General features: G+C 41.0%; 1 protein-coding gene across 1 annotated transcript; it reads left to right on the top strand.

Annotated features, from left to right (window-relative positions):
• Positions 1 to 10,349: 10,349 nt before the first annotated feature.
• Positions 10,350 to 107,848, top strand: OXCT1 (3-oxoacid CoA-transferase 1). Its single transcript, XM_075137862.1, has 17 exons — positions 10,350 to 10,609; positions 13,490 to 13,598; positions 14,992 to 15,082; positions 28,083 to 28,218; positions 33,911 to 34,060; positions 35,838 to 35,944; positions 40,677 to 40,737; positions 65,423 to 65,530; positions 68,216 to 68,327; positions 68,802 to 68,896; positions 69,564 to 69,612; positions 72,965 to 73,037; positions 73,807 to 73,882; positions 89,796 to 89,885; positions 95,153 to 95,233; positions 97,125 to 97,226; positions 103,976 to 107,848. Exons 1-17 carry the CDS (start codon positions 10,526 to 10,528, stop codon positions 104,009 to 104,011), a joined length of 1,560 nt encoding a protein of 519 aa, XP_074993963.1. The 5' UTR covers positions 10,350 to 10,525; the 3' UTR covers positions 104,012 to 107,848.
• The last annotated feature ends 36,331 nt before the right edge of the window (positions 107,849 to 144,179 follow it).

The following is a 144,179-nucleotide window of genomic DNA, read 5'->3' on the forward strand; positions in this document are numbered from 1 at the left end:
TTATCTTTTTTTTCTTCCTGTGCTTCAGGCACTGTTGCAGCTTGCTTTAACTGTATCTGTTTTGAAAGCTAGATGTATATGCAACGACTTTTTTCCAGAAATCGTTATCCACTCTTTCTTTAAATATACCATGAAATCTGGTTTTGACCTTTCTCATCAGTGGCTGAGATGGAAGAGGTGTGTTTCTGTTAATACCAAGCTGGTAAAATAGAGGCTGCTACAAATGTTAAAAAAAGGGGGTGATGTCCACTTCTCTGAGGAAAAGAGGACCTGGAAGGTTTTTAGTGGGTTTATTTATTTATTTATTTCCCCCCCAGCCTGATTTTGCCATGAAATGTGTGATGGTGCAGAAGACATCTCCAGTGGCTTTCAAGTGTTTTTCTTGTCTTATACCCTACATACTCCCTGTTGGGAGCCGGTTTGCAAGGAACAGGGGTGGCAGGACTTCTGGGCAAACACCTGAGAGACTGCAGAGCCAGGAAGAGCGGCTGGGCTGAGCCAGGGTGGGGTGCTGCCTCCTCACTGCGGTGGGCAAGCCCTCGCCTCCCCCTGGGCTCTGCCTCGCTTCTGGCTGGAGTGGCCGCCGAACAGCCCCGTGTCCATCCCCTCCTCAAGCTGATCAGAATTGGTGTGTGTGTGCTGCGCATTATGCTGATTTAGCTGTTGTTATGGTGTACCTCTAGTAACTAAGGAGCACTTTATAAAAATTAATCCAAGGTACTTGCTCTTTTTACTTATTTATATGTATTAATGACATTTAGTTATACTTGTCTCCTGTGGATTTGAATAATAAAAGTTTGCTCAAAATAAGTGTGAAGTTTGCTTCAGGTCCATCTTGTTTCATTTTGCATCAGCTGATGAGCTTTAGTGAGCAAAGAGGTGAACTGAAGGGATATGCCAGCTTCACAGTCTCTTTTGTGGCTCACCTGGTAAGAGCTGCCTCAGTAACAACTGGATTGTTGTACTCAGTCTTAGATGTCGGACTTGCATCATAAACTGTGTTAGTTGAGGATTATAAGAAATGTTGTTTACAGAAATACTTGAGAGAAACTGGATTTATTAAAATATGTTATAGAATATTTTGTCCTTCGCATGTCTTTCATCATTGTATTCTTTGAAGCAAGTATTTCTGCTCTTGAAAATAGACAAAAAAAAATCTGTAATTATGCACGGAAACTATTAAACAAGGGTTTTTATCTATTATGTGTGAGCTTCATGAGTTTGTTGTATCTAATAATATCTGTAAGAAAAATGGTCAATATTACGATACCACCTTTAAATGTTCCTTGGATTCACAAAAGGAGATGCACGTTCTCTCTTTCACTGTGTGGCTTTGCAATTACCAGGGAAGGGGTGTAAAACTGGAATTTATTCAGAATAATGCTAAGAAAGTGGAAGACGGTTACCAAAGATTTCCTCCATGTTTGTGGGATTAAGCACTATGAAATGTTTTCCAGAATTGAGCGTCATAGTGGATAATGTCATGGCGTTGAATAAGGAAGTATCGAATTCCGTCAGTCCTCTTAAAATAAAAGGACTGTGTTCAGTCTGAAATATATCCAAGTCAGAGCATTTGATATTCATACTGTTGATGCCAAATGTGAAATCAGGGCATAAGGGTGATCCGTAATGGCATTCTACCTTTGTGTCAATAGATGTGAAATATATTTATTTTGGAGAGGCATGTGAGTGCCAACTGTTAGTAGACATTGCAGGTGTGTCATATATTTGTTTGCCTAACCTTGCATGACCGTTCTTTGTTCTACCTGCTTTCTACACTATATAGTTCAGGTGGTGCCCTGACAAAATATAAACCTGCTGCTTTCTTACAATGTGGTCACCGGCAACCGGGACAAGACGGTACCTGATTCGTGTTTAAGTAGGTTCTGAACACACAAGATGATCTAACAGTTTGATTTTTGATTATTAGAAGTGGCATGCACTGAACTTTGATGTTGGAACCACTCTCTTCTAAAGGGACCTCCCTAGAAGAAGGGAGCATTAGAGACTGACAAAAAGGAACTGCTTCTTGCTGCTCGAGGGGGAGCTGAAGTAGTTTCTTTTTAAAAAGCAAGTATGAAGTGTACAATCTTCTGTAATGGAATGAAACAGGTTATTCGCAGCAGGCAAGGAAACCTGTGTTTTTCTATTACATAGTGATCAACGAACGGTGTGTACTGTGGACATCTTCATCCAGAAGAATGCTTGTGCCTGCCACATCTCATTTATGGGTTCCTGTACGTGTCGGTCTGGGAGAACTTGCTTACAGCAATCTTCACCCCAGTCTCCAACTGTTATAGATTACTGTGTATGTAATTTAGGGTATTACTTCACACTCAACCTCTGCCTAACGCAGAAGTAATGTCATTTGGTCAAACAAGTGACCAGACTCATGTCCCTAACAGCATGTTCCCATCTTTAATTGTATTAATCCCAGAGTCATGTGACAGTATGGTGTGTGAGGTCAGGTGGTGTATCTGACCGAATGCTGCCCATTTTTTCCAGACATCTGGTCTGCAGTTGGATCACCAAGCTGATCTGGATGGCTATAAGCTGAGACTGTAACTTCCTTCTGAGACTGTAATGTGTAACGTACCCTCAGAGAACCTTCATCTGGCTTTTAGTAAAGTTTTGTGCCACCATAAGAGGTTTTATACAGTTAATTCCCTTGGATCATAGCAAAATTAAATCTGCTAATTGGGGTATTATATTAATCTATGTAGCACTTAGCATAAAAGCTTTTCTATTTCTTCCGAGGTTTCTCTTGGAAAAAAAAAAACCAAAACATTCCTGAAAGGATCATGGGATGGATAAGAAGCAACATGTACTTGAGAATGCAAGACAGAGGTGTCATGCCTTAGTTTGGTGAGCGTTTCTCTTGGAAGAGTACTAGTTTAAACAGCTGCTGTCTCTTGCCCCTTCTTCCCACTCTTTATGATGCTGCATTTTGAGGTGTGCTCATGTAATTGTGTCTTTCAGATGAACATGACTGGGAAGCTCATCTGTGTTAAAAGCCTCCCCACCCCTTATCCGGTACTACAGTTGAATGTTCAACCATGCAAATGCATGTACGGTCCTTGCTAGGGCAAGAAGTCTGTGTTTCTGGTATGTTAAGTGTGGAGTAGGATGTGAAATGTCTGTGGTGTTCTGGCTGGCTTGCTGGAAATGCACTACCTGGGAGTGGGACTGCTGAGAGTACCCTTTTGAACCTATGTTCAACCAAATACCGTTTCTTTCAAAGGTGTAAGAAAATAAATACAGGCATACTGATTTTGAAGACCTATTCTTGTCACAGGTAATTCCTCTGTTACAGTGCACAACTGCTGCAGTGGAAAACCATGATAATGGTAATCAAGGTTTTACCCTGTGAGGTAAATGGGAAATCCAAGGTTGTTGACAAATTTTCTGATTCCTGTTGTGGATAATTTGCAAGCTGAGTGAAATTCTGGAAGTGCTTGCTTGAATTTATTAACAATTTGAATGCACTACAACCAAAAAGCATCACATTTATCGTTTGGATAAATAATCTAGAGTCATGTGAATTACACATTCTAAAGGTGCTTTAAAATTATGTGGGAATCTGAGACCTTTTTTGCCATTCCCATAATAATTAGTTTCAACCCAGTCTTTCTGGTTACCATTGGTACTTAAAGATCTCTATATCAAACTTGTTACAGAAGTAGCACCTCATTGGGGTCTTAAGTGAGGGCAGGCATTGGTGCTGGAGGAAGACGAATGTCAAACACCCTTTCTGTTTGAGAGTTCAGCAGGATGCCAGAAGGTGTCACCAGTGGGCTCGGTATAGTCCAGTTTTCCTGGTAGTGATGTCAATCTGAAATGATTGTGTTTCCTGAAACACTGCAAAACCCCAAAAGCAGGGTACAGAAGTCTTCAGTGAACTGTTAGGGTATGGCTTCAAACTGGCCCCTGAAACATACTGGATCTTTGATGAGATGTTTGGAGCTGGTGAAAGAGGCCTGAGAGCTTTGCAACAAGCAACTGTGTGCCTGTAAATGCAGGGAACCTGCTGCTTAGGCTTAGCAGGCTTCCACGCTCCTTTTGAGTGTGTGTTTGTAGAACCAGGTTTAAAATCAGACAGATACACTTTACCAAAACCAGAGGAGAGCTGAAGGAAAACCCAATATTCTAAGACTAACTGATTCTAAGAGGTCTTTTAAAAAGATGGATGAGTGAATGGTAGGGGTTCATTTTAAATCACCTTATAAAAAATTTAACAACAGAAGTTTCAGATTTTGCCATATGTCATGGTTTAACCCCAGCCGGCAACTAAGCACCACACAGCCGCTCACTCACCCCCCCCCCCCCCCCAGCGGGATGGGGGAAGAGAATTGGAAGGGTAAAAGTGAGAAAACTCGTGGATTGAGATAAGAACAGTTTAATAATTGGAATAAACTAATAATAATAATAATGATAATAATAATAATGATGATAAATTGTAATGAAAAGGAAAATAACAAAGAGAGAGAAATAAAACCCAAGAAAGACAAGTGATGCAAATGAAAACAATTGCTCACCACCAACCGTCTGATGCCTAGCCAGCCCCTGAGCAGCGGCCCCCCCCGCCAAGCTCCCCCTAGTTTTTTATTGCTGAGCATGATGTCATATGGTATGGAATATCCCTTTGGTCAGTTGGGGTCAGCTGTCCCAGCTGTGTCCCCTCCCAACTTCTTGTGCACCCCCAGCCCAGCAATAACAAAAGCATCTCTGTATTATCAACCCTGTTTGGAGTGCAAGTCCAAAACGTCCAAAGCCCCCTATTAGCTACTATGAAGAAAATTAACTCTATCCTAGCCAAAAGCAGCACACCATGTATCCCGTGTGAAAGTTAAATTACCTTCCTTACTAATTCTTCTGTTCATTTGATTGTGACTGAGAAATGGAATGTCACAGGAAATGACTGTCTGCCTTCCCTATTAGATATGTAAGTTTTGGACCATTGAGAATATTAACCAAGCCATTGATGAGCTGCCCACTGTAGGGGGGAAGCCATTCTGAACTCCAGACAGCTGTTCCTCCAGCAGCTGGACGGATTAGAAGAATTAGGCAAAACAATTCAGATGAGAATCGATTGGCACTTGGTTTTGTCAGCGCACACGGGGAACTGGCTCCCTCATCAGTTTATGATAAAATAATTGCAAGGGCTTGGATTGCATGCATGAGTTTGCATGCTAGGCTCTTGTAGCCAAGAAATGGTGCTTGCCAATTAAGCTCCACACCCATGAAATGGATGGCAAAGTCCAAGTTTCAAAGAGGAAGCCAGAGTTACAGGCGAAACTTGCAGACCGGGCAGGTGTTGCTTTTCTTCGTTTTCAACTCTGGCAGCTGTCCTGTAGTCTTACTGTACAGCACTAGCCGCAGTGAGGAACAGGGTGGGGTGTGTGTGCTTGTGATCTCTTTACTGTGTACAACATCTGCAAACAATGTTCTGCATTATCATCTTAAGGCTCTGTATTTGTTTTTGTAATTTGTGTATAAAATACAAGGAGAAAGATTTCTTCACTAGTAGTTTTACAAAGTCCTCCTAGGTTCTGAGTTTAAAGCACATTCTGTTGCTGATGAGGTTTGTTTGAAAGTACCCCGTGCAGCTTATTAACAAAATGTTGCATTGCAGAATCTGGAAAAGCCTGTTACGGTAGTGCTACCAAACATGAACTGACTCGCGGTCTGAGAGCTGCTCGGGATTCCTGTTTACAGTTCATTGTTTCTGTAGTCCCTTTTGTTATGTTTACCTTTACTCTTTTACAACACTATCAGTATGGACTGTAAAATAACCCCATTCTTTCAGCTTGGCCAGACGGAAGAAAAAAAGGACTTTCCTGTTCCGTTGCATTCTTGCAGCAAAAAATTCCTGGCAAAAAATGAGGAGTAAGAGATTAATAGGGTTTTCTGAATAAGAATTTAAACCAGCCTCCATAAATATCAATACACAAACATATGGAACTTGTGCAGCTGATGTTGGCAAATATCTGCTGAATAGGCATTTTGGTTTTTCCTCACTCCTGCTGTAAAGGAATGATAAGTCACTTATCCTTTCTCCAGAACTAGTAGACATACTGACTGTCACTGTTGAGGGTTATTACACTTAACTAATTTAGACAGTGTTGATGACAGTTACTAAATATGCAATATATGAACATGAATAGAAGTGCCAAGGATCAGGCTGAGTAACAGGCTTTGTGGTTCTATTTAAACAAAAATGACACCTTAATTTTAAGTACTATATAATTACACCTTGTATGTACTGTGGTTTTGAATTGACGCGCAGCATTTGCAGTGGTCAGAAAGTTTGACGTTTTGTATTTTTAAGACTACAGAATTGAAGTAACTATTTAACTGTTGATTTAACAGCTGATATTTCAGTGGCTATTTCTCAGTGCTGTTGAGGTTAATAAGTGAGTAACTTGCTGCGGTAACTTTAATTCTCCAATTTTGACCAAGTATAAAATGTTCAGTGGCTTCTAAGAAGTTCTGCATAGTTGCTTATCTTAGCTTGTAATAATGATATGATAGTCTGACATGATATAGAAACTTCTGTATCATTTTTATGAAAGTAGGGCATTCTGCCTAAAATATGAGGCTGCTATAATGGAAACTGGACTAGTACGAAACAAACAAACAAAATCTCCCCAGATTGTTTTTCACAATATGGACCTCCTCATCCAATTAGGGTTTTTTTATGTCCTTAATTAGGTGAGCTCCTGTATTCTACTATGATATTCATTGTAACAAAAATATTTGTTGACCTTCTATTGCCTGCTCAAGAGGTCCTTCAGGGATAAAGAACTCTTGCCAAAGGATTGTTTTAGCTTATTATGTAGCTTCAGGATCCTTTCATACTTTGGTATCCCCTTTGATCTTAAGCTTAGGACTGTGAAGAGAAAATGTTGCCAGAGTTAGTTGGCAAAGGATTCCTCAACAGCTCCACAGGTTGTTTCTTTCAAAAATCTTGGCTCTGTGGTTCTCTCATTTGCTTTGCATTTCCATAACTGTCTGAAAGATGGCTTTTGGGTTTTTTTTTTGTTTGGTTTCCAACTTAATTTTGCCTTTGTATTTATGTTTAATTATGTATGAATTTTCATTTGCCAAATCCCTGCTGATTTTTAACATGTATAAATTTCACTAGATCTGTAAATATCCATTTTTCTTTGTAATGACCTTCCTTTCACCTGAACCTTGTTAATAAGTTGAATATTTAAGTTCACATAGCTTACTAGTGTAATCGTTGGTGATGCATGTGGCAGCCCTTTTGTCTTCCCCTAGTTAAATGTATTTGCTGTAATCTATGAGTCAATCTTAAAATTGTTGAATGTATTGCACAGGCGCTTGTAATTATTTTTACTTTCTCAGCTGGAATATATTTATAATTATCTAATGCCTTTAGGTCTGTATTGTAAGTTTGATATCCTTCCTTTATTTGTTTTCCCTGTAGTACTCCATTCTTGCAGGAAGATGTAGATGCTATGAAATAATCTTTCAGTTTTCTTCGACTTTCCATCCCATATCAAGGGAATTAGGTTTATTCCACTTTATCCAAAGATGAGTTTCAAGTGCTTTTAAATGATTAACATAAAAAATACTTTAGTATTTTGAGTAATACTCAAAAATACTTAAACACCAACCTCTTGTTTCAGAACTGGGACCTATTAACATGTTGGATGTAAGTTTAGGTGTTCTAGTTGCTGCATAGTTTAATGAGCTTTCCCTTCTGTGTGGCTCCATATGTGATTTTCATGCCTCAATAACTGAATTTTCTTCCCAAATTCCAATGGATCTGAAAGAAAGGTAAATCGCTAAATTTTAATTAGCTAAAATCTGGGTCCAGTATAAACAATTTTTAAGAAATTTGTCTAGAAACAAAGTTGTTCATCTCAGAGTTCTGTTTTTTCCCCCCTGTACAGGTAAATCAAATATATAAAAATAGCCTGCCTATCTGCTAACTCTTTGGTGGCTTCTTTGGGAAATACTATTTCACTGTATTGGAGTGCTGACTTTGATGTCTTACTATGCTTCGTAGTAGTATAAGTAAGCTGGTGTTATACAGTGTATATAACGATTAACCAGTGGCATCTCCAGAATGCATACCTGCTGACTTGTTTTTCGCACCAATGGCTCAAAACTCTCTCACTACTCACTTGTAAATGCTGTTGAACTTGAAAAGTGTTTAACTTGCATGCTACCACTGTTAAGTGATGTACTTCAATGAACAAAATAAGATCATATTAAGAATATTCTTGATCATTTTAGAGACTTGTTTCATGTTAGCTGTTTAGTTGTAGTCCTTGTTGTGTGAAGAGCTTTAAGACATCATAGAAATTAAGACAAAGTAGATGATCTGCTATCTTTTATAAATTACTCCAGAACAAACTATTTTATCTACTCATTCATTTGTGTTTGGAGCTTTTCTAATGCAAAATAAGAGGTTTGCGGTTCAAAGCATGTGGACTTTGCACAATTCGTTTTTAATAGTTTTTGTTTTAGATAATCCATAGCACCTGATAAAGAAAAGTTATATCCCCCTGATTTCCTATTTCTGAAACTGTAATTTATATAAGTGGAATTACCAGCTTTCCATAATAGATATTCCAAGGTGGTATTAATACTCATGCACTATACCTACTGCATGCAGTTAGCCCCCTTCCTCCAGCCTGCAAGGAGGAACGCTGCTGGAGTTTCAAATAGTCCAAACCCCATGCAAAATAAATGCTAGCTGGGTATGTAACATGTACTCAAGAGTGAACACTTTGAAAAGTTTGAGAATGCACACTGTCGGTTTAAAGGAAGATATTTATTGAACTGAAGAGAATAAGCTTCTTTTAGATAATGCTTAGGGAACTTTTTTCATGAAAGAAACGTGACTTAAGGAATTTACATGTCTATATGAAATTTAGGCAGAACTGAGGTTCAGAAATCCAGTCCTGTAAAACAGTTCTGCTCATGCTTAGCCCTGGAAGAATACAAGCTGTGCTGTTACTTTGTTTTTCTGTTCACTAAGCCCCTGTAATTTGCACCTTTTTTACACCTGGAACTGTCCCAGACTTAACTGACTAGGTAAATATGGTGAATATCTAGAAAAAAAACCAACCCAAAACCTTCTCGACAGCGAAGGTGTCTCCACCATGCTTCACTGGCATCTGCAAGGTATGCCTGTTATATGAACTCTAACTACAGGTACCACCACTTCTTAAAATGTGTAAGAGCGTGGCATGGCAGGGGCCGCGGGCCAGCAGCTGCAAGGCTGGACCAGTGCTCTGAATAAAATGGACTGGGTGTGCACAAACACTTTGGAGAGTGGCAGCACGCTCTAAAACTTTGGCTTCCTCGCTGTAAATTATCCTGCTGCGTGTTCATACCACGATGGCTAAGTACAGTGAGGCCGGCAGCTGCGCAGGAGACAGCCTGGAAACAAGATGAGGAGCAGCGTGACCTGCAAAAAGTGTGACCTCCAGTCATATGTGTGAGGGGAATTTCTCTTTTCCTGCATCTAAACAGCGTCTTACATTTTTCTGTGAATATTTCTGTTCCATCGGGCATCGTTAGGGCATGCACTGATTATTTGGGGTATTTTTAGAAAGCGTAAATAATGGCGGATGCATGCTTTGAATTTTCCTTCTAGCAGCAGCAGAAATGCCAGCAGTTCACATCACGTGGCTGCTTAGACAAGTATACATCTATTCTAGTAACATTTTCCCACCCAAACATAGCATCCAAGCGCCCTGTGGACACCACATGCTTACAGGAGCCTGGTTCACCCTGAGGGCTACGCATTGCAAACTTAACCATTCAAAGCCTCTGTCCTTGCTTTAATTCTCGTGATGTTAGTCCTCGGTCACAAAGCGATAGGACAGAAATTTAAGCCACCTTAACCTCACAAGGAGACATCTGCAGTGGTGCATCTGAGTTGTCCACCTGTGGAAGTAGTGGAGCATCAGGAGAAAAACAGGAAAACCCTCTACCCTTTACAACTGAAGTAACTGCAACATTGATGGTTTTGTCCACGTGTGTCTTCCGTGGGTCTGGGGGGTTGTTTAGAACAAAACCGTTGACTACTGGGTCGGGGGTATCGGTGGGCTGTAGCCCGTGGGGGCTGCTTCTCCTCCCGAGGCTCCAGGGGTGGAGGCTGCTCCCCCTGCCTGGCCCTGCCGTCGGCCCCCCGTTGAGACAGCGCCCGGGCAGGGCTCCATGGGCTCGGCAGCCGCGGGACGGCTGGACAGCTCTCCCGCGCCCCGGCGTAGGCAGCCGCCTGAGGGGGGCCGGCAGCCGCCGGAGGCCCGGCGGCTGCCGGTTCCCCTCAGGCGTCGGCCCCCCCCTCAGGCGGCCCCGCCTCTGGCGCAGCCGACGTCAGTGGGCGTCAGGGCCGAGCCCCCCACCCTCCCTCCGCCTGCGGGATCCGCCGTCCTGCCCGCCCCCGCTCCCCTCGCCCGGCGTTGGACAGCAGCAGTAGCCGCCGCCTCGGCCCAGCCCGCCGCCCCTCCGCTCCCCTCCCCGAGAGCCGCGCAGCGCGAAGATGGCGGCGTACAAATTCCTCCTGCCGCCGCTCAGCCGCCGCATCCTCCTTCCCGCCGCGCGGGCGCGGGGCGCCGGGGCTGAGGTAGGGCGAGGCGGCGGGGGCCGCCAGACCCCCGGACCGCCGCTCGGGCGCGCTCCCCCACAGCGGCCGGACCCCTCCGCGTCCCCCTGCCCGCCGGGCCTTCGCCGGCGCCGCGCCCGCCCGGGCGGCGGTGACCTTGGCGGGGTATCCGCCGCGGCGGGACCGCGCTCGGGGCCGCCTCCGCCGGGGATCGACGGGCGGGCCGGGTGGGACCGGGCGGCCGGAGCCCCGGGGGTAGGCGGCCGGCCTGCTGCCCCGAGCGTGGCCGCGCCCGCGGGGAAGTGATGGGCTTTGTTTTGTTTTATCTATTAACGTGGCGGGTTTGGCCCGAAGGAGGCCCCCGGGCGCTGCGGAAGGCGGGCGGCGGGGAGGAGGGCAGAGCGCGGCCCCGGGGCGGGTCTGGCCCCGGCGGCCGGTTGGGATGCGGTGACCTTGGGCGACCGGCCCGGAGGTTTGGCTTTGAGATTTAATATTTTTTTTTTATTTCCCCTGCGTTTGAAATCGCAGCACAATTACAGTATGTTACTGTATATTTCAATCTTGCTCTCACCAGGTCGGCCTTCCCTAGAGGCAGGCTGCAGGTGTAGGCAGGGAGAGCCCAGGTCAGTGAGCACAGCTCCCTGGCAGCCCCGCCGCGCATTGCCATTCATAAACGTGTGGAGTTCAGCCGTGCAGCTAACTCGCTTGCTTGCTTTGCTCTTCCTGGGGGAAGCTTCTGCCAAACCTCACCGATGTCATGGTTTCCAGCCCACGTGTAACCATAGCCAAGTTAAGTTTTTGTCTCTTCAGCCAGGATTGCTTCTGTGGCTTTTCTTATTTTAGTTTAGTTGAAACAGCTCATCTGCTCTCCTTATCATGCCCATGTTTACTCTTCCTGATGTCATTATGGACAAATAATCATAGCTCTTTCAGTCTTTGCTTTGCCAAGTTATATTTTGCTCTTCTATAAAAGTTACTTTGATTTTGTTGATCATTCTAGGAGCTCATCTGTCCCCATGTTACTTCTCCCTCAAACCTGGGTTGCCAGAATTGCAGCCAACTCCTGAGATCTTAGCTTGCTGCCACAGTGTGCAGGGGAGGGTGCGTGATCCCTGGCACCTTGTCTCCCTAAAAGCCCATTGCTCTCAAACAGCAGAATGGGTGGGAATGGGACTGCAAAGAACATATTTAGTATTGAAGGGCAGATACCCTCATTAGAGACATCCAACCTGGGAATGCAAACATGTAACACATGCTGCTCTGTTCTTCCCACTGTTACAGGCAGTTGGGAAGATTAAAGAAAAGGTACCATGTAGTCTCTTTAAAATACTTTCCTCTGTGTGGGTACAGGGACACGGCAGTGGCCTAACCTGCCTCCAGCCCTGGCCCTCATGCCTGCTTGCAGTCGTGTTGTACCAGGACTCCCAAGCCTGCCAGCACTTAATACTCATTTTGTCACTTGCACACCGAATGTGACCAGAAGAGATGCTCTTTGCAGTCTTACTGTCATTATGAAAAAATGTTTCTGAAAGAAATAGTCATGGTATAATTGAGAATGGGGAAGGATCTTTTACTCTTTCTCAGCTGGCACTACGCCTTATGACCCATGTACTAATTTTTTTTTTTGAGCCCATCAAAGCAGAGGAACGTCAGTGTTTCCAATGAGAAGGAGATAAGCCTCCCTTCAGAAAGGTTTTCTTAATAGTCAGTGTAAACTCTTGCAGCCTTAATGTTATAAAGAGGGCAGTTTGTGTAATCTAGAAACTGACCCAAAAATTATTGCCCTGGTTGTAACTGGATCTTAAGGCAACTCTTTAGGGAAGAATTAGGCTATTGTCTTTAAAATGTTTGTCGATTAGCTTGTTTATGATTTATTTACTCATTCTTCTCCTTCTGTCCCAGTTTAAAATTTCTCACTTCTACTATCAAATTAGAAGTGGAAGCACCAGTAGGTAGTATTTTGACTTCCAAATACTCTCCATTTATGGAGACTGTGTCAATGTAGTGACTTAAATGTCAGTTGCTCCTGGTGCCTTGACAGTACTTGGTTAGTATTAATGCATGGTAGTATTAGTGGGAAACACTTAAAGAGGGAAAAAAAAAGGTCAGGGTAACTATGAAGAATATAATAGATGAGTTATGATGGTTACTATGTAATGGCTTTGCACTGTGAAGTCTAGTTTTGGGGGTGGGATTTAGATTGATTTCCCTCTTGCCCTCCCTCTTTCATCAGTTTGTTGTCTCCCTCATTCTGGGCTGTTCTTCAACAACACAACGAGCTCTAAGACTGTGTTAGGAAGCTGGGGGAAGGTTCACTCTTTTGAAGGGAGTCCCTGCTTACTATACTGCCAGCACAGTGCTGTACTTCATATTGTTCCTTGGCCTCCACTCAAATTTTGTGGTGGTGTTGGCTCTTTGCTTCAGCAATTTCTGGTTATGTTTAGTGTCTGGGTATCTTTGAAGCTATAAGTAGCAATATGCAGGTTAGAGCAGTCTTTGGGTTGTTCTAACTTTGCTGAGGAATTGCATTGGTGAATCTGTTCACAATAAGTCACAATTTTTCAGCAGTTTAGGATGGAATTCAGAAATTTAAAATCTGTTTGGATATTGTCAAACTGATGCAGCTCATATTAAGCCTAAAGCCTTCATAATTCATATTAATGTCATAAAAATTCATATTAATGTCATAAAATATGGGTGATGTGGGGGATAGAGAGACAATAGCGTCCTTGTTTTGGAAAGCTGAACCCTTCTTTCCCCCCCTCAGTGTTTAGTGTTTACAGTAGCAGTATCTTTTTTTGTCTATTTCCTCCCTTCTCTAGCCAGAGGGATGGTTGTCATTATAAAGCTACTATATAATGGTTTTTATTCATTCACTTGTTTCTTTTAATGTTGTTCCAGATTTGTGGATGCTATTTTTCTACCAGCTGTCATCGCAACACCAAATTTTATACTGATCCTGTTGAAGCTGTAAAAGATATACCCAATGGGGCAACTATACTTGTTGGTGGTAAATGTTTAAATTCTTTATGGTTGCAGTCACATGTTCTATGAACGAGATACTTTTTACCATTTTACTGTGTTTCTCTTAATATTAACTAATTTGAGAATCCATCTACTTGTATGGGTATTTTAAACAGGTGATTTCCTACCCTGCTAATGAGGTGCAGACTCTTTCAGTGGGAAAATCACAGTTTGTTTCTTAGAGGAGGGAAGAAGCCTCAGAAAAATAATTAGTTTTTTTTCCCCACTAGTGAAGTGTTAGAGTTTGCTTGTGCCAGTTTGAATGCAGAAAATCAACTTGGGCTTTTTCAAGTTAGCATTGTTATTTCAGATGGTGAAGAAATAAAATTTGATTTGACTATTTTTATGGTAGCTTTTGCTATATTGTGTATCTGTCTAGTTGCTGGGTCTCTGTGACCTTGAACAAGTCACCTAACCTGTTTCTAGTTGTAGAAAGTGAAGATAATACTTATCTACGTTACACTAAATGGTTATGTGTAGCAATTCCAGAAGAGTGAAGAAGTTGTGTCATACTGATTTTCACTGTGACTTGAGCTTTTGAATATTCTGGTTGATTTTCACAATTTCATGCTGTTCAATCTACTGAAAGAAAAGCGATCTTTCTATTTAGAGGGTTATAAGTAGATTTCTAGTATTGAAGAAGTAATGAATGTAATGTTGTAAACATGGGAAACCTCACTGGAGATGTGTAGTGAGGCAAAATGCCTTCTAGGAAGAATTATTGCATTTTGTTATTGTTGTTGGAACAAAAGAAGATCTGAGGCTAAGTGGTGGGAAGGAAATAGTAGTAGTCGTAGTGTTAGAGCCTGGCCTAAGACTTAGGCGCCTCAAATAGGGCATGGTATTTCATTTTAGGCATACTGGGTTCTTGCATAATAGGTAGGAGCGTGAGGCACCTCAGCCTGGGTGGAGATCTGGGTTACTGTGCTTCCAGTTACACATCTTCCCGAGAGCATTAAGATTCCCAGATTTTTATCACCTAATTATAGGCTAAGCTGTAAGGAAGAACTCCTTGCTCCTCCTGTTTGACATTGTTATGTGCAGCAAAGAACTGACGGTTAGTTGGGTAAAAAGAGAAGGAGGAATAGTGAGTACAGTGGTTAGGACACACATCTGGAGAGCCAAGGTCCTGGAGCCCTTCTCCAAATGCCATTTGTGTATGAGCAGACCTCTGATGGTTAAATGGCTTTCGTCCAAACTGGGAAGCATCTAGCGACTGGGAGATTCCAGTACTAGGGTGCAACTCTTTCCAAAAATGTTGGTTTATTTAGACAACTACTCAGAAAAGATTTTTAAACAGTGCACATCCTCAGACTTCTGATTAATCTGTGATTTTTCAAACACTTGTTACATATTCAATTTTCTTTTATTTTACGTAGGTTTTGGATTGTGTGGGATCCCTGAAAACCTCATTGGGGGTTTACTGAAGACTGGAGTAAAGGGAATAACAGCAGTCAGTAATAATGCAGGGTAGGTATTCATTGGTCTGTGATTTAATAAGTACAGACTAAATATTCCATCAATGTGAAAAGGCTGATATGTATGAAGAAGTCTTACTTTTCGTCGTAAGAATTTTCATATTAACCACACAGCTTTGTTTGAAAGTGTTATTTTTGGAATGAGCCCAGAAGGTACAGTACTGTATGTATACTAAGCTTTGTCAGGGAGCAATTGTCACTGTTGTAGACAGTTGCAATTATGTGTATTAAATATATATTTAAGTGGTTGACTGTAACTGAAAATTCAGACTTATATGCTTTAAATGTCGTGTAAGTGATTTTTTTTGGTGTGTGTGTGAAGTTCTAAATAGAAATTATTTTTTTTTAACTACAGTTTGGTGCTTTCTCACCTTCTTATTGTAGTTCTGTTACTTTAAAAAAACCCCAAATAACAACAGTGGGGAATATTTGTGATGAAAGAATGGAGAGCCTCTTTAATGGGTCTTGGAATTTTTGATTTTTTTTTTTAAATGTTTGCCCGTTAGGAAATTCAAGTGGCGTTGACAGTGAGAATAATTTCTCAGCTTCTCATTAGGGCTAATTTTTACAGAAGCTGTTTGTTGTCATAGACTCGTCATATGATATATATATAGGCTTGTCATATGATTTTCCTACAGAGAAATAACTACAGCCACTTCTGTTGAAATGCATTGATAAAATAGAAATGAAATTAAATAAAAATACTGATATGCAGAATATAATGGCTTGTATTTGAAATCAGCCTGGTCAATAAGACTGATATTCTGTTCCTTGCAGTGTTGTTGGATGACTAGCATCTGCAGGTGACCCTAACCTTGATTCAGTGACTTATCCTATTAAATGTCACCTTCAGCAACATAGTAATTCCGGTGTAATTTAGTTCGTTGTAGATTTAAAGAATATTGGAAGACTGATGTATCCTAGTGGCATTGTACTTTCTTTAGCAAATTTTCTTTGACTAGGGAGCTCATCTTAGGAGTGAAATTGTCTTGTGAAATATGAGTCTTCTCACAGCTAGATGTACTGGGGTTACACATCCCAGTTGGTAAGGAAGATAGTTTGTGACCATTCTTTCTGTTGTTTTTGGTTTTGTTTTGTTTTGTTTTAAATTTTTTATAATGTTGCTTACTTTTAGCAAATGGTAATATCTGTGTTATTACATTTTCTGTGAACTTTTTACTTTCAAATGCTGTATTTGTGGTGAAATAATAAGAATTTTGTGTTGTTTTGATGGAACTTCATTAATGCATGCAATTATCAGCCCTTTCCTTGGGTTGGAAGTCTCCCATGTGTTCTATAAAAGCTCAGCTTTTATCCAATTGTAGAACAAGAGCTGTAGGGGAAAAAAAATCAATGGGAAACTGTTTTATTCTGTACCTACATTAGAATAAAAAAGACACAAGTTTATATGAGCCAGAAAGGTTGTTTGGGTATAAAGAACTTTGTTCTTCATACAAAATGAATATAGATATCAAACCTTGCTCCTTCAATTTCTCCAGTCTTGCCAAAGAAATGAATTAGGTGGGATTTCTCTAATGATGCTTTGTGCTATTTTCAGCTGCACCATTACATCTCCCATATACTTTGTCCATAGATTTGTATCCCAATCTGTTCTGTTTTTAACCCGACTGTGTTTAACATAAGTTAAAAGCAGAATACCATTCAAAACCCACAGATTTAGTTTGTTTATATATATAGTCCAGGCTTCTGAGACTGATGTTCACAATATGTTGCTCTTCATTTTTTTTCAGTGCTTCATGCTTGCCATTGCACATTCATTGGATAACAGATATGACTTGTATTGGTATTTGGCAATTTCTGGTGGATGATAAAAAGGAGAGAGAAAGAGACAGAAGTAATTTTGAATGGAAGGATCAATTACTTAGAATAGAGATCATTCACTTTCCTCATACTCTTATTTCTGAATGACACACATATTTGTAGATAGATTGCACAGACCCTCCTGGGAGGGAGGTGAGGGTTTGAATGTGAGGAAAAGTGAAAGGAGAAGCATTGTGAAATAGAATGGAGAAGAAGGTATTTTGTATTGTATTCTGCGTATAGTTGGAGATGTTATAGGTTAGAATTAGTTTTGCTTGAAATAATGCTAACTTTCCTGAAAATTCTTTGGACTTTGAAGCTGGAGTGATTACTATAAAACGTTTGATTGCTGGCGGGAAAGCAAAATTCAATTCCTTTTTTCTTGAAACTACTTTTCCGTGAATATTCATGGAAGTCTGGTAAGCTCTTGACAGAACAGTGTAATGATTTGAAAATGCCCGAGGGCATGTTGGCCTTTCATGAAGTCTAGTTTGTAAAAATCCTGGTTTTGCTCTCATGTTGAACAGTATCATTTATTTTGAAATTAAATACATAATAAAATATAGTCTCATCTATTGTTTTTATTTATTGTATTACTATTATATGGAACTTAGCCTGCTATAGTTCAGTAGGGTTTGGGAACCACGTTAAAGCACAGATGTCATCATTAATAAAGTCAGAATCCTCATCACATCGATTGATAACATTTAGACATCTTCTAATACCATGTCAAAAAGTATAGTGATATTATCAAGTATTGCAATACTAATAAATGGATTTGAAAACTGAAGTAGCACAGCAATCATATACTCTGCAGCAATAGTATTCAAAGGGTGAATTGTTCCTGTAATCTTGGGACTTCAGGTTCTTTGTGGGATTAGTAATTTGCCACTTTCCAAGATGACTCAAGATTCAGTGTGTTTTGCTTTGGCACTGTTGTGCTGCAGTTGATGCCCTGCTGTGTTTCATCTTCCTGACTGCAGCTGCTTTCTCTTTTCCAGCTCTTCCAGCAAACAGGAGGTAATCGGTTGAGGTTAGGTTTTCTCATCCTGCAATGGGGTTAGCAGGCAGCTTGTAATTGGAGCAGGGAAGGAGCCGAGTAAGTAGACAGACAACCTATTCTGGAGAACAGTGCAGCTACATGGATTGAGTCATGTCTTTCAATTTGCATGAACCACAAAATGTGGTACAGAGCTATCTGTTTATAACTCAAATAGCAGCAATGGAGACAGCATTTCAGTTGCAACTAGGGGAAAGCAGTAATTAGGAAGTCCTGAAGCACTCTTACCAACTCTCTTTTAGCTGGAAGGAGCGTTCAGCAAAGCCTAGAAATGCTTGGCAGTGTCGGGAAACAACTTTAAAGGAGTAGGATGTTCACAAGTTCATGCCGTACTGTTCTGTGCTGCAGTGTGATAGGGAGGAGATTCCTCCTGCAAATCGTTGTTCAAATCATATGGTTGCTGGCAGGTAAAGTCCTTGTTTTGGCCTTTGAAAGGCTTGCCAAGGACAGGTTGTACAGTAGCGTATGCAGTGTTCTGAGACACCCCAGTTAGAAACTTCATACTGCTAAATTTACTGTCTATTGCTGTGCATTATGCTAGTGTGTACACTGTGCTCTACTAGTGAAACGGCACCTTTAAGAGTAGTTACTCTTTTGTCAAGCCAAACAAGGCAGAGTGTTTGAAAGGAAAGCAGTACAAATATCCAGTATCTCTGGTATTGACACAACTTGCTGCAAGGGAAACTGGAGCTTGTGAACCAGGGAGATAGTGAAAGATACCATGATGGGTAGGTGTGCTTCTAAAATACAACCTCTCACACCTTCCCTTAGAGCTTGTTTTGCCTATGTCGTTCATATTTTAAGTATTTCTTTACACTATGTTATTATAAGCACTTTAAATTTAGAGAATTCTGTCTCAGTAAGCTACATTTTACTAAATATTTGCTGCATTATTGTTTAAATTTGGTTTGCTCCACATATGTCCTTATTTTACACCTTGATTCAGTAAATTCCCAACATAGCTGTGATTAGTATACAGTACTTCTTGCATATGGCTGTTTTTTCATCTGCTTGTGGTATCTTATTGTGTACTGATTTCAAGTTACAGTGGACTTGGGCGTTTCAGATTAGCTTATGCTAAGACTTCCCTGCAGGTTATCAGACCTGTTGTTTCAGGATCTGTGTTGCAACAAAAACTATGTTCTTGTCAACACAGCTAAATATTTAAAATGAAAGTTTAAGAAATGGGCACCAAATTATTATTTTTAATTAATTTTGCTTAATGAAATGGATAACTAATTTTGGGTATGATCACATTCTGAGATCAACACTTTCATTGCGTCTTTACCACCTCAATAGGCTGAATTTGTACTTGGTGAAAATGAAGTTCATTGCTTGTAGTAGCTGCACATGTGGTCTGACTGTTGTATCGAATGAGTACTTCCCTCCTGGCTTTGTCTGCTTTTGAGATTTAAATATGCATTCTTTTTGAATGCAGTAGTGTTGAACAGTAGAGTTTCACTTTCAGTAAAAATAGAGAAGTCACAGTTAATATCTTAATTACTAATTACCTGGGTGATCATCTAAAAGGAGATTGACAGCATGCTGTGAGATTATCACAGATTCAGACTGTCTGCTTATGAAGCATTACCAGCTTTTTGAACCTTTGGTCTCTGTGCTCTTTTTGAAGAAGTTCTTTTTATGTTACAATGTTATGCATTAGTAAGGAGAAAATAGCTTTGAGATAAACATTTGAACTGTTGGTCATGATGCCTGAGTGCACTGTTATTTAGTTCTGTTGAACATAATACCCTTGTTTTCCTAATAGGTGCTATTTGCAGTTGCTCAATCTGAGATAAGGCACTATATGGCATCAGACGCACTGGTAAACTTACTGCACCCTATATTCTAAAGCATAAAAGTATTTTTAAGTTCTTAGCAAGTAAATATTTTGAATTTAAGGCAGTATTGATAAATGTTATGTATGTTAAAGTCTCATTTTTCAGTGATTGCTTTGAATTGTATGTTTCTGTTAAAACCAAAATGTGTCTACCATTTTTGCCACAGACTCCTTGTTTGTTCTTGCGTATGTAAGTAACTCTTATGGCTTAATTTCATCCTTGTTGTTACTTTTTTAATATATAAATGTATGTTATATATATGTTATATAAACTTATATATATACTTACATATATATGTTATATATATTTACATATATATTTATATTACTTATATATTAAAGATGTATTTTAAAAATATATTAAAAAATACTGTCAGGTGGAAGTTGCATTCCAAATTCACGGAAAGTTGAGAAGTTTTTCATACAGTATAAGGTGTCATGTGGTTTTAATGGCATGAATTTGACAATCCTTTGATTCAGAAAGCTAAGATGTAGCTGAAAAAGTCTATGAGGGACTGGGAAGAAAGCTTGTATGTACAAAGATATGATCAAGGTGATGCTCAGAGTATCTTACATTGTATGTGTCATTTTTGTATATGCATAAGAAATTCCTTAAACATCCCAAATTAAATATACTTTCAGAAGTTAAATACAAGGTCATCAATAACTGGAGTTAAGTAAAATCCTATGCCTGGCAAGTTGCCAAAATAATGAGGCAAGGTATATAAGATATTTTCAATGTTAAGCTGATTATTTGAAGCCGTTTGCTCTTTTTTTTTTTTTTTTATCATCTCCGTTCTTTGTAAATAATCCAATCAGATGCTTTATTACAGCTGTTAAATTGGTGACACTGTGTGAACTGCAAATCCCTGAAAATCTGACCAGGTCATCTTGCTAATTTTAGCGTGGACATTATTTAGGATTTTGGCAGGGCGAATTGTACTAAACTTTGCACTACATGGAACTATTGAGAAATCAGCTGCGTGGATGACTTTCTGGTTGTGATTACAAACGAGGAAGACAAAATAGGTATAGAACACAGTGTGGTCAAGGAACTGTGTCAACTTGATTTTAGAAAAGTGACAAGTTAAACCTAGCTTTCAGCCAGGAGACTTTTGAAGTATGATGCATTCATGATGAAATTCAGATATTTACTGGATGAAGTCTATTCCATGTAACTTCGCTGTGAAGGAAAAATATGGTAAATTTTAAAAGTTCTGAATAGAGTTGTTTTGTTTGTTGTAATAAAAACACAATATGCCATTTCATAGCAGAAGGGAGTGTGGAAAGAGGAGACCTTGCTGCTGACATAGCCATGCTATGTGCAGTACTTACCCTCTTCAAAAATTATCTGCCTTCACAACCTTTCGATGGACTTGGCCTATATGCCTGCACCCATCATTCTTACAGGAGTGGAGCACCGTTTTTGGAGGAGGGTGGCGGAGGAAGAATACTGCCATTTTGCTGTGAGGCTGGAGCTGAGATGAAGTTATCAGAGCAGAAAGGACAGAATTCCCCTAAGAAGGCTTTAGTAGCGGAGGGAGAAGAGTGCAGTGAAGGAGCAGAGGGAGTTTAAGGCATAGTCATGCCAACTTTCATCCAGGGCTTCGTGGTTCCCAGCACTGTGGGCTCCCTTATTTTCTTTCTTCTTTCTCCCCGCAAAGTGGAAGAAGTCCCAGGCTGCTGAGCTGAGAGAGATTCAGTGCACTGTTTCTTTTGTCCTTTGCCATGGGCTGAAAAGGTGGTGAGGCAGTTTCTGTGGTGTCTGTGAGCTGTCACCCACTGCCCTGTTTTCTGTCCTCTTCTTTCTCCTGACCATGACTGCCTTAGCATATGGCAGCATCCATACTTCTCTCTTCCTCTTTTCTCGGTCACCCTCCCTCGGAGATCTTTTATCTCTCTTTTCTGCTTTCCATTAAGCAGTTCCCATTAGGATAGATGGGAAAATGTCCTAGGAAAGAGGAAAGAAAAAGGTGGCTGAAGACTCAAGAATCAGTAGGGCAAATAAACATTATGCCTCTGATTAATTTACCTTCCTATGAGCTGAGTCCATTTTCCTCTCCCTGATAGTTGGCTCCCATCCTCATCTTGCCCTCCTGCTATGTACCCTGCTGGAAGTGGGGGACAGAAAAGGAGGAGAAGCAGAATATCATCTGAGCTGGCTTCCAGTGTAATGCGTAGGGGATTATTGTGGGACGTAGTCTCACTGTTAAGAGCCAGCTAGATGACTGGGGATGACAAGTCATCAACAACTGTCATGTGAGTGATTGTCCACATTTATTTTACCCTTAGTGTGCCTGCACTTTTGTTCCGTGTCTTCTGGCAAATGCCATGTAATAGGCATCTGCTCATTTTCTGCCCAAAGGCCGTGAAGGATCACTTACCACTTTCAGGCACTGCCAGGATTATGCTTTATGATTATTTTTGTGGACCTGTGAATGTGCATCGCTAAGAACTCAGATGGTATCTTCAGCCATGTACCTTCTTTCATGTTGGTAAAGTTTCATGCTATAGTCAGGCACCCCTGTGAGCCTGAAGGCTTAAGGCTGTGTTACTAGGAGGTGCCAAACAGGTAGGGATTGATGCATTCCTTTTAGTTGTGGAGCATACGTGGACTTCTCTAGGAAGTGTGGACCTATCGGGAGACCTAATTGCATGTAACTTGGAGCAGATCCTTTTGAGGACTGAAAAGCTGATGTTACAAAGTAAAACAGACAAGACGATGCCTCTTCTAAGTGGAGAATGATAGAGGAAATTGTTTCCTTCTTCCACTCCTAGCCTTTTGCCAGGAAAATTTCTAGCTCTGGAACAGGTCCGTCTGTTACCAAGTTCCATAGTGTGCAACACTTGGACCTGCCAAATGCCTAGAGAGACTGCTCGTGTATCTCCAGAAGCTGACTAGGTCTTTACGTAAAGCAGGAGTCCAGGAGTAGGACCAACCATAAATATGCTTTTTTGCAGCAACAGCAAGTTGCAGGAAACTGGTTTCTGCCTGAGGTGGAGCCTTGCCCCAAGATTCTTACCGCATGTTTTTCTTTCTCAATCCAGAGTCTTCCGGGGTGATGTAGTTACCCGCCCATCCTCCCAATCCCCAAATTATGAGAGGAGAAAGGTCAGGTAGGGCAACATGTTAGCTCCTCTTCAGCCAACACGTTTTAGTTCTCTAAAACTGAAATATTCACGTTAATCTTTCATAACCAGTGACTTCTGGTCTTGCTGGGATCTCCCAGGAATATGCACCGCAGCTCCTGGAGACTCTTTGAACAACAAGTATAGAGAAAGACTTCTCTTTAAAAGATGTAGAATGAAGCCCTCATGTTAATTGATGCTGCTCACCAGCAGTTTCCAGTGTTCCTAGTAAGGGCAGCCAGTCTGTCCTGACCACCCCCGCTTTTCTTAGACCCTATAGGTGTCTTTACAAAGGCAGAGAGAGAGGAAAGTGTAATTGCCTCCTTTTACTCAAAAAACCCCCAAAAGCCATCTTATGCCTCTTGCCAGAGTAGTGTGACATTCCAAATCTCCTTTTTTCTGCATAAGAATGCAAATTTCTATTCCCTACTTCATCAGGCTGTTGACATGTGAAGTTTTTATCAGCTTGGAAACGTAGGTAATCTCTTCTTCCCTGTGATGCTGTAGAATGTGTTTTGCTTGAGCCACCAAAGAGAAGGGTTTGAGAGCTGCAGATTACCGTTTATCTGGAGTGCAACATTAGCATGTTGCCTTTGTCTACTTCCAGTATACTTGATATATGTGGGCTAGATCTGGCTAGGAGTCGTCTTTGGCTAGTTTTTTAATTAGAAAAGGCAGACGCTAGTTTTTGACAGGAAGATTTTGTAGGTCTGAGAGAGAGAAAACAATAGGAAGCAATGTATTGCTGAACAGCCAGACCTCCTTAATTGTGATTACTTTTTCTTGTCTGCATTAGTAGAATGGGGAACTTGCGTCACCTACGTTCTTCATGAGTGCCAAGATCTCTTTTCCTATATGTGTTTCATGTATTCTGTTGTTCCAGATTTCATCCTAATACAGAATGGGGAAACTTCTAGAGATCTTAACAATCAATTTTGAGGGCAAAAGAACGCATTCTTTGTCTAGCACTAGTACTTTCCCTCTTCCGACAGCGTATGTAACAACTATATCAACTTCCACCACACCTTCTCCTTCTTATCTAGGGCAACACATTTTTATTGCACTCACCTTTGTTTAAATTTTTAAAGGACTGAACCCAACTTTTAAAATCGGTATACAGGATGTATTCTTTCCGTGCATTCAGTAAAATTTTCTCTTTATGTTAACTATTTGATAGGAAGGACATTGCCTGCAAGACAGTTTATGGGTAACATTTTCAGCATAAACATAATTTAAACTGAAAAGTTCAAAGAAACTTTAGGACCTAAACCAAAACAACCAAGAAAGCAGCAAAATATGGAAAGGGAGAACAAGTAAGTAACATAAAAAATCTTATATTGAAATGTTATATGGAAAGAAATTTCCCTAAACCAGAATTTTTTTTTTATTCTGGGGTAGAGATGTCAAGCAAAGAGCAAAGGATAGGGAGAATAGAAGTGAGAACAGCATCTTCACTGCTGTGTGAAATGTTGGTTTCTTAGGACGTTCAAATATAAGAAAAAAACATAGGAAATAGGCTCAAGTGCTCAAAATGAGTTTTTGGAGGGAGGTGAAAGGAAAACTGATGTGCGTGGAAAGCAAAAGGATTATTTCAGCTGGAAACCTAAATGCAGATTGCATCCTTAAAAAAGATGGATAGCACTATATTTCTTTTTAAGAAATTTACATCTAAAATGAACATGTAAGATGAGTGACAGCAGTTGGATTTTGTGATGCTGCTCTGAAGATGAAATGTGGCTGGGATTTTAAGTAATTTTGTGTTATCAGGCAGGCAGAGCCTCTTGGTGCATGACTTTCTGAAGGTAAAATTCCTCTTGTCATTGTGCTAGGGAAATAAGGTTGTATGACCTGTGTGCTCTGTGACTGATCCACACTGCAATTTTATTTTTTAATAAATTTACTGCCTTTGAAGTGAGGAGAAAGAGTGACTTAAGAAGTGAGGAACAACTTGGAATGAGTGTGACAGAGAATAATTTTGTGCCATTTCCTATTTAATTTATATAGGGAACTTTGTAAAGACAAAGTTTTGTTTGAGAGAAGATACCTTCCTGTAGTAGATGAGAGAATCAGGTGTATCCATATGGGATCCTGCATGGGATCCTGCAGGACGATATGCAAAATCCTGTTAAGGACAATGTGCGCCAGTCCAGCATCTGAGACTGTAGGATGAAGGATTATAGAACTTAGTGAAATGAGGCAGAAATTTCTTCAGCCGTTACAAATCTGCTGTTGACCCTCTCTTGCCATCCCTTTCTTATGTGAACATGCACTCAGAATTTTGTTGTCTGCACGCAGAAATCTCGTGTCTGCCTGTTTATATTTGACAGCTTGCAAGTTTTGCAATGGTAAAAGTAGCGTTAACCACCTGAATGATACGCAGAAGTAGCAAGCTCTGGTTTGTAAGCAGTTTAAGCTGCCCCTGCTTGTTTCTTGCACTACAAAGCACTGCACAGTGTTGTTTAACTTCTGTACTTTTGCTACATGGTACTCTAGTTATACAAACCATTAAACTGCTGTCAGATATTGGCTGGTCTGTTACATTTGCTTATTACCTTTTATAACAAGAGGTCAGTGTTTGATGGTTTTCTTGTAAGAGGGATTGTCCTGCTTTGAGTGACCTTATACAGAAAATTCTGGCATTTGTATTTTTATTCTTGTTTTTAATCTCTTTCTTTGCTCACAAGACTCCTTCTTCTACTCTATTCGCAGCTCTTTTAGTTCCAAACTGCTGGAATTTTTTCCTATGGGGAGTTAGAAATATAGGTTGTTTCCAGGCAGCACACATTTTATTCTCAAGGCTTTGGTGCTGCAACACTTTTAAGATTGCATCAGAATTAGATTTTAAATTTTTTTTTAATAGGTGAGAGTTGGTGAGTGGAGAAAGCTTTTATAAGTAGGTCAAGTTCTTTACATCTAGAGAACATAGAATAAATGCAGAGAGCCAGATCAGAGAAGCTTGTTTCACTTCCTATCATGCAGTTTCCAAAATGCCTGAATATGCATAGAAGTGGGCTGTCTTCTTGAAATAGTCCTCACCTTAAAATAGTCCTCATTATGCATGCGGTTGAGAAGTCTTTCTGACTGCAAGTCTGTCCATGCAGCTATTGTGAGTATTGTAGTAGGAGGCGAAGAGCTGGTGCTGGCACTGCTCTGGTGAGCCCCTCTCCCTCCACACGCAGCACTGCAGCACATGCTGTGGGACGTTGGCTCTGGCAAGCAAGAGGATAGTGGTGCTGTTGTAAAAGTGGGTTTGTCATTACTGCTTTTATATTTGAAAATGAATACTGTATAATAGTAAACTTTTGAATCTGGCCTTTTGAAAGGATGCCAGGAGGTTGCAGCTGGGGTGTCTGACATGGATCCTGAAGCGGTGGAGTATTGACGTACATTAAGTAAGGTTTGGTTGTGGCTCAGTGGGTTCTTTCCTCTGATCTACGCTGATTTATTGTGCAGAACAAATACCTCTCAGCTCACTCAGCATCGTGTCTTGATTTTTAAGTTGGGGGTTTTTTTCCCTTTTTTGAGAAAGATCGTATTTTTTTATGGAGAGTATAGATTTGTATTACAGTACTTAAACATGTCTCCTTTACATTCTTTTTTTTTCCCATCACCACAGCTTATAAAGCCAGGGTTAGGGGATATACTTACTGATAATTTGGGTAAGGTATAAGGAGGGGGAATAGAGGGAAAGCAGTCTGATGCATTACTTTCTCCATCTGGTCATTAGTGGAAAGAGAGTTCATTTCTGACAGTACCTAAAGGAGGAACCCATATTGTAGACATAGTGGTGTAAGAATACCAAGAGGGTGAGATTTATATACGAAAGGGATATATTTCATTAAAGCAATTGATAGAATTAGAAAGTGCAGACAACCGTTTTGGAGCTCTTTTTCAGGAGTGGTGTTTTCAATAGGATGCATATGTTGTAAGCACACGTGCATGTTAATTACATCATGCTGGATACGGGGTTTGGTTTCTTAAAGAATTCTTTTAGTATTTTTCAGTATTTCTTATCTTGAAATCTCAAGCCATTATGTGGATAATTAAATAATAGTGAATTGAAACAACTAGTGGCAAATACACATCACTTTTCATGAGGTGCTTCTGGATCGTGGCATCTTTCCCATAGTGGGAGTGGAAGCTCTGAGTTCTCCACTCATATGTTGCAGAAACCAACAAAAATGTAGAGAAGCTTCGCACACATATAGCAGTCTGCCAATATCCTGCATAATGTGTTGGAAATGTGAAACAGAAACATGCCTTTGTAATATCATCTCTGTTTATTTCCATTTTTATATTTCAACCTCATGTTTTTTCAAATTGAAATAGTTTTTTTTACAGGGCCCTTTTGTTACAGTAACTCTCGAAATGTGTTGTTTTCTCATCAGTACATAATATAGGGTGATAAACATAACAAAAATGCTGAAGACTAAGAGAGTAATGTCTTTAGGATATCAGAATTTAGAAGCACTGGCACAGGAAAAATGTTGTATGTTATCTTTGGCATTAAGTTTAAACTGGTATTATGACACAGACAAGAAAATCTTGACTGCAGTGTTAATATCTTTTGCTGGAGTAGGCAATTTCTTAATAAGAAGTGAATTATTTATTGTAATAAAAAAATTTAAATACAAACATTCTCTTACCTTATATACAAAGCAGCAGTATAAATGTGAATGCGCCTTTCTCCTTGAGCTGCTAAGGAATCACTTGCCTTTTTCCTGGGGAGCAAGAGTTTAAACAAAAAGTAAGTCTTTGTTCACTCAAAGCCAGATTGTACCATATATGATTTTTTTTATTAATTAGTAAGGCTTTTTAAAGGAGCAGATACTTAAAATAACACCACTTGTTAAGCTGGTATTTGTAGCTGTTACATGTGAAATGTCTTTAAAATGAAGTTTTGGATGTATTCAATGCCTTGGAAGAGGTGAGGTCTGAGCACTGGACTCCTAAATTTTAATTGTAGCTTTGATGTTCTCCCTCCTAAAAGCTGGAATTTGATTTTTGTCCCCAATTCCGTATATCTAAAGTGGGGGGAGATAACTTTGTCCTATCTTGTTAAGTCATTAAAGTTTATCAAGTGTTTGAATGCAACAAAACTCTGTTATAAATGCTGAGTATTGTCTGGCTTTTTCTACACAGTGTTGACAATTTTGGACTTGGTCTTCTGCTTCAGACTAAGCAGATAAAACGCATGGTGTCATCATATGTTGGAGAGAACGCTGAATTTGAACGCCAGTATTTATCTGGCGAGCTTGAAGTTGAGCTCACACCTCAGGTAAGGAGTGTCTCTAGGAGACTGGTGATTTCTTTTCATCTAAAATGCTGAGTAGGATAATGCTTAAGTGCGCTTATAAAATTATTTTGCAATCCAAATGTTTTGCCTGTGTGCAGATGTGCAATAAAGACAAGTGGCACTTGCCGTCGTAGGATCATGGGCTGTAGGCTGCAACTGGTCTGTTAAGAACTAACTGGTCATATTGTGTGAATTTCTTTTATGGCTTGTTACATTATATTCATTTCAAGAGTGTGTGTGTGTGTGTGTGTGTATATATATATGTATATTTTATTGTACAATGATTGATTTTTGGTAGTTCCTCCCAGATTGTAGAAAAACACACGAAGTATGCTCACTGCTGTGGCCCATGTAAGGGGAAAAAAGTCAGGGAGTTGCTGAATTCCTATATTGGTGGCAGCTCGTGTGTGCTTTTGGGTATGTTGCATGTGCAGTGTCTGCCATCTAGTGGGTAGGAATCAAATGAGGAGATTTCAGTTTATTGTGAGACGTAACTCTTTTGGGCTTGTTCATTAAATCTTAACTAAATTAATCTCTGCATAGTGTCGTGAACCAATATTTACAACTTTACTTGTTAGCACCATAGTTTTAACTCTTTTAGGACTGCCAACTGCTAAATAGCCTGAATGCAATGAGATCTTAAAATCATGAGTATCAACCACATTTGATTGAGATCTAGTTTTGTGAAATTAATACTCTAACTGTGAAGCCTAGAGCATGTCAGTGTGTGGCATTTCCAGAGGTGACACGTAACTTTTGGGCTTTAAACAGCTATTGATTTAAGTCTCTGGGAAAAGCAACAGTCTTAAGTTTTTGGAGAAGAGTGTCTTGGGCTCCATCTCTTGGGAATGTCTCTTAGAATCCCAGAGACGGGCAGAAAAGCTGCTTTTATACCGAGTCAGCTGGAAATGGAAATAACCAGGCACTTATCACTTCTCATATTTCAAAAGTCACAAATCTCACCTTTCTATCACCTCACGATTCGTTTTTTCCTTCTTTCTACTTAACGTTCAGTGCTTTCATCTAGAAGACCTTGAACTCCTTAGACATGTAATTGGCTTTGTGGACTGCACAGACGAGCTATGTAGATCCAGCATGAAAATACTGGGTCTACAGTGTGCAATGGTAAACAATAAGGTGAATTAATGACTTGCTAGGAGATGTGGGGATTTGAAATACTTGTGTTGAGATGAAATAGCCTTTTGGAAAATGCTTTTCAAGTTTGGTATAACTTCAGGCAAAATGGGGGACTGTTGTATCCTTGTTACACAGTAAGGGAGAGGTCATGGTGAGGTCTAGAAATGCTGAGGCTGCTTGGAACACAAGACTTGGTATCATTGCATGGTTCGCATCTGCCTCTTGCCACCATTTTGTAAACCTACCAGAAGTCATTTTGTTTCTTGCAGGATAACTGGGGAAAATGCAACCTATGTTTTGGAGGCCGTCAAGCTAGATAATTGACCATAACAGTCTTGTTGTGCTTTGAATCCAGAAAAATATAAAAAAAATTTGGGAAAGGACACTAATGAAAAGCAGGCAGACATGTCTTTGGCCATAAGTCCATAATTAAGCCTGATGAGGAATTTGGGCTGTTCCTGTCTGTGGTACAGCTGGATATAGAGCAGAGTGCAGATGGGCTGGTCAAATAGAGTAGAAATGCTGTTCCATCAGCTTCTTGGTATTCTTAGCACAGGCAACCCAGATCACTGGACTCCCTCTTCCTTTCTCAATCCGCTATGCGTGGCTGTTCCAACTTTGAGTGAGGTATGAAGTTTTTCTTAAGATGTTGGAGAATGAAAGAAACACGTAGGACTTATAAAAGAAAAACCTTCTAGCATACGTAGCCAGGTGGGAAAGAGAAAAAGAACTCTGCGTACTCTTCTCAGAGCAATGGATTAGAATCATAGAATAGAATCATAGAATCATACAGGTTGGAAAAGACCTATAAGATCATCGTGTCCAACCGTCAACGTAACACCACCATGCCCTCTACACCATGTTCCTAAGGGCCTCATCTACACGTCTTTTAAATACCTCCAGGGTTGGTGACTCCACCACTTCCCTGGGCAGCCTGTTCCAAGGCCTGACCACTCTTTCAGTAAAGAAATTTCTCCTAATGTTCAATCTAAACCTCCCTTGGTGCAACTTGAGGCCATTTCCTCTTGTCCTATCGCTAGTTACTTGGCAGAAGAGACCACACCCACCTCGCTACAACCTCCTTTCAGGCAGTTGTAGAGCGCGATGAGGTCTCTCTTCAACCTCCTCTTCTCCAGGCTAAACAACCCCAGTTCCCTCAGCCGCTCCTCATAAGACTTGTGCTCCAGGCCCTTCACCAGCTTCGTTGCCCTCCTCTGGACACGCTCCAGCACCTCCATGTCCTTCTTGTAGTGAGGGGCCCAAAACTGAACACAGTATTCGAGGTGCGGCCTCACCAGTGCCGAGTACAGGGGCACGATCACCTCCCTACTCCTGCTGGCCACACTATTCCTGATACAGGCCAGGATGCCGTTGGTCTTCTTGGCCACCTGAGCACACTGCCGGCTCATGTTCAGCCGGCTGTCAATCAGCACCCCCAGGTCCTTTTCCTCTGGGCAGCTTTCCAGCCACTCTTCCCCAAGCCTGTAGCGTTGCCTGGGGTTGTTGTGGCCGAAGTGCAGGACCCGGCACTTGGCCTTGTTGAACCTCATACAGTTGGCCTTGGCCCATCGATCCAGCCTGTCCAGGTCCCTCTGCAGAGCCTTCCTACCCTCCAGCAGATCAACACTCCCGCCCAACTTGGTGTCGTCTGCAAACTGACTGAGGGAGCACTCGATCCCCTCATCCAGATCGTTGATAAAGATATTGAACAGGACCGGCCCTAAAACTGAGCCCTGGGGAACACCGCTCGTAACCGGCCGCCAACTGGATTTAACTCCGTTGACCACAACTCTCTGGGCTCGGCCGTCCAGCCAGTTTTTTACCCAGCGAAGAGTGTACTTGTCTAGGCCGTGAGCCGCCAGCTTCTCTAGGAGAATGCTGTGGGAGACAGTGTCAAAGGCCTTACTGAAGTCCAAGTAGACCACATCCACTGCCTTTCCCTCATCCACTAGGCGGGTCACCTGGTCATAGAAGGAGATCAGGTTGGTCAAGCAGGACCTGCCTTCCATGAACCCGTGCTGGCTGGGCCTCATCCCCTGGTTGTCCCGGACATGGCTCGTGAGCACCCTCAAAACGAACAGCTCCATGATCTTCCCCGGCACCGAGGTCAGGCTGACCGGTCTGTAGTTCCCCGGATCCTCCCTCCGGCCCTTCTTGTAGATGGGAGTCACATTGGCGAGCCTCCAGTCGTCCGGGACCTCCCCAGTTAACCAGGACTGCTGGTAAATGATGGAGAGCGGCTCGGCAAGCTCCTCCGCCAGCTCCCTCAGTACCCTCGGGTGGATCCCATCCGGCCCCATAGACTTGTGAACGTCCAGGTGGCATAGCAGGTCATTAACTTCATCCTCTTGAATTATGGGGGGTTTATCCTGCTCGTCGTCCATGTCTTCCAGCTCAGGGGGCTGAGTACCCTGAGGATAACCACTCTGACTACTAAAGACTGAGGCAAAGAAGGCGTTGAGTACCTCAGCCTTTTCCTCGTCCTTGGTGGCAACGTTCCCCCCCGCATCCAGTAGAGGATGGAGATCTTCCTTGGCTCTCCTTTTGTCATTAACATACTTATAAAAGCATTTTTTGTTGTCTCTCACGACAGTGGCCAGGTTGAGTTCTAGTCGGGCTTTTGCCTTTCTAATTTCCTCTCTGCACGACCTAACGCGATCCCTGTACTCTTCCTGAGTTGCCTGCCCCTTCTTCCACAAGTGATAAACTCTCCTTTTTTTCCTGAGTCCCAGCCAGAGCTCCCTGTTCAGCCAGGCTGGTCGCCTTCCCCGCCCGTTCTTCTTGCGGCACATGGGGACAGCCCGCTCCTGCGCCTTTAAGACTTCCTTCTTGAAGAACGTCCAGCCTTCCTGGACCCCTTTGCCCTTCAGGACTGTCTCCCAAAGGACCCTCTCGACCAGTGTCCTGAGCAGGCCAAAGTCCGCCCGCCGGAAGTCCATGGTAGCGGTTTTGCTGGCCCCCCTCTTTACTTCACCAAGTATCGAAAATTCTACCATTTCATGGTCGCTAAGCCCAAGCCAGCCTCCGACCACCACATCTCCCACCAGCCCTTCTCTGTTTGTGAATAGCAGGTCAAGTGAGGCATCTCCCCTGGTGGGCTCGCTTACCAGCTGCGTCAGGGAGTTATCCTCCACACACTCCAGGAACCTCCTCGACTGTTTCCTCTCTGCCCTGTGGTATTTCCAGCAGACATCCGGAAAGTTGAAGTCCCCCACGAGAACAAGGGCTAGCGACTGGGAGACTTCTGCCAGCCTCTGGTAGCATATTTCGTCTGCCTCCTCGTCCTGGCTAGGTGGTCTATAACAGACTCCCAGTAGGATATCTGCCTTGTTGGCCTTCCCCCTCATCCTTTCCCACAAGCACTCGACCTCGTCATCACTACCATCGAGCTCTAGACAGTCGAAGCACTCCCTAACATACAGAGCTACCCCACCGCCTCTCCTTCCTCACCTGTCCCTTCTGAAGAGCTTATAGCCGTCCATTGCAGCACTCCAGTCGTGCGACTCATCCCACCACGTTTCCGTGATGGCGACTAAGTCATAGCTACCCCGCTGCACAATGGCTTCCAGCTCCTCCTGTTTGCCGCCCATGCTGCGTGCATTGGTATAGATGCACTTCAGCTGGGCTGCCGATTTCTCCCCCGACAATGGCGTGCGGTCCCTAGGCTCTTCTCTAGAGAGCCTGGTTTTATCCCCGTCCCCCTTCGAACCTAGTTTAAAGCCCTCTTGATGAGCCCCGCCAACTCACACGCGAGAATCCTTTTCCCTCTGTGAGACAGCTGAACTCCATCCGTCGCCAGCAGGCCCGGTGCCGTGTAAACCTCCCCGTGGTCAAAGAAGCCAAAATTCTGCCGATGGCACCAGCCCCTGAGCCACGTGTTGATCCGATGAGTTTTCCTGTTCCTTTCGGTGTTCCGCCCTGCCACTAAAGGGATCGAGGAAAACACCACCTGTGCTCCCGATCCTCCCACCAGTCGCCCTAGTGCCCTGAAGTCCCTTTTGATCCCTTCGGGACTTCTTTCTGCAACCTCCTCACTGCCAGCCTGTATAACCAGTAGCGGGCAGTGATCGGAGGCCTGCACGAGACTAGGGAGCTTCCTAGTGATGTCCTCAACCCGGGCCCCAGGGAGGCAGCAGACGTCCCTGTGGGATGGGTCCGGCTGACAAATTGGGCCCTCGGTCCCCCTCAGAAGGGAATCACCTATGACAATTACCCTCCTTTTTTTCTTGGGAAACAAGGTGAAGGAAAGGAGGCACAGCAAAGTGCTAGGGCTTGGGAGCTTGGGAGTTGTCAGGGAGTTGTGTGATGGTGTGCTCTTGAGCAGTTTATGGCTCTGCGTGAAGCATTTCTTGCTGTATCCAGTACCAATCCCACAAAGGAGAGCTAAAATGGGAGGAAAAAATAGATGTGATGGTCTGCTGAGTTCAGAAGGAAAAGCTCCAAATGACAGGATATAAAAACAAATTTATGCAAGCCATTCATCAAAGTTTGATTTGTTGTTCGCAAATGACTAGTTCTTAAATGTGTTTTCCCATAGGGTACGCTCGCTGAACGTATTAGAGCAGGAGGAGCAGGAATCCCAGCATTTTACACCAGTACCGGCTATGGGACCCTGGTGCAGGAAGGAGGTGCGCCTATCAAATACAACACAGATGGCACCGTTGCCATTGCTAGCCAGCCAAGAGAGGTAAGAAGTCAATTTGTTGTTAGGAAGCCTTCTGCTTTGAAAAATGAATTTCTTACATATTTCCAAGATAAACAGTAGTTTAAGCACCTCCTCCTGGCCAAGTTTAACCTTGGTATATTGGATTAACAGGATGGCTGTGGTACCAGATACATTAGTTTTCCTCCCACTGCTCACTTCTGTCCTCTGTGATGTGTTAGAAAAGTTTTTACAGCTTTAGGGTGACTTAGCATCAAGAACTGGTCCAAGTGAAAACCTACCTTTCTGAGTAACTCTTCACTTGACAGTTCTCTGACCAGGTTCGCTGTGTATTCAAACAAAATCTTGTACCAGGCCACTGCAGCGCACAGTACAGATTGAGAACAACCTCCTATTAGTGGGGCACGTGCTCCTTAAATACTGTGGTATGGAGTAAGCAGCTCTGCAGCTGTACGTGAAGCTTTAGCATTAGAAGAGATGGGACGTTTTCCTGTTAAACAGGGAAGAGCTCAGTTGACACAGACTTTCAGGAAACACGTTTGCCAATAGTTGAAATGCAATTTAGTCTGAGTATTTGAAATTGCAAAGAAATAAAAAGAGTGTGGCTTCCAAGTGATAAACAAGGGCTTCATATTGAAATTGGATGTAGAATTTGGAGAAGGGAAGACATTTCTCAGTGCCATAACTGTAATTGAAGAAATGGATGGGGCTAATGCTGTATATTCCAATTAGGCTGCAAACGGCATTAAACTCTACCTCAAGAACATCTCTGGGGTAAAGGTAATTTTTCCTCATCCATGATTTTTGATTTAGCCACTTATACGTGGCTATTTTCAGTATTTAGTCATTAGCCTAGTCTTTTTTTTTTCCTTAATTTTCTCACTGAATATGTCATTATGATGTTTTACCATTTGAAGGAATGTTTTATTAAATAGCTTATAATTTTGATAACATTTTTCTTCTACTTTTAACATTTGTGGAAAAGTCTCTTACTCTCCTCAGTCTTTTGGGGGGGGCTAATAACACAACTAGTGTGATTTGATCAAATCCATTCTCCAAATCCATTTTGAATGCAAGTATCATTCTATAAAAGCTTAGATCTCCTTTTACAGGACCGAAAAACTGACTTCTGATACACTTTTGTTGTACTTCCTCCCACTCTCAGAAATTTTAAATAGCTCTCAAGTAGTATTTGTGTACACTCTAACCTTCTACATTGTTAACAGAAATGCTGTTTCATGTTTCTGTATAGGATTAAAATAATAGCTGTTTGTCAGTTATACAACTTTTATATATATACTTATATACATATTCTGGCTTCAGGCACAATATCAAATATTGATCATAAACGCAGAGAAAACCAAATGAAATTCAGCCTGTCAGATTATGTGATTTGAGTAGTCTGTCTCAAATCTGCTTCACTTTACATATGGGCTTTCTGGTGGTGGGCAGTGATTATAAACTTTTTCAACAGTTCTGCTTTAAGCACTTTAGTTTTTGGTTAGCTGGTAGGTGTGCAGGAAGAAGCATGTCTAATTCCAGTAGATGGGGCAGCAGAAATATGGATCTGATTCTTGTTCTGTTTCACTAAACAGAGACACTATGATAAAACTGGGGTTTACAGCCTTTCTGTGCTTCTCTGTTACTATACAGCTGAGCTACAGTTTTTCAGATAAAACTTTATGTAGTACAAAAAGAAGTCTAAATATAATAGTCTGTAAAATTAACCCCATAAAATAAATATTACATGGGAGATCTGTTTGAAGAAGCCTACATCTCAATAGTGTACTTTTCTCTGTAGGTGCGAGAGTTCGATGGTCGTCACTTCATTCTGGAGAAGTCGATTACAGGAGATTTTGCTCTTGTGAAGGCATGGAAGGCTGATCGTGCAGGAAATATCATTTTCAGGTATGACTTGTTTACCAGTGGGAGAAGATTCTTTAATGGTTTAGATAATGAAAGAGAAGGAGAATCCTGTCTCCTTTGTGCTGGCAAAATAATGTTTTACTGATTTCACTTTCTTTCATATTGCCTTTCCCTACTGTCAAATTATACTGCTATAAAAAAAAAAAAAATTGCTTTTTCTAGTGACTTTTGAGAATTCAAATATAGCTGTGAAATAAAACATTGGTAGTTGAAAATGAGACATAGCAGACCAAAGTCATTATGATGACTGTGGAGAAATGTAGTGACATTCTGTTCATTTAAATTTTCACGTTGTTTTGGATCCTTTTCCTTACACAATTGAAGGCTGACCCAAGAAGTGCAGGTTCATGTATGTCAGGAGAGAAGGGAGCTGAGTCAGTCTTCTCGCCAGTCAGTGATGGGAAAACTTGTTTCTGTCCCCAGAAAAGTGTGTTTAAAGTCGATTTGATCTCAGTGGTGTAGGGAGAGGCATCATACGAATTTAAACATCCTTTGTAGTGAAAAGTTTGGGCGTTGCAGTAGTGGTAACATCATTTATTTGATTTGCTATATTTGTGCTCTGGTTTGTCCTGAACTGAAGCAGGAGAGGTTTGCTTATGTTTAATGTTTGGTTTTTATTTGTTTGTTTTATGGCTATCAGATGAAAAGGTAAGTGTTATGGGAATCAGTTGCAGTTTACTAGAAGATGCTGAATGATGCAGTCTGTCTTTGTATGTATTAAAACAAACAACGAATTGAAAAAGCAACTGGAAAATATGCGGATAAAATAATACTGATAAAATAATGCTTTTTTTTTGTGTATATATGTATACATACACATGTATTCACATACATTTTTATCTATATATTTTAGAGATATAATATTAAAATAAAGTACTTGAAAATTAAGAAAGAATTTTGTATTTTACCCAACTCTTGACATCCTGACTTGCCCACTGGCAAGACAAGATGGTTTCTCATAGAAAACTGAACTTTCTTGTGTGTGTGCACATGAATTTGATGTCTGCTAAACTGCTTTCCTTAGGCTCTGGGACATGGAATACAGGAAACAAGTCTTCCCCCTTGGGCTTGTCTTTGTTTGATCTTGAGCCTCTACTTTTTGTGCTTTTACCCCCTCTCTATCTACGGATGCTTACTTACCTCTGAAAAATTCTTTCATTCTCCACAGTAACAGACTGGTTGCGTTCTCCCTTTTTCCCCCTCTTCCTTTATGTCATGTGGTCTCTCTTTATACCTTTCCCTCTCCCTCCTGTTCCTTTCAGAAGTCTTCATATGTCTCCCACATTCACACAATACAGTTGATACCAGATACTACTGCCATCTGGATTGGAGACCTAAAAATCTTGACTCCTTCTTTCAAGTGTAACTGGAGGTGGAAACATCATCATCCAGTGTCTTATTCAATGTAGAGTATTGCTAGCTTAAAAGAATTTGCTCATAGTAAGCAGTGACCCATTCTGTTTTTTCATGAGACACAGACTACCTCATGGCCTACAACAGAGAAACATAGGCTTATCTCATATCCTGCGGGAGACAACAGATGAGGAAATGGTAATAGATTAGAATATAACAGCAATATTTCTGTGATCTACAAGATGAACAGGAAAATGTATTTTTGACATCATGCTACATACTGAGTATGTAGTCACTGCCAGTGGGACCGACCCTTCCGTACTTCTTTTATTACGTGACTTCTGTTTTTGCTTCCTAAGGTATGCCTAGATAGGCATAGGCTCTGTGTTCATTCACATCTGCCACCACTTTCACAGCAGTGTGGTACTATTTATAGTGTGTTTCCCATGACTCTGGTATGTATGGAGCCAATAGGAATGGAGTAAGTGTCTGCCAAACTGTTAATCGCCCTCAAGCTAAGAGCTTTTTTAAATCTAAAAGACGTACTTTAGGTAGACTTATTTGGACCACAGGCCAGCATCAGTTTTTTGGTCTATTCTCATACATGAAGCTATACTGGTTTCTTGGGGATCCGGAATGGCACAAGTGCCTTTAGAAAGCAATTTTTCAAATAGGGTTTTCTACATGATAGTTTGTGTCCCCTAGTTCTTTTGTTTCATCCAGCATGCTGTGGCTGCTTTCCTTCTAGGCATGCTTATGCTGAGTGGACTATTCTGCACCACAGCTTTTGCTTAACAAGACCTGTATCTGGCCTAGTAGATAATAGTTCTTAGGTATAGTGCACCATTACCAAGACAAACAATCCAAGACTCCCTCAAACATAATGAAATAATCCCGCCTTGTTCCTGTGCTAGCTGAAAGGATGTATATATGGGCATTTTGCTTTGTTAGTCTGATGCAGGTACTAGTTCTACTTAGCAGAACAGAGTGTCTCCAAGTCTTAAGCTCCCGTGGAGCTTTGCTTGTTAGGGACAACAGCAGGGAATTCCACTGCTCCTGTGGATATTCTGCCTGCTTTGGCTCCCCTCCCTTTTCATCTGGTACTATTCTGCTTTGGAGTTGTTCTAGCCCAATATACTTCCACCTTACAAGAGGAGATGCGGTTTGGTGCCAATGAAAGTATGCTCTTGACAAAGGAACAGAGACGTTGAAGGGATAACCTGAGTCAGGGCCTCTGCTGTCAAAGACAGTCATGTCAGGTCATCTCTTCATGCTTCAAGTGGTTCTGCAATATGTAAATTCAGCTCATATCTGAGGTGTCCCTTCACCTCTGCACCATTAGGTACATAATGGATGTAGTTCGTTCGTTTAGTCTGCTAATAAATTAGTTTGCTATGTTTTGCCTTTGGGAGAAAAGCTGTTGTCATGCTTTTGGGTCAGCTTAGGAATCCATTGCTGGAACAATGGACTTTGTAGACATTGCTGAGGCTAGATGTCCAAAAAGCTATCTTAAAATAAAAAGGCAAACTTGGCTGACTAGTTTCTGGATTTCATATTCCAAAAACCTGAACATTATTCTGTGTGGAAAATAAGTATACTGTTTCTGTTCTTTCCTCTTCTGGATGATGTGTTGTTCAGAAATAAGACCTTTGATCTTGTAAAAGACTACTGCTTCTGAAACAACTTTACTAGACGAAGAACATTCTAAATTGCATAAGCTTTTATAAATAGGGTCAGAATCAAGCCCATAAACTCTTCTTAAATTTGACATTGAAATGTTTTCTTGTAAGTTTTTCCCCTGTGTAAAAATAATTTTATATCGGTTTCTTTTACTGACAGACTGGCCACTACAATCTTGAGAAAGTCTTTGGCTCAGAAAAGTAGTTGCTTAGGATGAAATACTGAATTTTTTGTTTCCACATCTGCCTTCCCCTATCAGTATCCATTCCCCTGCTATTTTAATTCAGCTTTTGTAATTCTGTTTTTCTTCTCATTTTCTACTCTATCTAGTTTAGGGTAGTTTTCCCTGAATTACTACTAGCTAGTATTGTATTCATGCACTAAGAGGAGAATATAAATTCAAGTCTTTTTTTTTTTTTTTAATCGTTTCCTCTTCTTACACCGTTTTGTGTTTACACAGCCACAGAGGAGACCCACGGGCAAAAGATATTGTCCCTTCTGTAGCCTCTGTTAGAGGCTTCGCAGCTGCTGTGTATTGCCAATACAACAGGATTTTCCCAAGATATGTGTCTTTGGGTATAGCTTTGATTTTACAGGTCTCTGCACTAGAAATCCTGTTAAAACTGCATAGTAATCTCAGGATTTGGCCGTTTCAATTCCCAACCCCCCCAAAGCCACGAGGTGGCAGCAGCATCCCAAAGTTCAGCGTGGCTGTAGCATAAGGCATGGTCATCGCACAAAAGGGTGAATAAGGAGGAGAAGGTGTTGGGAAATAAGGATGGTCAGAAAAAATGCTTCTGTGGAAAGGGGACGGGGGGAAGGGAGGTTTTGACTTGTTTTGAACCCTGGTTTCATGCATTTTGATGAAAAATTTTCAAGAATTCTACTTTTCAAAAGAGAAGAATGCTGAGATGCTATCAGTAGAACCCCACTAAAATAGACATAATTTTTTCTTAAATATTATGCCACACAGTTTTGTTTGCTTTCTGAAAAATACAGAGAGGGGCTGACACAGGTTACTTGTTTTTCCTTGTGCCAACTAGAATCTCGGTGCAGATCCAGCACTGTTACACACATCATGTGTTACTTTTATTCCCTAGAGGTTTTTTTTCCTTGTTACAGAAATACTGCGTGGGAATACTTAGGATGAACGCCAGAGTCTTGCAGTGCATGCCAAAACTGGCACAGCTTTTTTAACCGAGAGAATTGGATTAAATTTACTACTGTGCAAAGTGCTATCCCAAGTCCTAGTCTGAATTATGAAGGCATATGTGGGACCTGAGACCTTATTAGGCCCTGTGCTGGCCCCTCTGTGGAGATAAATTTCATTCTTTGTGCAGTGAAATAATGGGAAGGTACATTGTACAAAGCCCAGCTTGCTGCTACTCTTGGATCTAGTAAGTGAAGACATCAGTAGCATACCGAATTTCAATTAAACATTATGCTGATTAAAAGTCGAAACAGCTGTAATAAATATTTTCTAATGTAGCAAAATATGATTTAATTTCATATGCATCTTACACAATTCCATAATACTTTTTCCTCCCTCCTGTTAGTCCTGTAGCTATTTGGCGAAAAGGTGTGTGATGTTTTTATTAGAGGTACTACAAGTACCTTATCTTTGAAAAGCCTTTCCTTGTACCATTACAGCTTTTAATATTTACTCATTTTTCTTTTGCAGGAAAACTGCAAGAAACTTCAACCAACCTATGTGCAAAGCTGCCAAAACAACTGTGGTAGAGGTAGGGAATTGAAACATAGTAAGCCCTATACCCTTGTAGTCAACAAACCCCTTTGTTTTGCATGGTATTCTGGGGACAGAGTTCTCCTTTTCTTGACTCATTGGGGGATTTCACACCAGACACAGTGGTCTAACCTGTCTCCTTGGATTGCCTACTCCTAATACCATGCTCTGTTTTAGTGATTAGTTCACCATGGTTCCTCAGTTTATTACTGTTCACCTGATCCTGGCCAGGACTTTGTGTTCGCTGTGATCAGCCTTTGAAAGGGAAACACGGCAACAGCCTTCAATTTTGTTAAATAAAGTAATATGTGGATGAAAGAAGAAACAGCAGGCTTAGGCTGTGCTTGAGAAAATTCACATAAGAACTTATGCAAAACTTCCTGATAATAAGGATAAATACATAACAGCATAGATTGGGCAAATCATGGAGCTATTACAGTTGCGGTCTCTAAAATTTAATAAATTATATAAACATCAGTCCAGAATGAGATACAGACATTTGGTTATGCCTTGAGAAAGAGGATGGACTAGATGATCTAGAATTTCCTTCCAATCTTTTTGTCCTTTTTCCTTGTTGTCTAAAATGATAATGTTTAAAAACATAGAGCAGCCTATACTGGAAATATATTGGTGATTGGAGAGTTGCTAAGGCATAGCAATATCTAAAAGATAGACTGCTCTATTAGCTTTTCCATCAGTCTCTGATAAGTTTTTTTTATGTGCTTAATAAAAGCTAAATATGGTTTGACAGTAAGATCAAGACAAACTCTTCTAGACTATTTCTAGTAAATTCTAAATGGAAGAGGCTTGTGTTTCTTCAGGGTTTTCATTTTGTTTTGTTTTTTTTTGTTTGGGGTTGGGTTTTATTTTGTGTGTTTTTTTTTTTTTTGTAAAATCTTATATGGAAAATACATAATACATTTGGGAACTTTGAGTTATGTCTTTGCGTTTTACAGAACTATGGCAAAAAATACCATAGAATTTGTCACACAACTTACAGTGACAATTCAGCAACAGTACATGAATTTTCACAGTTGTTTTTCAAGAAAGTTTAAAAATACTTTTCTGTTTAAAAATGAAAAAAAGAATCTTTCATCATTCCTTTTCCTTCTAGTCACTTGCCCTTCATACTTTGTTCAGTCTGGCATTTAAAGAATTTAAGTAAATCAAAGCCTTCCACCTACATTCCATCTCATTCTTTCTTTCTGCTCTTCTATCCATGAGTGATAGGGTAGAATTTTCTTGTCAGTGAGCAGCAATTATGTGACATCCTTCTTGCTATAATTCCACTTAACACTCTTTAGTAGATCTGCTGTGAACTGTGTCCACCGTGAGTCTTGTTGCATTTTCAATACCATTTAAAAACTGACAACCTCTTTGCAAGATGGCACATGAATATTACTTTACAACTGCAGGTTTTTATGGACAAATTAATGGGTGAAGAGGCATAACCAGAGATTTAGGACAAATAGATATTTTGAGCCAAATGCAATGCCTCATTGACTTGACTTAACTTTTAAGTGTCTTTCTTCCAAAGAGGAATTCAGAATGTTGTGTTTGGATTTAAGAGTTCAAACCCAGGGAATCGGAAGGAGATATCTCGATAGGGCATCTAGTACATCCTCAGTACTGAACATTGTCAGCCTGCAACTGTCTAGAGCTAGTCACTCAGGAACTGAGGCAACTGGAAAGAGTTTTGCTTGACTCCTTAGTTAATGTTGTTCAAGCCTGAAGCATGAAATTCTCAATCCCACTTGCAGGAAGAAGAAAAAACTTTGTGTAGGATGGTAATTCAGATACTCTCTGGGCAGCAGGGACTTCTGAATTCTGGTATCTGTTCCCAGCTCTGTTTCTGTTTTTCACCCACTGACCATTTAACTTAATTTAAGCAGACTGTCCTAGAAGTAGAAATTTGAAGCCATCCCTGCTCCTTTCCATCAAACTAGCTACAGGTCAGACTTGTCTTCAGAGTCATGCAGTGATTAATTGGGATTTGCAGGACTGTAGTTTCTCAGACTGGCACTCCCATCCCAATTTTGAACGTGGAGCTTTGTACCTGTTATGCAACCAGACTTACGCTGCCAACATCTGCTTGTCTAGCATGGAGCACCAAGCTAAGGCAGGTAACTAGCAAAAATTAGAGGCATACCCCTCTCTGTTTCTGATTTTTGAGTTGCTGAAATTTTTCCTTTAAAATTAATGCTATAAAAACACAGAAAAAGAGAGTTGTTGTTCCTTGTAGCTATTCTGATGGGTTATTTATTTCCCTTTTCTGATTATCTATATCCATGTAGTTTTATCCAGTCCTTTAGAAGCAATATCTTTTTCAGGAACAAAACTTGGTTTGTAAAACTTTACATTAGAAGGATGGGTGCTAGGCCATTCACTTCAATCACTATTAAGCTCAGTAAGTACATTCAATCAGAGTGTAACTTGAATTTTGGAAGACAGGTTTAATCAGAAAGTTATCCTGCTTTGATGCAAACAAAACAAGAGATGAAAACCCCATCCTTCTGTTTGTGCTTGTTCCAGTGGTTAATCACCCTCACTGGTATAAATATGTCTTTTTACTCTAATTAATTTGGCTTTAGGTTCCATCCAGTGCTTTTACTCTCTTCTGCTAGATTAAAAACCTTTCTGAAGCTGGCATTTCCTTCCCACTGAGTGACTTCTCAGTGCTGTTGGTATGATGAGCAGATTGAGGTCTTAATAATTCTAACTGTAAAACGTTTTCTTCAGCTCTCCTATCCTTTTTATGCCCATCTTCTTGCTCTGTTTTTTTTCTGAAACTTTAAAAGTGTGACCAACTGGAGCGTCTTCAGCATTGTAACACTGCCGCCACTAATGTCACCTGAAGAGTAGAGTTACTCTTTGGTCCTGCTGCTTCCTCGTTTCCATACCTGTACTCTTTGCTGATCATTAAACAGGGGGTCCTACAGTCTTAGTTGCTTACACCTTGTTGATCCGTTTCCGGCCTACTTCAGGAAAAGTGTAATCAGTGTTTTCTAACATACATTCTGTAAGTATGGCAGGTATTTCTTGATCACAGATGTCTAACTTTGTGTTTTGTTCTGAAACATGTTATGTTTGAATAGACCCAGTGTACCTGTTGTGTCTCATACTGCCGCTTCCTTCTTAGGATTTATTATTTCACCAATCTTTCCCCAGATTTCTTTTAGTTTCTGATAATTGATAAAAATATGGAATGGTACTTGGCATAGTAAGATCCATACCAAGGGAAACGTAAACTACTGGAAATCCAATCTCAAGGTAGCTGTGAATTTGGTGAAAGTGGGAATTGCACTGGGAATCAATTGCATTTGTTAACCTGTCCTTCTAAGTTAACGCGAGGAGCTGTGACGTCTCCTGACATGCATATACAGTAAAAGACACTTTTTTCTTTAATGTGTTAAAGCTGCTGTTTTCTAGTTTAAGTTAGTGTGGCATTTTACACTCTTAGCTGAAGTACAGACGCATAATTTTTGTAACAATTCAGAGGTGGGAGAACTTGGCAGGATTTGCAGATGTGGAGAATAAGAGTAGAGACAAAAAAAACCCCACCTCACAAACCCACAAACTGATAGCTATTGCTTGCTTAAAAACTCTCCCATGTTGTGAGGAGCGAGGCTGGCTGTGCGTAGAGAGGCTTCTGAAGGAGGAAGAAGTCAGGCTGTACTGTTACCAGTTATGTCTGTGACATACAGCGGGGAGGTACTGATTTTTAAAATGCCCCTGGAACAGCCTTGTTTATTTTGACTAGGCAGGCAAATGGTCAGAAGTAGCTGTTCAGTACTCTTTTTGGGATCAGAAGTACATTGTAAACTTCTAATGAAATGTAAGAGGTGTTTACTGACCTGCACAAATATTTTGGACCGTCACATGCATTTCTTTTGTTTATCTAAGTGATAGGATGTAGAACCTGCTAACATTCATGATAATAAGGATGTATGCTGAGGCACAGATAACTATCTGTGAAGATCCAACTGCACTGAGTCCAGTGGAATTTCTGCTTTAATTTAAAGATGATCAGTATTAAGCATCAAAAAGAAGTTTTCAACTGAATTGCATGATTCCTGTTATTTGGAAGGTAACCTTTGCAGAGAAAAGCGTTAAGTAATCCCATATTGGCAGCATTAGTGGTTTGGCTTTATCTATATGTGAAAGCAAAATGATGCAGGTGTTTGTTTTTATAGTTCTTCTACAGTGTTGCATTTAAAAAAAGTTCTCTGTTCATCTGCTTCTAACTTCATCTTGCAGAACTTGCAGGAGTTAAGTATGCAGTCAGAGCTGTAGCTTTGTTTGGACCTGAGTCCTCACGCACGCACTCAACCTGAGGCTTTCAGTTGATTTTCAGATCTATAAACACTTTCCTGCTCCTATTTCAAAGATGGGAGAGTGGGAAATCAGCCGATCTAAAAGGAACTCAGCGGTCACAGGTTATATACAAGCCACCAGGCCTTGTAAAGGTGCAGAAGAAGGGCTTGGCATGTGAAGAAACTTGAGGGCTTGTGTGGTCTTATCTATGTGGTAACATTTCCAACACTTTCTGTTGAATGAAGGACACGTCTGCTAAATTCAGCAGGTGGCACTGCTGTCAGAACCCTCAACAGGCACGTTGAATTGTGTGATGGGAGATGAAATGTGTAGCAGCTCGGAGTTACAGGGAGGCCTGGATGTGTGCCTAGACTGCTAGGGCTGTGATATTAGGACGCTTCCTAAGATGTGCATCTTCCTGTAGAGGCTCCTGTGACGCTTCTTTTTTGGAGAGAATCGAGGCAACCCAAAGCCACAGGAAAAAACATGGTGTGACCTTGCCAGGTGTGGGTGTCATGACAGCACAGGAGAGGTGAGGGGTGATACAGGCTTGGGCTCTTGCTCTTTGCCATGGAGGTGTACATAAACATCCGTAACAACCCCAAATGTCCCTAAGCTGTTACCTGTTTTCTTGCCATTGTTATTCTCTGCTGTGAGACCTACTGAGTACTTGTCCCTGGTGAAGTGGTTTGAGATCTCAGCCACTGCCATGATCTAAGTGTTTGATAGTGGTAATAGTATGTTTAGAAATATTTATTGACTGGCTGTTTGAATATCCCATTTGAATAATTTTCTTGTTCAGATTGCAGAGGATGGCTAAATATATCTCCCTGTGTAAACAGCATTTCCACCTCAAATAATATCAGGAGAGGAAAAAAGAGAGTGTACTTTCTCATAAAAATGCATTAAATAAAAATCATTAAACCCTGCATTTTATCTCTGGTTGCCTAGTAACAACACAGCCACGTCAGTGAGCACCATTATCTCAGGTACAATGAACTGCGCTGCACTAAGGGACAGAAGCAGACTGAAATAAGCTATTTGTATCCTGTTATCTGTGCTAAATCATGGCATTGTGATTTATTAAGGAAACTGGAAAATGAACTTTTTTTTGGTGTCTATTCCTCCAAGTGCTTTAACAACAGCAAAACTTTCCTCAGATGCATAGCTCTGTTCTGAGGAATTCTTCAAGATTTTTGCACAGTGACAGTTTACTGTAAAAAGTCTGTGGAAAATAGTGGAAAAATAATCTAAAATAATCTTTTTCCTCACCTGGATGCCCCAGTCATGGGGCAAGGTTCAGCAAACTGAACCTTGGTACAGGAAGCAACCAGAACCTTGGTTCTGGATTTGAGATGGGCACAGACTTTGCATTAGGATGCGTTTCTGGGAAACCACAGATTAGGACTGAGGCCAAGAAGGATACAGAATTGAGGTCCCTCTGTGCAAATGCTGTAACCAGTGAGCTATTGTGTTGCTATAGCCTTTTTCAATATTGTTTAATTGCTCAGTGATGAGTCTGTGTGCACTCAGGGGATGGTTGCTGAGTGGGATCTGCAGTGGGGGAATGTTTTGTCTGAGAATCCCATTCGGCATAGGATGGACACTGAGCTGCTTAGTCCTGCCACCTTACCAGCAGCTTTTGGCTCAAGTGACAGCAGAATTCTAATTGCCATAATATATTAGTATAATATATGCAAAATATATGTTATGTATAAAAATATGTATTATTAGCATAAGTACAGAAGTCTTTGCATTTTAAACATCTGGGTGGTTAGTCAGGGCTTTTGACTGCATGATTGGATTTACATGCCTAGATTTTGGCTGAATCCTGAATCAGAGATGCTTGCGGATCTGAATTTAGATAACCTGATTATAGAGTATAGACATTACAATATCCTTTCCCAAAGGAACCTTAGATGAAGAATTTGAGTGAACGCTTGTGGGAGAATAACTATGAAATGCAAGCTCATGATCCTTAGAAAGCATAGAAGGGAAAATGGCAAAATATCAGTAAGGCCTCTTAGGAAGACTGATTTCATGAGCTCAGAGACTTGGTAGATGAAGGCTTTTGGGAGGTATAGCTAAGAAGAAATGAAGTTAGGGAAAGACTGTGTTAAGAGCTTGAGAATAAACTTTTCCAGCATGGAGAAAGCATTGGAAAAACTGTAGGAGATTGACCTTGGTAAAAATCATTGCAATCTCAAACACAGAAAAGAAAAATGACAGGAAGTGAGACCAAGGTCAGATGTTGAGGCTAAGCATTACAAACCCAAACAAACCGAAAAGCTTAAGCTTATAGGAGAAAACTCAGAAATCTGCAGCGCCGTACAAAATGAAGAAGACTTGAAAGTAGCAAGAAACCTTTCTAAGGGTTCATACAGTGGGCTGGGAGACCAAGGACGTTGATACTTCACTACTTAATGAAGTGAGTAAAATTACCAATGCAGAGTACAAAGAAGGCTGAAGTGTTTAATGCCTTTTCTGCTTCAGTATTCAGCAATGTTAAAAAGCAGTTTAGTGGCTATTATGGCACCAGCCATATGAGGTTAAAGAACAAGTCAGAGAAGGATTGGGATTGAAATCCAGGGACTACTAGTACTGATTTGGAAAAGCAGCTCCTAGAAACATTTGCACACCATTGCCACAGTAATTTTAGTTTGCCAAAAAGAAGCCCACCTCCAGACTTGAATGCTCTTTTGTTGTTTTTATTTCCGTTCATTGTATTTGATTCCTTGCTTCTATGTGTGCATGTGTTTATTAAAAGACAGAACAGAAAAACAAAACATTTTTACAGCTGTTGTGCAGACCATCTTATGATGATTTGAGAAGCACTGGAACAGACTGGGCTAGAAGGGAGTTCATAAGGTACTTATTTTTACATTTAGTTAACATGCTTCTGATTTTTGGTGGAATAAGCTTTTTTAATAGTTAATTTAGCTCTGTGGGGTTTTTTTTTTTTTTTTCCCTATTGTTGCTTTTCTGTTATATATAACCTCTAATTATGTGGGTTAAGGTTTGACACTTCATTGCTGGAGTAGTGAATGTTAAGTGGTTAAAATTCATAGCAGATCAAATTGTTGCTGACTGTTATTCAGATAGTTTTACCTACACACAAGATTGTGCTGGAAGATTTGAATTTGTTTTTCTTGTATCTGTCTCTCATATTTTATTCCTTTCTAAATTGATACTTTCTTGAATATCATGAGCTTTCTCAGCATTCAACTTCAGCATATAATCTTCAATGAAAAAAAATGGTTTTATCCTTGTCACATATGTTAAGAACAAATATGATATTCAAAAAGAACAAGCTAAAGCAAGTCCACGGTTGATCAGTAGATACTGCAGATTGCCAGGAAGTCAGTGTGCTGGGGAAACTGATGGAAAGCCTCTGCTTGCTCCTAAAGCTAAATTTAGGGTTTTTTCGTAACAGTTTGTAGAAAGTCTGATATACTGTGCATTTGAAGTATATTTCATTAACAGTACTTGTGTTTTGGATCATGGGAATTTGAAAATTAATAGGACTTAAAACACTCTAGATTTAACTTTTCATTGTATGTACTAATATGTACAACAAATTAATGATAATTCTTATGCCCTGCTTTGTGTGTAAGATGCATTAATCAATCAATCAATGATTTATCAGTCTCTCCATTTTAAATCACACATGATTATATCACTGAAAAGATGGAGCAGAGATGGTGCAGAGAAAAGCTGCAGCCTTGCAACTATTGCTGCAGTGAGAATTTTGGAGTAATCGTTTGAATCAGTATCTCAGATGTTAGTCTTCTCTTGCAGCATCCTTCCTGGCAAATGCTATAAAATAGAATTATTCGGTGGAGAAAGTGAGGATTTAAAGAGAAGTAAAGGATTGAGATACCAAAACTGTCTTGACTTCAAATCATGCTGACTTTTCAGGCTGCAGAAGATGGTAATAGAATGGATGAGGACCACAGAGTAGTTTTCTATTTCTGTCTCCCAAACAGTTTCCTCGTGTTTATTTGAAAGTCACCTAGTCTTCTGTTTTTTTCCAAAATTGTGTTAAAGGGCTTTATAGAAAACCTGCGCTCATGAAGTCCAGTGTGGGGAAATGCACTCCCATTGATATTCCCATGAATTGGGTACTAAGTTCCTTAGTTTGCCACTTGTGATTAAGCTGGAAAAAGCGATAGCTAAACAAATCTTAAAACAACTTCATGTTTAAACAGGTGTTTTGTTTTTTTTTTTATTATAGAAGAACAGGCACATTTCTCTTTTTTGTTAACCTTTGGAATATGTAAAATGTTTTTTTCTTCTTGTTGAAAGAAGCGGGGAGAATCAAAGAGGAGAGCTGGGATATATTCCTGATCAAAACGGGGGAGGTATGTAGCCAGTTGGCTGTGTAAGCAATGCACTAAGGAGCACTTGTGCCCTCCTAGGCTCTGAAACTGCTGAATTTCTCAAACACTGTGGGCATCAAGAGCTGCGAATGATGGTACAAACGCATCTAGCAATTAGGTTTTTAAGTAAACTTAATTTCTCAATAAAAATAGTTTCAGGTACCAGTTTTTTCCCACAGTACCTTCAAAATAGACACTTGCATTTTTATGCCAAAATTTGTGCTTATTTGAATTCCAGGCTGATGGAGGTTATACTGACGTCTCATGGCTTTCCCTTCTTCTTTTAAGTGAATTAGGCGAGTTCTTATGCACCTTTGTTTCTATTGCTTTGTGCTGGGTTTTTTTGCTTTTTTTTTTAATTGTGTATTTTGAAAAGTCTTGTAGGTTTTGTAACATTTTGGGATGAGGCCAGCTGAGAAACAGGCTTCCTAGCTTGGACAGCGCACATTCTTGATGCTGTGGTATTTGGTCACTTCCTGTAAGGCAGTTAGGAGTGATTATGTGCTTTGTGTTTGCCACCAGCAATTAGAAAAGGCTCCTGTCCCCCCATGCGCACCGAAGTAGACTATCCCTTGATTTTCCTGAGCTATGTATGCACTTAGTTTCTCCTGGTGTTCATGCATTGAGAAAAGCTATTTTTACATGGTTTTGGTCTTAAATTTTACAGAAATGTGGTGGTAGATGTGCTTCATTCATTCAAAATTAGAACTAATTTGGGATTTTAAGAAACTCCAGATGTAAGGGACTAAATTGAGCCATCATACAAGTAGAAATGAATTGCCGTTTGTGATGGATTCCATCAGATTCCATCAAGGTTGAACATGCGCTAACCAAATGTATCTGATTTAGACATCTGCCAGGAGGCTTACGGAAAAGGGGAGAACCAGATGAGTTATATGAAGTTGGCCACCGAACCACCCACTTCAAGACATCATCTAGACTTTCAGATACGAGAAGAACAAAAATTGCTAAATGAATGTGAAGGTTTCTGAGAGCACTGAATTTTTCTTTCAACAATTCAGAGGAATCAGAGACAGCAAAGAAACCTATCATTAATGTATTTCTATTTTAAGGGGGCTGGGGAGGAAAGGGTTAAAAACTCAAAGAGTTTCTATAAAAAACAGTTTAAATAAGTTGCATAAGAATTCTATTGGGAATTTTAAGCCAATTGGTATTGGCTTGATGTGCTTCAGTGGTTATTCTGCCTGATTAATAAATACAGAGACAGAATAGAAAACGTGTTATGATCAGGAGATTAGAGGTCTTACTTGTTATGACTTTGAATATCAGATGTGCTAAAGACAATTTTTCACCATTGCTAGAAGGAAAAAAATCAGAATTTTCTCATTAGTCTGTGATAAGGAAAAACTTTTATCTTTATGGTGTAAAGGACTGGTTTAACATGTTTCTGTCAGCTTCAGCATCAAATATTATTTGTGGTTCTGTGAAGAACTTTATTCTTGTTTTTTATTTCCATGGATGTCTAGTGCTCTCCTTTCCAGACAGCTTTCAGGAAGTATAATGATTAAGTGTAAGAAAAGTTTTATTTTTCTTAAAATTTGTTTCTTACAATCTCTTGATAACCACGTTCCTGTGGTTTCTGATTAATCTGTTGAAAGTGTCTAAGCCGCGTGACATACTACCATCAGTTGTTTTCTTTCTTCCAGATCTTTCCTTGAAAAATACTCTGACTACCTTCTTCCTTAACACTGCGAAAAAGTTTTATTGATCTTGAATATTTTGGGGTTTTGGGATATCTGCTATGATTTTCAAGGTGAGATGGACCACACTATCCCTTGTTGAGAAAGAATGTAGTAGCATGTTGTCCTGGTTTTGACTGGGATAGAGTTAAATTTCTTCCTAGTGCTGTGTTTTGGATTTAGTATGAGGAGAATGTTGATAACACACTGATGTTTTTAGTTGTTGTTAAGTACCCTGCTAGTCAAGGACTTTTCAGCTTCCCATGCTCTGCCAAGTGCACACAAGGCTGTGAGGGAGCATAGCCGGGACAGGTGACCCAGCTGGCCAATGAGGTATTCCATACCATATGACGTCATGCTCGGTATGTAAATAAGAGGCTTGGTCCAGGAAGTAGTGATTGCTACTTGGTTATCGGTCAGCGGGTGGTGAGCAATTGCACTGTGCATCACTCACTTTGTATATTCTATTATTATTATTATTATTATTATCATCATCATCATCATCATCATCATCCCTTCTTTTTCTGTTCTATTAAACTGTCTGTATCTCAATCCATGAATTTTACTCTTTTTTTTTTTTGATTCTCTTCCCGATCCCACTGAGGGCATGGGGAGTGAGCGAGCGGCTGTGTGGTGTTTGGCTGCTTGCTGGGTTAAACCACAACAGTCCTTTTTGGTGCCCAACATGGGGCTCGAAAGGTTGAGGTAGCGACAGATCTGACCAACGTGTGTTATGGCAAAGTTTGTTATAAGCATTCATTATATTGGTTTAATAGTTGCTGGTCAAAATGTTGATTTATTGGCTCTCAAAGTTGTGGGGCTGGGTTTCAATGCTGGGTTTTGTAATACCTTACTTGCAGTATATATTCCCTGTTGTGCAGTTTATCACTGCTCGGAACTGGGTCAAGGTTATAATTTTGCTGCATTGTGTAACACTGTTTTATGAGATGATAAAATCATTGGTCGTGAGTCTAATCTGGTATCTGTACTCAGCACTGTCGTCATCTCTGTACCTCAGGGACCACCTCTTAGAAACTATTAGTAATTACACTCTTTTCTCCTCGGAGAATGAATTTAGGGGGGAGATAGGGTGGGACACTTTCCCCCACTTGTTCATCTTCCCTTTCATATCTCCAGAAACTCCTTTTTCTTCTATCCTCTTCATGAAGCCTTCCACAACAGTTCCTGAGAATTTTGAATATCCTTGGAATGTTCAAACAAGCATGTTCATATTGCTATGTCTCCTGAAGTGGTTCAGGTCTTGTTTAGGGTTAAACAACTTTTTAGGAATACCGTCTGGAGATCAACCCTGGCAACAGCCATAGTGGCTACTCAACCCCCTGCGACAGGCACTGTAGCTACTCAAATCCCGGCGATAAACACCACGGGTACTCCAACCACCGTCACAGGCACTGCAGCTACTCAAACCCTGGCAACAAGCACTGCAGTTACTCCAAACCCTGCGACAGGCAACTGCAGCTACCCAAACCCCAGCAACAGTCACTGCGGCTGAACCGGAGAACCAACCTGTGCCGATATCAGTCACCTCTATACAGAAAAAGAAATACGCAAGAAAATCAGCTCATTTAGTAAGGGATGAAGATGAACCAGGGCCATCACGAGAACAGGAGGACGAAGAGGCAGAACCCGTAAATGAGATGGTAACCACCCGATCCCTATCCCTGAATAAGCTGCGAGATATGCAAACAGATTTCAGTCATCGTCCAGGCGAACACATTATCACCTGGCTGCTCCGATGCTGGGATAACGAGGCCAGTAGCCTGGAATTAGAGGGTAGGGAAGCCAAGCAGCTGGGATCCCTTGCTAGGGAAGGGAGCATTGACAAAGTGATTGGACAAGGGGCACAAGCCCTCAGCCTCTGGAGGCGACTCCTGTCAGGCGTGAAGGAAAGGTATCCCTTCAAGGAAGATGCTATATGTCATCCAGGTAGGTGGACCACCATGGAGAGAGGTGTACCTGAGGGAATTAGGCGTGCTGGAGGTGGTTTATGATGACCTGAACAACGAGCAGTTACCCAAAGATCCAGGTGAAGTCAGGTGCATCCGACCCATGTGGCGGAAGTTTGTACGGAGCGCACCAGCGTCGTATGCAAATTCATTGGCAATAATGACCTGGAAAGATGGAGAGGAACAAACGGTGGATGAATTGGCTGGCCAACTCCAGCAATACGAAGAAAGTTTCTCTTCCTCCCTATGGGCCTGCGTCTCTGCTGTGGAGAAACTGTCCGAAAAACTGTCTCGGGAGTTCCAGCAACTCAAAGAAGATATGTCCTACTCTCCATCTGTATGGACCAGTATCTCAGCCGTTAGGAGTAAGCATCTCTCTGCTCAAGAGAGGACATACCATGGGTACACACCCGGGGCACCCTGTGGTTTTACCTGTGTGACCATGGAGAGGACATAAGGAAGTGGGATGGAAAATCTACCTCAACCCTAGAGGTACGGGTATGTGACTTGCAAGGAAAAACAATCACACAAGGGGGTTCTTCCAGAAAAATTGCTGCTCCAGTTTCCAGTGAGCAGTTCCCCAGACAGAGTAGAAGACCTGACTTTACTTCCAATCTTAGTAAAGGGACTTCTGATTCATACTTACAAGAAGTGGGTAGTGAATATGATGACGAGGACTGGGGGGCCCTGCCTCCAGCCAGGTGGAGGAAAGGGACAACCGGGTTTACTGGACTCTGTGGATTCGATGGCCTGGCACATCAGACCCACAGGAGTATAAGGCTGTGTAGACACCGGTGCGCAGTGTACCCTGATGCCATCAAGGTATGAAGGGGCAGAACCCATTTGTATTTCTGGAGTGACAGGGGGATCCCAAGAGTTAACTGTATTGGAGGCCGCAGTGAGCCTGACCGGGAATGAGTGGCAGAAGCACCCTGTTGTGACTGGCCCAGAGGCTCCGTGCATCCTTGGCATAGACTACCTCAGGAGAGGGTATTTCAAGGACCCAAAAGGGTACCGGTGGGCTTTTGGTATAGCTGCCCTGCAGACGGAGGAAATTAAACAGCTGTCCACCTTGCCCGGTCTCTCGGAGGACTGGGGGGTTGCTGAGGGTCAATAAACAACAGGTGCCGATCACTACCACAACAGTGCACCGGCGGCAATACCGCACCAACCGAGATTCCCTGATTCCCAGCCATAAGCTGATTTGTGGACTGGAGAGCCAAGGAGTGATCAGCAAGGCTCACTCACCCTTTAACAGTCCCATGTGGCCAGTGCGAAAGTCAATGGAGAATGGAGACTAACAGTGGACTATCGTGGCCTGAACAAAGTCACGCCACCACTGAGCGCTGCCGTGCTGGACATGCTAGAACTCCAATACAAACTGGAGTCAAAGGCAGCCAAGTGGTACGCCACAATTGACGTTGCCAATGCGTTCTTCTCCATCCCTTTGGCGGCAGAGTGCAGGCCTCAGTTTGCTTTCACTTGGAGGGGCGTCCAGTGCACCTGGAACCGCCTGCCCCAGGGGTGGAATTTGCCATGGACTGATCCACACTGCACTGGAACAGGGTGAGGTTCCAGAACACCTGCAGTACATTGATGACATCATCGTAGGGGGCAACACAGCAGAAGAAGTTTTTGAGAAAGGGAAGAAAATAATTCAAATCCTTCTGAAGGCTGGTTTTGCCATAAAACAAAGTAAGGTCAAGGGACTTGCACAGGAGATCCAGTTTTTAGGAATAAAATGGCAAGATGGACGTCGTCAGATCCCAAATAACAGCCATGTCCCCACCAACTAGCAAAAGGAAGCACAAGCTTTCTTAGGTGTTGTGGGTTTTTGGAGAATGCATATTCCAGATTACAGCCTGATTGTAAACCCCCTCTATCAAGTGACCTGGAAGAAGAACGACTTCAAATGGGGCCCTGAGCAACAACAAACCTTTGAGCAAATTGAACAGGAGATGGTTCATGCAGTAGCCCTTGGGCCAGTCCGGGCAGGACAAGATGTAAAGAATGTGCTCTACACTGCAGCCGGGGAGAATGGCCCTACCTGGAGCCTCCGGCAGAAAGCACCAGGGGAGACTCGAGGTCGACCTTTAGGTTTTGGAGTCGGGGATACAGAGGATCCGAGGGCCCCCCTCAACTGAGAAAGGGATATTGGCAGCATATGAAGGGGTTCGAGCTGCTTCGGAAGTGTTTGGTACTGAAGCACAGCTCCTCCTGGCACCCCGACTGCCGGTGCTGGGCTGGATGTTCAAGGGGAGGGTCCCCTCTACACATCATGCAACTGATGCTACGTGGAGTAAGTGGGTCGCACTGATCACACAATGGGCCCAAACAGGAAATCCCAGTCGCCCAGGAATCTTGGAAGTGATCACGAACTGGCCAGAAGGCAAAGATTTCGGAATATCCCCAGAGGAGGAGGTGACGCGTGCTGAAGAGGCCCCACTGTATAACAAACTGCCAGAAAATGAGAAGCAATATGCCCTGTTCACTGATGGGTCCTGTCGCCTTGTGGGAAAGCATCGGAGATGGAAAGCTGCTGTATGGAGTCCTATACGCCAAGTTGCAGAAATTGCTGAAGGAGAAGGTGAGTTGAGTCAGTTTGCAGAAGTGAAAGCCATCCAGCTGGCCTTGGACATTGCTGAACGAGAAAAATGGCCAGTACTTTATCTCTATACTGACTCATGGATGGTGGCAAATGCCCTGTGGGGGTGGTTGCAGCAATGGAAGCAGAACAACTGGCAGCGCAGAGGTAAGCCCATCTGGGCTGCCGCATTGTGGCAAGATATTGCTGTCCGGGTAGAGAACCTGGTTGTAAAAGTACGTCACGTAGATGCTCACATACCCAAGAGTTGGGCCACTGAAGAACATCAAAACAACCAGCGGGTGGACCAGGCTGCTAAAATTGAAGTGGCTCAGGTAGATCTGGACTGGCAACATAAGGGTGAATTATTTATAGCTCAGTGGGCCCATGACACCTCAGGCCATCAAGGAAGAGATGCAACATATAGATGGGCTCATGATCGAGGGGTGCACTTGACCACGGACACTATTGCACAGGTTATCCATGAATGTGAAACATGTGCTGCAATCGAGCAGGCCAAGCGAGTAAAGACTCTTTGGTATGGAGGACAATGGTTGAAATATAAATATGAGGAGGCCTGGCAGATGCTCCCACAGACCTGACAAGGCAAGCGCTATGTGCTCACCATGGTGGAAGCAACCAGCGGATGGCTAGAAACATATCCTGTGCCCCATACCACTGCCCGGAACACCGTCCTGGGCCTTGAAAAGCAAGTTCTATGGCGACATGGCACCCCAGAAAGAATTGAGTCAGACAACGGGACTCATTTCTGAAACAATCTCATAGACACTTGGACCAAAGAGCCTGGCATTCAGTGGGTATATCATCACATCCCCTATTATGCACTAGCTTCTGGGAAAATCGAACGATACAACGAACTGTTAAAGACCACACTGAGGGCAATGGGTAGTGGAACATTCAAGGATTGGGACACACATTTAGCAAAAGCCACCTGGTTAGTCAACACCAGGGGATCTTTCAATCAAGCTGGCCCTGCCCAATCAAAACTTCTGCGTACTGTAGATGGAGATAAAGTCCCTGTCGTGCATATGAGAAAAATGCTGGGGAAGACAGTTTGGGTTACTCCTGCCTCTGGCAAGGGAAAACCCATTCGTGGGATTGCTTTTGCTCAAGGACCTGGGTGCACTTGGTGGGTGATGCGAAAGGATGGGGAGGTCCGGTGTGTACCTCAAGGGGATTTGATTTTGGATGAAAATAGCCAATGAACTGAATTGTATGATGTTAATTGTCATATGATATTGTATATCATCATTTCTATGGTTGCTATCAATGGTATTGCAGTAAAAATTAGCCAGATTAATGAAGAATGAACTCTGAGCAATGTGCAACGATGATAGAACCAGACAAGTGCAGCAATAATGGAATCAGAACTGGCTTCAGGATACAACAATCCAACACCACACACCATCTCTCCTGCCCTGAAAGACTGTTATGACAGATGGAGCTCAAAGTCATGGACTAAATGAACTCAATGGACATCTTAGAGGGATGACCCATAGACTAAGGGAATGATATCTGTGTGTATATATCAAAAGACGAAAAAGGTGGTGGTGATTAATTGGAATGTATTGGAAAATGTGAGACCTAGGCATGATGTAGATGGTACAGAATAAGGGGTGGATACTGTCCTGGTTTTGGCTGGGATAGAGTTAAATTTCTTCCGAGTGCTGTGTTTTGGATTTAGTATGAGAAGAATGTTCATAACACACCGATGTTTTTAGTTGTTGCTAAGTACCCTGCTAGTCAAGGACTTTTCAGCTTCCCATGCTCTGCCAAGTGCACAAGAGGCTGTGAGGGAGCGTAGCTATCACAGATGGCCCAGCTGGCCAACGGGGTATTCCATACCATATGATGTCATGCTCAGTATGTAAATAAGAGGCTTGGTCCAGGAAGTAGTGATTGCTACTTGGTTATCGGTCAGCGGGTGGTGAGCAATTGCACTGTGCATCACTCACTTTGTGTATTCTATTATTATTATCCCTTCTTTTTGTGTTCTATTAAACTTTATCTCTATCCACGAATTTTACTTTTTTTTTTCCCAATTCTCTCCCCCATCCCACTGCGGGGCTGTGGAGTGAGAGAGCGGCTGTGTGGTGTTTGGCTGCTTGCCGAGTTAAACCACAACACATGTAAAGTAGTTTTCAGAATCTTTATAATCTACCACTGTCTGTAATGAACATCTGAAATAAGGAGGATAACTAATACAGCTGTGCATATAAAGTGCCATTTTGAGATAATGTGTCATTTGTCACCTTTATTGAAATACCTGCACTGTTTCTTTCTCTTACCAGAGAGACCCAGCAACATACTTTGTTACAAAATAGCTGCTAATAGATTATTTTTCCCTGATTACCTTCCTGTATGTCTCCTGCTTAGCATGCTGTGGTCTGATCCTTAGTGAGAGGTATTCCTTGAATTTGAGGGTGGTTTAGTTGGACTTGCATAGCCTGGAAAATACAAAGAATTCCTTCTTGGATGGTGCAATTAAATCTCTTTTTTTTTTTTTTTTAAACTTTTCTACCTCTCCCTTCAGTACTTAAATTCCTCTAGTTCATTTGTGAAAGTAAGGTTTAAATTTATCTCCTGACCTTTAAGTTACATTTCTTTGAATGCCTAGAGATGAGATCTCTTTCAGTCTCTCTTCATTTGTCATTTTTCTGACATGAGTAAGAAAATAAAATCTTTTGTTGAGATGAAAGCTATTTTAGCTTTTTAGGTTTCAATTCTTCCTGATAGTATGTGAAGAATTTTAATAAAAAATGTCAGTTACTTATTTTTACCTTCTAAACAGTTCAAAGGCTTTCAATCTAATGTATTTTGAAAATAAGCAATGAAGTACAGGAATAATGTATTTAAAGCACGTACATTTTGTTTGCAAAAATGTTAAATGATATCATTCCAGTAGAGTTAATATTGTTAGCAGCTATTCTATTCTGGAATAGAATTACATAATGTAATATAAAAAAAAATTTCCAAAATTGCCTTTTCCAGATCTGAGAAGGCAATTTTATATGTATTCCATGTGGATGGTTATGTTTCATTTTGTGTTAAGAACTTAGGTGCTGAATACAAATTAAGCACCTCATAATTAAAAGGTAAGAACATAATTATGTTTCTGTTGTCACTACTATCATCCAGTTGAGTCTAGTAAAAATAAGCACTGAGCACTATGAAATCACTTCATTTCATCAAGAAAGCACATGTCACAAAATGTGATGAGAACCAGCATGAGTTCATTGATGGCTTATATCAAAACAACCAGATTTTAAGAAGGGTTTAGGAAGGAATCACTCCTTAGGTATGCCTGGTGCAGGAGGCTGGGTTGGTTGGTAATACTGAGACTCGTAGATTGCTGGATATTAAAGTAATCTCTCATACTTTTAATTCAGGTAATTTTATAGTAGAAAAATAGTGTAAAATCCAAATGAATGAATTTAAGGAAGCAAGAAAACGAGTATCATTTATCACTTTTGCTTTTTGATGCATACAGAATATATAGACCTACTTGTGCAGATCATCAAACAAGCAATTCCATCAATTCAATGCAGTAACTTCAGTAACCTATAATAGTTAGCAGACTTTGCTTTTTTCTTCATTATCTACTTTGCGAACATCTTGAGGAAAAACCTGCAAGTTTCAGTTTATACTTACAGAATGCATTTTTACAGTACATACTTACAGGCATGGTTGATAGCAGGCATTTATTGTTGAAGTAGCTACTTTTTAATAAAATCACTTCTATTGTGATTTAAGTGAGTCTGCTTAAGTGAGTTTTTAGCTTGGGTAAAACTGCCTTGTTATAAGGAAAAAAAAAAAAGGTCAAAATACATTGTTTTGAGAATGTTACTTTCTTTAGATTATTCCTTTGAGAAATTTCAATATCTTCTGACTTTGAACATGTGCTTGAAACTTAAGAATACCGTGTATCCTAGCTGTGCTAAAACGTGACTAGCTTAAAAATTTCTGAAGAAGTGTAGTTCTATGTGTATGGTAGAACTTTTTTAGAGGCTGGTGGTTAAATTTTTCATATTCTTTCGTGCGTGCACACAGCGTTACATGTAGATAGCTTTTGCATCTACAATCAAGTATGCTTCCTCTTTTCTTTGCGGTTGTTATCTTACAGCTGCTATGCGTGAGTACCTAGAGCAGGTAATTTAGTGCAGTCTGTTTTCTTCTTTGCTGTCAGCAGTACAGCATGGAGGAAGAGGTTAAATGCATGGAAGGGAAAGGAGCCGTTGGAGGAAGCAGGCAGCAGGTGCAGAGAAGCGTGAGAGAAGGGACTAAGCCTGAGGCAACTAGAAGCGCGGGTAATTGAGGATATAGAACAGAGAAAAGAAAGGTGAAATCAATATAATCTAGCAGGGGCTCCTAATTTATGAGGATCTGTAGTCTCATGATGAAAAACCTAGAGACAAACCTAGGAGATTTATGTCAGCTTTGCTTCCTTAATGATCAGATATGACATACTGGCAACACACCTCACTGTTTTTCTCTGTGGTGTTCACAGAGGATAACACTACTAGAAACCAGGAGAAAATATAAAGGTACATAGGATCTTCATTGGTATGGAACAGGCAAATAAAGAACAGCTGTGTGCTATTCCTGTATCGAACAAGAAAGAAGCACACAGTGAAATTACAAGAGATAATGAGAAATGTTTTTCATACTAGTTAAATTGTAGGAATGCAATTAGAGAGTCCTTTGAGTTCCAAGAAAACTATTAGACAAGTTCATGGTCCATCAGAAGCTATAAAGCAAGGTGGTCTATGTCCAACCTCTGACTAAGGACGTCCTTAAACTGCTAGAAGTTGGGAGAATATAACCAGAAGTACCAGCTGTCTTTTAAGCTCCTGTTCTTTGCCAAGAAGAAGCATTACTGAACTAAATAGACCTTCAGTGTGACCCAGATCAGTCTCATTAGGCTAAAGGTTCTCTAATAAATCTCAACTTTACAGATTTTTACTGTTCCCCTGCCCCTCAGTATGCTTATGAAGACATTTATGCCAAGTCTGGTGTGACCATAACATGGTGATTATTGAGCAAGATGCGGCTTTATCAGACTACTTGGAGTTGCTTGCTTTTTAAAGTTGTTGTAAAAGTCTCTTCTTCAGGATGGCTATTGACTGACTGTCATTTCATTACCATAGGAGTTTGGCAGGAGTAGAAATTTAATGGTCCGGCTGATCTTAGAGTCAGACAAGAACAAAACTGAACTTGGAAGATCCTCTGTTTCATCTCCCTGCATGCAGGCAGAACTGAGTAAATATTAACCTGCTTTGCTCTTTCCTGTAGCCCAATAAGTTTGTATATATTAATTTCCAGTGACCTGTTTTCAGAGTGTATTCCACTGTTTTACAATATCAAAGCTTTTTGTGAAATTCAGTCTAAACAATTAAAATTAAGACTGACTTTTTTTTTTCTTGTTTGTCGTTAGCCGTGGGGAATGGTTGATCACAGTTTCTGTGATCTTGAGTGAACCAGACACATACAACTTTTCCTCATAGCCCTTACTGTGTTTTTTAAATTTTTTGTTTTAACTTCTTACGATTTTATAAATGTTACAATAAATTTTGCAGTGACATCCTGACTCTTCCAGTAGTGAACTGAAGAAGTGCTCTAATGAGTTTGTCTTGAGCATCTAAGGGGCTAAATTTGATTTCATTCTTCTGTTGTTTTGGACATTTGACCAGTCGTAATGTTTTATTCTACTTATGTTCTGCTAGATATTTTTATTATTTCAGTTTGAAGAACTGAAGTGTACTAGGATAATTAAGATAGTGATAGAGAGATTTAATAAAGCCAGTGTAAAAATACGCTTAAAAATGCATAGGTTTTGTTAAGCTGTCTCCCTTCCCCAGTCTCTTTCTCTCTGTCGCCCACCCACACATGCATGTTTTTGATTTTTTTCCCCATAATAAGGAATTATATTGTCATTTCTGGTTATAGCTTAGTTTTAGGAAAACTGAGATTTAAAACTAAAACAGCTGAAAACATTTCATGTATCATAAAGGACCTAATTAGGCTGCAGAAATAGGTTAATAGGTACATACTCAAAGGAAAGGCCTTCTTATTTTCAAGTATTTTGGCATGAATAGTTTGTCATTGTAATTTCCTTGCCAATTTTTGGTCAAGAACTGGAGTTCTTTATCTTTCTTGCTGGAAGTCCATAACCTTCAAGGTTTCCTTTCTCTCTCTGGAAGCCTTCAGAAATTCTGAGGTAAAACTGTAGAAGAGTAGCTGAATTTCCATAAGCAAAAATAAATCAAACTACTTGAAAAAGGGAAAAGTAGATGTAAATTACAGAAGGAAGTGATATTGTGAAACAAATGACCATTGATTCTATGAGTGCTGATATCAAAAGGAATGGCAGAAGGCTCTTGTGAATCACAGCAGAGAACAGCTTTTATGTTCTGGGTATACTTGCAGATAAACCAGTATTCAGAAATGGTTAAATTTATGCCTTCTGCTCCCATTGTCAGTAATCAGACAAGATTTGCAAGAACCTTTATACCCAGGGAAAAAAACAATACTGTGAAACTCTTGAAACAATGAAAGGATTTTTGAATCATGCATCAGAGCCTTCCCAGAAGAGGGAACTCAGCTCATGTGGTATCTTGAAATTACTCTTTAGCTTTACCTGTGTAGCAAAGATGTAAACATTTTCTATCTTGTAGCACGTTGATGAAGTTAAGATTTTAAATGAACACATGTGATCAAGGCAATCTAAATGGTACCAGAGTATTTTGATTTGCTAATTAAAAAAAGTGCAGGAGGTGGTCTGCCCTGATTAGTTCCCTCTTTATGCTTTGCCAGATTTTGTGTCTCTTGAGTGGGATGCCGTATAATGATTTTTGAAGCTTACAGGGATTCTTCTGTACGTGACAAAATAAAGCCTGGGGCAAGGTAAATAGAGAGAAGAAAGAACAGAAGGATAGACAAGAGGGAGAGCAGAACAGGAAGAAAACTCACACACATCCTTTTAATTATTAATATGAATGCTCTCCTACATGTCTCATTGAGGCTTGGGCTGTGGATGTGTTACAGAAAAAACTCATAAAGGAATATGAAACCTGAAAGGAAAGTGAATATGCCCAGTTATGGAACTATTTATTTTTGCATTATCATTCTTATCTAGAAAGATGCTTGAGTGATGTCTTGCAGTGGTCACGGAAAGTTAAAGCTGCTGATTCCCATAGCCATCAGATTTCCCGGTTTTGCTTTCATTGGCACAGCTTCATCTGTGGTAGTAGTGCTGGCAATACTGATGGAGGCTGCTGGCAGCCCATCTACAGTGTCTCAGCCGGAGTATCATCTAGTTCCCTGTGAGCAGAGTTGGGAGAGAGAGTTGGAGCAATCAGATGACATTGTACTTCCTGTGTGCAAATTCTTTTTCATATCAGCATGATGATTAATTTCATTTGCAGAACTGGATGATATGTATTCTTAGAGACATTACATGCAAAATTTTAATCCCTTTTCAAAATTCCATTTTATTGCTATGTGGATATTTTAATATACTTAATTTTAATTTGATGCTTATTTCACATAATGATAGAACATGGAAATTATGAAAGACCAGTAAGAATAGGGTGGGGGCTGCCTGTGAACACAAAGGTGTTCCAGTCTGCAGGATCCTTAGGCTCATTTGAAATCCCTAGAACAAAATACAGTTTGTCTGTGTTATGCTCATTTTGGATAATATACGGAAATAATAAATAATTATGTTGATGGTTCTTGTGAGGAAAAGCTATCATGCTGACTGCTGTTTCCAAAGAGACAAAATACTAACCAATTAAGGGAGTGGGGTGACTAATAACAAAATCCAACAATTTATTGTTGGATTTAAATTATTTATTCTGTGTATTCTATGGGGGGAGAGATACAGTGTGTCAAGTTTTCTGACAGCATAATTCTGTTGAAGTTGGTTGAGTTGTGCCAGCAAAGATTTTGGTTTTATAATCTCAGCTACTGCAGCAAATAAATTTAGTTCTTTTATGAGAAAGTTCAAGTCAGTAGCAGTTAGTATTCCCCGGGCCTAATTTTCCACCTCATAAGTGAAAACAAATTTAATTAGAAAAGGTGAATTTGGGAATTCTGCTGGTAGCAGATCATCTGCTTATGTATGGCTTCATTGAAAAGTCTTGTCTCCTGCTTCTCCTCCCTTTTAGCATGTTCTGATAGTAGTCACTGCACCGAGAGTGCAGTGTATTTCAGCTGTGTGCTTCAGGATTTTTTCATTTTACACTGTGTTTGACTTGGTCTCCATATTAATTTTCAAATTTATGCATAAAATAATAAACTTCAAGTGAGATAGGGCATGGATGTGATTGCACCATTTTTTTGGTGAATACAGTAGTCTGAATTTTTAAAATATTGATTTGATTGTCTCTCCTTATCTTGTGGATAAGGACTTTCTGGATGTGTGATTCTGCTCTCCATGGACACTGAGGTTGTGGCTGTTATTGCCTCTTCCTTAACACCTTTGCCTTACAGATTTCACAACTTGTCTCTTCCTGTCTGTTTACCCCAGGGCTTTTTTTAGGGATCATCTGAAACTGGTCCTGTAGTCTTTAGTTTGTTAATTTTTCCTCTCCCTTTCCTGGTTTTAGGGTGGATTTGTTTGTTTGTTTATTGTCACACTGCAAGGCACAGTAGGAAGGTAATTGTCTATCAGATGTACTATAGATGTTATTATTGATCACATTGTGCAGTCATAGTAGGATGTCAAATTGAATTTTAAGCTCTTTAATGTTGCTTCACTGGTGATGGCTGCTAAGTGATGTACCCCTACTGATATGACGTACCCTGGGTCTTGTTTTGGGGTTCTGAGACTTTGGAAATTCCTGAAAGTTTAACTAAAAGTAGTTCGGAAACTTACTTAATTTATTTTTGAGTAGGTTGTTTAAGATGTTATCTTTGACCTGTTGCTTTGTCATTATACATTTTCTCTGTGGTTGGATGCAGGTACAGTCCTAACAGTAGTGTCTGTTTTGTGGCAGAGTGAAATGTGCTCTTTGCACCTGAGACTTGTCAGGGAAAGCACCAGACGTGGCTGAGGGTCTGTGCTGCAGGCATCTGGCCGTAGCAGGGTCTCCAGCTAGGCCACCCTGAACTCAGATGTAGAAGGAAGGAAAACCCTGTTGTCTCTGGTGCTCCAAATAGGTGACATTTCAAATGTATATGTGTGGATCAGTGTCATTTTGTGCTGAATCTCTGTTTCACTAACTGCAGAGACTTCTAGATCTTCACATCTTTCTTGCAATCAATTATTACAGTTCAAATGCTTTCAATTTTATTTTTGAGTACACTATGGAGAAACTTCAAGCCAGCTTCTGTGTTTGTATCCTTAAAATTCATACTTCTGCTTTGTACTCTGACATTTTGTTACCAGCATATTGTTTCCTTCTGTTTGGGTGGAAATTATGTGTAGGTACAAACAACTCTGATATAACTGTATGTGGTGTATTTTTTCAAGGTCATACAAATTGGGCTGTTAAAACATAAACTACTTTCAGTTTGTATGTAGAAATATCCTTGGAAAGAAGAGGAAAGAGAAGCATCTAAAATAACCTATTTTAAAGGGTATATCTATTTTGTCCCATTCCTTAGTTTTCTTGATTTGATCCACTGTATATTTAATATTTGAAACTTCATTGCTAATAAAATCTCTTATTGAGTACTTTTTTCTAAATATTTTCACTTTCCCTTTTCTCTCTAGGTGGAAGAAATTGTTGATATAGGAGCATTTGCCCCGGAAGACATTCATGTTCCCAAAATCTATGTGGATCGTCTGATACAAGGAGAGAAGTTTGAGAAGAGAATTGAAGTAAGTAGCTGAGCTTCTTGGTCACAACATATTTCAGCTTGGGGTGTATTTTAGAATTTATAGGGTTTTTACTCTAGCTACCAAGTCTTAGCACTGAGAAAATAGTGTGAGAAAGACCGGTCAAGTTTTGCTAAGTACTGGAGCTTAGGTAGGTACTTAGGTAGTTAGTAGTTAGGTGGGGGCCTGAGCATTGAGCCTTGTTTCTTATACCTCAGCCTCTCTGGTTCAGTTCCTGCGTAATTTAGAGCAACTGCCTGTAGTCCTGGATGACTTTAACGCAGTTGAAAATTTGATAGAAAATGCTACTTCATTCTTCTTCCTTCTCTCAGTTCACCTTTGTGGACACAACAAGAGGAACACCTAGACTAAGAGCTGACTTTGACAATTAGATACTTTCTTTTCCACTGGAGAGCTGTTGACATGGGCACATAGGGCCAGTCTCAGCCCCTTTTGTGCCGTGTATTGAATTACGTTACATTGCAAAGGTCCTGGAACCTTTCTTTCCTTTTCTTTAATCAGGAGCTTTTTTAGCCAGTGCCATTTCTGGTCTGAGTAAAAGATGTCAATAGCTATTAAAAATTGCAGCAATAATATTCCGTTACTGAAAACATCCAAGAAAATGATGATTATGTAGTTGTTCTTCTTTGTTTCTGTGGCTTTGCCTCACTCGAGCTATGTCCCTATATTCATTTTGGTGATGTGACAATGCTCTTAAAGTGCAATTGAAAATTCTGTATTTCTCCTGTGTCTCCATACTCTGGCGGTGGGAATTACATAAAATGTCATCAGAAGAGCTGGTGGAGGGGGAGATATATGACATAAGGAAAAAGCCATCTCGAAAAAAAAAGTGCAGAAAGAAATTGTCATAATTAAACTTTTATTATTAAAATCAAGTCACAAAGTCCTAGAAAGTCATACAAGGCCTTTTCTCTGCGTAAACTCTTTTATGAATGTTAAGGTTAAAAAGCTTTTTTCTTCCCTATCACCTGTTCATTCTGCAAAAGCATATTGCATGTTGTTGAGTATTTGACTGGAAACAGATGTGTCAAACCTCTTTTTTTTTTTCTTTTTTTTTTTCTTTCTCTGGGCATGTTGTGTTAGACTGCAATTAATAGCCTGTTTCCTTCTTCTGAATGGATGCAATATCTCACAGAAAAGCTTTTACTTTTCATGGGATAAATCCATTTTGCATTTATTAAACTGCTGTTCTTATTGCAGTTTGGCAGTGGATGAAAACGTGACTCTCTGTCCAGGAAAGACCTTTATACAAAACCTGATTTTCTTTGGCTTGGCTGCATAAGTGAATACACCTACCTAGTCAACTGCCCCCTTCCCTATATGCTTAAGAAAAAAAGGAAGGGCGGCAGAAGGAAGGAAGCTACTATAAAATGCACAGCAAAGTTGTAACAGAGATTAATTTTGTTTGTGTAGTTTTGTAATTCTGGCAGTGGCGCCTGTCATTAATAGAAGTATAGGAAGGAAAAGGCAGATTTATTTACTCTTCCATAAAAGATTATATATGAAGGAAGTGGCTGTACATATAAAAGCATTGAGTATGATAAGTGGTAGAGGAGAGATGAGAAATAAAGAGAATAAAGAGAAGCTAGTCTGTCATAGTTCTTACTGGCTTTAAATAGCCCTTCCTGCCTAATTTGGCTGAGATGTGGTCCCTCTAGTGCAAGTCATATTTTCTATCCAACTTTCCCTTTGCTGCAGATAAACCCTCTGTGATTTTTCTTACATTTTCCATAACTCCCAAGTGAAGCAATTCTAGGGAGAATAGCCAAGGCAAAAAAGAAAGCTGCTGGGAAATTCAAGAGGATTGATACTGCTTCTGACTGCCTAAGAGGAAAGTCACTCCCAACATGGGGAAAAAAGACACTGCAAAAATTCTTTTGTGGTGATGAAATGGAACAGAGGATAATTTTGCCTGATATGTTCATTGTGGCCTGAAGTAGGACAGGATGTGAAGACGTATGGGGGTGCAGGACATGATGTTGCCTAGAGCAGTTTTATATGCATGGGAGAGATGCGCAAAGAACATAATCTATATAAACAATAATTTACAAAAAAGGTCTTACAAACTTCTTGAATGTCACGGCATTTTCACCTACATGTGATTTAGAAAGCATCAACTTAAGGCCAGGAAGTCTCAGGAAACAACTTCAGGCAGATTTATGCAAGATTATACAGATTTATGTTTGAAAACTTAGTTGCTTAGCTCCCAGTATCTTTAGATGACTGGCATTTGTCTGTCTGATGCATATAAATCTAGAATAGCAGCATTGAATTGAATGAATGCAGAAAGAGAGCAGTATTTGTATTTTAGGCTGACATTTTACAAATCTATTTAGGGATCTCTGGGGTAATGAATCTCAGACTTGCTAGTATTTGCATAATGCTCGGTGCCTTCTTAACCAGTTGTCTATGTATCACGTACTCTCTCAGCCTTGGCAATATAGACAAAGAAATAACATTTTGCTCTAAGGCTATCATTGAGGATATTTGATGACTCCATTGGCTTAGATAAGCTTGAAATGATAGAATAAAAGGTTGTTTTTTGTAAGATGGTTAAATAACGTTGTTCTTAGACCAAGTATCTCAGTGCAATCACAAATCAGGTTTTGTGTCTTAAGAAGCAAGAATGTGGATTCTAATCTTTACTTATGATTACTTCTTTTGCAGCGCTTATCAATCCGAAAGCCTGAGGACTCAAAAGCCAAACAAAAACAAGGAGACAATGTGAGGGAGAGGATCATCAGACGGGCTGCTTTAGAGTTTGAGGATGGCATGTATGGTATCCTTCAGCTGTGCTATAGGTTAAAGTGACAACTCACTAGAATAACAACCGCAGCTGTTAATTACCATGTCATAGTCTTTCCCAGAGCCAGGGATTCTCTCATTTTCATAACACCCTATTGAAATAGATGGGAATGTTAAGACTTAGGGTACCTGGAGTTTTTATCCAGGCATATCTGGAGAGTTTGTTAGCAGTTGACTGTTTTGCAAGAATTTCTTGAAAAAGTTACGCATGTGGGAAATGAAGCTTACTAGCACTGTGGGTTTTTTATCATGTAAAGCATTTGACAGAATGCAATTAGACAGTCCAAATGGCAAAATAATTCATCACAAATATGTGGCATCTAACTAAAAATGGAAGTGTTTGGGAAGAGAACAGTTCTAATCTAATCATAGTACAATGATAACTTTTTTTAATTTACTAGTTTGCAGAAAGTGTGTTCCTGTTTGTGCCTTAACCAATTCTCTTCAGCTAATCTGGGTATTGGAATCCCACTGCTGGCCAGTAACTTTATCAGTCCAGACATAACTGTTCACTTACAGAGTGAAAATGGAGTCCTGGGTTTGGTAAGAATTTATCCTAGTCACTTACTGCAGTGTACTTACCTTGCAGTGGCTGGGTTTTATTCCTCGCCCACCCCCAACTTGATTATAATTTTACTAAAAATCATATTCAAATATATGCCATATTGCATGATCATAAAATTCTCATTGTAGTGCAGGAAAGTTCTTAAGAAAATGTTCATTTCAGGATTGTTGTGCTACTTTATTAAGTACGTTTTTAAGTACATGTTTTGCTGGAAGGAGTCAGAACCTTCAGTAGTGTGCAAGACCAAGCCTTGTAAGCCTTATCAAACGTAATTTTAAATAAAGCTTAAAGTGAATATTATTTTCACTGTTTGTATGGTTTTATGAAGTTGCACCTACATACCCTTTTCTGAAAAACGTCTGTCACTTTGGTTAAAAACAAAAAAAACTAAACCAAACAAAACCCCCACTTTGTTGTTATTTGGTAATTCTAACAGCCTTTAGCAATATGTCCATCAGTCCTGGTATGTTAGTTGATGTAAATTGTGGCTTGTATTGTCAGGGATGTTGTTCTGCTAAAGATAAAAAAATGCATGTCTGTGATGATCTGTTTTCAGTAATAAGCATTAGAAATAATAAAGCAGTTATGAATTGTATCTCGAAGGTATTTTAATATAAAGCTGACATATGTCTGTGTTGTTGTCAGGGTCCTTATCCACTTGAAAATGAAGTAGATCCAGACCTGATTAATGCAGGTAAAATCTTTTAAATAACTTTAATTTATGGAATGAAAATGATGGTTCATTGTTAATCTAAAAATTTTCTTTTGATTCAGTATTTGAACCCAGACTCCTGTTTTATTTACTTATAAATATAAATGTATTTGTCTTCTTTTAAGTGAAGGTTGTTTTTGATCAACGGAGATGTTTAATATTCTAGTTAAAGAGCTTATGCTTTGATGTATTTTAGTAGCTACTGAAGGAAACTCTCTTCCAGGCCAGGCAGTAAAGGGTCAAATCTTCCTTTTCAGAAGTGAAATTGTTTTATGACGCCTATATGCGAATATGGATTTGTTTTCCTGCTACTTTTCACCTTGTGTCTTCTAGAAAATGGTTTTCAATTATTTATGTTTGGGACATGTTTTGAAATGTCCTGTGCCTAATGGCCTGGTTTATTCCTGGCTAGTGAGTTGCCTGGAATGCAACTCATTTGCATTTGGGGAGGGACTGGTAGCCAGGGCAGGGGGACAGAGCTCCCCAAACGGCACCTGGCACACTGGAGGGCTCTGCTGTGGGTGGCTGCTTACGCCACTTGAGGGGAGGGAATGCTAGCCCTCACGTATTGGTTTTGCCCAGCTGTTTTGGGGCATTTCACCTTAGAAGCAGCTATGCAATGTAAAAACTTAAGCTTTTTACGGTTTAGTGCATCTGTCTGATTTCTGTTTTCTTCATGGAAAGTTGTGCCTGTGTCCGTTCTCTGTTTCCATGTAAAATTACACCTACATATTGTATTGAGACAAACAGGAGTAGGCCTTGGCACCTTATAAATTCTCGTTGATGTTAATGGTATAGACCCATAGCTGACAGTTATTTCTTCATATGGAAAACCTATGCATTTTGTATTTTTTATTTATGTATACATATACATACATACACATATATATATGGGTGTGTACATATGTATCTACGTAGACAGTACCTTTCTCAGCGGCTGTTAGCAAGTACAATTAAACTTTGAAAAGTCAAAGGAGATAAAGCATTGACATCAAATAAGCTTTTAATTTAATATCAGGGTGCAGTCCAGCAGTTGTTCAGTGACTTGAAATATTTGCTACCTGGCTTAACTAATTGTTAAATATCATACTTCTATGTTATTGCCCCTGTTTCAGTATTATGTTTTAAGTAAGGAGTGATTTAAGGCCATCTTCTGATTTGAAATAAGAAATTATTAGGGAATTGAGTCCAACATTTCACCAGTAGCTAGGTAATTGTTGTGATACACTGTATAAAGGAAAATGTCAGAGGCACATGAGAGCTGTGTTAATGCTTGAGCTGAAATTGGGGTGGTTTTTTTTTTTTTAATTATTAAAGATGTCACTGGAAGGAAAAAATTATTTAGAATAAAAAACATTTACTATAAAAGGTGAAATTATATGCATGAACATTAGAACTTAAGTTCTAATATGGGTGCATTACAAATGAACAGAGTGACGATTGGAAAAAAAAAATACTTGATAAATACTCTGGAAAATCACGGATTTTATATGGATGTCAAGATGATCTTAAATTGTTATTTATGGTTGCTAAATGTTTTTGAAGAGATAACCTTGCAGGGATGAAGCTAACGTAGGAGGTCAGAATGCAGCATGGAAATAAGGTTATTGTAATATTGGTAATTCAGTGTTAAGCACCTTCACATCTTCCTCTGAAGCTACAGTAGACAGGACACAGGAGAGGCGAACCTCAGTTCTAGCATCAAAATTACAATTGTTATCATTGCTGAAACATTCAGAAGATGCTAAATCCCACTGACACTTAGTTGGATTAAGACCATTCTAGGTGCTTTCCAGCCAAATTTATAAAACGATGTGAAGAAAACAGAAGCTAAATGGCAAAGGAATAGGATTTAATTCTGTACACATTCATCGACTGGAATGGTCCAGTATCAGCCCCCAAAGTCCGCATTTTCAAGATACACTCTCAGTTTGGGCTTTGGTCAATTTTTTATCTGCAAATGTAATTGCATTTCTCTGAAATATGTATAGTTTTTTTGTTTGTCCCATTTTCTGAATGTCTCACATGAAGTTTATCTTCACTGTAATCAAAAAGTAGACTTCTATCTTACAGCAGAAATATTGTAGTACTGTAGTACTGACTTCCTGAGAGCATTTTCAAGAAGTGGGTAGTATGGTGCTCTTGTTACATTATTCTGTGGTCCTCAGCCTGTGTCTCTTTCTTCTCAGCATTGCCTTAGCCTCTCCCAGGGTTCTCGCTCCAAGTTGCTGCTTGCAGGCCATGTTGTCTCTCCCACTGCCTTGGGCGAGTGCGTGGTAGGGAAACACAGTTCAGGCAGTTTCAACAGGCCTGGATGTTAGCATGGTGAATTCGTGTGATCTGACTGCAAGACCACTTGTATGACCTTAATTCTATACTATTTTGTGTGTCAAAATTTAATTTCCATACAATGTCTTGGCATATAATATACATCACTGAATAAATTAAAGCAGATAACTTAGGTCTCTATTTTAACTTTTCTACAGTGTTTCCTTCCCTTTTCCCATCCTCTTAATCTTACTGTCTCTTTTTCCCTGTTTTCTGGAAACGGTTTAATGATGTCTCATTTCTCTTCCCCTTTGTTGTTACATGAGCTTTTTCTTCACAATGTCATCTGGTGCTAAAGTCTTTTGTATTTTTTTTCTCTCAAGTTTCCCATGCTTGGTTTATAATTTCACCTTTGGCTGTGTTTCTTATGCCTTTCGAGGCACTCTGTACACATGGTTGTTGCTTAGACAGATTCAAAGTGCTGGCAGGAGAGCAAAGAGAGCGCTCTGGACAGACTCCTTAAGACACTTCCATGTGTGCTCCATTGCTTGACCCAAGCACTGTGCAGAGAATGGTACAGCACACAGAAGTACATTTTCTTGTGCACTTTAACAAAGCAAGAGTAGTCTAGTTCTGTTATTTATTTTTCTGTATTCTACGTCATTATCACTCTAGACTGTTCAATCTGGTGTGCTTGTTCTTCCTTGCAGTCTGTCTCATGAAGATGCTCCTTCTCTGTTTCAAAAGAGAGTTACCTCTTCTTCTGTGGATAGAACAGAAAGCTGAAGTCCACAGAGATTTCTTAGCCTCTGGTGTCAGTGATATCTTGCCTGAAACTGCTGGTGTCAAAGAGCAGGCAATCCTATCATTAAAAACTGTAACAAGCTGCTTCACAATTCATTATGATTGATTAGGTTTACAGGTGACATAGTAAGTGTAATTAGGTCCATAGTTGTACGGAATCCAAAGGAATTTCATAAAAACCCCTTATTTCTTGGTTAATAGCTGTGACTTCATTTGTCAAAGAGACAAAATACATACATACTATAGCTTATTTCTTTTACAGGTAAGGAGACAGTCACGGTTCTTCCAGGTTCTTCCTATTTCTCTAGCGATGAATCATTTGCAATGATAAGAGGGTACGTAGCAACACAAACCCTGATTTCTTGAAACATGAAAAGAATAAACTGAGTCAGTGACTGAATTCATTAGTAATTCTTCGAAATGTGTTTAGCATTTAACAACCTGTAAAATGATCATGGACTTAATCAGTGATGGTTTACAGAGGATTAGGTCTAGCTATTGGAAATAGAAAAACACTGTAACTAATAGATACCGTAGTGATGTTTGTGTCTACCACCAGCTGGCCATATATAAACACATTTCCAACTATGTTTTCACAACTGCTTTTTGGTCATTTCCAGGTATCTAATCTGTACTTGCACTCTGTATATTCTCTTTGCTCAGCTTGCAACCGTGATCCCCATTCCACCTCCCTAATGGAAATTCACTGTCTGCACCTGTTTTTTGTTTGTTTTTCAGGAAGGAGGTTGGATGCAAACAAACACTAAATCCTAATGGCTCTGAAAAGATAATGAGTGCATGTAAATATGTGAAGGAGTGCACTTAAAAGTATGAGTTCAGAGCATATTGACTGTGCATGCAATTAACCAAAACCAGACAAAAGTAATAACATTTCTGAGGCTCAGTAGGCAGAGAGAAAAATTTGCATCACCGATACATCTAGAGGGGAAAAAAAACGAACTACATGTCTGACAAAATGGTTGCTACCTCTGTGGTATGCCACCATTTTTATATTCATGTAATGAGAATGTGAACAAAAGCTTGTGAAGATTTGTGGGCTGTTACTTGAACATGATATGCTAATTACACATTTTCTGTTGCCAGAGGCCATGTTGATTTGACAATGCTTGGAGCTATGCAGGTGTCTAAGTATGGTGACCTGGCCAACTGGATGATTCCTGTAAGTAGGTGTTTGTGCTACTGTCAGTGCACTATATTTAGGATAATATAAATATAGCTGAGGGTCAGGCAAAGAGAAAAGGGCTGAAGCAGAATGGGGGTTGTGAAGCTCAAAGCATTAAAATAGAGGGTATGTGCAGCTTTAAGGTTAACAGGTTTTCTTGTGTACTGCTGGCACGAAGCAATCAATGATCAGGAGTCAGCCCTCTAAAATTACGCTTGTACTAAGCATTGTGAAAAGCTAAACATGATTTATGTAAGCCTTTTTCCTTCCTCTTGGATCTGTGCCTTTCAAATGTCACCTTTTTTTGCTGAGGACTGATGCTTTTTCTTGAGAGTGACAACTCTTGTATAGTTGTACTGGGAGCAAGAGTTTGAAGGAAGGTGTAAAATAGCATGTAGCTCATCATAAAATTATAAAAAAAAGTCTGCATTATTTTTCTCAGTGTTCCTGTCAAAAGATCACAGCATTGCCATTTTGAATACATCTAAAAGGAAGCAATACTATTGTATTTACCCAAATAGTCCTGCAGGTTTCAACCATAGAAATATAAGCTAATCCCAGTATTATTTAAACAGCTGATGACATTAAGCCATTCTTTGAACACAGTTTATGTTTTAACATTAAACAACATGTGTATCTTTCACATGGTTTACACGTTTGATATTTTCAACAGCTTTCAATATGGTACTTTCTGATACAGTTTGTATCAGAGATGTCTAGAAACAAATTTTCTTTTTAGCCTGGTTTAAGGTAATGAGGTATATTTCTACCTGTCTGAGCAGTGCTAAAGGTCTCAGGAAAGTCTCTGAAAACTGAAAGCTGGGTAGAGGAGGGGAAGAACCCAAATGAATGTTCTGTCTCTTGAAGACTTCTCCAGCAGGCCTGTGAGCGCACAAGTCATGGAGTGTTGGCTGCAGCACAAGCTGCTTTTCGTGAGAGGGACAAAGACAGGGCCTGTACGGGCAGATGTGGGAGGAAGGGTTATCTGAAGGGCTATTCCAGGTGTCTGTGTGAGTGATGGTAGGGAATGTGAAGGGGTTATGGTTAGGTTGGAATATGGCACGTAGGAGATAAATCCATGACAAAACAGTCTTCCTTAGATGTTCTCACAGTACAACCTGGTTTTATGGTCACACAACTGAGAACAGACAGACTAGTGCTGGCTAGATTGTTTCAGACCCCACTGATACAAGTGCTAGCTTTTTCAAGACTCTTTTCTACTTTCAGTGTCATCCAGTTAATATTGTGAAAAATGAGGTCTGAAAATTAATGCTGCTGTTAGTGCATCCTGCTGGGATCCTGTGTGTGCTCTTCTGTTGCTGTTTTATGTCTTTTGACAGAACTCTGTGTTTTAAACATAATCTGATGGTCAGATATACTGTAGGAGTCCAAGTATCACGTGCATTAAGGTAATACTGGTTATCTTTGCATTGTACAATTCCAATTTCTTTTTTTGTCTTGAGTTACAACGACTTGTCACTAGAATCCAAAATAATGAAACCAGCCTCTATGGAGGAACCCCCCCACACTTTGAAATATATGGGATAAATCAAATTACATTTTTAATCCTAGGTTTGCTGATTGAGCCAAGGCAAAAGTATGATAGTGTAAGTTTTCAAGGAGTTGAAACCTCGAGTAACTAAAATTGATTTATGCATGGCTCTGTATCACAAAGGTATAAGTCACCCAAACTCCAATTATATATTTTAAATAGCTAACTTTAAAAAAATTACATTTAGTAAATGGGGTTTTTTTCAGATGATTGACTTAAATAAACGTAAGTAATCTACACTGTCAGTCCAGTACTGCAGGTATATGTCACTGAGAAGCTGAGTGGGCTATTTTTTCCTTCATGTCAGTCTAAGAACTACTACTTTCTTTTACTGGATGAAGTAGCTCTGGTTTTGTGAAAGCACTTCCTTCATGTTAACTTGTGGCTGTTCTGTCTTATACAAGTAGAAATTACTTGCTTACATACTGGCTTTTAAAAATGATACTGAATTATTATATTCTCTGTCAAAATTTTGAAGATAGACTAGAAAAAATACTTAAAGGTAAGTTGTTATAGTATAAACTCTGGGTTTTTTTTTAAATAGTATTTAGAGATTTTCTTATAGGCACAGTTCAAGATGATTTTAATCTATACATTTTTTTATTTCAACTGTCAGATAAATTCTAGGTTTTGTTTAGCTGGGTTGCCTTAGACTGACATTCTCTTTATACTTTTGCAAAATGAAAGTCACTATATAAACTTGTCCCTAGACTATCCTTTATGTTCAAGATCATTTAACTCCTGAGATTTTTTTCTTTGACAATCCTTTGGTCCTGAAAAAGCAGTGTTAAATGTTCCTGCACCTGGTAAAGCCTTCTGTTTACTCAAGCTGTTTCTGAAAGGCCTATTAGCAAGCAGAAGGGAGTGGGTTGTATTTTAGGTGGGAAGAATTCCTTTGTTTGCTTTTTCGTTGCTTTTGTAAATTGAAGCAGCAAGAGAAGTGCTCTTCAAAATTCCCAAGTGAACAAGTAATAAATAAAGATTCCTGCTCTAAAGTATTTGTAGTAAAGCAGCAAAAATGCACCTCTAGTGATAGCCTATGAGGCTGAAATGTTTGAAAAAAGGCATTCCTGAATCATCAGTGGATAGATGAAAATCCTGATAATCTCAACTGACCATATTGGTATCTCAGGATATAAAATTTCATGCTGTTGCATCTGTACTGAATCTAAAAGCTATTCACTAGAGCATTCATTCTTGAAAAGCAATGTCATGAGCGGGAACAATTCACCACTTGTTTTCTTGCTTGGTTTCGTTTTACTTAGGGTGTGGGAGATGTTTTTGTTTGTTTTGTTTGTTTGTTTTAAAAAGCCCATTGTGCTATATTTCCAGTTTTATTTTTATTTTGACCTGCACTCCCGTTGGCTTTTTCTAGGACTTTCCTGCTCTGCTCCAAAGCTTTTTAGCAAGCAATGTTCAGGGTTGTTATTCATTATAGTATTTGTAAATGGAGTTGCAGGACTTTCACTTTTTAAATTAAAACTTGCAGTTAAAATCAAATGTATTGCCATTTTCTTATGCCAACTTCTGTGGTTTTTCATAGTTCTGGGTTTTTTATGTTTGACAAAATTAATCATGCTTAACAAACATTTTCTAAACATCATAAACCACCTGTATTTATATTTCAAACAACAAAGTATGTTTTGATGTCATTTAACTATTAAATCAAAAATTAAATTTTTGCTTAGGGTACGTGTACGGTTATCTTTAGAGAAAGAGGTGAAAATTCAACTTCTGCTGTATTTAGATAGACTTCAAAATCAAGATAATTTCCACAGATATTTTCGCAATATATTTAGTTGACTGCACAGAGCTTGTTTGATTCCTGTTAGCATCAGTTTCCAAATATATGTCACAACTGGAGATTATCAGAATTATTTCAGTGGTATTTTCAACTTGCTAGTAACATCTGTGTTGAAGCAAAACATTTAACAGTCTAAACTGCTTCTAAAAACTCAACTTTAGCTTTTGTCCTAGACTTAGACTGAAAAAAAGTACAGCATTCACAGACACTGCAGGCACAAATAATACTTACAATACCACAGTGCTTTCAGGGACTAAGCCCTTCACTTCTCTACTAACTTTGTGCACTTTTTACTTTCTTTCAGAATACTTTTTGCCATATAGAAGTTAAACTCATTTTTCTGATCATAATGTTGAAACCCTCTCACTGACAGTTCTTGTGACTTGTCTTTCAAGATCTGAACCTTCAAAAGATGAAGCCAGCATTTTGCATTAATAAAATAAAACATTTGCAAATGTATCTCTTGAAACATTGAAACTTAGATTGTATTCTAAGTTTTTCTCAAAACTGTGCAGACTTACATATTCCTTCCTTCAGTGCTTTATGTTCTCTAGAAGATGATGATTTTAGTTTTGCATCCATATCAAAGGCATTATTTTCCATATCTGGAATTGCTTATTTGGCTTATGAAGATGCCTCTCCATTCTGTTCAGCCCCAAATTTATGAATAACAGCTATGTTTTCAAACCAGGAAAGTATAAAATACAACTTTGGGTAGCTTTTATTTGTCTTTTTGTTACCTTTGAGGTGTAACTTTTTACTAGTGTACACCATATGGGTCTGTGACTTTTGCTATCCTCAGTTGCCTCTCTTACTAACCTTGGGCTGTCTGCAAATTTCTTTTGCAGTGAGTTTGTATTTCCCTGTAAGTAAATATGCCTGATGACACTCCATAAATCCAGCCAGGAGCCTTTCCAATCAGCAATCATTTCCCTTTGGTTACTTTGTTTTGAGTTCTGTTGATCAGATGATTCATAATCTGCTTTACTGATGTGTTATTACTATTCTACAGCACAGATTTTTAAAATGGGATTAACCACGATGTAGGCATTCAGATCTTCCTGCTTTTCCTGTAAAGAAGATGATATGTTATCGTTACTGAAATTGAATTATTTGCGAGATGGATCTTTTTTTTAGTCACAAGATTTGTGTGGGGTGATACAAAGATAGACTTTGCTGAAAGCTCATCGTGTAAGGAAACTTTAAGCTGTGTTTTATTGTAACATTTTTCACTTAGCTTTGCATTTAGGTTTGGTTTAAGTATTTCTTATACGTTGTAGTTTTTGGGGTTCTTGGATTGATGGTATTGGCCATTATTTCAGAGGCAAGTCGTAACTAAACTTCATGTTTTGAGTAAGTACCATCATGAAGCTATCCTTTCTGTCCCACAGGAGCTTGATAACTCTTGAGCTGTAGTGCATGCATGCATGTACTTACTTGCATTTATTATTAGGAACTGAGCTAAGGAGGGCTCATTGCAATAATTACAGCCCTTTATTCGCTCTTATCTACTGATTCCTAATGGAGAGGAAAATCCCGTGAATAAAGGAAGAAGAGCGTGAGAATGTTTTAAGCACATGCAGTAAACAATGCTGTTTGCTTAGGAAGAAGTTACTTCCTAAACACTGACATTTATTGGTAGTTTTATTTCATTAAGCACTACTATTAATGGCTTTTTGTTTTCCTCCCTTTGGTATTTCTCCAACTAACAAGAGGGATTCTGGGGAGGGAAAGGAGAAGGAGGTGGCAAATTTCTGAGGAGCCCCTGGGAACAGAGTGCAGCTGGGAGAAAGTGGCCAAAAGAGGTGGAAGAAAAACACTGAGGACATGGCCATGGAGTAGAGCAGACAGGCCAGAGCAGATAGGAGCCCATGGCTGCTGGGAGCTACTGGATGGAGCCATGTTTCACTTCGTGAGTGAAGGACGCAGATTCTGACCTATCTCTGTCTCTCAAGCTACTCTCAGAAACTGCTGCTAGCAGGGCAGCTTCACTGCATCTACAGAGCAGCAGCATGAGCTCAGGAGGACTACAAGGATGTCGTGATGTTATGCAGGGAGAAAATTAGAAGGGCCAAAGCCCAACTAGAACTTAATCTGGCTACTGCTGTAAAAGACAATAAAAAATGTTTCTGTAAATACATTAGCAACAAAAGGAGGGCTAAGGAGAATCTCCATCCTTTATTAGATGTGGGGGGAAACATAGTGACAAAGGATGAGGAAAAGGCTGAGGTACTTAATGCCTTCTTTGCCTCAGTCTTTAATAGTAAGATCGGTAGTTCTTGGGGTACCTAGCCCCTTGAGCTGGAAGACAGAGGCAGGGAGCAGAATGAAGCCCTCATAATCCAAGGGGAAATGGTTAGCGACTTGCTACACCACTTAAGACACACACAAGTCTATGGGGCTAGATGGGATCCACCCAAGGGTACTGAGGGAGCTGGAGGAAGTGCTCACCAAGCCACTTCCCATCATTTATCAGCAGTCCTGGCTAACCGGGGAGGTCCCAGTTGACTGGAAGTTAGCAAATGTGACGCCCATGTACAAGAAGGGTCGGAAGGAGGATCTGGGGAACTACAGAACTGTCAGTCTGACCTCGGTCCGTGGGAAGGTTATGGAGCAGATCATCTTGAGTGCCATCCCACGGCACGTACAGGACAACCAGGTGACCAGGCCCAGTCAGCATGGGTTTATGAAAGGCAGGTCCTGCTTGACTAATCTGATCTCCTTCTATGACAAGGTTACCTGCTTAGCGGATGAGGGAAAGGCTGTGGATGTTGTTTACCTGGACTTTAATAAAGCCTTTGACACCGTTTCCCTCAGCATTCTCCTGGAGAAGCTGACTGCTCATGGCTTGGATGGGTGCACTCTTCGCTGGGTAAAAAACTGGCTGGATGGCCAGGTCCAAAGAGTTGTGGTAAATAGAGTTAACTGCAGTTGGTGGCCAGTCACAGGTGGTGTTCCCCAGGGCTCAGTATTGGGGCCAGTTCTGTTTAATATCTTCATCAATGATCCAAGTTGGGTGGGAGTGTTGATCTGCTTGAGGGTAGGAAAAATTTCTTCACCGAAAGTGTTGTCAGTCATTGGAACAGGCTGCCCAGGGAAGTGGTTGAGTCACCATCCCTGGAGGTATTTAAAAGACATGTAGACGTGGTGCGTAGGGACATGGTTTAGTGGTGGACTTGGCAGTGTTAGATTAATGGTTGGACTCGATGATCTTGAAGGTCTTGTCCAACCTAAATGTTTCTATGATTCTGGATGAAGGCTGAGGTACTTAACATCTTTGCCTTAGACTTCAGTGGCATGGTCTCTATGGCTAGTGGTAGAATTTGGGAGAGGGCAGGTAGTACCCACCGTAGCAGAGGACTGGGGACTGATTTAGTAAACTGGACATGTGTTAAGTCCACGAGGGCTGACAGGATACATCCAAAGGTGCCAAGGAAGCTGGCAATTTCCTAAACCACCATGCTGAAAGCCTAGTGGCCAGCAGTTCAGTTAACAAGCAGCAGCCTTGGGGATGATTCCAGGAGTGATACTGTTTAATACCTCTATTCCATACAAACAATGTAAACCAAATACAATTTTGAGCAAGAAAATTAACTGTAGCTTTGTGTATTTTTCTGCTGGAGTATAAAATTCATGTTTTGATAGCTATGGTAATGCAGTTAGGGGGCTGACGAAGAGGGTGATGTAATTTGTGCAGGGTGATGCAGTTTCGATACATAAATGTGGATCGTTCTTGGAAAAAATAAATAAATAATCCTTGAATTTTAGAAGCAGCCGCCTTAATTTTTAATGCTCTGACTTGGAGTAGCCAAACCTAAAGGATTAAAGCATTAATAATGAAATAAATTGAAAGAAAATGAGACAAAAATTCTAAGCTTTATCAAAGATTATCTGAAAAGAAGACATGAGGAAACCCAATTCAAATTTAGTAATAAATCTTCTAATTTACCATCTGTAGAGGTCAGTATAACCTAAGGCAGTATAACCTGTAGGAATACAATTTTGTACATTATTGGTTGTTTTTCTACAGAACTTAAAAGTACATCTTCTGCAGTTTTGGATGCTTTGACCATGAGGTGAACTGCATGTTCATTGGTAGAGACACTTTTAAAATGAAAGTAAACTGGCAGAGGCCAGCTGAGTATGCCTGCAGAAGGGTTTTTTGGTTTTGTTTTTGGTTTTAATTATTATTTGTAGTGCCAAACCTGAGAGCAGAGGACTCCACAGCAAGAGCTCTTCTGATTTGAAATTATCATTTTTAATGATGGGAGAAAGGACACGTATCCCTGAATGCCTGAGAGCACTGTAGGTCTTCTCCAAGGAGCCCTGCTGCAGGCTATTTGCCACTTTGCTTGAATAGGAGTGTCTTTGCACAAGGCTTATTTTCATTTTTAATCCAAACACACTGTCTAGTAACTCTCTTCTTCTAGTATTTCTGTTGCACTGAGTGCATCAAACTGTCAGTGTTTTGTTTCAAGTTGTACAGCATTGCAAGAAATTTTGAGAAACTTATTTCAACTATTAACTGTAAAATGAACGAAGCACTACAAATTAGCTAAATTCTGTATGGATAGAAAATATGCAGGTTAATTATGCTCAATGACTGGGTTTCTCTTACAGTAATGCGAGGTTGTCTGATGTCTAGGACATGACTGAGTAGGGCTTATACAGCAGTAGTTGAACAAAGGAGAAGAACAGGACCTGCAGTACCTAGAGTTTCCTTGGAAATCTACGTTTCAATGGGATATTATTTTAATATGAAGCGATATTAGGTTTTTGTGGACACGTGTCTTGGAATGAAGCCTACAGTAATATATCAGCTTACTGCTTCTCTCCCAGCAAACACGTGCCTGGAAACCCTGCAGAGCCCTTGCAGCACATAATTACCACCATTGCAAGAGCCCTGGAGCCTCAAAGGAGAAAGGGAGTGGATTGTGTTAGCTCTACTTCTTCCACCTTTTTGAGGGCTTTTTCTATCAATTTTGTTTGTGTTTATTTCTCTTCAGAGTGCATGGAAGGAATGTAGGAGCTCACTGTTGGTATTTTATTCATACTTTCTTAAATTTTCAATATGGGAAGTGGCAGCTATGCATTAGGCACCTGTATAATAAGAGCAGCTGAAAAAATTCTGCCTGTCTCAAAAATAGAAGCATATGTCAAAAGACTCCTGATCTGTGGGTTAGTGGTAACAATTGTGACTACAATATGGAACCATCACTTTCAACTAAAACTAGTATTATGTTGGCAGTAATATTTAATTATTGCATGCTATGCTGTGTGTTTTGGAATAGTATGCAATGGTAAATGGAAGGCTTAACTGTCCCATTACATTGAAATAACATTCATCACTGTAAAGCAAATCCATTTCAATGAAGCATGTCACAGACTGTTTTGAGTTGCTCCTGAGATGCAGTTTCTCAAGGTATTCATTTGAATTTCACTCAGTCATTCGAATCTGTTGCCAGCAGTTATTTCAAGTTAGTTTTATGGGAGAATAAAGGAATAAAATTTGACCAACTTTCTTTGCACGTATTTTATGCTGCCTTAATTTTCTGGTTATGGGAAGTAAAAATATAAATATAGTTAGTGCACGTATTTGTGTATGCTACATTTTAGGGAAGAGTTATTAATAAATTTTGCCAAGAAGTATCAGTCACTTAAGAACTTACGTACCATTCTTTCAAAAATTATACTTACTTTTTATTTTTGCTTTTCATTATGTGTCTGTTAGGAGATATCTGGTTAGCATTCTTGCAAATCAGGTCATTTTCTGTATGGCTAAGCCATGCAACTAAATCTTTACTTTGGACATCCTTTAAAAAAGATCTTCACCCTTCTTGTGCATGTAAAGTGTGCTCAGCTTTGTTGCATTCAGCCAGTATTAACTCTTCGTTGTGTTGTTGCATTATCAACTCTACTGTTTCAAAAATCCCATTGATGATTTCCCATTGTTTCTTGGTAATGTTTATTCAGTCACATTCTCAGAGTAAAATCTAATCTAGTTGTCATAGTTGACAGTATAATTACAATAATTCTGTAATTGTGCCATAGAAGGACATAAAATCAGTGGAAGATAGGACAAGGAAGTATATTTCAGAACACTTAATCTTCAGCTTTATTCATCTTTTTTGATCCAGTCTTCATCCAGTCTTTTTCACTGAAGAAATGGAAAGTGAAATCTGGAAGAGTTGTGGCTCTCGTTTTAGAATGAACTATAAATATACCTTTCTTTTAAACACTGGACAGGACTGTTAGCAATGGGCAAAGGATTGTAGTCTACATTTTTATGTAGTTAGAGTAGATTTATGCGTATGTATTTTTTTAATATTACCTTCTGATTGCTGTCTTTTTTGTGCAAAGCTAAGGTCTGTGCTAATATGGACCCACCCCATACAAACAAGCAAAAAAACCCCAAACCAACCACATCTAACCCCACAACAATTTACGAGATATTTTTGTTAAATAGCTGTGCATGGCTCTGATGACCTCCTTACTTGTGCTGTGCGTGTCATTTGAAGCTGGCACATCTGTGGAGTTAGACAGTACCTATACAGAGAGGGAGATCCGTGTGACTAATGTATGTTAGTAGTCCCTACGTACACTGCAGAGAAGGGCAGAGCAGAAGTCTTTGAAGGGGTCCCAAGTTCATCCTTTTGACTGCAGCGTTAGCACCACTGATGGTGGTGATTTAAGTACCTTGTATCCACCGCATTACCTTCATTTCTGCTTTTCTCTGTGGAGTTCATACTATTCCAGTTGCTCTGAATTTTAGTAGCTGTCCCTGGCGTGATATAATTATTTCCTTTCATAAGGAAGCTGGGACTGGTGATGGATTCTGCACCTGCCACCTAGTCTGTGGCTGTGGCTGAAAGGAGACCATACTGACGTTCTTAAAATCTTTACTCTCTCATCCTAGGTAGCTTGTTCAAGATCTTCCAGGGGGATGCCTGAAAATTCAGATTGAGTGGGAAACCTGTATAAGGACTGTAGTTTAAACTAGAAGCATTCATTACCTTCTTTAAGAGTTTTTGAAATAGTAGTTTTACTAACTTTGAGCATAGTGTGAGGCATATGTATTCTTTCTTTTATTTAATGGAAAGAAAGAGAAAATTCAGACTAAATGGTATTTATTTAATACAGTATTAGGGCAGTTGGCAACATGGGCAAGGACTCTTAACAGGGAAGTAGCTCAGTTCCTTTTCAAACAGGTATAGATTTTCACCTTGGCTGTCCTTTCATAGTCAATTTTAAATGGAATTATTCAAGTTTTTATTTCCATCTGCATTCTAATCCTTCAAACTCTGCATTTACCACTGATAAGTTTTCACTGTCTTGAACACGTCATTAGCATCTGCTTTGCTGTAGTGTTCATGCAATACGTGTTTGTCTCAAAAGATTATGTTCTTTTAACATAACCAGATCAGTTCAGATGCATTTTATCCTATGATGTTGGGAGTAGATATAAAATCCAGTTATGGAAGAAAAGTCCTTCTCCCTGGGAATATAGAGGAAAGGTGTAAGACACCAGCATGGATTCAAGACCTTAATAGTTTCTGAAGGCTCCCAAGTTTTCCTCTTTTCTCTCAGCAACCTCTTTTTAGTCTGTTTGGATTTTCTTATAAATTGTTTCCTGCTTGCTGTAGTCTCTTTCTAGCTTGCAATACCATTGTGGAAAAACTTCACATTCTCTTGAAAAATATCTTGACTGTCTTGCCTACCTTGGAGTAGTCACAAGCTTCTGCTGGAATGCCACAGATATTGTCTTGGATGCCACAAGTGACCAATGAACAGGAAGGTTTCTGTTTAGGAATTACTATTAGGCTTTACTTTCTCAGGCTCTTTAATGTTGTATTTTGACCACTGAAATGATGTTCAGATATGAAGACATCAAGTGAGAAAATATGTACCCTTCTCTCATATTTTCTTAAAGATGACCCATCACCACAATAACAGAATAATTTATTTTGCAATAAGTAGGCATTGTAAGAAATTCCACTAATTTTGTGTGGATTTATGGCTGTGAAGAAGCAGAAGAGCTGAATGTCTTAATTAAAAAAAAAACATTAAAAAAAAAAATCCATCAGGTCCATGAATTTCCACCTATTGCATCCCAAGATTATTTGGACTGAGACTTAGCAAGAACTGCTGATGAAGCACAGTGGGAAAAGCAGAGTTCCTTGCTGCAATATGGACTTTTTATAGTAACTGAGAAGTTACAAGGAAACTGTCAGCTTGTTCTGTCCTCTGCCGCACCCTTTGTATAAATATTGCCAACATTGGACCTTCCAGGAAGCGCATGCCTAATTCAAAAATCTTTTCTTCTCACTTCAAGCTCTTGCTGATGAAGTGGGCTTTATAATCCTGCTTCAAACTACCAGTGCTCTACCTCTGAACTAAGTCTTTCCTTCTGGTTTCTTAAGCTAGCAGCACCAGTGTAATTGGGAACTAACAAAAATCATCTTAAACACATAAATGGGGGGGGCGGGTGTGTGTGTCACGGATAGAATGAGAGTGCACTTCACTTGTAAGAAAGAAGCAGCACTATGTTTATTGATATAGAACAGCGATTTAACAAAGTTTGATAGTAAATGTGGCAGTAGTTTAACAAGATTCGATGGCAAGGTAGACTTGATTATTTACTGCATAGAGGACAGCGTCAGAAAAAACTGTCAGGGAGACCCTCCCATTGTCATGAGGTTCAGAAAGGACCCCCTTGCTTTCTAAACTCCTTCTCAGAGAGGAGTCTAGGTGCGGCTGGATCCAATCCTAGTCCCAGACTTGGTCAACGGTTTATGTCTAAAGGATTATATATGCACAATCCATCTTTTATATCACTTGGCTAAGATTTCAAAGTTTAGCATGCTGTTAGTCACCTACTGTGGACCTTTTGTGGCAAGGAATCTCTCAACCTCAAGGAGTAACCTTGAGAGGCATCCCTGCTCAAGGGGAGATCCTGGCGCGCAGCCCGCTGCTGTGCAGGAGGGCCGTGGGCTGTCCACTATTTATGGAGGAATTTGACTGATTTATAGTCATATTTGCATACCAGCAAGACGTCTGGGTCCTGGGCCAGACAGCCCTTCGCTACTGTGCTGCCGTCAGTCTCCAAACCTGGATGCAGCTGTCAGGACCCCCAGTGGTGGTTATTCCTTATGGGGGTGGAGGGGGGGCACACCACCACAGGGGCATGCAAACCCTGGACCTTGGTGAGGTAACATGGTAAGAAGGAGCAGGAAACCTGCAAATGTACTTTAGCAGTTGCTTATTTGAAATGCTTCCCTTTTTTATTAATTGTTTAAAGCAGTTGAGCTTTGTACAGATTATTATATTACACTCAAATGCCTTATCAAGTAACCAAGAGTGAACAGTTTTACTGTCTGCAATTTGCCCTGTTCAATCAAAAATAAATAAAAAATAACATTTTATTGAAGTGAAGTGTTTAGTTCCCACTTCAGCTAGTATCTAGCACTATAAACCCAATTTAGGTTTTTTCAGAGATTTCACAGCAGAGGTGGCTGTTGCAAGCAGTCTTCAGGAAGGGAAAATGTTAATTTTTATGACAGACTGCATATTACATGCAAAGTATTCAAATAAACCAATCTGAGTTATGTCACATGCAATTAAATATGTTACTAAAATTTAAAAGAAACAGAAATTGCTTGTTGCTTGTAAATGTGTAGTGTTTACAAACATCAGAACTGTTTTGGTCTGCATACTTATTCTAGGCAAAAAGGAACAAAATGTCTTTTGGGAATCACCTTTTAGTCTCAAGCATTTTAATTCAAATTTAGGATGCAGCTGTCCCCTATGCCAGTATGGTGTGGGGGAAAGTGCAAATTGTGGGAGTGTAGTAGATGCACTGAGAGCAATGTAAGGCTCTTATGCGTTGGATATTCCTCACAATAAAAGCATGTAATTACTTGGCTAGTTGGAATTAATGCTTAATTGATTTGCTTTACCAGGCACCCTACAGTGATGAGTATGTTTGCCTAAAGAGGAGGAGCCGATGTAGCAATTTAAAGGTCCCTAAGTCCTCCTCTTCAACTTAACTTGCATTTTCCTGCTTCTGCGTACACAAAGGGATGAAGTGTCTTCTCTCAGTCCTGTATGACAGCTTCTCCAGCAGTAGATTGGTCGTTGTCCTTCATCAGCACTTATTTCTTCAGATACTTCCCAGTTGCTGTAGGTTTTTACTAGTTAATAGAACTAGAAGGACTGGAAAATGAACTAATGGCATTGTCAGGACAGGTGTATTGATAGCATAATCCTCACTGCAAACATATTCTGAGTTACTGGGGAGATAATCCATCATCTTCAGCTACTCTGCCTTATCTTGTCAGTGAGCCTCTGGCAGGCAGGTGAGAGGTCGCTGCAGTCTCTGTGCAGAGCTCTGTATTTGCAGGTAGGATAGAGAATGATCTGAGTAGTGCCAGGAAGTTAAGGACAGAGATAAATCCTCTCATTCCTTTCAGTTTTGTATTTGCAAAGAAATATTTAGTAGTAATGTTAATTAATGTGAATAATATAAAATATTAATCTCACCTGAGAAATTCCAAAAGGTATATATAGGAATGTGTGATTTATTCTTCACTGTGCAAACGGTAAGAAAATAGGATTTTTTTTGGGGGGGTGGGAGGTGTATATTCCCTTTGTTATGGGAGACCATAATGATCAAGAGACCAGTAAGTTGCTAGCCTGGCAGCTTAACGAGACAAGCCTCTTCCATATGTTTTGTGACACAGACCATAGGTACTGATATTAGTAAGGTACTGAATCACATAGCTAATAGAAGGAAGCACAAGAGAAAAGCTTTATACTAGGAAGTTTTCCAGTCATTTCATAGAATCATAGAATCATTAAGGTTGGAAAAGACCTCTAAGATCATCGAGTCCAACCGTCAACCCAACACTACCGTGCCCACTAAACCATGTCCCTAAGCACCTCATCTACACGTCTTTTAAATACTTCCAGGGATGGTGATTCAACCACTTCCCTGGGCAGCCTGTTCCAAGGCCTGACCACTCTTTCAGTAAAGAAATTTCTCTTAATGTCCTGTCTAAACCTCCCTTGGCGCAACTTGAGGCCATTTCCACTTGGCAGAAGAGACCAACCCCCACCTCGCTACAACCTCCTTTCAGGTAGTTGTAGAGCGCGATGAGGTCTCCCCTCAGCCTCCTCTTCTCCAGACTAAACAGCTCCAGTTCCCTCAGCCGCTCCTCATCAGACTTGTGCTCCAGGCCCTTCACCAGCTTCGTTGCCCTCCTCTGGACACGCTCCAGCACCTCCATGTCCTTCTTGTAGTGAGGGGCCCAAAACTGAACACAGGATTCGAGGTGCGGCCTCACCAGTGCCGAGTACAGGGGCATGATCACCTCCCTGCTCCTGCTGCCCACACTATTTCTGATACAGAGATACTTTTAGGTTTTATATATAAAACTGTGCATTTTATAACTGTCCATAATTTATTTTAATAACCACTCAAAAGACAGCAAATATAAAACACTTGGGACAGAAATTAATTTATTTTAATCTATAAAATTCCTTGCCTTGTGTTTCGTACTAACCTCCCCTGTCATGCAGGTGCCTTGATGTTCCACTCCCCTTTCTGCTCTCCTCAGCAACTCTGGAGAGGCATATGAGGTTGCTGCCTTGTTTGTTTTTTGGGGTCTAGTGCTTGTTGTCCAAAAATGACTGCTCTGCTCATACTGATAGAACTTCGTACTTATGGTCATTTCCCGTCAGAAGTGTGCCAAGTCTGGACCTCTTACCTTCCAAGATCAGCTGCATTCAGTTTAAGATGGTGGAAGCAGGCAGGGGTTGAATACTGTAGCATTACAGAAAGTAAAAATAGAGGTAGTTGAACACCAAGCCGTAATGCAGCTGCTGTGATAACAAGTGCAATTCTGACACTCTTTAAGAGAAGAATGAGTCACAGAGGTAGAAAGCATTGCTTGGTTTGAGGGACAAACAGAAGTGAATACCGATCCACATTCATTTATTTGCCCATGTTCTGAAATGACATCCACAGATAACTGGAATAGAACAAAAAGATTGGTTTGTGCTGATACAGTGGTACGAGCCATGGCTTTCTAACCTGGCGGAGGTGGAGAGTGCTCAGATGCTCTTGTTGCTACATTTCATAAGCAAAGATTTCTTTTGAGGAAGTAATGACATGTCTATGAGCAGGAGGATGAACACTTTGCTTTTCTAATGTCAGAACCATTGGAACTAAATTCATCGCTCCTCAGTGTCAGGGCTTCCATTAAGCCAATAGTACTACTCAGATTTAAGTTAACACCCCAGGGCAGTATGGTACTGGATCCTTATTCTAGTCATCATTCGTCTCCTATTTGCATCATATAGAGACTAGAATGAGACAGCAGTTTTTGCTCTGGTGAAGCTCTGTTAGTGTTTGAATACAGTGGTAATGAAATAAATGGACTTTCTGTGCAGGAAAAGGTGAATATCTTGTGCTGTCATTGCAGCCAGTATGTTGTATTTTTTTTTTTTTTTTAAATAGTAAAAATGTTACATTTCCATTAAAAATTTAATTTTAGGGTAAGATGGTGAAAGGAATGGGGGGTGCCATGGACCTGGTATCCAGTGCGCAGACCAAAGTGGTTGTCACCATGGAGCACTCAGCCAAGGTAAGGCTCTACTGCTTATTTCTAAATAAGTGTTTTGTGCTGTACCAAAAAAAGAGGAGGAGGAAAAAAAGAAATCTTGCATTCGTTCTGCTACTTCTGAGGATTTGACAGTTTTGCTGTTAGTTATTATGGAGGTGCAACAGGGGGCTAGGTTAGTATGGTTCCTTTCCTCTTCTGAGTGAGTCATTCACCATGGAAAAAATGAAATATTAACTTGATGTTTAAAAGCTGTACACATTTTTTTAGCTATTTCATGCAAATTTAATGAGAGTGGCGATTGCCAGAGCTACAGTAGATGCTACCCCAGAGGTTTTACTCTTCGCCTCAGAATAATTTGAAAAATGAGGTTCCCCATGGTTAAATACATGTTATGATGGAAAGTTGCCAGTCAAATTGGTACTGACAGCTTAATAGAATAGATCTTTTTAGCATGATGACGTGCACGCTGTGTTACATCATTATGTGATAGATGTTAATCTAGAGACTTCTTTGTGGGTGGAGTTTCATAGATACAAACAGTCTCCCGCAGAAGGTCATAGGAGACTTGTCATTTGAAACTTCTAAAACAGGACTGTCCAAACTGTGGGAAAAATGTACTGAAGAACAAAAATCTCTTCCCTCTTTTCAGGGAACTATACCGATGTTTAAAAATGAGCTTTTTGTTTAATTTCTGTGTTTCTGTAATTCCAAATTTGTGGTATGTCTGCAATAAAAATTAGTTGTGTATTGTTCAAGATAATATCTCTGTCAGAATGCATAAGGGCAAGCATAAGGAATTTGCATGGTGAATATGTAAATATGAAAGCTAAATATATTAATAGTTGTGTGTTTTTTAAATGTGATTTGAAGAATGACTTTTCACTTAAAAAAAAAATTGTTGAAAAATATAGTAGTTTCACAATTTATACTAAGCTGTGATCTCAAGGGGCACATTTTCAGTAACAGGGCTGAGTCTGATCCAATAGTTTCCGTGTGCGTATGTGTAAATAAGTAAACAAAAAGTACAAAGCAAATTCATCCATATGATTCGTATCCCTATTGCAGCCTCCCAAAAACTGGATATGTAATTATCCATTTGCTTAGACACTTCAGCTATTAGTGTGATCTGAATAAATATTTATGCTAAATTTCCAGTTACTGTGGAATTTGGTTAGGGCTCAGAGTCCACATATAGTGTAATTATTCATGCCAGTTTTTCTCTGAAAAGTACTATTACCGAAATCTTTTTTCAGTACAGTGTTTGGAAGTTGTTTGCATATTGGTTTTTTGTCAGTAGGAGTACTGAAACCTGAAAAAGCTGGAAACACAGATAGGTTCACCGTTACAAATAGACCAGGCATAGACTTATTTATTTTGGCATATGTATACATAACTTGGGCTTTTACGTACATGGGATGCCTGGTGTGCACTTGTAGAGAGCCAGTTATAGGCTTTCACAAAGTATTTCTTCAGCTTTTGTGAGAAGGCACTGCAAAACTAAACTATGTGCATGATTTTTCATTTTATCCTTATTCTAAAATGGAGGATATTCTTGGCACTCTTTCCTCTTACTTAGCCTCTTTTGGGGGTCTTCATACTGCTGCTTATTGTTTGCTCAAAAGTGAAGATGATGACATACGGAAATCTAATGTTCGGAAATGAAAAGCTGCTGTTACAGTTTTCAGGTGCTCTTCCTTTTCTTTTTTTTCCTTCCTTTTTTTTTTCTTTTTTTTTTCCTTTTTTTTTCCCTTTTTTTTTTTTTCTTAAATACACAAGCAAATATAGCACCTGTGAGACCAGTTCTGAAAGTCAGAAGCCTTTTATTAGGGTGACTGGTTCTTACAGACCTGTTTTTATATTCACGGCTTCTTAATTCTTTACACCAAAGGTTTTCTCACAAACTTATTGCATCTGTATGCATCAGAGGAGCAATCTTTCATCCTGCTCAAAGCCCAGTGTGCTACTGAGTGAAAGAAATGTCTGCATGTACTGTGACAGTCTGTTGTGTCTGCTGGCTTTTTAGTATAGGGACAGTTTTGTCATCTTATTCTCCAAATAAATAATAAGAAATCTGTCATTAGACGCCAAAGTCTCTTGTAAAAGAACAGCAGTCAAGATTTGATGGATGGAAATACAGTGGAAGGCATGGGATATACGCGGTACCTTCAATGGACATGTTCAAGACTTGCTGCAATAGGTAGTTCCTGCAGTTAGTTTTGTCTGATTTGTGATCTTGTGAAGGATCTTTTAATCCTTTTAAAGTTTTTTTGTATAATAGTAATGGCTTGTTAAACATTAAAATAAGTTTTCTAAGAGTTTAAAAGTGCTTTTTCCTTTCAGTACACATGTTGCAGTTTTTAAACATAGCAATAGGCTGAGTCCTTGCAGTGCAGGCAAAATACAATTTACACTTAATTATGAGGGTGAAACTCAAATAAATACTCGATTTTTCCTCTTTGCATATCAGTATGCAAAAATATGCAGTATATTACAAATAAAACTAAATACACTCTGCCCCAAATTACTTACATTTTTAATTACTTAAATTTTTACATGTAATGAAAACCAAAAGGTACAGAAGAAAGATGACAGAACATTGAATGAGTTTTGCAGAAGACTCTTCAGCTTAGGAAATGCTATGGAGGAAGGGTAACACAGAAATACGCAGAATAATAAGGGCATGGAGAAGATGGATGCAGAATGGCTAGTCCCTGCCTTATAAAAGAAGTAGGGGTAGCAAACTGAAACTAGCAACCAGCATGTTTAAAACAAGAAGTAACATTTTTCACAGCCAGCTAATGAAGTTGTGGATGATCGGCAGGGTGATGCAGGACCTCTAAGAATTAAGTCTATATGAAAGGGACTAAACGGTTTTATGAGGTTAAGTTCATCAGTGACAACTAAATAGCATTGCCCAGAAGCAGTCTCTAGCTCAGGAAATCTATACATCACAGCACGTCAGGAACTAGGAGGGCCTGTCTATGGAAGAGTGGCTCAATTTTTGCTCCATATGCTTAGGCCACTGTGAGACTCTTGGCAAATGGACCTTAAGTCTAATTCGTTATGGTATTTCTTACTGTATTTTTTGCTAAATTACTTTTTTGTTTATAACCTTAGTGAAAAATAATAGAATGTAAGGTTGTTATTTAATCTCTAAACAGTCACTGTGCATCTGTGCCGAATCTGCTAAACACTGCCTAAGAAAAACAAAGTCAAGTTCTTACCCCCATACCATCATTGACATGTTTTGCAAAACATAGTAAAGTAATGGCTGGTAATTGTTCAATGTTGTGAAATGAATTGTCTACACCATTCAGAAAAATAGAATGGAAACTAGTTTTAAGCACTTGATTGGTTGTGACTGAAACACGGAGCACTGAATTGAAAACTCCTTTCTATCATTGTGAATAGTTTTGATTTTGATGTGTTGTGGAAGATTAAGGACAGTTTTGTTCTTCAGCAACAGAATTTTTTACTTAAAGCAGACTGAAACACCTTAAGGTTTTATGTATCTACACAACAGTCTTTTCCTTTATCTGAACAGATCCCGTATAAACTCAGATGGTAAAAACTCATGCAGTTCCATTTGGATTCCTATTCTCATAGTGCCCATGATGGTCTTCCAAAAGTCGCCCTTAATGCTAACTGGTAATACAATAATCTTCAGTTCAAGTGTTAAGAAGCTGGAATGTATCAGTTCTCAGGGTCACAGGAGCCATTCAAGTTGTCACCTCTGCAAGGCCATGCATTTCTATTTCAGTTGGGTACCAAGAAGAGACATTTAATTTCATATGGCTGAGAAGTATACCTGATATGTTACTGAAGATATTACAAATAGCACAGATTAATCTTGGCTCTTACGCAAAGTGTGCAGGAAGGTCCTCGAGATGGACAAGATCTAAGTAGATCAATTGAAAGTAACACTTTCGCAAGTCATTATTTTCATTAGCAGTGAGTGTTTCATCAGAGTAGTTGCCTTGATACCAGATGTGGATCTTGCCAGTGTAATTAGAATTAGAATGAAGAAATAGTTCTTCACAGAAAAAGATAAATTCAAAAGCACATGGATTGCTCATTTTGTTATCACTCAGGAGTCAAACTGGCTGAGAGATGGTTCCTAAGTTTATATTAAGCCTTAAGGCAAAGTGATGATTGTAAATTTAAAAAGTATTGTGTTCAGATGGTTAAATGAGACATGTAATACTCTGAGAGTTTTAAAATGCATAATTGAAAATTGATAATTAGAGAAAAAATAAAATCATGATAATGGGAGAAATGTGCACTTAATACTACCTCTGTAAAACGCCTACAAATACTGACTAAAAATGTAGCGATCCATCTCTTTTATATCCATTCAGAGCTCTTGCAGCGTACATTCATTTAGCAGGATCTAAAGCCATTTGTGAACTCCTATTAAAAAAATTGAAGAAAAAAAAAGACAGAAAAAAAACAAGAAAAAAAAAAGAAAGAAAAAACCCAAAAAACTCACCACTGAAACCTTACCTGCCCAGCTTCGTGTCAGAAGCTATGTCTTCTCATTAGGTAATATTTTTCCCAGGGTTTAGAGTAGCTGGCATTTGATGCCCCAGAAAATGAAATACCTTAAAGTAAATCCTATTTTCTATATATGCATTCTTTTCTACTATATTTGCATGCTAATTTGTTCTGTCTAAAGCAGAGATAATGTAACTTCTGTGTAACACTTGAAGATGAGCTTATTGCACCCATCTCTTAGTCTGATTCTGGGCTCTCCTGGAGAGATGGAGGGAATGGGAATTCAATGTGGGTAAAGAAACTGGATTTGCTATTTTCAGAGCATGACTATGCACTTGAGCTCTGGGGATTTGAAATACCTGTGTGCATGGCTGGTCTGCACATACTGTTTGTGATAAAGTATAAGAGAAATGCCATGCCCGCAATGTCTTCCCCTAATTTTGTCCTTTATATGTCATCGGTGAGGTCCCATGTATCTCTTATCCTCACATTGCAGCAGGAAAGACAAACTGTTAAGCAGAAGTATGCAGAACTTCTGAACTCACTAGCCCACTCAGTGGTACAGTGAGATTCTTATTAGTCATCTCCCTATATGTGGGATTTAAGTAATAACTGTCCCAAATTGCCAGAGATGTAATCTGCCATAGAAGTGAATTCAAAGAGTGTTCTGACTACAGTGAAGGTGTCAATAACACTAAATGGCTACAGGTGTGATTTGCATACACATAGTTGAATTCTGAGTAAGTTGTGTTGTTTTTGAAAATTAATGTTTGTGTGTATATTGTTAAACACAGGGCAATGTCCATAAGATTTTGGAAAAGTGCAATTTACCACTTACTGGGAAACAATGTGTAAACCGCATCATTACAGAGAAGGTAAAGTACTTTTCTTGAATCCTTGTCAATACTGTCCTCCTGTATTCCTAGGAAGGGGCACTCAGTAAAAGCGGTAAAGCTTAGTAAAAATGAAGAATATATTCGGTATCTGTTGCCAATGAAAGGCAAAGATTCCCTCGGAGTTCAGTTCCAGAGGTCTGGGGGCTCATATTTTTCTTTTTAAAGCTTTCACCTCTGACATCTAGCATACTGGACCGTACTTTTAGATACCTTCAGAACAAAGATGCCATGCAAAGTGTTTATCTCCTTATTTTTCCAAAAGTATTCCTGAAAGTTTGCCATGTGAGGTGCAAATCCTCAAATACAGCTGTAAGCACAGCTCGTTTTTTTCCAGCAGTGGAACAACTATATAGCACGTATATAGTGGTATCTTCCTTGGTGTATATCAGAGAAACACAACCTGTAGCTGGGCTTTAGTTCTTTTGTCCTTACTTGATTCCATTTGTGAAGCAATTTACTCTCCAGTGCAAGTACGTGTGAGCATCTGATATTGCTCCTGCTCAAAGTACATTAGTGGATCTTTTCAGCAAAAGATAAGTGACTTAAGGTTTTTGCTGAAATCATACTCCTTTTGTTATCAGCGTTTACATTTTTAAGGGCTTAGAGTAGTCCCTCTGTGAGCCATCTGTCATACTAAGTAGAATGCATCAAAGGTGCTGATGTACAATTTGCTTTCTCCTGGTGGTATATTGCTACTGTAATTTCAAGGTTTTTTCCTCCACAAAGTAAGGGAAAATAAATTGTGGAAGTTTTTCCAGCCTTTTACTAGCTGGCCACATACAAATGTAAGGTACAAAAAAATGAGAGTGAACAACGACAGATAGAAAATAAACAAGAAGCAGAAATTTCTCTAAGAGTCACCACTTGTCAGATCTGGTTGCAAATTCTGTTTCCACATTAACTTCCTAGTGTGTATGTTCCTTATGCCCAGCTTCTCTCTTAAGACTTAGAGGAGCTATCATTTTTCAGTCCTGTAAATCAGTCTCATGTGCCCAGAGGACAGCTGAACTTCAGTACACTTCTGTGATGAGCTTAAGACTTCACTTTCATTTCAAGTTCAATCTTCACTGGTTTTGCTACTGAGTTTTTTCTTTTTTTTTTTTTAAGGAAAATGACTATAGACCTTATGGTTTCCATGGCAACTAGCTTGCAACCTCTGTATCTCCCTCTGGTAGGCACCATTAAAGTGCTCATTGTTTTACAGGTGTTTTTAGTTGATGCGCCTGTGAGCCTTGGAAGTGGAAAGCATATCTTATGAAGACATCAGAAAGAACAGCCTTTGCTCCTTCAGCCACTTCCTCCCAGGCTTTATATTAAGAATACAAAAGAAATCTTGTCTTTCATTGCTAACTTCTGAAAATAGTAAAATTTGCACTGGGTGTGCAGTAGTTGCTGGAGAAGCTTATAATCTGAAGAAGGTGATCAACTACTCTGTACTTCTCTACTGGCCTTAAAATGAAATAGAAGAATGAGGGAGACATTGTCTTTTCCTGTTTTTCTTCATGGTCTCTTGGTGAGCATTGTCTTGCAGCAAAGAATGTCTCAGCCCTTCCCTTTGGACTTCCCAGTTCTCACCAGATTGGAGCAGAAGGCATGGTTCTTATTTCATGCAGTTAAGAACAGTTGCACGTTTTTCCCACAAAACTAACACATCTCATATTTTAGATTCTTTCAGGGACAAATAAATCTAGCAGAAGTCTTTATTGGTCAGTCAGAAAAGCGAAAAGTGAAACCAATTGATAATGGCATCTTCTGTTACTGAGGGAATGCTACCTACTTCAGCACACCATTTTGTACAATATTACTACTTACATCCTTATTTTCTGCTTTAATAATAAAAAATCAATTGTGTGCTATTTGAACATGACAGGCTGTGTTTGATGTGGACAAGAAGAAGGGATTGACCCTTGTGGAAATCTGGGAAGGACTAACAGTGGACGATATCAAGAAAAGCACTGGCTGTGACTTCACAGTAAGTAATTTTACAAACAAATATAGTTAGTCTTGTGTCAGAACAAATATCCTCCACAAATACTCATCATATGAAGACTTATAGACACAGTAAGTTTCATCCTTAGAGGTGAGGGCTGGGTATTTACAATGGGATTTACAATGAAAATAAGAAGATAATGTAAGGCTAATCTAGTATGATTATATTGGAAGCATTAGAAGCTAGGGAAAACAGAAGAGATGGAGAAATGACTAAGAGTAAAAGGACAATGTGGAAAGGGAACTTCTATGATGCTTTGAAGAGCTGATTCATATCTGAGAGGTGGATGAATATTTATTTTTCCACTGTATAAGTTAGTTTACCTAACTCTCTGTTGCTGAGTTTTCATGCTATCTTTAGGTGGGGTTGTGAGTCTTCTCAACAGGGGTGACTACATGCGTCCACTCTGTGTTACTAGTGCCACTCAATTAAATGCTCTACTGTTGATATCTTTTTCTCTCCTGTTGCCTTGTACGAATGAAACTTATGCTCTTCATTAATTCAGAAAGCCACTGCCTTTTGACCTTCACATTCATTCTTAAGTCTCAGTTAATGCTAACACAAAACTGCCTTATTAATGGAAAGCTGTATTGCACTAGATTGTAACTGATTGCATATGTGTGGTTGATAATATCTAGTTTCCTCATGGCCTTCTCCTACATGCACATTACGAATTTCTTTCTTGTGTGTTGTGAAGTCTTTTGGGGCAGGTCAGCCCTTCTTTAGCAAGGACAGTGAGTATGACAGTATACAAATTGTACTGTAAAAATAGCTGGGGAATATTTGGTAATGAAGTGCAATACTCTTCCTCTTTGCAGAGTTTCATGGCAGGGCTAGGGCACGTAATTGAAAGGCTGCAGAGCAGTTAGCATGTGAAAGAGTTTGTTATTAAGGCTTTGGCAGTAAGTAAAACTTTCTGAGCAATGAGCCTGTGGGATTTCATATTTCCTGTGTCCGTAAGAGAGCATTTCTGATAACTAAATGTGATAGTGTATGTTTTTCTTGTGGAGTTTTAAATATTTTAAATAAAGAACTGCTCACTTCTGAAAATACATTTTGTTTATCTGACAAAAATTGTTTGGTTAAAGACTAGTGACCTGCAACTGCAGAGTGCAGGAAACTGCTACAAAATCACTTTGCTCCATTATTAATTTTCCATATAACATTTTATGGAAGTCATTATTATTTTTTAATTTACAGTGGAAGCAACCTTCCATATTCAGCAATTCTGAGTGCAAAAGAAATTATTCATTCAGCTTCTGACTGTGATTTAGAAAAAAATGATCAGTTTTTTAAAGCTTTGATAATGTCAGGACTTCTTTTTCTTTGGCTGATCAGCATGTCAAACAGCTAGCATCCAAAATTAAAACATAAAAATGAACTTGTAGGTTTGGATCTATTGCAGTCAGTCACTTTGTTTTGTTCTTGCATATTTAAATTGGGGATTAACTTCATGATGAATTTGAAGGTGCCATGTTTAGTAAGCATTTAAATAGACAGAAACTACAGAAAAGGACTTTTGTTGTCAGAAGACACCTTACGTGTCTTCTTACGTGTTCCAGACCTGCTTGTTTGGAAGAAGTTGGTTTCATTTTGGTTCAGGTGACCAATATATATGTATTTAATCGAGCATGTGTTACCCAAAGTCAAGTCTAGTGGCCTATGCTCAAGGCAATAAAAGCAGAAGCAACCAAAGAATTCAGAGAAAGAAGTGATAAGCTTAAAATGATGGGCTATGAGATTAAGCTTTGCAGCAGCATGGTGGATATGATAGGGCAAGACTAAAGAAAAATTAGCACCAACCACTGTCCCTTAGTGCTTTCCCATAAATGTTACAAAGGAGTGGTATAAATTTTGAATCTTCAGGATAGCCTGATGTTAGCAATTGATCAGACATATTGCAACAATCCATCCTCTAGGTCTCTGGGATCTGTCACACTGGGATCAGGGGACACTTCACAGGCACCATTTCCTAGTTTTCCTGAAGGCAACCTCCAGCGCAGTCTGCTTTCTACGGCTGCCATGGTCGTGCATGAAATCACAAGCTGCACTAAAGGAGCTGTGGGCATGAAAAATGTAGATGCTGCTTGATTTATGCACTTTCATATACTTATCCTGAAAGTATGTGAAATGCATAAATGCTTGCAAAGCAATGTTTGCTTACAAAGCGTGTACCTTTGCCAAGGTATGTGCGGGGGACAGTATTACCTAGTGATTGGTAGTTCCAAAAGTGCATGAAATTTCTATAGCACTGCAGATGGAAAGCATGAACCACAATGTTTTGTTTATTAAAACCGTGGCATGGAAGAGCACTAGCTCTTCCTTTCTTTCTTCCCCCCTCCCCCCCACCCCCTCTAAAGAATGTTTCCAGGTCACAGTGACCCAGTCCTCCTTTCATTGAAATCCTTACCAAAACGTCTGTTGAGATCTGTGACAGCAAGACCGGGTCACTGTTCTGTAATATTGGACCCTTGATGGCCTGATTTTTGTATACAGTGAACACCTACAGCTCCTTCACTTAGTTTTGGAGTTCAGAGATTTGAGCATTGTGATAGGCATTTGTTCAGAAAGCAGCATCCTCGGTCCTTTTTTTCACATTTCAAGACTCTGCCTCAGGCTTCCTTGCAAGAGTAACAGTTGTGCCTGTGATTATTTATGTTCACTGAATGAGACATCTTGTTCTTGTTTAAATTGGTGACAGGAACTTTAGTGGTATTGTATTTCTACAGTAAAAGCCGGTTTTTTGGATTATGTGTTTTGCTAGTTGGAAACGGAACTAATGGGTGGAAAATGAGGAGCTGACCCTTTTCTAGCAGCTTTTTAGCAGTGAATGATCTGACCTAAAACAAACATCTCTCTAGGTTCATTGCAAGTGAGATTTTAAGGGATGGCTGCATCTTTATATGTAACTATCTCTCCCCATGCAGACTACTCCTTTTTGGAGAGGATAACTTTATAGCCTATATGGCTTTCTTTGAAGACGCATTTGGCTATACAGCCCCATTTTCACAGCCTGCTTACTTATTTGGAAAAACATCTCCTAAAGGACATTTGCAACAACCAAATGTCAAAGAAAACGTGATTTAGAGTCAACAGTCTTCATTATAGACTGGCATCTTGTAAAAAATAAACAATTCGTCCTCAATTTTACTGTGCTGTGAAGACAAAGTGTTGGCTTATCTTGCGTGCTTAAATCAGATTTGCAGTAGCCTAGCATATAGATCACTTTGGCAGGTAATCTGTTTGGGCTTGTACTGGTTTATACCGTTGATGAGACCATAAGAGAACAGACTTGAGAACCATACTTTTGCAGATGTATTTCATTACAAAAATAATCAGGGTAAGTCTGTCTGGGTAAAAATTTCCCACTCTCCCACCCTCCTTTCTTTTTCTTAATGTAAAAGCTCAGTTTTACAAAATGACCTTAAAAGATAACATGGAGTTTAGGAAAAGCATCTGCCAAGGAAACATTAGGTACTTGAATAGCAAGTGACTAATGTATGTTTAAAAAGAAATTGACTGTCCAAGCTCAAGCCAGTGAGTACAAAATAACAGAGGATATGGTTTTATTTTCTGGAAGTACATTTTCCTTTGAGGAAACAAGCTGTTGCAGGATTGAGTCCATTTTTAAATGGACGTTGTGTTTTTTCCTGATCAATCACCCCCACTGCAAAAGTCACATCAGGAACAGATTTTTGTACAAAAGCTGATGTTGCAATTGTGGTTTGCTTTTATCTGCAATTTCAAATAATGAGGAGCTAATAAGGATAAGCCACTTTTATTATTTTAACAAATATGCTAACACTGGTCATCTTTTTTTTTTTCTGAGGGGCTGTTTTTACATTTTTGAACAATAACTTGCTTTTGCACACCTGATAAAGTCATTAGAAGTTACTAGGACTCAGCATCATTCAGAATCAGGCCTTGAAAGAACTGCTTGCTATAAAGAAACATAATGAAATAAGCATAGGGCTGTTTGTGCAACTGAAAAGAGTAGTTTGGGGTTGGAGATCAGAGAGTCAACAAGCTTGAATTGCAGGGAGTCCCTGAGGCTGTGTGTCCTCTTACCAGTTCAGAGGCTGCGTACAGGACTGCCCAGGCAGACTCCTCCCAGTACACCTGCCTCTTCAACGTTACCAAAGTATTTTGAGGCTTCCAAGATAAGCTGTGCTTCCTATAAGCGAAATAGTATTAAGAATGTGTTGCTTAGGATGTACTGTAAGAAAGTAGCAACTCTGCAGCTGTGTACTGTAAAATAGTCTCCCTTAAGCACATTCAGCCTTCACGAAATGCTGTGCTCTTAGCACAAGGTGTTACCAAATTGACTGACTCTACTGGGATTTGAAGCAGTGGACTCGGGGGGCTTTTTGCAGTTCAGACTTGATTACTCCTTGTTATCCAAGCACAAACCATCCCTTTTGTTACGTTAGCATTTTTCTGCTTATTTAATCACATTTTATTTGGAGCAGACAGTTGTATTTGGGTCCAGTTCTGAGTGGTGCTGGGCTCTCGCCACCTCTGTTACCTTCAGCAGGCATTGTGGCACTTCAGCACTCGTGGGGATCAGACCCTTTCTGAAGTGGATAGTGGTACACACAAATGACAGCTGTTAGCATCAGATGTGCAGACATTACATTTAATGTAATATGCTCATTCAGATGTAAAACACTTGAGCTTTTGATGGCACCAAAAGCTACAATAGCAGAAAAACAATAATCTCCTGCAGTAATTGCCTTTTGTCATTATTTGCAGAATACAGATTTTAATGGTGCTATCTTCATCCTCCAGTTTTTGCCTTTACTTGAATGGAACCATCCCCGGGTGAGGCAGAAATAGGCCCACGTTAAGTGAGGCACATAGGCACTTGGAGTAAGAAATGTGAAACATTTCTGGAACTAGTCCAGGAATGCTGGTGCACTCAGGGAGTTTCTCCAGCTCCTCTACACTTGCACCTATTACATCTATTTATTATCCTAGTTCACACACAACTTTGAAAAATCAATGAACAGTTTCCATCCACTGGAAATGTTTCATTAGCATTTGACACAGTAAACACATTCTTCATGAACTCAGCTTTCCTTGGTGGCTATTCTTGTAACGTTATAAATGATGATATATAGTGGCTGGAGGAAGGATAATGTAGAAATCTAATTGGTACAGGAAATACAGCCCTCTACCTCTAAAAGAAAGAGGCTTTAATGCTTGGAAAGGCCCTAATATATCATTCTTTCATGCATTAGCTTGTTCAGTACTGTTAAATGAAAAAGATGGGATAAGGAGGCAGAAGGAATGTAGTGTGTGATGTTTCAGTGGGACACCTTAATCAACTAGGAGCCAGATTACTGTGGAACTGTTTTTCATCCTGATCAAGTAAGATCACATGAGTTATTTTTGATCTTCATCCTGGGGCACCTATTTAAATAGGGCTAGGAACAGGAGGTATTTAAAGAGGCCTGGATCTTCTGTGGAGAGTTTTTCCTCAGGGTATTTGTATAGACCTGCAGTCAGGGTTCAACCAAATGTTAACCATTGCTACTCTTCAAAGTATTCTCTGTATAGTTCCCATTTACACCTTCTTTCCTCATCTAGTTTCTTATTTAGGCTTACTGTGTTTTATTTTTGGTCTGCTGGATATCTTGTAATATCACTAATTGATTTTTACGAGTATATGGAATTAAAACAATAGAATACACAAGTGTGTCTTCACACAAATGTTAATGGAAAAAGGCAAGTTTAAAAAAGGTAAAATTAGAAGTATTAAACTATCATCAAACAAATCAAATGAATGTGAATGGAAGAAGGCAAATTTTTAAAAAATAGGTAAAATTAGAAGTATTGAATTATATCATCATCAAACAAACAACCAAACTAACTATAGGTACAGTATGTTTATAATATACGTATACATTTGATTGTATATCCCCTGCTACTATGCATGTTCCAAAACTCAGTTGACTACTTCTGCACAGACCCAGCATTGACAGACAGCATCCTATCTCCTGGTGTGTGGGGAGGAAAACAGAATGAACTTGGCTATTGAGCAAAGAAGGGAAATCATCAGTTTAAGATTCCTTGGCATGCTTGTTTTAATACTGCAGTGGTGATTCAATCATATATTGAATATAATCTGTTTTGTTGCCTCTACATCATTCAGTGTATTGATGCGTGAATGCAAGTGGATTAGAAGGTGATGGCTGAAGCCATTGCCCATCTGCAGCTCTCTCTTCCGTTGCTCTTCATGGCGAGCGCAGCGCCACTGTACACAAACTATGACGATTTATGGGCCAGTGCATTAACTAAGCCACGGTCTATTTTTGAGTAACGTTGATGCGCCATCCTGTATGCCGTATAATTGAGGAGCTGCTTCACCTGAGTTCAGCTATCCCTTCTGCTGGCATTGGAAGCCATCCGAGAAGATCATGCAGTTAGCAGGGGCAAGTACAGGTTCAGCTATCCAAGTTTAATCTGCTTGCATCCTTAAATCAATAACCTAACTCAAAATAAATGAAGTTTAGAGGCTGGATACTAACACCACACATATTTTGTATTCCTGCATCAGAAAATTTAGTTGTGGGAGTGTTTATCTCTGAAATACTGCAAATATATCAGTTTAAATAAATACAGTGTCTCTAGTCTTCAGTGGCACATAGTTGATAGAGGTGGAAGTGAACAGTGGGTTGTACTGCTATATCTGTATGCCAACTGTTGTGTTTTTCCCTCCTTTTTGCTAGGTTTCGCCAAAACTAGTACCCATGAGGCAGATTTAAATGTGAAATACAGACTGGGCTTAACTTGCCAGAAGGCTTGTTTCCAAGTGGGAGCTCAGTGAAGAAAAATCGATGACTGTTTTGCAATTTTACTTCTGTTTTTGTTTTTTTTAAGGGCTTTGTAAGTCGTTTTCAGATAGTCACAGCCTGAGTTTAACTATCAGCCTAAATTGTATTTTACTTTCATAACATTACCAATTGTAATGGAAGGGTGAATTTATTCCCTAAATTTTGAATAACGTTATACTGAAATGTTAATGAATATTGTCAAAAAAAAGCCTTGTAGTCTCTCTACCAAATGCTACATTTTTTCCACAGATTCGGAAAATGACCATGCAAAACTTATGATAGCCTCTGCTTTTCCTGATGTCATTAAACTTATAAGTCGTTCCATTGCTCTGGAACTACAGCACTTATCATGTCCATTCTCTTGTAAAGGTGTGGAGTTTTCTTCTGGAGTGGTCTGTAGCATATGTATGCAACTGTAGAGAGACATCAGGAATATGGACTTCCCTTTTCCTGAATCTTTTAATGAGTTTGTGACAAAACTGTTTATACCAGTGAAAATAATTGGGTCCTTAGCCCTGAATGTATCTGCTGTTTCCACGGTGTGTGTCTGTTGGCATTAAGAAGCTTACACCTCCCAAAGTCCAGCTCTGACCCTTTCTATTTAAATCATACAAACTAGAATGGGGCTAGTATGAAGGAGGAAGATTTAAAAGCCACTGTCCCCATGCAGACAACTGGTAGCCGCACCGTTGTCCCATGTGAACTGCTCTTACTCTCCAGATATAATCCTTCTCCCCAGTCCCCATTCAAAGGCAATGAGGACTCTTTCTGGACTGAGGTCTGTCCTTCTCTGTTACACAGAGAAGCAGGGGAAGAGAATGTTGTGGGCACTTGGAAGATTCCTCTGAAAGGAATACAGTTGCTTAAGGGTAAAAGCCGTAAGTTTGCACCACTTGCTGATCAAGGCATCGGCAAAAACTGAAGAGTTTGGAACCCAAACTCATGATAACTAGAATGAACGCCATGAGACAATCAAAAAGAAAAGTCATTCTCTCATACTGGTTCTGCTATTTGATAAAGATCTTCCTTTGCCTGTTATTAATTACAAAATGACTGTTATTTTTACAAATAAGTAATATGACAGCACTGGATCTTACATCCCAAATCAGCACAATATGTCTTTATTATACAGAGCATGAATTGACTGGAAATCTGCATTTACTAAAATACAGTGTTCTCTCGAAGTATAATGGTTTCTGTCATTCATATAAATAGGAACACGTAAAACACCTCAGTTAAAATAATTCCTGACATAATGTTTCCTGACATCAGGACTGGAGCAGATTAAGTGACTGAAAAATATGTAAAATGTAGATGCACAAATAAATATATATATATGCGCCTATCATACATGTGATAAGCAGTGTTGGGATATGGTATAGAAGGGCATTCTAATACTAGATGGATGGGGTATTCACCATAGTCAGTGTGTGTTGTGGAAGGAATGTAACACATTTCTAGGGAACCAGATAGGAAAATCCTGCTATATTTAGCTCCTGTACTAGCCTTTGTGCTGCATTTTTCCATTCTAAAATAAGAAATACTTCTCTTTCATGGGACAGTTATAAAATTTGTCTTGAACCTCACATGGGTTTTATAGCAGTAAAACTGTTTTGATTAGAGAGATTATTTTGTTTAGTTGCACTTATTCTAAACAATTCCTTGATTATCTCTTGTCAATACCAGAATAGGTTATCCTTCTTCCCACAAAGGAATAAACAAAATGCCTTTGTAAGCACCTTTTCGCTAGTACAAAAGTACTCCCATAATACTAAGTTGTATGACTTGAACTCATGGGTGCTAACGGGTGGTAGGCTGTTGTATAGCCTGAACGTGTAGGCAAGGGCTGATGCTGAGCCCGATGGAAAGAAACGTGTTGTACAAAGACTAGTGCTAATTTCATGATTAAACATCTACAAGTGATTTGGTTCATAGGTAATTTGTATGCAAGATTTGAAACTACATGGATCAAAGTGCTCCAGAATATCTTAACCCAGGATTAGCACAAGTTAGTTTTTACCTAGCTTTAGTTTTCACCTGTTTTCTCTATTTAAGTGTATTCCCTACGTTACTCACTTATTCCAAGCAAGTTACTTTCTTAAAGTTTCACCATTTCTGTTGCTCTGGAGGTGGACTGAAGTTTTGCTCACAGAGGTTTTGCAGATTAAAAGTCTTCATATAACAAAAGTTGACTCTATTTTAGCTCAGTATGAAACAGTTTTGGTTTTGGATAGAGCAGCCCAGAGGCCTCTTCCCCAATCCATAAAGACACTTCAAGTGAAAATTTTGACCCTTGTGGTGCTGTACACAGCAAAAGGTGCCTATCTTTGCCTTCAGTGCCAGGGATGGGTGAAGAGCTGCTCTGAGGGGATGGGTGTGATCCCTGTAGGTGTCTTGTTCATCATCACTCAAAGCGTTTGTAGAGAGTACCCCAAATGGATGCTGTTTTTAGGGGAGGAGCATAAAAACTATTACACAGGGGAAGGGAATTACTATTAACTTATCCAGAGAAAAAAGATATATTTAAATAGCTGGGGAAATAAAGAAATCTATAAATGAAATATTGATCTATTGCAATTACCTATGTTACATTAGTTGTAGGACTGATCAGTTAATTGCAGCGGACATTTATTGACGTATATAAAATACAGGAGAAGTGTCTGAGAGCAGCATCAGGTGTATGCTGCTTCTGCCATAGAACTATGCTTTGCTGGCATACGCACAGAAGCCATCGTTGTCATTAATATATGGCTATAAAAAGACTAATGACCTAATAATGTCTGGGAGTTCAGCACCTTGGTTTCTGAAGCAAAGAATTAGGACCCAAGAGCTCCCAAGTTTCAGCTTTTCCAGTTTTTCACTTACTGCCTTGAGAAATGTCATCTGTGCTCTCTGCCTTGTCTCCTACTGCTGGAAAAGGAGATGTTTTTCTTCCTACCTCACAGGGATGTTGTGAGGAATAACCAGCTAAGGTCTGTGGAAGAGGTTATTTTTTCTCTTCAGCTTGGAGATCACACTTGATCAAGGGTATGGAAGAGTACTTGGAAGACTGTCATGCATGCTGGGTATGAGTTCTGTGTCTTCTCTTATTTGTACCAGTGTCAGTGCAAGAGAGCGAAAGTCAATATGGTGCTGAAAACTGGGGAAGAAAGGAGAACAGGCTCTCTCTGTATACAACAGTGGTGGAAATATCTGTATGTCACACTTGAATTTTTTTTATCTTGAGAACAATACAGTGTGGTAGAATATTGGTATTGTTATGAAAACATCATGTATCCGCACAAGCTAATTGCAACAAACTGTGACTCCACTTTTTAATTGATTTGTAAAGTAGGATTAGAAATTAAAGCACTCCTAAGTATTTCCCTCTCTGTGGACGCAAGTGTGGTTCATAGGTAAGATGTACTCTCAGCAGTAGCTGCGATGATCGGTATTGCAGGGATGAGAGCCTCTCGTTCCTCTTCGGTGGTTGATGGTATGTATGAAGGTTTATTGGGACATCACTGAGATCATCTCCTGCTTGACAGCACTTCACAAGACAAGAACAGTTGATACTCTTTGTATCAACTGAAGAAAATGATGATTCTACTGTATTACCACATTTGACTTACTTAATTTTATATTTTATTGACTTTCGTCCCTGAAAAAGCAAAAAAGTGAAATATTATAGAAAATGTAGTTGTACTGTATGTTCTGCAAACTAAATGTCAAAGTCCTATGTATTTGCAAAACAATCAATAAAATAAAGATTAAAAATCAAAGGTTTCATCTGTTGTTACGATTTTTCGTGGTGTTCTGTTCTGCCATTAGGAGCAGTAAAACATTAGCTCGTGTTCACATCAGCATGTCACACCTCAGCTGCAGCAAACATAAAAGTAGCTATTGTGTTTGTGTTGCAAAAACTTTCTGTGCCTATTTAGAAGAAGTGAGAGCATGGAAGAAATTCTTGCCTTCAGGGCCAATGGGTTCTCCATCTGCCTCCCATGGTACTTAAATTTTATTTATTCTGTTTTATTATTGTAATGGCTTGCAAAAGCAAGTAGAACATTACTTACTTGTGGGAGCAGTAGAGTCTAAAACTAGAATTTCTATTTCCATGCCCCTGATCATGCAGAGAAAAACTGTTAAATTTGTGTAAAGCTGTGATAGATGCTTAGACTGCAGCTGCTGCAATGCTTTCGAGCATTGCCACTGGTGCTGTTGCACAGGGTGAGAAGTGCTGCCTTCGGTGCAGTGCAGATCATCACGTTTATCTGAAACTGGTGCCTGTATGAGATTCGCAAGCTGGTGTCCGTCTGCCTGACTGCGGAAGGGTCTCACCAAGTAGGTCGGTTTGTGCAGTTTTCAACACAGTAGTGGCCCAGCCCCAGCTCCTTTAAAAAATGGCGATGATGCTTCTTTCCCTGTATCAACTCAGCAAGAAGAGTGTTTGTGAAGGTTCAGTTCCTAACTCTGTCCAGAAAGATTCAAAGCATGTATCGCTTGTCCCAGGAAAGCCCCTACCCCGCCACACGGCAGGGTGAGCTGGGTGAGACTGCTGCTTTGGGGGAAACTGGGTTATTTTGCAGAAAGGATTGCAAGGGCTACGAGGCTGTGACTAGAGAAATAAAGAAGAAGCAGGAGACGGTCATCCAGCGTGTAAGTCATTCACCCAGCAGTGGCAAGGCCTGAATTATCCTTTGAAGGATGTTTTTTCTTGTATTAACACCGGCTGTGAACTGTGTAAGCAACTCGCTTCCCCTCCTTTCTGGCTCCCCTGCGTGTAGGCACCTACCTGCATTAAGCCAGGTGTTTCTGGGCAAGCGCAGAACAAAAACCTGAAGGCACCTACAGAACTGGCAGGTCAAGCAGCGTGGTGCTCTGGCACCTCGGCAGGGTACAGAGCGGGATTTTTCCTTTAAGATTAGATGGCCTAAATGAATCAAATTCTCTTGCAGGTGCCTATGTCAATTACTTCTGGTTTTTTGATAAGTTCCTAAATATTGCGTTTGGTTCTGTCAGCTGGAAAGTACATAATACATAGGTGGAAAAGGGAATGAAAACTTCTGTAAATGCAGGGAAAACATATTACAAGAAGCACAAAAACTGCAGCCAGCAGGAGAATTAGTTTGCATAAACTGAGCATAAGCAATGTGAAAAGCAAACTTATGTGTTACCCCAAAAATATAAAGGCAAGCCACAGAAGAAGCACTTTGGTACCACCTACATACATTAATTCTAGAACAAATTCAATCTCATCTGTTTAGGCAGTGAGTGAATAAAGACTATAAATTGGATCTGATGCCCATATCCTGCAAAATAGTGCTTCCCCCACCCCTGTGGAAAATCTGGCTGTATGAGCAATTAACGCTTTCTCTCAGATCTGTCCAAGAACGAAGCAAGCTGTGTGAGGCTATAGCAGGCAAAGCTGTCTTGTCCAATAAATATCCCTAAAAATACAAACGTTAAAGCTATAATCAGGCAGTCTGGCTTTCCAGTCTTTTCTGTCTAGTTCCATCTTGCATTTGCTCCAATAATACCCATCACCTGTGCTTTCCTCCTCCTGGCACCCTCCTAATCCTACAGGAGTAGCTCCCTTTGCCCAAGGAAGACTGTTCAAAATTCATCAGTCTTCCTGCTTGCCTGGGCTCATTCTCGGGTGAAAGAGAGAAGGTAGAAGTGTGCGTCCGTGTGTCCGCTGAGCCGTGCCAGTGGGGGAACCAAGAGCAGAAGAGCAGAGCTGGTGTACGCTGTGCTCGGCTGGATGGCTGCAGGGGGGCACTGCTCGCTCTGGCTGCTCTCAGCCGAAACGTGGCTGCGACGGACAGCGTGGGCAGCGATGGTGCTGGGGAACAGCGTTACAGAGCTACGCTGAGCATCAGCACGTCTGGTTTGCTGGCCTGTTCCTGATACACTGCTACTCACACACCTCCTGCCAGAAAAAAACAAAGATGCATGGTATGTTCTTCTCTCTGTTTTTCATTTCATTTCAACTGGGAGATCACGTGGATGCCTGTGTTTGAAAAATGAAAATAATGCACTCCTGTGAAGTGGACATATGTTAGTGAAGAGCCGGGGGCTGGCTAGCCCAAGCCACGGCTCTTCTCAGATCCTAGATGCTCGTTGTATGGGCTGTGCTTACACAGCGGCGGGGGACAGGGTTGTACCACCATGTCTGTGTGTCCTGGCTGAGAATGGCTCAGGACTTCTTCGGAGCAAAAGGTAGGGCTGAGATCTGGGACTGAAGCGGCAGAACCACTATGGTTCCACGAGGGGATGGTTCTCATGGTATTGCTGATACTTCCTTCTTCTTCAGGCTTACAGGCTGGTGTTTGCTGATTCTCTGGTGCTGTATTGATTAATATTGACATTTTCAGATTCTTCTCTTTTTCAGACAACCTACAGCCTGGGGGAAAAAAAAAAAGAAAAAAACAACTGCATAAATCTGTTAGCTATAAAACTGAAGGATGGTGAAATTAGTCTGCAACAGCATATCCACATTCTCATTAAGAGCAATTCAGCATTTTTAGGACATGTTAACTACTGCAGTGAGGAGAAGATGCTACAGATCAATATAAGATAACCCACAGCCTCACAGAATCCCATCTATAATTTCCAAACTACTTTCCCTCAGTCGTGCAGGAAAGTCATTGTCGGTACATCAGTGAGGCAATAGTTACAAAGAAAACGTCACAGACCTGTTCAGGTGTGGAGCTGCAAAACTCATCCAATCTGAAAAAAATCTCCATATGTTAATGAGGACAAAAACCTAGAGGTAATCTGTCACAGATTGTCACAGAGAAATCGAAAAAGGGTAACAATCACTGATAGCTTCACTTCAAAAGTGGGAGAGGTCATGGCTGGTAATTAATTATCCAAATCACCGCTGTTGTATGTCTCTACCTAACAAGCTATCTGACCCTTCGCAAAACAATCTGTCTGAGAACATATCAACCTGAGAGCTTGTTTCTATGGGGATTTTAATTGCGCGGCAGGTTATTTTCACAGCAGAGCTGAAAGGGGTAGAGGGGCCAGGGAGCAGCAAACGTAAGCCAGGTGCAGCAGACAGGGAGCTCGCGGGCAAACAGCCCCACACATCGCATCAAGGCAGCGCTGGTCCCGGGGCAGCGAACCCACCCCCGGAGGTCACTGCTCGTGGCCATTGATTTGGATGGGATCCTCTTTTGGGTGATCCCAAGCGCATGTTTCGTTTAAGCATACCTTCAAATCTAATCAGATTTAAGCAGGTGCTTGGACACCTCATGGTCTCCAAGGATGGGCTTAGAGGCGAAGGCCGGAGGAAGGCAGACGACAGGCATCCTGACCTGAAGGGGTTTTTTGGCTCCAGCAGAGCGTGGCGAGGCAGGACCTGCCAGCGACCGGGGCATCTGTGCAGCGTGTGCAGGACATACTGCTAGCGGGGCAGAGCAAGTGACGGTGGGACAGGGGAGCCGGGAAGTGCCATGCAATGCTGCTGGTGGTGCAACCGTTGCCCCATGCTGTTAATCCCCATGTCAAAGTCTGATGGATGCTGTGCAGAGCTGTGTGAAAAGGGGAGGGACTTTAGCCTGTTTTGCAAAGATTTTGCATCTTTTCCCTGAGATGCTGAGTGCTGAAGTTGGCTTGGATGGGGCACATCTGAAGGCTATCATATACAGAACAGTTCTTCTAACATGACAAATTTTGGCAGTAGCTGACAGTTTTACCCCAAAGGAAGCGCAGTTCTTAGTATAAGACAATCCTATACACAGCGTGATGCTCCGGCTGGGGCAGGCATGGGGGGTGTGTGTGGAGGTTGCCGAGCACAGTTTTAGCTACTTAAGCATTGACTACTAAACATGTATTAATTTAGTCAGATTGTGGCCTAAGGATGCCAGGATTACTGCTCCCAGGTGTGGGTTCTCACCATTGAGTCACAGTAAATGTTTTAAGCCTGTGGCTTTCAAGTATTGAGACGGGTTGCACTAAAATCTAGAAATAAACTAATAATAATGTAACTTAACAACTATGTTTAATTTGAGAGGTTCTGTAAAAATCTAGTTCGCTTGGGCAAATCAAACCAGGAGCAGCCATTCATCTGCATAATTACTGGGGACCAGATAAGAGGAAACAATTCCACTACCCCTATTTGCAGGTGAAGCCTTTGGCAATGAAAATGAATACGGCTTGAGTCTCGCTAGTTATATTGAACCTTTAAGGTGGAAAATGAAAAAAAAGATAATGGGGTTTGCTGAATAAATCAGCACCGTCATCTCTGCTGGGGAACATGGTAACCTGTATTACGGCAGGAGGAGGAGGTCGGTGCCTCGTGCCCAGGCAATGTGCAGTCACCTGGGTGAGCGATGGGGGGGCTGCAAAGATGGCTGGAAATGATGCACTTGGCACGTCCTCACCCGCAGAGGGGTAATATCCAAATGGGCTGAAAAAGACAGAAGAAAAGGTCAATTCTTAGCTGGTTTCTGCCACAAAAGCCCAGGACCGCAGAGAAGGAAAGCTGTTATGTCTTCTTAGGTGAATTAAATTGGCAGTCTAAAATGAGCATTAATTCCTCTCCAAGCATGGATTGCTCGGGTGGTGTGGGCCCCTGGCTGTGAAGGTCTCGGTGGCAGGGAGCCTGCTCACTCCCACCAGCACCTTTCCACCAGTTTCGTTGCCATTACTATTTTTTAAGGGATCACAAAACAAAGGAGGACTTTAACCATGCAGTGGAGCTGTGGCAGAGATACTGTTCAAAGCAGAGGGCTCTTACTTCTATTCGAATGGTTCAAAGTAAGGTTGCAGAGATACTTGCTCATCCCAGTGAACAAAAAAATCCCTGCAGCTGAGAACCAACTCCAGAAAGCACAGGCAGAGTTGGCTCTCCCACGCCGTTCCCCCACTGTTTTCCTTCCCTCTCAGTCATGTACAAACACGGTATTTGTTTTTCACCCTTTGCCCTGTGTGGGGAAAAAAAAATTCAGATTTTTTCTGGGAACAAAAGATTTTTTTTTTTTTTTTTTGTACCTTTTCTTCCGCAGATGCTAACAGGATAGTCTCAGGATCCTCGGCATGTGTGCATCTGTTTGAGTGTAAGACAGAGGGGGAGAAAATGGCAAACAAACATGTTACAGTGATACTAAGTGGTATGGGGCTTGAAATGCTGGTTTAAGGATCATTTAAAACCTCTTTGGCCAAGTCACTGTCTTGCTACCAGTCCTGGAAAGGGGACCATGCATCACATTATGAGCCATAGTGCCTGAAAAACCTGTGGTTTGCTGTTGAAGCCTCTTAGAAAGAGGGAACAGTGAGGCAGCAGGTGAATGTTCAACTTTCAGAGTCTCAGAGCTTTTTAGATAACCAAAGAGCATAAAGTTTGTCAATTAGTATTTTGGACAACGCTAGAGCTGACAGAGCATGTAAAGTGCTGGCAGGGCAAGAACTGGTTTCAGTAGTGGAGCTATGCATTATTTCCCATAAATAATTTTTGGACAGGTGAAAGTAATTATTTCTGATTACAAAATGGGGCCGGGGGTACCGATGTGAGCCCGAGGCCACCACTGCCTGTGGGGCAGCTGAGCCTGCAGGCAGGACCTGCGGGAGGGCCGGGGCTTGGGGCAAGGATGCTTGGTCGGGGCTTTGGCTTTTAATCAGGCTCTGGAATAGTCCCCAGGGGATCTTGGTACAATAAAAAACCACAGGAAAATGTGAGAATATCCAGGAGAACCAGCTCATTTTAAAATTCAGATGAAGTTTTGGAGAGGAGCGGTTCCCACAATCCCAAGGCCCGGAGAATGGTTTTTTCATTGCCTGTGCCTGTGGCTGGAAGAAGTCTTGTGAAACGTGTTTTAAAGGAAATTTTTGGCCAATGGTGGTAGTTTTCCTGTTACCAGAAAAGTTATTTTTCTTTACCTCCGATCTGACAGCATCATTAAAAGTTCATACTCTCACTTAACCTTCACTTCAGCTCTTAATGAGTGTAAGGTTTGACCATCTGTGTATTCCCCCTATTAAATGCTCTTTTCATAATAAATTATACAGTAACTCTCCCAGGGGTGGTAAGTCTGGCACAATAACAGTTTATTCCAATGCAACTATTCTTTTGATGAGAGTAAACCTGCTCCAAGAGAGCAGCCACGAGGGACAGTGCAGCCTTCACCCATGTCCCTACAAGAGGCTCATTTCTCTGATGTTTATGGCAAAAGGGACTTACAGGATAGCGTTGTTCGAGACAATTTCCCAGGCTGCTCATGATGGAAGTCCTCAAGTAACCCTGGAGAAAGATGAGGATATTACGTGACTATTTCTTGAGACTTACCATGCTGCGTAGAGTATTGCAGGGCCAGAGGGAAGTGCTGCATGAAACATGGGGAGAGGCGCCGTGTTCCTGCATTAGGAGGAAGGGGGTTTCTCGCAGAGAAGGGGCCTGATCTGCCGCAAGGTAACAGAGAGGAAAGTGCGCCAGTCTGGCAAACTGAGACTGCTGTCAGCAGGAAGTGTAAAAAATTCCTGATTTTTTCCCTTATCAAAGCTGAAAGCCTTCAACCCTGCCAAAGCTGCACTGCCTGATTTTGGGCACCGACCCGCCTCAGCCGTGCCTGGAGCCCCTCCGCCCTGGAGTCTCGTGCCTCTCCAGCACACGCCTCAGCAACAGTTTCACTGAAACGCTCCCCAGGGAAACTGCAACCCTGGGAAAAGCCTGGGTACAAGTACTGAAGGCAAGCGAATGGGATTTCAGACTGGTTTTTTCCTTTTAGCGAGGGTCACTGGAGCAGTTGAGCACCCTCCCACCGCCTTTCAGAGCAGCTGCTCCAGGACCCTCCTCGATCACCCTCCACAGGGCTTCACCCTTGTTCACTTCTTGCCGGTTTCAATTCTTTCTCTTGGCGGCCTTTTGTGAAATTGCATTATTTATAGTCCTGTATCCATTCACATCATCTTTACTCTCTAACAACAAACTTAACAATGGATTTGCAAGCCTTTGTTATTTGCTGAATGCTGTGGGGTGCTGTGTTTCTGAGCTAACAAGCACCTTAAAGAGCCTATGATTTGTCTCTCGGGTATGTTATCTTGCGATTAGCTGTAATTAGGGTTGTACATAATGTTTTACATCTATACCATTAAGAAGCAACAAATTAGACTCTTCCCCAGCCTCTTCCCCTAGCTCACAAATCTTTGTAAACTCCAGGAAAAATGGAATAAATATAAAGATACAGACAAAAGTCTGCAATTCATATGCTTGTGAACATATCAATTGAGATTTTTAACAAGATCTGGTTGAAATTCAATATTCCTTTTCCTGGGAAAGCTCCAAAATGTTGCTATTTGTTTTTACAGCAAAATGAAAAGAAAGCCCAAAACATTAAAGTTTCTTTTACAAAACAAGATAAAAAGCAATTAATTTCCAATCAACCATTTAGAACATTTTGTTTCAATGAAATAGATTTTCTATTTTCAATAAGGTGCAATACAAAATAAAACATTCCAGAATGAAAAGCCACTTAGGAAGAAAAAGTCAAAATGTTTCTTCTCAGTGCAACTGAAACATTTCTTTTCAATGTGTTTGCAAAATAATATAAGCAGCTTCTAGGTATTCTCTGGGAAGTTTTGTTTTCACAGGCTGACTGGGCAGCAGCTTTCAAGCCTTCTCCTCAGCCAAATTCCTGGAGCCTTCTTGCAGGCTTCCTCCATGGGCAAACCAGAGGGCAAAGGCAGGTAGCAAATAGTTGCAGACGCTCGAGCAAAAAATGCTGAAGTTCTCCCTCCGCGGTGCTGGAGAGATTTTGATGAACTCCCAAGAGGCAGGGGAACAAATGCTTTTTAAAATTTTCTTTCCACATTGACAAAACTCCAGCCTTTTGGCTTTTTTTAAAGTAATGATTTGGTAGCTGAGGTTTTGAAGCTGAAAAGCACAGCTTAGTTTTGGACAGAGGGGCTTTTCAGACAGACAGCCTATGCTGGACAGGGTGCTGAGGTGGTGGGACAGACAAACTGCTCGGGCTTCCCGCTGTCCCCCAGCTCCTCACCCTCCCGAGATGCCGATGCTTTGCCTGGCCTCTCTGCAAATGTGCATCCCACTCAGTATAACATTTTCAAAAGTGGTGCGTTCAGAGGTTTGTGCTCCTGGCTGAGCACTCCGAAATCAGGTTTAAACACCACGGATAGTTTTTGGACACCCAATGGGGTCGGCATTATCTCACTGCCCGAACTCCAGTTTCTTCCATAACTTCTGCATCAAACCCGTAACACCCCCTTGCTTAGTTTGGTAAGGAATCCATTTCAGCTAAATTGATATATCTAGATTAATTTGCTATCAGGACACCCCTGTTGGGGTTTTGCACTAAATTTTAAAACATTGTTGTTAAAATAGTGCCATTTTCCATATACACAAAATTTCCATGGCTATAAACATGCGATACCCTGCCCAGCGACTCCCTAAACCTCCCTCAATCACTGCCTGATATATCCTCTAAGGCAGGACAGTTTCTACACAAATGTTATTTAAGAAAACTTATTCTCTCTTGTGCACACACACTCCACAAAGGTTTTTGCTGAGCGTCTCATGGCAGTCCAGAACATCTGCCCCCTGCACGGCTGCCGTGGGTGCAGCTGCGGGTCCCCGTCACCGGCAGAGTTTGGCCAGCCCCTTGGTGGTCTTGGCCCCCATGACCTCCTTGGCCATGACCAACCGGCGTCACTGCAAATGTCATCACTTCATTGTTCGCCTTTTTCAGGGTTTTTCCTAACCACACTGAGTATCGGCTCTCTGGTCACCAGGAAACACCCCACAGGCAGTTTTTCGCCTTTTTCTTCCACACTTGATTTTCCCTCTAATTTTTTCCTTCCTGGGAGCAGTGTCATCACCTGACACTGATGGAAAAGGACTTGGGAATATGCTGCCAACCCATTTGCTCGCTGGCGTGAAGAAACCATTGCAATCCACTAGATATGCTGTTTCTTCACCAAACTCATGTTTGTCCATCTCTTAACATATTAACCAGTGGTAAGGTTGGCACGAGCCAACCTCTCTGCTTACAGTAACAGACTGATTTGTTTTGTTGGAAACCGCCACCAGGATGAAGAGCGGACGTGGCCGTGGCCGAGCAGACACCGGTGCCTGTGCGTACCTCGTTTATGGGTGGTGTTTGGAGAAAAGGGAAATCTTTTTACCACAGGGCCAGTGAAATAACTTAAGCAGAGCCATGATTGCCTGTGGAAGCTTGGTGAGCTTTCAGAAGATCAAGTTAGCACGACATAGGACTTAGGGAAACCTGAAATTTGGGAGGGATGTGCCTACTGACGGGCACCATGGAAGGGGCTGCAGCGCTTGGGGTAAAGCTCTGCAAAACACAGCGAGTGCCTGCTCTCCTGGTTTCTCACGTGAAGGTAGACGGGGTTCAGCACAGCTTTTCACCACCTCGCGGTGGCACCGTCCTGCAGTGACGTGCGCTACGGCCAGAGCACAAAAATTGCCATCTCAACTCATAGGCACCGGTGATGTGTGGGATGGTATCTGCTATAGCAATGACCAATGGAAGCAAATTAAATTCCTGTGCCATATTCATTGCTTTCTTAACTGCTCCCTTCCTACCATGTAGTGATCCCCTGACATACTGGGCTAATTTTGCTGTGCTGGTTTCACTCCCTTCCAGTTTTTGCTGTTGAATTTCACCTGCTCTTCCCTCTGGCTCCATAACAGCTCTTTCTCATTTTCTGAGGGAGATCTATTTAGTCTGAATAATCGGGACAGTGTTCTTTATTAGATTTTAAGATGTATTTTCTGTGTATTCAAAGCTGGTGGGATTGGCATTTCCCATTAAATTCCTAAGGTGCAATGATCCAAATTTAGATATTTTAAGAGAAAATAGGAAATACCAATGAGAAAGAGCATGACAAAAAATTTTGCCCAGTTATTAAGATTTGCTAAGTTTTGGCTGGCTGGCTGCATGTTTTGCTTCTTGGGTTTTTCTTTTTAAAAAAGAAGACTGTGTCAAGAATCTTCCTAGAAACCATGCAAATCTGTAAGAGAAATTCACAACAGGCTTTGTGGAATATAAATGTCCTCTGAACAGTGTTACTGTGGTGACAATATAATAAGAAAAAAGTGGTGTGATAAAAAAGGATTAAAAAACTCACTGAAACTCAATTATAAGTGGAACCTTAAGATTTATATGTTATTGGCTGAGCTACAAAAGTTAACATATCAGTAATGAATGCACTGACCTGTTTTAAAATATAAAATATGTTATTGTTTAATATTCCTTGATTTCTAATGAATTCTGCTCAAAACATTACGCACACTTTTAGTAGGGTTGGATTCGTTCACTCTATGCAACTAAACAACCAAAGCACATGCATTTTCAAATGGTGATCGTACCATTTGTACCCCAGGGGAAGGGGTGGCTGCAATGGGGATTGCCCTGAGGAGTGTAGGTCAGCACCTGGACTTGAAACACAGTGCAACCTCCAGAGAAGCAATAGGTGCGGGAGCTCTGCACTTCTGAAAATCACACCAGAGGGTGGGCTCAACTCTGAGATGTCATAAGGATGCTCTGAGGCACATGATGAGCTGGGCACTAATCCTGCCCCATGGGTACAACCTCTCAGACACCTGGTGAAGGTAGCTGGCTGCTTCCCACTGATCATTTGCTAAGGGAGACTCGCCCCTGCCGCAGGGCCCTGATGCGCTCACCTGCTGCCCCTCACTGCCATTTGCTCCAAGACAAGTTTCCCTTTATTTACTCCAGCTGTGCACTATGCAATTAAGAACAAGACCAGGTGATGCATTTTCAGTCCCTCTTCTTTAAATCCTGTCTCTGCATTTCCCTCTGGGGTAAGTGGTGACTCCTGCTACTTGGTTTTTGGCTCATAAAAGCCAGCAGTCAGAAGGGCTACCTGTTCTTTCACTCCCTTCATGTCCTCAGAAATATTTCTAGGAGAAGCAAGCTAGGGCTGTGGTGTTGCACATGTGCATGCAGCAAGAAAAAAGAATTGATTTTTCTTTACAGATATATGGGCTACCTCATCCACAAGGTGAGTTACTGAAGAGAATGCCGGGGCACTGGGTTTGCAAATGTGGAAGCTGAAAATGTGATTTTTGGATCCTAGGGGAACTCAAACCCAGCTCTGGATGCCAGCCTGTAATTGTTGGATGTGTTAGAGCAGGAGGGGGACTGGGCAAATGCTCAGTAAGCATTTTAGTCAGTCGAAATAGCCTTCTTCAAAGGGATGCTATAGAGCCTCTCAGGGAAGCAGGAGTCAGGACAGGAACATGAATAAGTTGAGGCTCAGGTACTGCCTTGTCCAAATTTGAAGGCAAAGGCATAACTCCTTTCTGTGTCTTTTGTTTCTTTGTTCTCTGCCCCCTCGCCCTTGTAAAAATACTAAATCAAAAGATCCCTGAAAGATCAGGGGGGCAAATAAAACCACAGCAAAGATTAAGGTATCAGCTGGAGGTTGAAGTGTATTGGAATCTGGTGGAGGTGCTGAGTCTGCTCCAGCCTCAGTGGCCTGTGAAGTCAGGGGCAAACGGTCCCAAATGTTACTGCTCCCCATCAGCTTCTGCACCCCGGTCCTTGGAAGGGACTGTTCGACAAGCGAAAACAGCAGGAACTGCCCCAGAGAAACCAATATTTCATAGAATCATTAAGGTTGGAAAAGACCTCTAAGATCATCAAGTCCAACCGTCAACCCAACACACCATGCCCACTAAACCATGTCCCTAAGTGCCTCACCTACACGTCTTTTAAATACTTCCAGGGATGGTGACTCCACCACTTCCCTGGGCAGCCTGTTCCAAGGCCTGACCACTCTTTCAGTAAAGAAATTTCTCCTGATGTCCAATCCAAACCTCCCTTGGCACAACTTGAGGCCATTTCCTCTCGTCCTATCGCTAGTTACTTTGCAGAAGAGACCAACACCCACCTCGCTACAACCTCCTTTCAGGTAGTTGTAGAGCGCCATGAGGTCTCCCCTCAGCCTCCTCTTCTCCAGGCTAAACAGCCCCAGTTCCCTCAGCCGCTCCTCATAAGACTTGTGCTCCAGGCCCTTCACCAGCTTCGTTGCCCTCCTCTGGACACGCTCCAGCACCTCCATGTCCTTCTTGTAGTGAGGGGCCCAAAACTGAACACAGTATTCGAGGTGCGGCCTCACCAGTGCCGAGTACAGGGGCACGATCACCTCCCTGCTCCTGCTGGCCACACTATTTCTGATACAGGCCAGGATGCCGTTGGCCTTCTTGGCCACCTGGGCACACTGCCGGCTCATGTTCAGCCGGCTGTCAACCAGCACCCCCAGGTCCTTTTCCTCCGGGCAGCTTTCCAGCCACTCTTCCCCAAGCCTGTAGCGTTGCCTGGGGTTGTTGTGGCCGAAGTGCAGGACCCGGCATTTATTAATACACAGGCCTTGCAGGGGTCCCTCACAGAGGGCACCTGTCCTCTGCATTGGGCAGAAGAAAGATCCTTCTTTTAACTTAGACCTAAACCTCAGCAACTTTAATTCTCTAAATCAGGATTCACACACTCCTGCACATCCATCAGGTGTGGCAAAGAAGTGCTGGTGAGCAGTGAAACACCGCGAAGGCTGTGCTCTCCCCTGGTATTCACCTAGAGGTGCTCACAGACGAACCCCAGGCATTTAGAGAGTGTTATTAGCGAATTAAATGAACACCAAAGTGGATTCTAAGCAGAGCAGCTGCATTAGATAATGTAAGGGCAGGGACGACGCTGATCGGTGCTGCAGGGCTGGTGTGGTTGGAACGGCCCCGGGGAGAGCAGTACAGAGGTGGCTGGGTTGGCCACTGGTGCGCTTCCTCCAAGCATCCCTTTCCTTGCAGGTGCAAAGGCCAAGCACAAGAGAAGCAAAGACTGTCCTGAACTCATGGACCAAGGGCCTTGCCTTTACCGGGTTAGCCCACTGCGAGGGCCACGTCCAGGCTCTGCGCTGACATCCAGGCTGCAAACTTCCCAGACTGCTCTGTCTGAGCAGCTGCTCCCGAGGGCTGGGCTGAGCCGGTGGGGATGCGGTGCAGCAGTGGGCACCTGCCGGGAACAGCGCTAAATGCTTTTCCCAGTGTTTGGAGCAGTGCTGCTTCCACAAACTCTGAAATCTCAGCTGGCGTTTCTCCCTGGGGCTGCTTGTGTGGCACCAGGGATGCCTGGGTGCTGCAGGGAAGCCGACAGGCTTTGGTCCACTGCAGGTGCAGGTTTACTGTGGAGGCCAGCGAGGCTGCAGCCACCAAGCACGCTGCCAGCGAGGGCAATGCTTGAGTGTTCCTGCTTGTCCCCAGGGTGAAAAGGCACCATGCGGCAGGGGATTGCTGGTCCTTCCTGGTTGGTACCATGTAGAGTGTTTGCTGGCATTCAAGTTGCACTGTAAGCTAATTCACTGAATAACGGAGAGATTAATGTTTGAAAAGGGCAAGCCTGAGCAAAAGACAAGATGTGGTGTGTGTGGTCTACTTGCGCTAATAAACCTACATGTAGGGTCTCAACGGGTCATGGTGAGGTGCTTGGGCAACGCAGAGCCTGTGCATGCAAAGGGCAGCCTGCCCTGCTCGCCCCAGGACCAGGGACAGGGGTCGACTGCTGCTGAAAGTATTTTCGTGCAAGAGGAATTATGGATTGCACACAGCAGCAGACACTTTCTAGTTCTTTGTATTCTTTCATCCATGTCTCTTACGGTTGGACTTGATGATCTTAAAGGTTTTTTCCAACCTAAATGATTCTATGATTCTTGCCTTAAGTTAGTGGGAAATATATTTGATTGGACACATCTAAAGTTGGTGGAAACTGGCTTTTATAGTGGTGCTAAGCATCAGCATAGAGAGAGAGAGGAGCTACTTCTTACGTTGCCACGTGTTAGAAAAGCTGAAACTGAAACACTTGTGATGGCGATATCATGCATATGAGGTCACACCTGATGCCTTGGGCAGCCCGGAGAGGGTGTGCAGTCTCCATCTGTGGACAGGTTCAAAACCTGACTGGATGCTGCCCTGAGCAACCTGCTCTGGGTGAGCAAGGGGGTTGAACAAGATGACCTCCAGAGGTGCCTTCCCTCCTCACCTAGCCTGTGATATTACAAATGATGGGCTTTTAGAAACTTTGGCATTCTTTCTATTTCTTAAGCTCCTTCATATTGCCTTTGAGTGAAAATGAAATGGTCTGTGAATCGGTCCCCCTTTCCTTCTTTCTGGTGAACGGCTGTGGTGGGCCTCCAGCCAGAGACAGCTGTGAAGGCAGCCACAGAACTTCTCCCTTGCCATGGATGCCAAGGACACCAAAAGGCTTTGAACCCCAGAGCTCGAGCAACAAACTCTGAAAATGGAAGAAAAACCTCAAAGTGAGACAGAATAGAAATAAAAGTTTAAAAAAAGAAAACAAAACCACCCCCAAAAGATCACCAAAATCCCTTTGTTCCCTACTGCACACTGCAGGCTGGTCCTTTCTTTCAGGTTTTGCTCATTTTGTAGAGGCTTTACCGGTTTCCCACAACTTCCTGTGCTCCTGAGCGAGCAATGGGCATATCCCCAAAACGTTGCCTGCCCTTCTCTTTGATGGGACATGATCAGCTTGACAAACCCATTTCTGCTGCGGATGGGATGGGGCTGTCGGCAGATAAACTCAGATTCTTGGAAGTGGGCAAAACTGGAGCTGTATTCCCAACGGCGCGGGTGTGTGCATTTGCACACAGACTGCATCGAAACTGTTTCATCAATGACTTTTCTTTCTCACACCCGCAGCTCACAGGCATGTTCATGTGCAGGTGCTGCAGGAGGGTGCTTGCTGCAACTCCCACAGGAGACCTACCAGGACAGGGGAAAGGGGTAGAAAAGCATTAGCTGCAAAAATCAGACTATCCTACCTAAAGTTTACCTAACTTAAAAAGAAAAAAAAAAAAATCTTAAGAAAAGAAATGCATTAAAGACTAAACTATTGACAGTAAGGAAGGTTGACCTCCAGTCCTTTAGAGGAATGAAATTTAACTATTTGCCTCTGTCTTGCTTTAATACTGCTTTTAAATCACCTATTTTGAAAATAGATTCATATGTTGCAGTTTCCCCACACTGTGGGGCGCTGCTGGAAAAATCCTTTGCGGAAGGAATGGATGTCATTAATGTGTAGTAAAAAAAGGTTTGATTGATTTGTTCTAGAGTCTGTTTTAACATACCTAAATTACAGTGTTTTCCAGTCTATTCTGTCATTTCTTAGAAGAAAACCATCACCTGATGTTTTTAATCATTCATTTACGAATGATTATGCTGCCCACTGCAGGAGAAGATCAGGTTCGAGACCATCTAAGGACGTGAAAGTGCACAAGTCCATGGGACCTGATGAGAGCCATCTGTGGGTCTGGAGGGAACTGGCGGATGAAATTGCTAAGCCGCTATCCATCGTATTTGAGAAGTCATGGCAGTCCAGAGAGGTTCCCGCTGACTGGAAAAGGGGAAACATAACGCCCTTTTTTAAAAAGGGACAAAAGGAAGACCCAGGGAACTACAGGCCAGTCAGTCTCACCTCTGTACCTGGGAAGATCATGGAACAGATGCTCCTGGAAGCTATGCTAAGGCACATGGAGGACAGGGAGGTGATTTGTGGAGAAGAATTCTGGAATCCAGAGTTTCGGATAGGACTTTGGCAATACAAAACCATAAACAAAAAAGGGGGAGATGTGGAGAAGAATTAAGAGGTGGCCTAATGAGTACCAGCTGATTCAAGAACAGAAACAGGTGAAGGGAATTGTGAGCAGACATGTGATCGTTGCCGGAAGGAAGATATAAGAGAGGCAATGGAGAGAGATGGAGAGAGAGGTGCAATGAATGGAGAGAGATGGTAGGGCTGCCCTGTTATGATAAAGGCTGTGCATGTATGCCGCAACAGTGATTCAAGACAGCCAGCATGGCTTCACCAAGGGCAAGTCCTGCCTGACCAACCTAATGGCCTCCTATGATGGAGTGACCACATCAGTGGACATGGGAAGAGCTACAGATGTCATCTATCTGGACCTCTGTAAGGCCCTTGACACGGTCCCTCACAACATCCTTCTCTCTGAATTGGAGAGATATGGATTTGACAGGTGAGGAATTGATTGGATGGACGCATCCAGAGGATAGTGGTCAACGGCTCAATGTCCAGATGGAGATTGGTGATGAGTGGGTACCGGTACTAATTAATATCTTCATCTATGACATAGGCAGTGGGATCGAGTGCATGCTCAGCAAGTTGGCAGATGACACCAAGCTGACCCCAAGTTGACATGCCTGAGGGACGGGATGCCATCCAGAGGGATGTGGACAAGCCTGAGAAGTGGGCCTGTGTGAACTTCATGTGGACAAGCCTGAGAAGTCGGCCTGTGTGAACTTCATGAGGTTCAACAAGGCCAAGTGCAGGGTCCTGCACCTGAATTGGGGCAACCCCTGGTATCAATACAGGCTGGGGGATGAAGGGGTTGAGAGCAGCCCTGCCAAGAAGGACTTGGGGGTACTGGTGGATGAAAAGCTGGACATAAGCCGGCAACATGCGCTCTCAGCCCAGAAGGCCAACCGCATCCTGGGCTGCATCAAAAGAAGCGTGGCCAGCAGGTCAAGGGCGGTGATTCTGCCCCTCTGCTCTGCTCTGGTGAGACTCTACCTGGAGAACTGCGTCCAGCTCTGGAACCCTCAACACAGGAAAGACATGGACCTGTTGGAGCAGGTCCAGAAGAGGGCCACAGAAATGATCAGAGGGATGGAACACCTCTCCTATGAGGACAGGCTGAGAGAGTTGGGGTTATTCAGCCTGGAGAAGAGAAGGCTCCAGGGAGCCCTTACTGCGGCCTTTCAGTACTCAAAGGGGGCTTATAAGAAAGGTGGGGACAGACTTTTTTATAGGGTCTGTAGCAATACGACAAGGGGTAGTGGTTTTAAACTAAAAGAGGGTAGGTTCAGACTAGATATAAGGAAGAAATTTTTTATGATGAGGGTGGTGAAACACTGGCACAGGTTGCCCAGGGAGGTGGTAGATGCCCCATCCCTGGAAATGTTCAAGGTCAGGTTGGATGGGGCTCTGAGCAACCTGATCTAGTTGATGTCCCTGCCCATGGCAGGGGGGTTGGACTAGATGACCTTTAAAGGTCCATTCCAACCCAAACTATTCTATGTTTCTATGATTTATTGCCTAAGCTGGTTGCTCATGAAAACTCTGCTTTTCACAGGAATTGGCTGTAGTCTTTTTTCTTTAAGTTCTATCTCAACATTTTTCTTGGCATCATCAGGACGGTGTTAGTCTGTTGTAGCACCTCTCAGGTGAACCCCTTTGTGGCTGAAGAAAAGGCAGACACCTTTCTTTCCTACTCAAGAATATTTCCTCAGGGCTTCAGCAGCTGTATAAAACTGCAAAATCTTCCAACTGCAAGATCTTTGTTGGCCCTTCGTACTCTTGTTTAGCAGTAGGGGAAGGGGCGGAAAATCAGCCTCAGCCAAACAGGAAATGGTGCAGGTCAACCTCGCCACACGCGTTCGTGTTCTGTGGCCAGCAGACTCGGCCCGGGGCTCTGGGCTGCTCCCATTGTGGCAGGGTGCTGGGAGGCTGCAGGGGGCCATGGCGAGGAACTGGGGGCTTTGCAGTGTTCAGTGGTTGGAGCTACATGTGCTGATGAAACCTGAGCCCACGTTTAAAAACCCTGAGATGCAAAATATCATTCAAAGCCAACAGTAAAAATGAGGCAAAAGGAAGAAAGGAATTATTGCCTTTTAGAAAACAATTTATGTTCTTCATTTATTAGCTCATCGTTCACCTGCCATTTGCATTTTTAATGTATTACTTCTGCTGTGTGTAGTCTTGGAGGCTTCTGAAAATGTCTGTGAAATCAGAGTATGATTTGAATGGAACATAAAGGCTAATTTTATTTAAAGTCCTATTATCTTCAAAGTGAAGTCCTGCGTCCAGGTTATATCCTGTAACTATTTATTGCTTGTACCGTCAAGTGCCTTGGAGCCCAAATCCTCGCTGTGTGAAGGGCTTACGGAAAAGGGTCCTCTCTGCCTCTCTCTCCCCATCTCTTCCTCCAAGGACTTGTGTTTTTCTCTTGCTTATGCATGCTTTGTGGGCAAGGCAGATATCACATCAGGTGGAGCCAGGATTAATCCAGTGAGGAAAGAGCTGCAGGTATGTGCCCCACAACATACCTGACCAAAGCTGGTCCTGGCATGGCCTCCTGGGCAGCTCTAATTGCCCAGAAATTGCCCAGGGTGCCCCATCCCCAGGAGCGGTGGTGCAGAGCAGCTCGGGCAGCGCGCTGCAAGCGAGCCACTTCCACTCATCTGCACAGCGCCCTTCAGACATACAGTGACATTAGCATCTTCATTCATCGCTCGGTATAATGAAAATACTGGCATTTGTTTTGCTGCAACCCTTGTCTTCCATGAATGTCTTGACATTTATGTACCACCAAGAGACATTATGTTATGTCAGGATTTTATTCTTGCAGAATTATCTACCCTAATTAAGGCTGTCCCTACCTGCTTCAGCCATGTAGCAAAGTAACAGTGAGGTTGTTTTAATTTCTGAGTCTTTTGAAGTTGTAACAAAGGATGCAGCAGGACGGGTGCTGCATCCCTGCAGTCCGCCTCGAACGCTGCTCGATGCCATGCCGTGCAGTAAAGCTCTCCATCGCATGTTCAGAGCAAACCTGTGTCCTCAGCTGTGGCTGGCACTAAGGATGTCTCCGGCAGCCCCAGCGCATTCCTAAGCACCTCTGCATCTCTTTTGTAGATCAGCTACTATGAAACAAAAGAATTGTGTTTTTATGACACTTTGCAAAGGCAACTTTCTGGGAAGCTGGGGAAGACCAGGCTTAAATCGACCTGAGCAATAGGAAAAGCACTCGCCATGCAGACGAGTGCAGGCAGTGTCCATGGGTGCGTAAGACTTTTTTCTTGCCCCCGTCTCCCTTTCCTGGTGTGCAGTCGGGGCGGGCAGTGGGGCAGGTAATAAATGAGGCAGCTCTGTGGAGATGCCCCAGGCTCTGACGTGATTCAAATGTCTCAGCACCTCCTGCAGACAGCCCGGGTGTCATCTGGTGCCATTTGCTCACCTCCAGCTTCTGCCAGGTGCTGCAAGTTGTGTCCTCTCTTCTAACCTCCCTAAGGCCACATGCAGGATACCCGTAAGGCCACATGCAGGATGTCAATCATGTGGTTTGCTACCAAAGAGCTGTAGTATCCTATTAGCATGTTTTTGCTCATGGAGGAAAATGTAATGGTTTGGGGAAAATGAACTGCAGATGAGGAAGAGAAATAATCTCCTACAGTTTTTTCGTTTTATCAGACTGAAAATATATTTCTTCCTCTATGCAATGGAAGCCGTTTCCTCTAGCATTTATGGAAGCATCTTTTACACAGATGCATATATTTATCTACATATAATACAATTCCTGGACACTTAGAGATGCTGTAAGAGTCATCAGGATTTAAGCAGTGAGCCAGAGCGGGTAGCGGGTTCAACAGCTGATTAATCCTTCTTGCTGGAGTAGGTTTGTGTTAATGAAGTGCCCCTCACCCCTGCAGGGCTCTAATTCAGACAAGGAGACAAGTGCCTTGAGGGTGCCCTCCCCGGGCCTCTCTTCCAGGCATGGGTGAGAGATGCCACATCCCAATCACAGCTTCATGTCCCTTCAGCCACTGGCTTCTTGGAGAAGACTGTCATTAAAATAGGAGGCATTTTCTTCTGCTATTCCTTCTCGGAGATTGAGTGTTTGGCATATTGAGCGCTCCTGGTTTAAAGACAGGGCTCTCTCCCAATGTAGGGACAAATTTTCTGGTTCATTTACCTGCCATTCAGCCTCTGACATGTCAAAGTAAAAACATAAATGTCTTAAAATCACAACTTGGTTAAAGAAAAGAAGGGATTTTTTTTTTCTTCAAAAAAGGCTCCATTTCCAGTCAAGTCTTTTTTTCAACCAAGTGGGTTTGACAGTCTATGTCAGTGGAAAACAAATTCAGTAATAACCTGTGAAATGATCGCTCCTCAGCACAGCCAGTCTTCTGCCTCCCACCACAGCTAATGCACTCACCAACTGTTCCTCCTGAGGCTGAAGGACCTCCTGAGACCCACGCTGGCAAAGAGCAGAAGACATGCAAAGAGTCGTTCCAGCTGGAGGCCGGCTGGATGCTGGGCGGGTTTGGTATTGTGGAGTGTAAAGTGAGTTATCCTTATCTTTAGTAGGAGACTTGTTCATTGCTGTGTCTCATGGGGAAATATATATTTGGGAAATTAATGATTGTCTCCAGCTAAAACCTCTAAGGCAGGTACCTTCATGTTTTATCTGTTACTACTGAAGTCCCCCTGACTTGTAGTCTCTCTCTTCTCTCTCATCAGCAGAACTGGTAACTGAGTACCGCTGTCTGTGGACCTGCAAATAGCTCTGGAAAGCAAGAGATGATGCTTTGTAAGGTTTTTAGTCCAGGGTGCGTTTTTACAAAAGGTGTCTTATCACGACTAAAATTACCCTCTTTTTTCCAGCATTCATACATGAAATCATGAAGTTCTATTTAAATGAAGATTTTTTGCTTAGAATAAGCTTTCTCTTTAAAAATGTTACCTTATATCAACTAGGCCTAAGATAGCTCGAAACATAACATTCACAGAGTGGGAATTGTTTGCAAAAAAGCTGCTTGTTTAACTGTGCACTGCCTCTCTGACCATTAGCAATGTGTTGTCTTTGCCTGAGACATGATTGTGGAGTTGAGCCTTCTCCTGTAGCAAGTCATAGGACCTGCTGGGTGCAGCACTAACTGTTGAAGCTCAGTTCTTGGGGACAGAAAAAACCCAAGTTTTGGCTATCTTCTTCTGTTATGTTCTTAAAGTGTAAGCAAATGCCATTGGATGGACAAATCTGGCAGTTTTGACCAAAAAAATCTGGTAATTTTGACAGTGTGCACACTGAAACAATATTGAGTTTTAAGAGAATTGCGGTTTTCTGTGAGAAGATGATGTGACATTATCTGAGAGTGTGGCCTGTCCTAAAAAAGCAGGTTCTTTCTTTTTGTATCCATCTGCTCTCACTGTTTGAATTTCTCTTCTGAAAACTTCATACATAAACCACCATAGACTGAAAGCCAAATCTGGCCTAGGGTGCAGCACCTACACCCTCTAGGACTACGAAGAGATGTAAATCAGGCAGTATGTCCCTTTTCCTACTACTGGTGCTGCTGTTGCATATGCTTGCCCGCTCTGCATGGAAGACTCCTCTGCTCGCAGGAAAGCTGTGAAGCTTCCCACGTGGCATCACCAGCATGCAACCCTGCTTAGCCCCTTAACGCTCCCAATCAATCTTTTTTTTTTTTTCTGTGCATGGTAGAAGGATGAAAAAAAGCTTGCCTGTGAGCAAAAATATTGTGAAAGCACTGATTCAATATCTGCACACCCCGTCCTGGCTGCCTAGCTCTTTGCTCCTCTGTTGAAGCAGGGTACAGCAGGAGTATTAAATTCTAGTGATCAACTTCGTTTAATAGAAAATGAAAGACCAAACTAGGTCATCTGTCAGGGAGATTTCTTTTGGAAATGCCAGCAGGGTCAGAAAGAAAGTGAGAGCGACTGGTCCAGCAAGGAGACAAGTCTGAGGAAGACAGTCTTTGGGCAATTCCACTATTCCAAAGCCTGGAGCCATATAGATGTGTCTATGTACATGCATGCAGGTAGATGCGGTGTGTCAACGGCAGTAGTTGTCCTTTTTTCAGAACAGTATTTCCTACTGGCATTTTTATCTTTCAGTAGGGAAGAATTTTTTCTTTGGAAAACACAGCTTAGAAATAATTAGCCTTACTTTACATTACGCTTTTAATTTTAAGCACTTTACCATGGGCAAGCTAATGAATTAATCATGGATACCTTAAGAAATCCAATAGGTCAATATATTGTTTATAACCATGGCTAATAATTATCTACAATCATAGATGTGCGTAGGACCATCTCTAATGCTAGCCATGGGAGCCTGGCACATCATTTAGGGACTCTTTACAAGTACAGTCTGCACAGAAATTGTGACCACGGATTGTTAAAAGCCACCCATTTCACAATCTGGCACCTGTCTAAATGAGAAGCGTGTAGGTCTGTAACGTCAGCGTCCTCTGCGGGGGCACGCAGTCACTTCCATGTGTGTGTGGGGTTCTTGTGTCTTAAAACAGCAGAACTTGCTGTGCCAGGTGAGGTTTTTCTGGACAGCTTTGTCATTGTCCATAAACAAAATCAAATCAGTGTGAATTGTTAGGAACATTTACAGGAATCCTGCACATTCATTCCCTGCAAGAGGGACAATTTTCTTGTCCTTTGAGGATAGCCTTTCATTACATAGGAGCTAAGATGCATATGCTTGTAACCCTTAAAATGTAATTCCCTCTTTCTACTCAGAACATGCAGCAGTTGCACTGTGAAGAACAAGATCAGTGCCATCACTCTCAAAAGTCTTTGGAGTCTCTAGCATAAAATGAAGGCTTCTCTAGACCATCCAAGCAGTGCATGCAGCCCAATGTTACTTGTTTATTCTTCAGAATCATCTACTGCTCATGGCTGTTCAGTCTCTCATACAGAAGTCATGCACGAAGGCACATGCTCTCTGCAGCTTATGCTTATGAGCCCTAGAAACAGTAGCTGAACAACAGCTTTCTCACTCACTATAAATACCCGGGTTTTGCTGGTCCCATTGAACACCCCGATTCTTTGTGAACATCCACTTAGCAAAAACCACATAGCGCCCAATGCCGGGCCAAAGCAGGCTGTGAGGATGGTGCTGTGAGAGGCCTCCAAATGGTATGGCTGCAAAAATATTTCAAAAACCCCTTGAATCTACAGAGTTTGACTGGTTTATACAAGAAACAGTGGGCTTGCAATTAATTCTTATACAATATTAATGACATTAAACAATCTTTTCCCAGATGATCTGAACAGAGATTGTTATTTCCTTCATCACATTTGGATTTACAACAGAGAATAAACTTTAGAAGGCACCACATAAAGCAATTCACAGTGTGCCTCTGCAGAGGCTCTAATGCACGTTGTTAACTTTACTTCTCCCTTCTGTGTACATGTATCTAATCAGGATTGTACAGATTGTGTACAGGTTTTTACAGAATCCCTATAGCATCTGAAGGTTTCCGTGGCACTTCAGTCAGGCATGGACCATTCTGTAATATGTCTTCAGAGGAAAAATTTAGTTGCAGAAGAGCATTTTACTTAAGAAATATTTTTGTTTAGATTTGAACCTTTTTGAGTTTCAGGTCCTATTAATGTTACATGGCTACAGTTCTGGTAGCAATAATAAAAAGCTGTGAAACCAAGACTGGGCCATGTGTGAGGATGGGAATGAACCTCTTACAGAGTCGGCAATGATGAAAGCACCGTTCATCGATGGTACCTGGCATCAGCACCACGAAAAACCTGCAAATTTCAGACTGAACTTTTTCTGCTTGCAGGTATGCAAATAGGAGCCAAGCTTTCCCGAGACATCAAGTCTAGTCTCCCACTATCCCTCTCCATCACTTCATGTTTTCCCACTCCCATGGCTGCCAGGCCCACTTCAGCGTGTCGGCTTGCCTATTGCCCAGGCTGAGAGGCTGCTGCAGAGCCTCTGGTGGCTGGGAAGTTCCCGCTCGCTTCCAGCCTGATACTATTAGGGGCAGGTTGTACCTTTTGCTGTAGTGCCAAACACACCTCTTGGCTTAATAATTCCTCTTTCTGGTGTTTAGTTTATCCATACTGTATTTCAAGAGAAAAAACCTACCACTCCTTGCCAACGGTTTCCACCGCTAACTGTTTCAGGATGTTTCATTCCCTTGCAGGGGCTCGCCAGTTGCTCCTACCCATCTAGACGTGCACCTGCTCTCGTCCGCATTCATTCATACTGCAGACAAATGGTTTCCATTGTATGCGATTGCATTTAAAAATCAGATTATGTTAGCAATTCATTTTCTATGTTTTGTAATAATATCATTTAATCTTAGTCACTGGATGAGGTAAGCCCGTAGCCTGGTGGATGGGAGCTCTGACCACACTTCTCTGTGGGGTCACATTCACCCCTCTCCATCCTCAGGAGTATTTCATTGTCCCTTACAAAGTGGTGCTCACGGGGTTTTGGTCCAGGAGAGCCCATAGCTGGTGGTTTGGGCACTCGAGCACGTGCTGTGGGCTCAGACCCTTCTTGGTGAGGTTTCCTCATCGAAGCCCTTGCTATGGGAATCGGGGCAGGCCCTTGGGGTCCACAGGGTCTTTCCAGGGGACAGCAGGGACACAGAGTGTTGATGAAGCAATGTGGCAGGTGAGGAGGGAGTCACAGGGTTTAATCTGGTGACTCTGTATCCCGGAGTGGCAAGTTGGTAGTTTTGGGGCTCCAGTGATGCACTGTACCTTGAGCCATTCCCCTGCTCGTGGGCACCAGGTGACCTGGCACATTCATCTCTTCTGCAAAACAGCAGAGTGTGGGGAGCTCAACCCGTAGCTGTCTGCCACGGGCTGGAAACCCTCCGGTTGAAAGGCACAGATGCTGGGATAACGATTTTTTAAGGATCTCCATCAGCAGGAGGAATATTGCTGAAATGGGATGAGCAAGTGGTTCAGTGTTACCTGGAATATATTTGTAGAAGCCATGGCAACGGTCTTCCTCGAAATAATAGCAGCTTTGCTGTCTGGGAGCTCATCCTGCACCTGCTTAAGCTGTTACCTGTGGCTAATCCCTTTCCTGTGCTAGGGCTGCCCGAGCAGATGCAGCCAAGCACCTGAGTACCTGTTTGAGAGTTTGGTCATTTGACCATTGTGGCTTCAGAGGAACAGCTTAAGAGTAATTTTCTCAGTGAAATTTCTGTGTATGCATATGATTGTGCATGTCTGTGTATAATTTCTACCTAGATAATTTTAATTTATTGATGTATAAAAGCTCTCGCAGTTTGCTGTTCATCCTGCATTGTTCTTCTACACGGACAAATCACTCTTCAATGCTGTGTCAGAAACAATTATTTATGGCCTGGGGAGGGTCTCATTTTTCATTATATTTTATCATTCTGCTTTATATTAATTACAAATTGGGAATCTTTGTTCATTTACTCAAACCACGGTGGTTCAGCAGTATTTCTAGGTACTTTGCAAGGCAATGTGAAAGGCAGCGAAGAGAGTTGCTCTCCGAGAGGGCTTGTTTTCCCCATCCACAGGGCTGCCAGCGTTACAGATGCATGGAGGCACCCCCATTTTGCTTATTCTGCCAAGTTATGTGTATTAATGTTATTTAATGTTCACAGTGAGGAGGGTATTTTGGAGGATTTCTAAGGACCAGTTTGGTCTCAGAGCTGTTTTATTTAACGAGGCCTGTTTTGTTTGATGGGGTCTGTAGAGAGCATCTTCTCAGAAGCTTTTACAAGAGCATCACTTGTTGCACCCGGGGACTGTTCTGTACCTTGGGGGCTGCAGCAGAGCGTATGCTGCTGCGCGGTGCTGCAGGGCGATGGTGTGGGGGGAGCTGGGCAGTGCCGTGGCAGCTCCTGTGTTGGTCACCTGGCTCCCGCAGCAGGACCAAGCACGTAGGGAAGCCACCGAGGAAGAAGCTATGAGCCCTCGTGCTTCCTCCCTACTTTGCTGCAACCTCCCAGGCAGCTGATCTGTCCTGCTAGCCTGAGGATGAATAATAGTAACAGTAATAGTATGATTTTTTTCCCCGAGATTTCTGAACTGTACTGCCATATTCAAATGGGAGAATAATTAATAAAAAAAATTCAAACATTCCAGGCCTGTATTTCTTGAGGATTTTTTATTAACATGAGTCACTGAACACTGTTATTAAAGTAAAAATTATTGCCCCAGTTGCTACAAACAGAGCCAATATTTTATGGCAGAAGTTCTTTTAGCTGCAGCTGCGTAGAGCCTGGTGCTTTTTATTGAGTCAGAGGGAGCCAGGATTTGAACAACACATTAGTGCAAAAGGAAAATCTCATAATTTTGTTGCCTGATATGGTGATCCATCTGTAATTCAATATCATCAGTCTTATATCAGATGGTAATAAAATAATTCTGAGCCGAGGTACAAATCTGATGGTTATTTTTTTAAAACTGAATGGAGGCCTTTTCAGCCATTTTCAAGGGGCTCTCCTTGCTAAGAGTACAGAAATTGCTTTTACTTGATTCAATTTCACATTAGGACAAAAAGTAAATTTCATGCTACATTTCATTTTCAGATGTAGGATATAAAATCATGAGCTACAAAAGAAAGTTGTGTACTGTTCCCATCCTTTGTCTCATAAATAAAACAACAACAGCAGAAAAAAAGTGTGGAGAGAAACAGAAAGTTTCCTAGGGAAAAAAAGCCCCACCACGTAGGAGTGAAATCAAGACCCTGTGCACCTTCCTATAGAATACATTGTGGCTTTATTTATTTATTTATTTATTTAAGGAGCAGTGATTTGCCCACTGGAAGGTCAGGAGATTATGTCCCCTCCTACCTCGGTTCCTGCCTGTGGTTCTTACTGAATGCACGATCTTTCATTCGCTGCTCCGATCAGCTGAGTGATGGATATTAAGGCTGGAAGATAGCTCTAGTTATTTAGTCTGACCTATATGCCATGTGCTATGAAGATTCACCCTGGCCCATCGATCTATGATTTATTTTCCAGAAAGTTACCCAGTCTTGATTGGAGAGACCAAGTGACAGCTGAACATCAATGTCTCTTGGTATTTTGTTCCAGCTGTCAACATCCTCACCTGCCAGACTTTGTCTCCTCATGTCGCTAAGGTGGAGAAGTCTGCCATCCATTCTTGTTATTCTTAGTCTGTGACAGAGATAGCTTGTCTTTACCGATGGCTATATTTCAGTGGGCGGCAAAAGGAGCCCTTATTCACCTTCTGACTCTGCAGTTCTACACTTTTTTATCCAACCAAAAAATATATAGTAATTTAAAAATCATATAATTAATATATTATGCTAAGACTATCTAGCCACAATTAGAAGTTTGTCCCTTATCTTTGGCTGAGGATTAAACCTCAGAAGGAGGAGAACTATGACCTAGCAAAGGTTCAGATAACTGACCTTTTTTTTGAAAGCCTTGACACATTACGTTGCTGGAAAAACATCATCTGAGCATTTCAGAAAAACACAGAAGAAAATTCACTACCAGAGAGATTAGCACATTGATGCACTGATGAAATACTACAAATTCTGACTATGTCAGATCAAACCCAGCTGCATTTTTTCAATGGTCCCACATTTCTTCATTGTTCTGTGATGAGTATATTAAAAGCAGAAAAAAAAAAAGATCAGAGATCAGCACCCCTGCAGAAAACTCATTTAGACTCAAACTAAGCACAGCTGAAAAGTCTTGACACCTTTCTGTATTGCCGTTACAACAGGAACATAAATAATCTCTCTTCCAGGCACAACTGTATCAGACAAATCCTAACTACTGTAACAGCACGGGTAACTAGTCCTGGCTGTCAGTTACGCTTTCAGGGGTTCTCTTCTTGTTTCTAAGGCAAAATTAGAGCGATTTAATAAAACCCAAGAAATGGCCTTACTGAAATTTAGACCTGCTCTCTCAAACAGAAACCCAGAAGGTTGTTCATGGTCTACTGAATCTCAGTTTGTCCATAGCATGGAGGCTACATGGGCCAGGTGACGAAGAGTACCAATGCCTCCGTGGAAAGCTGTGCCTGACCCACTGTCTGCAAACCTGTAATTGCCACTATATACAGTGGGTGCCAATGGCCCCTGCCACTGCCCAGAGCCAGGCTGCCATCTCTGCCACGGTGACACCCAGTGTGAAGGAGTGCTCATCTTCAGGGTCCCAGCCCTCGCCTTTGGATGAGGGTTTCTCGGGCAGCTTGCTGCTGTCCTTAAGCTGGAGGCACCAAGAGCAGATGCTTTGAGATGTTTCTGGCAGGACTTTGATATCAAGGGGTGTTAAAGACCTTATATGAGGACTTGTGGACCTCCATGCTCAGAGGTATAACTTTTTGGATTCTGGTTAGGCAGATACCTTTGGCTATGTAAGTCTGTATATTAGTGAGTCACCCAGGCTCTATTTCTTCTCCTTTGTTCCCTCCCTCCCACTGTTCGTCCTCAGGGAGCTTGTGAGACAAGACATTTATGCCATACTTCTGTAGAGATAGCAATGGTTTTCTTTCCTTTCCTTCTTTTTACAGAAACCCCAGAGTTTGGAAAATCTGAACTGCTGGGCAGAGAGCAGTTGATGGAAGCTTTACCCAGCCAAGATATACATAAGCTTTAATGGTTTTGTAGCGATATTAGGAAACACTGTAAGGTTCAACTTCATCTTTTAGTCTCACCAGTATTTTGAGCACCTCAAAGCAGGCTACCAAAGTAGAGTATAGCATTGTGCTCATGTTTTGTGTTTTGGTCAGGAAGTTTTCAGGTGGTCCATATATATATATGTGTGTGTTTGTGTATATATATATATTCACACCCTGCAGCAGGCAAGGGAATGGGCCAGGCAAGAAGGAAGATGGGGTGACCTATGATTAACATGTTGCCCCCAGGCTTTACCTCTACGCTCCTTTTGCCCAATTTTTAAATTTTTCTGGACCTTGCTATCTCATCTGTAAAAGAATGGCTTGAAATACTGTCTTTTTTCCAGATAAAATGAGATTATTTTAATGAATGATTGTAAGGGACTGGGATAATATGATGATGGAAAAAATACCATTTGCTTTTGAATCTATGGTCCTACTTGCATAAAATCAAACTTAATGCATAAATATTGAAGATTGTTTTCTAAAATCACAAATGGTGGACAAATAAAGAATTCAAGACATTTAATTAAAGTCCTTGGAGCAGCTTGGGTGAAAGTCACCATAAAATTACTCCTTATCATATTTCTACACTGGACTAAAAAGTAGCAGCTTTCCCATTATTTTCACTCAGCCTTGCTTTCTTTAGAAGGCATGCTTTGATACTGTTTCTTGCTTAAATGAGAAGACCATTGTTTCTACAAAATGGCACAAGTCCAGAGCACATGTCCCACTTGTGCTTGTCTGAAAAGTTACCATGATGGTGCTGCACCGTGCTTACAAATGAGACCAAGCCATTGCTGCCAGCAGCAGTCCATGCCCTGGTTAAGCCTCAAATAATAGCTGCTGCTGAAAAAGCTGCGGAGCTGAAGAAACCACCCCCTCACACTGCTTATCACAAAAAAAAGCCATTAGATCTAGTTTTACATGTAGCAGCACTAGCAGTGTGTCTCAAGTCTGGGGAGATGTTCAGTTCCTTGTATTTTGTCTTAGAAAATCATATTGTAAGAAATTACTTACTCTAACTGGGATTTAATAAAGCAGTTCTATTATATTTTATGTTGTGGAAAATTATGTTGAAGGAAGAACATATTCAGCAGGAAAGAGGCTGTGCCCTTTCCTAATGGTTGTCTCCCTCAGGAAAGAGGGCAGTCGGCTGCGAGGACTTGCCCTTCCACCGCTCTCCGGGAGCTTTGGGGTCACAGTTCTCACTGCTATTAATTAATGGGAGTCACTTCTCTGTGTGAAAGCAAGCCTTGCTGGCAGCAGGAAAAATTCAACTCACTCCTTTCCTTCCCTTCTTCAAAGTTTTTGTAATTTTGTGAATGACTGCAATTACTATTTTGAAATCAGTAAGCTCCAAAGTTGTCAAATCACGTATATACCGCTGTTTAAAAAAAAAAAAAGACAAATTGTGGCAATCTGAAAATGTTACTGGTAGTAAGTACAGTGGTGTGAAATGAGATCAGTCACGTTACTACTGGAAAATCTGTTGCGATTATCAAGGGAATAGAAAGTTCAGGGATTATTCCAATTAATTTGATATACATGACATTCATTCCCTTTGCTGTACACACCAGCTATTTCTACATTAGCCAATAAAATTAAGCTATCCATAAACCTGAAGGGTCTGCTCTCATATGCAGTTTAACATGACAATAAGAACAATGAAATTTCCTGAGGATGAATAACTAGGGTCTTGCTGGGAGCTAATGTGCCAAGGTGTGCACAGAAAAAATCACACCCTTTTGGTCATTAATCCCTGGGATGAGCATGTTCTGATTATTACTGTGTAATTAGTTAATAAAGCCCCTTTCAAAGAGGAAGAGAACTGCTTTCTCTGAGCACAATGTGCATTGCATCTATTATGGTTTATTCATTCTGGATGAATCTGATTCTCATTTAAGAGGACATACTGTGGGAATGTAACATCTCTATTGTAATGTTTCTGTTGTTTCCAACACTGCAAAAATAAAAGATGGTGATGATTATTAATTATTTTAATTTGAAGCAAATTTTTAAGAAGCAACTTACATTGGGAACAATGTTTTGAGTTGGGTATAAGAAGTAGAGGTGAAGGAGGGAAACTGATATTTCAGAGAAAGACATTTGTATGTGTGACTTGGAGAAGATGACATATAATCTGAACAACAAATATTTTCACTTTCTGTTGTCCAGAAATGGAGTGATATTTGATTTACTATCTACTATTAAATTACTATTTACTATTAAATAGTAATTTTATTAAATAGTAATTTAAAATAGTAATTTTAAATAGTAATTAATAGTAACATTACTATTTACTATTAAATTTTTGAAATAACAGCTTTGAAGAGTAGCTAGTCTTCAAGAAGAATTATCTTGAGCTGTTTTATTTTAATCCATATGTTGCATGGCATTTAAGTGTAAGTTGCCAGGCCAAAGGTTTTGGAACTCAAAACAACTGAACATCAGTGCTTTCCATGTCAGGTCATAGAGCAAATTCATTGAACAGAATATTCACAGAAACAAATACAAAGAGAACTCATTGTAGTCATGTGAAATTACTGTAAAATCTTAAATGATTATTCACAGATAGGTGGTTTTTTGTTTTGGTTTGGTTTTTTGTTTGTTTGGTTTTTTTTCCAGCGGTACTTGGCCCAGGTTAACTGATCAACTTCTCAAATTAGAAAATGGATCCTTCCCATTCCTCTGTGGAAGTTTAGGTCCTGCTCCAGAAGATGTAGTGAGAATCAAATCCAGCCAAAATTGTCTCAATCCCTGATCAGCAGCAGCCTGATCTTCTTCATTATTAAAAGGGTCTTTTTCAAGCTACAGATACCATTGTCAGCATCCTGAAATGGGAAGGCTGATCACCTTACTGCTACTGCTTGACCAATGGAGCTGTTATGGGTTCGTATAAGCAATGAACAAAAATGTCTCCTAATACCATCAGATCAGCAGTAGTCTATTTTAATCACAAATCTCTGCTGGGAAATTAATGGGAGCATCTCTGTAGCCTTTTATTGTATAACAAAACCCTAAGAAGAGGTTGATCAGGTGGACTGAGCCCAGCGGAGGGCCACCAGGATGCTCAGGGTCTGGAGCACCTGCCCTGCAAGGGGAGCCTGAGGGACAGGGCTGCTTCTGCTCAGAGAAGGCAAGGCTTTGGGGGTACCTCAGAGCAGCCTTCTCCTGCCTATGGGCAGATCACTGACAAGTGCAGCCAGGCTCTCCACAGCAGTGCAAGGAAGCAGGATGAGAGACTGTGGGTCTAAGTTGAAACAGGAGAAGCCCACAACATATATAAAGGGAAACCTTTTTCCCCGTGGGGACAGTCCAGAGTGAAACAGGTTGCCCAGAGAGGCAGTGGGGTCTGTGTTCTTGGAGTTTTTCAAGATTGGGCTGGAGAAAGCCCCAAACCACATGGTCTGACCTTCTATCTGCTACTGTTTTGAGTAGGCGGTTGCACTGGGAACCTCCTGCCATCCCTTCCAGGCTGGGTTACCCAAGCTCTTTCGAAGAGAGTCCGGGGCCATCTCTGTACCAGGCCTATTTGCTTAAATTACGGTGTGCTGAATTTGATAAGCCATGCAGTCTCTTCCAGTCCTATCCATGTAAGAGTTTTATCTATTTGTTCACTCTGTTTTTTAAACCAAGCTTATACTTGGGAACTCTTGTTAGCCCTTTTTCCACTCAATGTCTGACTCATGCTGTGACACACTCATGCCATACTTTTCTATATCTCACAACTTCCCATTTTAAGTAATGGTTCTCTCTCACAAGCTAAGAAGATAACTTAAGGTGTTTTATTGAGTACTGCAAACAGTCATTCTTTTAATATTTTTTTTTCTATACACCTCTGACTGTCCAACATGCTCTCACTTCTTTAGTGCATCAGTGTGAGCAGTCTTTAAAAGTCAACTGGATCCCTGGGCGCAACAGAGCTCATACTACATATGCAAGGTTGGTACAGCCTGTATTTGCATTTGTAGTTAAGCCAAGTGAATGTTTCTTCTTCTGTGATTGAATTTGCTCAGCTTGGGGATTATCTCGGTGAGGATCTGCTGTGCATTTCTGCTCTCTGCTGATTTCTTAAATGCATTGTACCTTATTTACAGTCTTCTGCTGCTACCAGGGAAACTTTCTGTATAATTGAGTTTGTTTCATGTTTTAGCTCATTGCTTAGGTTATGAGCAAGCTGCTGTGCACTGGAGCTCTAGAAACTACAGCTGATGATGGTTTTTCAAATTTCAGGCAACATTTTTCCCTATTATCTTATAAGAAACATTCCAACTCATTAGCCAGTTCATGTGCTTTGAAGATATTTTAGAGCACTCATTTTTCAATTATGACTTTGTGAAGAACAAAGTCAAGCACATGTTACCACTGTTCAAGACTTCAAGCCAGTTACTTTCAGCTACTCAATAAATCAAATCAACTGTCTGGCGAGACTTGTTTTCCATAAAATCACATTGACTCAAGTTAATTATTCTCTCCCTTTAATTCTTTATCAATTAAACCCTTACGATAGATTAGACAGACTCTACCTAATAGCAGCCAACAAAGGTTCAGTGAATAAGCTGTTTCTCTAGCTACAATCAAAAAGCATTGACTCAGGAAAAAGGAAGAAGGAGGGCAAGGAGCACAGAAAAGACAAAGCTGGGGTTAGGGCCAAAAAGGCCTTAACGTTTGAGATTAGCTGTATCTTCTTCTTGCCTGCAGAGCAAAAACTTTCACTAAATGTTCGTGCAGAATAAAGAGCAACAGTGGCAAATGTGTTGCCATGGCAGATGTAAGATGGCTCATTTTCTGTGGGCTGAATGCCCTACAATTGATTAGTTGATTACCCACTATTTTGCCTGAGATTGCTATCAAATTAAGCCACCATCTGTCATTCTGTTTGCTCCTGCTGAAGTGTGGACAATGTTGCAGCTCTTCCAGTCATCAGGTATTTTCTCTGGCCTCTCCTAAAATTTATTTTGTATAGAAAATCAACTGTCTAGAATCTTCCTCAGAAAATTTATTTCATGACTTGTGAAAAAGATATCTAGCCCTGTTGACTCAAGCGTTTACCCCCTATATATAGCTTGGTATGCTTCTTTGGTTACTACTGGCCTGGGAATTATTTCATCATTGTCATGAAAGTACTTCATCTAGTACCTTGTCTTGCCTTTTTCCACATAAAAAGCAGCAAATTATTATAGAAAGGCTGTTACTAATAAGGTAGAAAGAGCTGTTCAGTAAATGGGTGCCCATCTTGCTTTCATTATTATTTCTTTTCCTAAAACACTAAAATGGAAGTTGCTTTGTTCTTTGCCCTGCCTGCCACGGGTTTTATCTAACATTGATAGCTTCTCTTATTGCACCTTCCTATACTCTGAGCTAGACATCATATTCATTTTACCTATTCCTCCTTGTTCCTTTACTATATATCTAGCTTCTGTTTGGTCTTCATTTATCCAATAGGAACTTTTTATCAGAAAAAGTTCTCTGCCTTGATTGTAGCTTTTTGACCAGCTAAAACTTTTCTTAAAGAACTACAATATTCGTTCTTATTTCTTCTCTTTTGTCTGATCATTTCTTTCAAATGAAGTTGCCTAAAACTTTCCTCATACACAAGAAAAGAACTGTCTCCTTTTTATCAGTACTGATGCTAATCCATGAATCTTACCTTACAGGATTCAGAAAGAACTAGAACAGGTAAAACTTGTAGTCCTTGAAAGACTTCTAAGTGGGAATATAAATAATGAAACTTTTGGGAGAAGAAAAACAACTTTGTTCGATGATCTTTTAACGCTAAATTAAATTTTATGAACATTTACAGAAAGCTTAAAAAAACCCCAAAGAAACACCAGTTAGCAGTCTGAAGGGATGAACTGATAAGGGTAGGATCCAGCAGCATGCCAGGTAGCATCCAAGTCAAAGACAGAAATTTCAGAATAGCAACCTGACTAAGACAACAGTCTTATCGTCTACATATATAATCTTCTAATTGGTTTACCGTGTTCAATCTGCTTATATGTGTCGAACATGGAAAAAAAGAGCTAAAAAAAGAAAAGCAAATCAACCCATAGGTGGTATAACCAGCTTTCAAGCTGCTGTCCAGTCTTTTTTTTTTTATTACTGTTATTATGCATGCTCTGGACTGTAGCTTCAAGTCCCTAAGGTGAGCAGTGGTGCCTGTGACACACAGTGTAATTCTTCCACATACATTATACCTGCTTTGTTCCTCTTAACCAGGTTAAAAGCAATGTTTTTAACATTCCATTTAACATCCTCCTACTAGATTTCCGTAATGCCAATTACATTAAATGTCTTCTTGTAAATGAGAAATTTCCAATTCTTTTTGCCTCTTACTGTAAGTTCTAGCAATTGGAATGTTACTTATTTTCATTTTTTCTGTTATTGTAGGTCAATTTGTTCATGATTTGCTGAGTTAATATCTGTGTTACATTTGCCTCTTTTGCATACTCTCTTCTATTCTTAAAGTACTGCTTTCCTTACTGCTCTTCTTGCCTCCATTCCCAATAATTATTGCTGCAACACAGGAGATACTGGTCACCCAGTCTTTCAAAAAACTCTTCTGTTTAAGGATCTGCATAAAGAAAACCCATTTCACACTAGTAATATGACTAAAGATGTGTCTCCATTATTTTTATCCTGTTCCCATCTCACTCTTGGGGACAGAAGAAATAGAGACAAGTTTTTTCCTCTCATCTGTCTAGTTTTGTTTGATATCATATTGGACACAGGGTGTATCACTATTAGCAACGGTTTTCTGGATGTCTTAATAATTCTATCCAATTCCTGCAGTTCAAGTAAAGAAGTCAGGATTTGTGCTTTTCTCCTCCGAAGAGACAGCATGCACTATCCTGTTGTGCTGGCGGCTCACGGCTTAGACAGCTGCACTCTTCGCTGGGTAAAAAACTGGCTGGACGGCCGAGCCCAGAGAGTTGTGGTGAACGGAGTTAAATCCAGTTGGCGGCCGGTCACGAGCGGTGTTCCCCAGGGCTCAGTACTGGGGCCGGTCCTGTTCAATATCTTTATCAACGATCTGGATGAGGGGATCGAGTGCTCCCTCAGTAAGTTTGCAGATGACACCAAGTTGGGCGGGAGTGTTGATCTGCTCGAGGGTAGGAAGGCTCTGCAGAGGGACCTGGACAGGCTGGACCGATGGGCTGAGGCCAACTGTATGAGGTTCAACACGGCCAAGTGCCAGGTCCTGCACTTTGGCCACAACAACCCCAGGCAATGCTACAGGCTTGGGGAAGAGTGGCTGGAAAGCTGCCCAGAGGAAAAGGACCTGGGAGTGCTGGTCACCAGCTGGCTGAAGATGAGCCAGCAGAGTGTCCAGGTGGCCAAGAAGGCCAACGGCATCCTGGCCTGTATCAGAAATAGTGTGGCCAGCAGGAGTAGGGAGGTGATTGTGCGCATGTACTCGGCACTGGTGAGGCTGCACCTCGAATACTGTGTTCAGTTTTTTGCCCCTCACTACAAGAAAGACATGGAGGTGTTGGAGCGTGGAGGACTTCCATGGACTTCCAGAGGGCGGACTTTGGCCTGCTCAGGACACTGGTCGAGAGGGTCCCTTGGGAGACAGTCCTGAAGGGCAAAGTGGTCCAGGAAGGCTGGACGTTCTTCAAGAAGGAGGTCTTAAAGGCGCAGGAGCAGGCTGTCCCCATGTGCCCTAAGAAGAACAGGCGGGGAAGACGACCGGCCTGGCTGAACGGGGAGCTCTGGCTGGGACTCAGGAAAAAAAGGAGAGTTTATCACCTTTGGAAGAAGGGGCAGGCAACTCAGGAAGAGTACAGGGATCTCGTTAGGTCGTGCAGAAAGGAAATTAGAAAGGCAAAAGCCCAGCTAGAACTCAACCTGGCCACTGTGGTGAGAGACAACAGAAAATGCTT

Source organism: Calonectris borealis, chromosome Z, assembly GCF_964195595.1.
Source record: "Calonectris borealis chromosome Z, bCalBor7.hap1.2, whole genome shotgun sequence".
In the NCBI taxonomy this organism is placed as follows: Eukaryota; Metazoa; Chordata; class Aves; order Procellariiformes; family Procellariidae; genus Calonectris; species Calonectris borealis.

What these genes read in the sequence shown, in the direction of transcription:
- OXCT1 (XM_075137862.1), top strand. Translation starts at nt 10,526, where the DNA reads ATGGCGGCGTACAAATTCCTCCTGCCGCCGCTCAGCCGCCGCATCCTC. An exon ending in AAGTTGAGCTCACACCTCAG is followed by an intron (nt 28,219 to 33,910) that starts GTAAGGAGTGTC and finishes GTTTTCCCATAG; the next exon opens with GGTACGCTCGCTGAACGTAT. An exon ending in AAAATGGAGTCCTGGGTTTG is followed by an intron (nt 68,897 to 69,563) that starts GTAAGAATTTAT and finishes TGTTGTTGTCAG; the next exon opens with GGTCCTTATCCACTTGAAAA.